Source organism: Rana temporaria, chromosome 3 (genome assembly GCF_905171775.1).
Source record: "Rana temporaria chromosome 3, aRanTem1.1, whole genome shotgun sequence".
Lineage (NCBI taxonomy): Eukaryota > Metazoa > Chordata > Amphibia > Anura > Ranidae > Rana > Rana temporaria.
Window position 1 is genome coordinate 456726061 of NC_053491.1, and position 144179 is coordinate 456870239.

At 42.6% G+C, this 144179-nt stretch overlaps 1 protein-coding gene and 1 long non-coding RNA gene across 2 annotated transcripts; both read left to right on the plus strand.

Annotated features, from left to right (window-relative positions):
- The first annotated feature begins 2022 nt into the window (after positions 1 to 2022).
- On the plus strand, positions 2023 to 17801 carry LOC120930942. The gene is made up of 4 exons (XR_005747791.1): positions 2023 to 2174; positions 9528 to 9628; positions 14690 to 14745; positions 17702 to 17801. It is a non-coding gene; the product is annotated as an uncharacterized LOC120930942 (long non-coding RNA).
- A 23317-nt stretch (positions 17802 to 41118) lies between these two features.
- LOC120933473 (mucin-17-like) lies at positions 41119 to 106270 on the plus strand. The gene is made up of 12 exons (XM_040346701.1): positions 41119 to 41313; positions 63427 to 63963; positions 69348 to 69446; positions 70969 to 71090; positions 75955 to 76013; positions 78834 to 79039; positions 86140 to 86202; positions 88268 to 88436; positions 95420 to 95584; positions 101891 to 102003; positions 103366 to 103436; positions 105133 to 106270. Exons 1-12 carry the CDS (start codon positions 41256 to 41258, stop codon positions 105166 to 105168), a joined length of 1698 nt encoding a protein of 565 aa, XP_040202635.1. The 5' UTR covers positions 41119 to 41255; the 3' UTR covers positions 105169 to 106270.
- Positions 106271 to 144179: the final 37909 nt, after the last annotated feature.

Genomic DNA, 144179 nt, shown 5'->3' on the forward strand with positions numbered 1-144179 from the left:
CGGGTTTGGAATCGTGTGTCCAGGTTTCAGACTGTCTGAGACCCAGACACATTATTTAGACCGGACTAAGTCTCGCACCTTCTCTCTCCCACCTCTAAGCACGATAAGGTAAATCAGGGTTCTCAGAGCCCTCATTACATCAGAGCTCCCCTTTACACCAGAGGCCACAGTACTTCCCCTTACATAAGAGTCCTCGCCCTACACCAGAGCATCCCTTATGTTAGAGTCCCCAGAGTTCTCTCTTACATCAGAGTCTGCAAAGTCCCCCCTTACAGTAAAAGGGAACTCTGTGGATTCTGAAGTAAAATGGGAACTCCGTGGACTCTGATCTAAAGGGGGACTCTTGTGATTAACTTCATATGATTAGAAATTTTATTTAATAGCAACATCTATGCTTAGTTTATGCATACTATGAAAAAAAAAAGGCTGTGTGACGCTGAAGTGTTCGGGTTTGACTTGAAGAAAAGGTGGCAACCCTACCTGTATGGCTGCCTTTGCAGCCTGGGTGAGCGTAGTAATAACAGCCTGAGCTCTAGTAACCCTGACCCCCAGATTAAGACTCATGCCGCGTACACACGACCGTTTTTAATGACGAAAAATAGTTTTTAAATTAGTAATTAAAAACGGTCGTGTGTGGGCTCCAGAGCATTTTTCTCGACGTGAAAAATGGCCATAAAAAATTTAGAACTTGCTCTATTTTTTCTCGTCGTTTTTTTCACGTCGTGAAAAACTGTCGTGTGTACGCTTTAATGATGGGGAAAAAAACTTGCATGCTCAGAAGCAGGTTATAAGAAGGTAAATTTGCATAATCAGCTCAAAGGGTGTCGCCAATCAAATGGAACTTCCCCTTTATAGTGATGTCGTACGTGTTGTACGTCACCGCGCTTTGCTCGAGCATTTTTTTTTTCACGATCGTGTAAATGCAAGGCAGGCTTGACAAGAATCACGTCGAGAAAAACATAGGGCTAGATTCAGGTAGGGGGTCGTAAGTTTGTGCGGGCGTAACGTATGTTATTTACGCTACGCCGCCACAATTTAGAGAGGCAAGTGCAGTATTCACAAAGCACCGTAAGTTGCTCCGTAAGTTGCGGGGGGCGTAGCGTAAATCTGCCGGCGTAAGCGTGCCTAATTCAAATTGTCAAGAGGTGGGTGTGTTTTATGCAAATAAAACATGACCCCACGTAAATGACGTTTCTCACGACCGGGGCATGCGCCGGCCGTGAACATATCCCAGTGCGCATGCTCCTAATCACATCGCAAATAGTCAATGCTTTCGACGTTAATGTAATTTACGCAAAGCCCTATTCGCGAACGACTTACGCAAACGATGTAAAATTTTCAAAATTCGACGCGGGAACGACGTCCATACTTAACATTGGCTATGCCTCATATAGCAGGAGTAACGTAATGCCGGAAAAAGCCTTACGCAAACGACGTAAAAAATCCGCCGGGCGCACGTACGTTTCTGAATCGGCGTATCCAGCTCATTTGCATATTCTACGCTGAAATAGACGGCAGCGCCACCTAGCGGCCAGCGTAAATATGCATCCTAAGATACAATGGCATAGGACACTTACGCCGGTCGTATCTTAGCAACATTTAAGCGTATCTCATTTTGAGCAGGATTCAGCGCGGATTCAGACTTACGACGGCGTATCTACTGATACGCCCGTCGTAAGTATTACTGAATCTAGCCCATAGTTTTTTTCCATGACATTAAAAACGGTTGTGTACGCGGCATCACAGGTTTTAAACATGAGTCAGAATGTAAATGTTCCTGCACTGACACTAGTAGCACGCTAAAGGGTTGCTGCATCATCTTTTTGAGAGTGTCATTTTTGCTTTTTTCAATTAATAAATGGTATATGAAGGTCAGGCCATAGGCTGGTGCTCCCTCTTTTTGTTGCTTTTTGGAAATTTGAAGTTATCTGGAACTTGTCTGTAAGGTATTAATAAAGGAGATATGTCCACCAATGAGGTTAACAGTCTTGTTACATTATTTTTTACAGGTGCCCGGCACCGGACAAGTATATATACACAAATTCAGACTGTACGGGTCAAATTCTTAAGGATGCTTTATATGGCGGCGTGGGAGCAGCCATTGGTGTCTTGGTCGTCATCATTTGCACCGTACTATTCCTCCTGTACAGAGCGAAAAAATCACAGAAGGACAGGTGAGACCATAAGCAAGATACAGTACATCTACTCTGTGGTTCTTCCTGCAAACAATATCTGTATAAACAGCAAGTGTCCCCATATAACATAAAAGTCTGTTTTCATAAAAAAATATGTAATTTGGATAGAGTGGAGTGAAATTCAAATCTCTGTAGAGTACCCACTTCTCCTAGTCCTTGTGATTTAAAGCCCTTTCACACTGGGGCGGTGGGGGTGCCGCTATTCGAGTGGGAGCCTAGAAGGGGTTAAAAGCGCCCGTGTTGCGCCGCTGCTGAAAGCACTTTGCAGGTGCTTCGTAGCGCTGCCCATGCGTTTCAATGGGCAGCGGTGGTGGAGGAATGGTGTATACACTGCTCACAAACCACCCTAAAGATGCTGCTTGCAGGACTTTTTCTAACATCCTGCAAGTGCACCGCCCCAGTGTGAAAGCTTTTGGGCTTTCACATTGGGACTGCAGATGAGGCCTCTTTCAGGTGCTTTACAGGCACTATTTTTAGCGCTAAATCGACTGAAAAAAACCCCAGTGTGAAAGCGATCTTAAAAAAAGAAATATCCCCTGCAAGGCATTGGCATAATGTGCTAGTAGTAGGCATCGCACACTATCACATTATTTACTTGGCGACGATCACCCACAGTACATTTACATAGCTCCCAACTGTCCCTGATTTCGAGGGACTGTCCCTGATTTGGAGCAATGTCCCTCTGTCCTCCTCATTTGTCCCTCATTTTGGTCTGATCTATATAAATGTATAAAAAATGCACTTTTTATCTATCAAAAAGTGTTTCCCAGTGCTAAACCTTCCATCTGATTTGAAAATTAGTTCATTCAACTAAGCTGGGTCCAGTTAGATGTTAGTCGGGTATGGGCATGTTTGCCCACGACCAAGATGGCGTCTGCTGTGTATCTGCTCACACCTCATGGTGGGGTCTGAGCCTATTAATAGGATGACGCACCGCAACGCCCTATCCCATTGATAACGTCGAATGACGAAACGCGTCTGGGAGGACGTGCGGTGACGTCATTACGTTTGGAGTAAGGGCTTCGCTCTGTTACATGCCGGCCGGCAATTTCAAATGCTCCTTGTGAATACTACACTATGTGAGTAACCCTTTTATCGTTTTATTGTTTTAATAAATAATCTGTCCCACGGAGTTACGCTATGTTTGCCGTTTTCTTTTTTGTGCGGTGACACTATTGCTAATTATCGAGGGTGCAAGTGGTGATTTCATCCAGGGAGTGGAATCTCCCCAAAAGCCGCGGCTGGGTCATAGCCGACTGTTGTTTATGATTGGAGTTCCGGTAAGCTGCTTCTAATATCGGTGGTGGGATTTCACACTTAGTGTGCTGTGAATCACGGTGGACCCTCTCTCATAGACTCTGCGCCTCTGTCAATTTCTGGGGAGTGAGTGATACTTCTAGGAAGTGGGTCTCCCCCCCCCTCCTCTCCTTAAAGGCCGCGGCTGGGTCACAGTCGACTGCTGTTTAAGTCAATGATCTGGTAAGCTGCTCATGACACTGGTAGTCGAGTTACATATGGAATAAGTGTGGACCATCTGGGTAGGATTCATCATTCCGTACATTAGGATCGTGGAAATCCTGGAGAATTTTATTGACTTTCTTCTTTTTAAACCCTGAAGTCTACTTTATCCAATTGACTTTATAACACACGAAGTCTGGGTGCCATGGCGCAGTTCTAACCCCCTTTTTTCCTTGATTTGAAAATCGCTGCATTTGTAAATTCTAAAAGCCAATATAAAGGAATAGTAGTGGTAAAAAAAGCAAGTTTTTTTGTACAATTCTCCTTTAAGGGGGCGTGGAAAGGGGTGTGTCCTATGCCTGCATACTTTTGCTGATAGGTGTCCCTCATTCCCATCTCAAAAAGTTGGGAGGTATGCATTTACTGCAGGCGGGCAGCATGTACAGGCAAAGCAACGTACTCTCCTGTCTTTTGGCCTGTACAGGCACAGGGGGGTGCTGCGTGCTGGACACAGAGGAATGCAGATCCTGGTGCTCCTGTGGACCGGTGATCATGTGACCACTATGATTCATAACAGCTTTGCTTCCTTTAACCTCTTGACAACTGGGCACTTAAACCCCCTTAATAACCAGACCGATTTTCAGCTTTCGGTGCTCTCACATTTTGAATGACAATTACTCAGTCATACAACATTGTACCCAAATGAAATTTGTGTCCCTTTTTTCCCACAAATGGAGCTTTCTTTTGGTGGTATTTAACCACTTGACCACCAGGCACGTAAACCCACTTAATAACCAGACCAATTTTCAGCTTTCGGTGCTCTCACAGTTTGAATGACAATTACGTAGTCATACAACATTGTACCCAAATGAAATTTTTGTCCTTTTTTTCACACAGATAGAGCTTTCTTTTGGTGGTATTTAATCACCGTTGGGTTTTTTATTTTTTGCGCTATAAGAGAAAAAAGACTGAAAATTTTGTAAAAAAAAATGAATTTTTCTTTGTTTCTGTTATAAAATTTTGCAAATTTTGTATTTTTTCTTCATTCTTTTGCATTAAGTGAAAGATGAAGTTACGCCGAGTAAATAGATACCCAACATGTCACCCTTCAAAATTGCACACGCTTGTGGAATGGCGCCAAACTTCGCTACTTAAAAATCCCCATAGGCGATGTTGCAGGGTATTGTGGGGTATTGCAGAGTATTGTGGGGTATTGCAGAGTATTGTGGGGTATTGCAGAGTATTGCACAGGATATTGTGGGGTATTGCAGAGTATTGTGGGGTATTGCAGAGTATTGTGGGGTATTGCAGAGTATTGTGGGGTATTGCAGAGTAGGGATAGCTGACATTTAGGGATGGATGGATGGCTGGATCTGTGACTACATTTGTCACAGATCCAGCCCACAGCACTCGTGCTGCATCCGCTCTCTCCCCTCTCCTCTCACACTGTACCGTTCGGTACAGAGAGGGGAGGGAGGAACCGGCGTCATTGGACGGAGCGATCACGTGGTAAACCGCCGCTAACAGCGGCGATTTACCGTGATCCGTGATGCGCCGGGCCGGAGGACCCGGCGGTCACAGACATTCCCGTGTGCGCGACCCGTGTGAGCGATTCTTGGAGGACGTTCATGGACGTCCTCCCAGAGTTAAGCAACCGCCTTGTAGACGTATATCGTATATAGGGCGGTGATCCAGTGGTTAATTACTGTTGAGAATTTTTTTTTTTTGCGCTATTAAAGAAAAAAGACAGAAAATTCTGTAAACAAATGTTTTTTTCTTTGTTTCTGTTATAAAATTTTGCAAATTTGTAATTTTTCTTCAAAAATGTTGGCCAAAATGTATACTGCTACATAACTTTGGTAAAAATAAGTACAAATTGGTGAATATTATTTGGTCTTTGTGAAAGTTATAGGCCTGGATTCACAAAGCATTTACGTTGGCGTATCTCCAGATACGCCGCCGTAATTTCAAATGTGCGCCGATTCACAAAGCGAGATACGTCCAAAAACATGGCTTCAGCCATCCAACGTAACTTGCCTACGCCGGCGTATCGTGGGCGCATAGTTACACTGGACGAATTTGGCGTTCCCATTATAAATATGCAAATGACCTAGATACGCAGATTAACGAACGTACTTGCGCCCGGCGTATTAATATACGCTGTTTACGTAAGGCGTACGACCGGCGTAACTTTACCCCTCATAAAGCAGGGGTAAGTCATGTTAAGGTATGGACGTAGGAACGACCGTCAAAATTTACGTCGTTTACGTAAGTCGTACCTGAATAGGGCTGTGCGTAAGTTACGTTTACGTCATAGGCAGTGTTCGACGTATCTTAGGCATTCTAGCCGACGTGATTTTGAGCATGCGCACTGGGATACGTCCACGGACGGCACATGCGCCGTTCGTTCGGCCCCTCATTTACATGGGGTCACGGCTCATTGTAATACAACATGCCCACTGCCTTGATAATTTGAATTAGGCGGGCTTACGCCGGCCCATTTACGCAAGTTATTTCTGAATACGGTACTCGCCTCTCTAAGTTACGGTAGCGTATATGAGATGCGCTACGCCCGCCGAAAGTTACGCCATTCTTTCTGAATCTGGCCCTTAGCGTCCACAAGCTATGGTGCCAATATCTGAAAATTGATCACACCTGAAGTACTGACGGCCTATCTCATTTCTTGAGCCCCTAACATGCCAGAAAAGTACAAATACCCCCCAAAGACCCCTTTTTGGAAAGAAGACATTCCAAGGTATTTAGAAAGAGGCATTGTGAGTTTTTTGAAGTTGTCATTTTTTCCCACAATTCTTTGCAAAATCAAGATTGTTTTTATTTTTATTTATTTTTTCGCCAAATTTTCATATTAGCAGGTTATTTCTCACACACAGCATATGCATACCACAAATTACACCGCAAAACACATTCTGCTATTCCTCCCGAGTATGGCGATACCACATGTGTGAGACTTCTACACAGCGTGGCCACATACAGAGGCCCAACATGCAGGGAGCACCATCAGGCGTTCTGGAGCACCCAAGCCAATTCTGACATTCCTCTCCTACATAAAAATCATCATTTATTTGCTAGAAAATTACATAGAACCCCAAAACATTATATATGTTTTTTTGCAAAGACCCTAGAGAATACAATGGTGGTCGTTGTATCGTGCACGGTATTTGCACAGCAAATTTTCGAATGTTTTTTTTGGAAATAAAACTGTTTTGGTCTTAAAAAAAAAAAAAAAACATTAAAGTTAGCTCAATGTTTTTGCATAATATGAAAGATTACGCCGAGTAAATAGATACCCAACATGTCACCCTTCAAAATTGCACACGCTTGTGGAATGGCGCCAAACTTCGGTACTTAAAAATCCCTATAGGTGACGCTTTAAATATTTTTACTGGTTACATTTTTTTAGTTGGAGAAAAGGTCTATGGCCAAAATTATTGCTCTCGCTTTAACGTTCACAGCGATACCTCACATGTGTGGTTTGAACACCGTTTTCATATGTGGGCGGGACTTACGTGTGCGTTCGCTTCTGTATACGAGCACACGGGAACAGGGGCGCTTTAAACTATTTTATTTTTTTTATTGTTCATTTTACTTTATTTATTTTAGTTTGACATGTTTTTCCCCCAAAATAAATGTTTTGATCACTTTTATTTATATTACAAGGGTTGTAAACCCTTCCTATGTAATAGGAATCTAGCATGACAGGTTCTCTTTACAGTGAGATATGGGGTCAATAAGACCCCACATCTCACCTCTAGGCTGGGAAGCCTGAAATAATAATAAAAAAACTATCCTGGCTTCGATCGTAGCGGTGAGTCGAAAGAAGCACCGGAGGGCGACGGGAGGGGGGGACGTCCCCTTTCGCCTCCCGTAAGAACAATCAAGAGGTGGAACAGCCGCCATGATCATTTTTATGGTGTAGAGAATCACCGGCTGAAAAAGATGATATCTGAATGATGCCTGTAGCTGCAGGCATCATTCAGATATCCCTGCACAAAATCAAGGGTGTCATATGACGTCAAAGTCAAGGACGTCATATGACGTCAAAGTCAAGGACATAATTTTCCGGGTATTGCAGAGTATTGCGCAGGGGTATTGCAGAGTATTGCAGGGATGGCTGGATTTGTGACTGCAATAGTAACAGATCCAGCCCACAGCACTGCTGACACCCGCTCTCTCCTCTCACACTGTACCGATCAGTACAGAGAGAGGAGGGAGGAACCGGTGTCCTCAAATGACGCTGGTTTGTTTACATGTGAACGCTCCGTCATTGGACGGAGCGATCACGTGGTAAACGGCCGCTATCAGCGGCAATTTACCACGATCCGGCACATTCCCGCGTGCGCACCCCAGGGGGCGCATGGGAGTGCGATTCTAGGAGGACGTCAATGTACTCCCTCCCAGAGTTAACGAACCGTCCTGTAGACGTATTTTGTCTATGGGCGGGTCGTTAAGTGATTAATAGTGAGCTCTGATTGGCCCACAGCTAAACACATATTACCTAGGCCAAACACAGCTGTTTGTACCATGTTATTAGCTGTAGCCAATCACAAATCACTAGTATGCACAGCTGTCATGAACTTAACCCATTCATCACAGTTTAAAGCAGTGCTGGTAAAATAATTTTTAAAGTGTAAAAAAACAAATCCCTGATCACCCCCCCAGAGTAGTACAGTGTTACTGTGGCAACATTGGACTATTCAGGAGTCCTGAAAAAAAACGACCGTTTTTAAAACTTTTTTTCCATTGATACATGTTCCCTGGGGCAAGACCCGGGTTCTCAAAGACGTTTTCATAGGCATACTATAGACACCCAGCAGGTACAATATTTAAAGGAATTTTTCATTTTTTTTTTTTTTTATTTAAGCATCATTAAAATCACTGCTCCTGAAAAAACAACCGATTTTAAAACTTTTTTTTTTCCATTGATACATGTTCCCTGGGGCAAGATCAGGGTTCTCAAAGACGTTTTATGACAATAACTTGCATATTAGGCTTTAAAATTAGCACTTTTGAATTCGAACGTTCAAGTCCCATAGACGTCAATGGGGTTCTAAATGTTCGCGCGAACGTTCGGTCCGTTCTGGTGCAAACCGAACCGGGGGGGGGGGGGGGTGCTCGGCTCATCCCTACCGCTGACAGGACTTCCATCTTCACCCAGATCTTCCTTCCAGGCTTCGGCTCCAACAGCTTGAGTGGCTGAGTCGCAATGATGTCACTTCCGCAGATGGGTGCGGGAGTCATGGTCACTGCACATCGCTCTGAAGGAATGGCGTGGGTATGCCACTCCTTCAGAGTGCATGTGCCTGGCAGTGACGCCACCAGCTGCCAAAAGAACAAATACCTCCTAAACGGTGCACGTTTGGGAGATATTAATATTACCTACAGGTAAGCTTCATTATAAGAAGACTTTACTACCGCTTTAAGTAAAGGTTTGTCTGAGCCCTGGTTCACACTGGGTACGATTTGGAACGTTTTGAGATGCGATTTGACATGTCCAATCGCATCTCAAATCGGCGGCAATTGTCGGCATTGGCACTGTCCTAATCAGTGCGACGCCGCATCTGCGATTTCAAAAACATTAAATTGCGCCCGAAATCGCGGCAAAATCGCGGCAAAATCGCAGCCGCGAAATCGCGGTAAAATCGCACATTTTACCGCGATTTTAAATTCGCAGCAGTGTGAACCTAGGCTAAAAGTTGGATTGTTTGAATGTTAGGTCCTATTATTTATAGCTAAATTTACTATTGGTTATACAGATTATAAAGGATTCCTATTATTCATTAAGATTAAAAATAGTATATTACAAAATTTGTTCTATCAATGTAATTCCTTTTGTAATAATCTTTTTGTTATTAGAGAGGCAATCCTGAATGACACTGACCAGTGGTTTGAAGAAGACAAAGATGATGAATGGCGTAACATCATTACCATAAATGATTCAAATCAAAGCGAGCAAGGTATGTGGAATAGCCTCAACTTAGGAACGGGAGAGACATTGGTCACAATGTGATCTTTTTAAAATTAGAGACATTTGAGACCCGGAATTGTAGTTAAATAGTTTGGCTGCACACAGTCAAGGACCATATATTCTCTCCATAAATGTCTTTGATTTCTCTATAAATTCTTGATTCACAGGACACTTGTGATTGAGTTTTATTTATATTAAAAGGAAAAGTGGAAGGGGAAGATGGGAATTTAAAGTGGAGGTCCGGCTTAAAAAATAAAAAGAAAACACTGTAGCTGCTGACTTTTAACCTCCTGGGCGGTGTTCCCGAGTCTGACTCGGGGTGAGATTTTTGGGCTAGGATCGGTAACCCCGAGTCAGACTCGGGCTCGCCTCGCTGGATGTACAGGGAGTTTTACTTACCTTGTCCCTGGATCCAGCGATGCCACCGCGCTGTGTGAGCGAGCGGGACCTCGCTCGATTCACACAGTGCCTCCGTGTGACGCCGATCTCCGTTCCCTGCGACGTTACCACGCACGGGAACGGAGAACGGCGCCAAATTCAAAAAAGTAAACAAACACTATACATACAGTATACAGTAATCTTATAGATTACAGTACTGTATGTAAAAAAAAACACACCCCCCTTGTCCCTAGTGGTCTGTCCTGTGTCATGCATGTCATTTTATATAATAAAAACGTTTCTTTCTCCCTGCAAACTGTAGATTGTCCATAGCAACCAAAAGTGTCCCTTTATGTCAAAAATAGTTTTAGATCAGCTAAAAAACAGCGATAATAAATTATAATCACTTGCAGAATTGTGCGATAGCGATTTGTGGGGAAATTCGTCATAAAAAAAAAAAAATAATGACAGCAACAATTCTGCAACTGAGCAAATTTCAGTGATTTTGATTTGATTACATTATTGAATAATTTTTATTATAAATATATTATTATTTGTTATAATTATTCATAATTATTTATTATATTATAATTTATAATTTTGTTTTTAAAAAAATGTCATACCCGGGATGCCTATTAGAAGCTTGTTTGGTCAGATTTAAGTGAGTTATTTCTAAAAATGACAGACCTACAATATAAAACGCCAAATTTCCTTGCAAATAATGGTACCGCTTTCAGCATGTTTTTTCTGAAAGAATCATACCGCCAGGGAGGTTAATAAGGACACTTACCTGTCCAGGGTGCCCCCGCGATGTCGGCACCCGAAGCCGAGCAATCGCTCGGGTCTCGGCTGCCCCGCCGCAATCCTCGGTGAGGGAATCAGGAAGTGAAGCGTTGCGGCTTCACTGCCCAATTCCCTACTGCGCGAGCTGCGCTATGTGAATGGGCGGATGTCTCCTGGGACACACACAAGGTCCCAGAAGACACTGCTCCCCATTTCCCAGGAGGCAGCGCGACGAGGAGAAGAAAGAAGACCACTGCGGACAAGGAAGTGGCAAATAAGGAGATCTGCCTAGTAACAGCCACTTTTAAGTATAAAAAAAGTTTTGTTTTTTTTTTATTTTTTTTAGATCCTTTTTGGCTATTTTTTTTTAAGAGTGGACCTCCGCTTTAAATGGTAAGGCCACGGGTTTCCATCCCAATCAATATGGTACAAAAAAGGAGGGTAAACGGGTGGGACTTTGAATGAAACATGTAGCAGCAATTGAGTATTGGGTGGACATGTAAAAACGTATTTGTACAAAACACTGATATACACTGATATACACACATAATACATATAGAGAAAAGTAGGGAAATTAATACCACACAGTAACCATGATAATAATATGGATATCAATTGTATGACATAATAAATCACTAGAATCCACCAAATTAACATAATTTCAGGATAATGCTTGCATGGCCCATGGCCTTACTATTCCCAGTAAAGTTATAAAGTGATAAACATGATTGTAAAAAATTCAATTGACCACATGATTGGCATATATTGGCTCTACGCTAGTGGTTCTCAACCTGGGGGTCGGGACCCCCTCAGGGGTCAAATGACAATTTGCCAGGGGTCACCGAATCCTGGGCTGTTCCTGAAGCCCGCAGCACTCTCAGCCTTTTCACATCCATCCAGCTGGGCTGCTCTGGAGCCCTTTCCCGCCCATTCAGTTCACGGCTTGGCTGACTAGAGGTCAGCTGACTGATGAGAAATGTGAAGTGGGAGGGGCTGGAGGAGACCCTATCTCCTGATTTCCGCATAGGTGTCACTGCTGCGAGACACCACAGAGCTGGAGACACAGTGAGTAACACTACCTGTGATTATAGTTGCCATTTAAAGTCCCCACTACAGTTCTCAGATCAGCAGATGATCACATAAGTTGGCTGATCAGAACTCCCCACCAGCACTGCCAGCACCCCCCCCCCCCCCCCAAGGAGTAAGAGAAGGAATACAAATAGAGAATACATGGAAGGGAGAGGAAAAGAGGGGGAGGAACAAAGAATAAATGGAGAGAAAGAACAAGAGAAAGAACAGGAAAGATGACTAGAGAAAGGGATTGGGGGGGGGAGAAGAAATTAAGATAGATGAGATAAGAGTGAAAGAAGGGAGAACATAGAGAGAGTGGAACATCCTAAAATGTACCAGAAGGGGTGTAAGGGACTTAGGGAGCCCTAAATGTCTGTGGGCTAGGGGCGCAAATTATTTGTCTTGCCTTGGGTGCTGACAACCCACGCTACAAAAGTTTTATCAAGGGGTCACGGCACTAGAGCGGTTGAGAACCACTGCTCTACGCGTTTCATGGTGTATAACCACTCGTCAGGAGCAGGCACGTGGTAGATCCACAATAAAAAATAGAATAAATGGGTCTAAATTTTCTGTCATATACCATTATTGGAGAGGGGGAACCCCCATACCACATGTTACTTACAGAAAAACCTTGTACTGATGGTATAATGCTAGGAATCACTAGTCAACCCGAGGCATCATGGTCGGAAGTTGTGGTGGGGACAGCGAGGACACCCAACAATGCCAAGCATCCCAGGTAACTGTGGGTCTAGGCATGTCCATGGTTTTATGTATAAATTTGTTGGGGTATCATAGGTGTGCACAGCCTATTGCATTAGGGTGTGCACCCTAAATCTCAAACACACGCCTACACACAGTATATATGACCCCCCGACACATTGATCTCCCTGCCAGCACAGTGAAAGAGAAGAGCATAAACACTTTACTTATGGCAGAACCGATAAGAGGGAGATCTTTCCAATCTTCCTGCCCTCACACAGAGCGATAATACTAATGCACATGGGGTGATTAGGGTGTGCCAAGGCACATCCAGCACACCTTGTACACATGCCTACGTGGAGTATGCAGGTTGTGCTGCCCTTACTTAAAAATGCAAAGGAGGGGGTTCATGTTTCATGTTCATGTTTTGTAAAGCCAAATGTTTCTCTTGCTTTGGGTAGAGTATTCTTGTCAGGTTTTTGTTTTCCTTTCTGTGCCTTGCCAGGGAGATTTCCATTTAATTCCTGCCCCAGAAGACACAGCAGGAAGTAAGAGAAGCCCTCTCCAAAACAAAGAGTAGTTCTCTCTTAAAACAGTTGCCACCAAAACAACTCATTTTCTCATTTGGAAAATTTAGTTCACCTCCCCTTGATGTGAAAAGTCTAAAATGTTGGATTTCCCATCATTTTCTATGCTAGAGACAAATGGTCACTGTGAAAATATATAGGGCTAGATTCAGCGAGAGTTACGCAGGCGTATCAGTAGATACGCCGTCGTAACTCTGAATCTACGCCGTCGTAAATTTAAGCGTATTCTGGAAACCAGATACGCTTAAATTAGGCTAAGATACGAGCGGCGTAAGTCTCCTACGCCGTTGTATCTTAGGGTGCATATTTACGTTGGCCGCTAGGTGGCGCTACCGTTGATTTCGGCGTAGAATATGCAAATGAGCTAGATACGCCGATTCAGAAACGTACGTGCGCCCGGCGCATTTTTTTGCGTCGTTTACGTAAGGCTTTTTCTGGCGTAAGGTTACTCCTGCTATATGAGGCGTATCCAATGTTAAGTATGGACGTCGGGACAGCGTCGAATTTTGCGTAGTTTCCGTCGTTTGCGTAAGTCGTTCGCGAATAGGGCTTTGCGTAAATTACGTTCACGTCGAAAGCATTGACTATTTGCGACGTGATTAGGAGCATGCGCACTGGGATACGTTCACGGACGGCGCATGTGCCGTTCGTTAGTGACGTCATTTACGTGGAGTCATGTTTTATTTACATAAAACACGCCCACCTCTTCAAAATTTGAATTTGGCGCGCTTACGCCGGCAGATTTACGCTACACCGCCGTAACTTAGGGCACAGATTCTTTGTGAATCCAGCCCCTGCCTCAATAAGTTACAGCGGCGTAGCGTATCTGAGATACGTTACGCCCGCACAAAGTTACGGCGGGCTATCTGAATCTAGCCCATAGTGTGAATCTCGACAGCAATCAAAAACAGGCAGAAGCTCTAATTTCCACATTATATCCAAAACAAAATAAAAAAGTTTTGGCATTACATATACTCAACTGTAATCTTTGAATAAGAAAAGACAACCATGGGTTTCGAAAACTTTTAAAGAATTAGAGTGATAAAAAACCTGTGTGCAGCAGCCCCCCTCAGCCTCTCTAATACTTACCTGGGCCCCATCTCGATCCAGCGATGTTGCAGGAGAGTCTCCCTCTCCCTCCTCATTGGCTGAGACAGTAGCGCGGCCCCAGTGGAGAGAGAGCCACGGCTCAGTGTCTGCATGAACACACAGAGAGGTGGCTCAGCTCCTGTGCCCCCATAGTAAGCTGCTTCCTGTGGGGGCACTGGGCAGGAAAGAGGGGCAAGGGTCCCCGAGAAGAGGAGGATTCAGGCCGCTCTGTGCAAAACCAACTGCACAGTAACTATAACATGTTTGTTATTTTTAAATGAAAAAAAAATCATGAGATTTTAGTATCACTTTAATATTTCTTTAAACAAATGTGAATTTTGACTTTGAATCCCGAGTGACAGCACAATTAGATTATAACACATTTTAAGGCAACTGGCAAATATAGATTTACTCATTTCTTGTTGTACCTTATTATTAAACAGGCTCTTCCAAAGAGAACTTTAGACCAGCCTTGGAAAAAGTCAACACACAGATTGAGGTATGAAGGCAACTCTTATCTCTTTTTTTCTTTTGTTGTTTTACCCAAAAAATGTTCATAGATGTCGTACTATAGCTTCTATGAATGAAACAGTTAGCTGGATTCAGGTAGGGCGGCGTATTTTTGAGGCGGCGCAGCGTATCGTATTTACGATACACCACCGTAAGTCAGAGAGGCAAGTGCTGTATTCACAAAGCACTTGCCTCCTAAGTTACGGCGGCGTAGCGTAAATGGGCCGGCGTAAGCGCGCCTAATTCAAATTGTGAAGAGGTGGGCCTGTTTTATGTAAATAAACCATGACCCGACGTGATTGACGTTTTTAACGAACGGCGCATGCGGCGTCCGTGGACATATCCCAGTGTGCATTGCTCCAAAGTACGCCGCAAGGACTTATTGGTTTCGACGTGAGCGTAAATTAAGTCCAGACCCATTCACGGACGACTTAGGCAAACAATGTAAAATTTTCAAAATTTGACGCGGGAACGACGTCCATACTTAACATTGGCTAGGCCAGCTTTTTGGTGGAATAACTTTACGCCTGAAAACGCCTTACGTAAACGGCGTATCTTTACTGCGACGGGCAAGCGTACGTTCGTGAATCGGTGTATCTCGCTGATTTACGCATTCTAGGCGTAAATCTGCGTTCACGCCCCTAGCGGCCAGCCTAAGTAGAAAGCTAGAAAGCTTGCGCCGTCGTATCTTAGCTACATTTAAGTGTATCTCATTTTGAGAATACACTTAAAGATATGACGGCTTAGATTCAGAGTTACAATGGCGTATCTACTGATACGCCGGCTTAACTCTTTCTGAATCTAGCTAAGTATCTCTGAATGGAGGGGGCAGAGATATAAATCATCCACCTGTCCTCCATTCATAGATTGTGTTTCATTCATAGAAGCTGTAATACTTGCTTACTCTTTGCTTCTAAAGCCTTGTACACACAATCAGATTTCAATCGGACAAATCCGTGGAATTTTATCCGAAGGTCTTTGGCCGTGAACTTGTTCTGTATTCAGACGGCAGAACTTTTTCAGCCAACATACACAAAACTACGTGTTTTTTTTCTGCTCTTTAGTGCCACCCTTTGGGCAACTTCTGCTAATGTTGTCTTATGGTTAGCATTGGCTCGGAGCATGCGTGTTTGTACTTTGGATTTTAATCCGACGGATAATCCGTCAAGACACATTTGTTGTCGGAAAGTTTAAGAGCATGGCTATCCCACATTTGTTGTTGGAAATTCCGACAAGAATTGTCCGATGGAGCGTACAAACTGTCAAAAACCCTGCCATCACAAAATGTGAGGCCTCGTACACACGACAGAGTTTCTCGGCAGAATTCACCGAGAAACTCGGTCAAACCCGGATTCTGCCGAGAAACTCTGTCGTCTGTACACTTTTGGCCCGATGGAGCCGCCGAGGAACTCGTCGAGAAAATAGAGAACATGTTCTCTATTTTCTCGTTGTTCTATGGGAGAAGGCGGCCCGACGAGCTCCTCGGCGGCTTCATCCCTGAACTCGACGAGGAACTTGACGTGTTTGGCACGTCGAGTTCCTCGGCCGTGTGTACGGGGCCTGATTGTGTGTCCGGGCCTTTAGAAATGTAGCTACTTCTTGCCAATCATCGCATTAGCAGAAGGTAGATTTCAGTGTGCTGCAAATGAACTTAAAGTGGAGGTTCCACCTGAAAAAAAATATTCCACCAAAAATCTAAAGAGAAATAAAAAATAAAAAATGAAAAAAAAAATATTTTTTACTCACCCTAAATAGCTGTTGCTATGCGGAAGTGCCGAATCTGCCTCTTCATCCTCCGCGGTGGATTCTCTTCCTCCTCCTACACTGGGGCCCAGATTCTCATAGGACTTACGACGGCGCAGCGCCATGTACGCCGTCGTAAGTCCTACTCTGAGCCGTCGTATCTATGCGACTGATTCTTAGAATCAGTTACGCATAGATATCCATTAGATCTGACAGGCGTAAGTCTCTTACGCCGTCGGTCCTAAACTGCATTTTTTTTTTAAAGCCAGGTGGCGCTTCCGTCGGATTCCCCGTCAAGTATGCAAATTATCTAGATACGCGAATTCCCGAACGTACGCGCGGCCGACGCAGTAAAGTTACAACGTTTACGTTAGGCTTTTCCCGGCGTAAAGTTGCCCCTGCTATATGAGATGCAGCCAATGTTAAGTATGGCCGTCGTTTGCGTAAGTCGTTCGTGAATTGGGCTGGACGTCATTTACGTTCACGTCTAAACCAATGACGTCCTTGCGACGTCATTTGGAGCAATGCACACTGGGATATTTTACGGACGGCACATGCGCAGTTCGTTCGGCGCGGGGACGTGCTTCATTTAAATAATACACGCCCCCTACCCGCCAAATTTGAATTCCGCCAGGTGATTTACGCTACGCCACCACAACTTTACAGGCAAGTGCTTTGTGAATAAAGCACTTGCCTGAAAAACTTGCGGCGGCGTAACGTAAATCGGATACGTTACGCCGCCGCGTACGCCCAATGTACCTAAATCTTGCCCTGGGTGTCTTCTTGTGAATGGGGCGCGCTGCATTCTGGGAACTGTGTGTGTCCCAGAAAGCAGCCGGCCCATTCACAAAGCGGCGCGCTGCTCGCACATGCGCAGTAGGAAACGGGCAGTGAAGTCGTACCACTTCACTGCCTGTTTCCCTTACTGTGGATGGCGGCGCTTTGAGCTGCCAGGATCGAGGATCAGCCTCGGCAGGGGCAGACATCGCTGGCGGCTAGGACAGGTAAGTGTCCTTATTAAAAGTCAGCAGCTACAGTGTTAGTAGCTGCTGACTTTTATTTATTTTTTTTGTAATGGAACATCCGCTTTAATGCCAACAAGCAGCTTGAATAGTAGCAAAGAGAATAAATCATCCGCGTGGTGTTTTATGGAAAATATTGTCCTATGAAATTCCAAATTGTATTTAATCTTTCTTATCCAGGTGAAGATACAAAGACCTACCTTGATCCATTCCTGGGACAATCAGTCTTCTGGATCAACAAATGAAGAGGAGAACTTCTGAAGATCTTCACACCTTTGCGAACTTTGCGCCAGATTCACGTAGAGCGGGCGCAATTTTACGTAACCGGTTTACGTTACACCGCCGCAATTTTTCCGATTTAGTGCCCGATCCACAAAGCACTTACCTGGAAATTTGCGGCGGTGTATCGTAAACAGGTCCGGCGCAAGGCGGCCCAATTCAAATGGGGCGGGTACCATTTAAATTAGACGCGCTCCCACGCCGGACGTACTGCGCATGCTCCAGTCGCAAATTCCCCGACGTGCTTTGCGCGAAATTACGACGTGCCGACGTTTTGTGAATCGCGACGTGAAAAAAGAGTTACGCCGGGAATTTTTTTTTTTTTTTAAATAATTCAAAAGCGACGCGATAAAGACAGGCATACTTTAACATGGTGGAGTACTTTTACACCATGTTAAAGGTGCACTATCTTTGCGACGGAAATCTAACACTCGCGACGACGTAACGACGGGAAAAAGCTTTGTGGATCGCCATAACTCCTTATTTGCATACCCGACGCTGGTTTACGACGCAAACTCCCCCCAGCGGCGGCCGCGGTACTGCATCCTAAGATCCGACAGTGTAAGTCCATTACACCTGTCGGATCTTCTGCCTATCTATGAGAAACTGATTCTATGAATCAGTCGCATAGTTAGAAACGGAGATACGACGGAGTATCAGGAGATACGCCGTCGTATCTCTTTTGTGAATCTGGCCCTTTAAGTCCAATTTGAGGACATCTCCAGTGAAAGTGCCAAGATTTTGGCCAGGAATATACTTTTGGGAGACAAAGACAACATTTTTTTTTTCAGCGGGAAAGTGGGGGAATACAGTTCCGACACACTGCATATATGTAACGGCAAAGGGTGTTGGGGTGTGCTGGAGGGTTCATTGATGCTGGCTCCTGAGGGATCTATTGTTGAGGGAGGGGGTCTTTGGTTGCTGGGGGGGGGATCAATTGTTGCTGGGAGTGATCTACTGTTAAGGCAAGGGTGTATTGTTGTTGGTTTCTACAGGCAGGGCTGTCCTAATGAGAGGGCACTCCTGGGCACTGCCCAGGGGCCCCAGCTGCATGGTGGGCCCCTGCACTTTCCCCAAAGCAGCTGGTTCTTGAGCCCATGCTGCCCTGAAAATGGGGGCCCCATGATGGCACTGAGAGTGATAGATACACAGGGGAGGCAGTCTGCCTCCTACTTACTTGATGTCTGTTTACCTGCACTGTCATCATTGTAGGGGCCCCAGAGCATTACTTTGCCCAGGGGCCCATGATGCTATTAAGACAGCCCTGTCTACAGGATCTATTAATGCTGGGGAATCTATTTAGAGAGATGTATATTGTTGCTATTGCTAGGAGGTCAATTGTTGCTGGGAGGGATCTATTGTTGCTAGTTGCTTGAGGATCTCCCAGCAGCCAGCAGTAATAGATCCTCCAGCAGCCAGCAATTATAGATCTACTGTTGCTGGTAGAGGCCTATTATTCCTGGGGTAGATCTGTCTTTGCTCGTGGGGGGGGGGAGGGTTGCAGGGGGTATTTTGTTGCTGGGGGTATTTGTTGTTGCTGGGAGGTCTATTATTGCTGGCTGCTGGGAGATCCATTGTTGCTGGTAGAGGTCTATTATTCCTGGGGCATATCTGTTTTTGCTTGGGGGGGGGGGGGGGTTGCAGGGTGTATTTTTTCACTGGGGGTATTTGTTGTTGCTGGGAGGTCTATAAAAAATTCCACACAAATAAGGGGTGCTCAGAGGCAAGGAGTGACTTGGAAGAGGTGAGTACCTGCACCTCTTCTCTGAGAAGAAAAAGCCCAGACAAACCCCTACAGCGCCCACTCCTGGTTAACCCCTTTACTGCCAGTGTCATTTTTACAGTAACCAGTGCATTTTTATAGCACTGTTCGCTGTAAAAATTACAATGGTCCCAAAATAGTGTCAAAAGTGTCCGAAGTGTCCGCCATAATGTCGCAGTCACGATAAAAATCGCTGATCGCCGCCATACTAGAAAAATAAATATTAATAAAAATAAAACTATCCCCTATTTGGTAGACGCTATAAATTTTGCACAAACCAATCAATAAAGGCTTATTGCGATTTTTTCTTTTTTTTACCAAAAATATGTAGAAGAATACGTATCGACCTAAACTGAGGGGAATTTTTTTTTTTATATCTTTTTGGGGGATATTTATTATAGCAAAAAGCTCTATTTTTGTTTATAGCGCAAAAAAAAAAAAAACGCAGAGGTGATCAAATGCCACCAAAAGAAAGCTCTATTTGTGGGAAAAAAAGGACGCCAATTTTGTTTGGGAGCCACGTCGCACGACCGCGCAATTGTTAGTTAGAGTGACTGAGGGGAAAATTTATAGCGTTTACAAAATAGGGGATAGTTTTATTGCATTTTTATTTTTATTTTATTTTTTACTACTAATGGCGGCGATAAGCGATTTTTTTCGTGACTGCGACATTATGGCGGACACTTCGGACAATTTTGACACATTTTTGGGACCATTGTCATTTTCACAGCAAAAAATGCATTTAAATTGCATTCTTTATTGTGAAAATGACAGTTGCAGTTTGGGAGTTAACCACAGGGGGCGCTGTAGGAGTTAGGGTGCACCTAGTGTGTGTTTACAACTGTAGGGGGGTGTGGCTGTAGGACTGATGTTATCGATCGAGTCTCCTTTATAAAAAGGATCACTCGATCGATACGCCGCCACAGTGAAGCACGGGGAAGCCGTGTTTACATACGGCTCTCCCCGTGCTTCAGTCTCGGGGAGCGATCGCGACGGAGCGGCTATAAACGAATAGCCGCGCCGTCGTCCCGGATCGCTCCCCGAGGGAACCCGACCGCCGCATGTCGCGGGGGGGGTCCCGATCGGACCCCCCACCCGCGGAAAGGCAAGGACGTATATGAACGCCAATGTGCCTGTACGTGCCATACTGTGGACGTACATTTACATGCGGCGGTCGGGAAGTGGTTAAGACCGTTCCCACATTTCTTGTGCTGGTTACTTAAAAGGGGTTGTAAAGGTAAACGTTTTTTCACCTTGATGCATCCTATGCATTAAGGTGAAAAAACATCCGACAATACCGGCCCCCGACCTGACCCCTCGAAAGTTCCATGATCGCCCCCGACTTCCTCTTTGCCGTTGAGCCTGGCCGTTGATTGGCTACAGTGGATGGATTGAAAGCAGTGCAGCCATTGACTGGCGCTGCTGTCAATCACATCCAATGACGCGGCGCGCCAGGGGGCGGGACCGAGCGATGCAGTCGGCGGCTATGGCCGCCGCTGTATAACGGGAGCACACCCGCAATAACTCAACACCATGCTTGCTCGCTCGCATGAAGGTGTTGAGTCCTTTGCGGGGGGAAGCCGCCGAGGGACCCCAGAAGACCAGGTTCGGGGACACTCTGTGCAAAACGAGCTGCACAGTGGAGGTAAGTATAACATGTTTGTTATTTTAAAAAAAATATATATCTTCATTGATCCTTTAAGGAGAGGAAGTAAGGGAACATTTAGCCAATCTGAGTCATGAACAGAAATAAAAACCTAGAAAGAGTTATAACTCTTACCTACTAAAACTAATATTTTATAAAATTTATTGTACAGGTTTTTTAAGGTACATTTTTCAAATGTAAATTCCTTTCTTAGTTTGACAAATGCATTTTCTGGTGAGGAAAAAATTATATTATATATTTTTTATACCAGTAGTATTCATAAATATGTTTAATAATTGTTAATATTGAAAACAAAACTTTATTAAATTCCAAACCTCTACATTCCTTGGAACTTTCAGAATTAAGATATTTTGCTAATTAATAAACAACATTTCAGAAACATTATCCTTATATTATATACAGGGAAATTTATTGAAAGTGCTGTATGATGTTTTTGTATCTGTGTATCCATGTATTATATATAAACTATTTTATATTTGTATATAAAATGCAACAGCTTTTAAAAATGTTATTTATAAAAGTAAAAATATTTTTGTTACAAATTCTAATTGTAATATTATCACACAATTCTATTTTAATACTAATATATATATATATACTGCTAAACATTCCAATTTTGGGGTATCCTGAGTTTCCTTACAATAAATTTTAACTATTTTAAAGGATATACATACAGTATGACTTCTTCTTTAATTATTATGGTCAGAACTAGAATATACAGTATATACTGTATATATATACACATACTCAGTATCTCACAAAAGTGAGTACACCCCTCTAATTTTTGTAACTATTTTATTATATCTTTTCATGTGACAACACTGAAGAAATGACACTTTGCTACAATGTAAAGTAGTGAGTGTACTGCTTGTATAACAGTGTAAATCTTATGTCCCCTCGAAATAACTCAGCACACAGCCATTAATCTCTAAACCTCTGGCAACAAAAGTGAGTACAACCCTAAGTGAAAATGTCCAAATTGGGCCCAATTAGTCATTTTCCCTCCCCGGTGTAATGTGACTCGTTAGTGTTACAAGGTCTCAGGTGTGAATGGGGAGCAGGTGTGTTAAATTTGGTGTTATCGCTCTCACTAACTCATACTGGTCACTGGAAGTTCAACATGGCACCTCATGACAAAAAACCTAAGATCTAAAAAAAAGAATTGTTGCTCTACATAAAGATGGCCAAGGCTGAAACTGAGCTGCAGCACAGTGGCCAAGACCATACAGAGGTTTTATAGCACAGGTTCCACTCAGAATAGACCTTGCCATGGTTGAACAAAGAAGTTGAGCGCACGTGGTCAGCGTCATATCCAGAAGTTGTCTTTGGGAAATAGACGTATGAGTGCTGCCAGCATTGCTGCAGAGGTTAAAGGGGTGAGGGGTCAGCTTGTCAGTGCTCAGACCATACACCACACACTGCATCAAATTGGTCAGCATGGCTGTCATCCCAGAAGGAAGCCTCTTCTAAAGATGATGCACAAGAAAGCCTGCAAACAGTTTGCTGAAGACAAGCAGACAAAAGACATGGATTACTGCAACCATGTCCTGTGGTCTGATGAGACCAAGATAAATGTATTCGGTTCAGATGGTGACAAGCGTGTGCGGCGACAACCAGGTGAGGGGTACAAAGACAAGTGTGTCTTGCCTACAGTCAGTCATGGTGGTGGGAGTGTCATGGTCTGGGGCTGCATGAGTGCTGCCGGCACTGGAGAGCTACAGATCATTGAGGGAACCATGACTGCCAACATGTACTGTGACATACTGAGGAGAGCATGATCCCCTCCCTTCGGAGACTGGGCAGCAGGGCAGTATTCCAATATGATAACAACCCCAAACACACCTCCAAGACGACCACTGCCTTGCTAAAGAAGCTGAGGGTAAAGGTGATGGACTGGCCAAGCATGTCCCCAGACCTAAACCCTATTGAGCATCTGTGGGACATCCTCAAATAGAAGGTGGAGGAGCGCAAGGTCTCTAACATCCACCAGCTCCGTGATGTCATCATGGAGGAGGGGAAGAGGACTCCAGTGGCAACCTGTGAAGCTCTGGTGAACTCCATGCCCAAGAGGGTTAAGGCAGTGCTGGAAAATAATGGTGGCCACACAAAATATTGACACTTTGGGCCCAATTTGGACATTTTCCCTTAGGGGTGTACTCACTTTTGTTGTCAGCGGTTTAGACATTAATGGCTGTGTGTGGAGTTATTTTGAGGGGACAGCAAATGTACACTGTTATACAAGCTGTACACTCACTACTTTACATTGTAGCAAAGTGTAATTTCTTCAGTGTTGTCACATGAAAAGATAGAATAAAATATTTACAAAAATGTGAGGGGTGTACTCACTTTTGTGAGATACGGTATATATATATATATATATATATATATATATATATATATATATATATTCTCTCTATCTCTCTCTCTCTATATAATATATATATCAGTGTGAGAAGGGTTAAGCGGCACACAGGGTTCCAACCCATACAGGCTGAGGGGTTTCCAGGATGTGTGTTTGGTACAGAAGAAACTGTTTATTTCAGTGACCTCTGCAATTAGAAAAGCCAGTGATGAAGATGAAGCCCCTGACACAATTTCTCAGGGTGAAACCCATTTCTGCCATTTGACTCAAATCGTGAAAGTATGCAGAGAACTGAGAGAAAGCTCTGTTCCTTTCGGTGTCCAGCCAGAGAGAGAGAGACCAAACCCACTCTATTGGTCCTTTTAAAAACAACATGACATAACACACACAAGCACATTTGATTGGTTCAGTCTATACATTTCAGTCCCTTATTACACGCCCCCTGTGACGTCTGATCTTGGAATGGAGCCCTCATAGGTCAGTTAATGTAAGGATGGTTTCTTCTTGGAAGTGCATTTTTGGGCATGCTGCACACATCCTTCTTCTTGCCATGTGGCATAAGAGTCCCCTTGTGTCAAACAGGGATTCCCATTGAAGCCCACAGGGGCAACATTATCTTCAAACCCATATAAGTTCATACGGAGAGAGAAAAGGAGGGGGGGTTTGGAGTGAGGGGATGACATCTGCTTTTGATTTCAACAGTCCTTTGTCTTCACTCCAATGCTGAGTTGTAACTTTTAAAACATCTTATCTGATATAACTTCTTTAAGGAAAATAAACACTAGTGTGATATATATTTTTCACACATGCCTATATGAAAACAATATAAGAATATTAAAGAAATTAAAAGAATATAAGAAGAGAAAACATTTCAGTGGTTCAAATAAAATAATTAGCTTAACACAAAATAGCATAGAATAAAATATTCATTTTATTTCACTTCCATCACACCTGGTATGGGTGAGACTTCGTAGGAATTTGGGAGGGATGGAGTCTCCATTCTTGGGTCTAAAGTTTGCCAGTAGCCAGCTCCCATTGACTGGGCAGCTGTGTACAAATATGTGTAGTTGTATGGATGGCTGCTACTTTAAAGGTCTGTGTGGTTGCAAGGGAGCAGCTAGAGATGGTTAACTGGTGCACAAGAGTTTAAATTATTTCTGAAGGATAGAGACAAGGGCCTAGGCCTGAGGGCCAGATTAGCACTAATGCAAAGTGAAAGCCAGGAGGTATGTGTTTATGACAGAGAGATGTCGAACAACAAGAGTAAGGGTCTGTTGGCAGCAGTGACCTCAGCTACTGCAACTGGGAAGCCCAGTGCCAGGAGACAGCGAGGGGCAGCCCAACAGTGAAAAAGGAGTGAGCCATGGATGTTGTCTACAGTGATTGGTAGCAAGTTTAAAATTAAAATGCTTGGCTACCATGCAGAGCTGCACCAGATATTGAACTCTCCAGATTTAGTAAATCAGCACTGTTTGCTGTAAAGTGGGAGTGACCCCATTTTGGAGACTCACTATCTATGTGAATTTTGAGGGAAACTTGTCTCCATGCATTCCCCACTATACTGGGGGGGGGGGGGTGAAAGCTAAAATGAAGTGAATGTGGTAACATGCTGATTACCATAGGTGTGCGTAGCCTATTACATTAGGGTGTGCACCCCAAAGCTAAAACACAGAGCAACAGTGGCAAGGCATATACACGTCACGGCCACGATGCTATGCTTCACAGCCAGAGTGCACAGTGCATGATTTTTGTTTTACATTTTTTACTACCCTTTTGGGGGGCTTTGGTGAAATATCAGGGTTCTTCACAGACCCCTGATGATCAACATTTAAGTCTGAGAAAAAGACTGAGGACAGAATGGAGGAGCAGATACTAGAACTGATCCGCGCTGCAGGGGGAGGAACAAGAGGATCAGTATCTGCAATAAGGCAATACAGCCGGTCCCCCTGCTTGCCAGTTGCCTGGGCCCCCCTTTTGAATTACTAGGGCATGGGCCTGGTACAGGAGGGCAGACTATACTTGCTTATCATTGTCTCTGAAGCACAGGGTGATTAGGGTGTGCCCAGGCACACCCGGCACACCCCTTGCACACGCCTATGGTGATTACTGCTTTCGATGTGAGTCCACTTTTGTCATTTAAACTTAACTCCAGGATTACTAAACATTATCTCTTGCAGTCAGATCACACCAGAACTACAAAAAATTGGAATTGGTAAAGCACTTTTAAAGCACTCTTTTTGTCTGTTCCGCACTGCTGGACCAGTCCTTGCAGTCTATTCTCCCCCATGTTCCAGCAGTCTAAGCAGGGCCGATCCTAGGGTCACAAGAGCCTGGGTGCAGAAATATTTCTGGCGCCCCACATGGGCGTTGTCATTTTACTAACTCCTCCCCTTTACAAATGTTTCTATGGCAATGACTCAACCACAGAGATGCTCCCCCACAAAGTCTTCATTAACCTGGGATCCTTACATGATCTCTTAACAATAAACAAAATACAGGAAGAGAAGCAAAGTACTTTATTGGGACCTGGAGGGGGGCCTCTGTGATGGACACAGAGAGGACTTCTGTTAGAGAGTCTGTTAGATGTTCGGCGCCCCCACCTCTGCAGGCGCCTGGGTGCAATGCACCCTGTGCACCCTGCCTAGGTTCGGCCCTGAGTCTAAGGTCCTTTGACATCATTAAGACCAATACAGGGAACATAAGTCTGCACTGGATGTGAGGACATTGAGAAACATTCCAGAGCATGGGAGAAGTGTCATCTGCCTGAAAAGCAGAGAACCAGGAAAGTAAAACTGCTTTTGAGTCCCCTAGACAGAAACTAGCAGGGGTCTACTGCAAGAGAGAGTTTTTAGGTCTCCTGTGGATGGGCTTTAAATGTGTTAGGGGTGGAGCTGCGGTGGCTCAACGCGATTGGCACTGCGCTGACAAGCCATTCACCTCTGCAGCTAAGGGTCCCGGTTGCATGGGAATTGAGTTTGGTGGTCTCAGCCCGGCTCCCGGTGGGTGTGCTATGCGAGGTAAGCCTGCGCTTAGTACGCCCACCCCCCTCCCGCAAAAACCACCACACTTACACGCACTCGAAATTGGGTTAACATGCACGCACTTTAACCACACGGTCTCTAAAAAGAGAGGCGAAGGACTAACGGGGATGGTTGAGCGGGCTAGATCCTCTCACTCCCTTATAGGGAGTCCCTCTGACCCGTTGGGCTTCAAAGCGGAGCAGGTAGGGCGGGCTGTGTGGGAGGACCCCCTCACACACCCACCATTGCCTACTCCCAAATCCTGCAGTCCGGCTCCTCTCTCGAGTACACGCACAAAATACACTTAAAAAAAAAAAAAAAAATGTGGTAGGGGTGACAAAATGTGTTGCATCGACTAGCAATGTTGTCTAATGCCTCGTACACATGATCGGAATTTTCGATGGAAAAAGTCCATCTGACTTTTTCACTCGGAAATTCCGACCGTGTGTATGCCCATCTGAGTTTTTCCATCGGAAATTCTGAGGAATTCCATCTGAGTTTACATAGAGAACACGTTCTCTTTTCCTCCGATGGAATTCCGTCTAAATTCCAATGTGAGTTTGGTCGGGCAAAAGCCTGATCGTGTCACTGGAAATCTCCAAGGGGCTTGGTGTGCCAGAGACAGTTGTTTCCCAGGACAACTATGCCCCCCAATGCGCAAATACATATTTGCAAGGTGTAAAACAAATCTATCAAAGCAGTAAGCCAAAATTGAGAGTTAAAGCGGATGTGCCACTAAAAAACTATATTAAAAGCAAGCAGCTACAAATACTGCAGCTGCTGACTTTTAATATAAGGACACTTACCTGTCCTGGAGTCCAGCGGTGATCGCAGCAGATGACGAGCCGATCGCTCGTCACCCTGCTGCTCCCCCCTCCATCCACGGTGAGGGAACCAGGAAGTGAAGCGCTCCGGCTTCACTGCCCGGTTCCCTACGGCGCATGCGCGAGTCGCGCTGCGCCCGCCGATTGGCTCCCGCTGTGTGCTGGGAGCCGAGTGTTCCCAGCATACAACGGGGGGGGCGACGGGAAGCGGAGGAAAAACCCGTCCTTTGCCCGTATCGTAGGGCCGGAAGTGGGTGCAGATACCTGTCTGTAGACAGGTATCTGCACCCCCCTCCCCCCTGAAAGGTGTCAAATGTGACACCGGAGGGGGGGAGGGTTCCGATCAGCGGGACTCCACTTTAGAGTGGAGATCCGCTTTAAGGTGGAGGTTCGCCCTAAAAAACAACTATGTACCATCCAAACCAGCATACTAGCGTCAGCAACAGTATGCCTTTTTTTTTTTCGCTGTACTTACTGTTTAATCCGTCACTTTCGTTTCAGACTCCCGCGGGGAGTAGGCGTTCCTATGAAGAGGGGAACATGATTGACGTCCGGCTATGGCGCGTCACACATTCCGAAAATAGCCAGAGTAGGACTCGGCTCTTCACGGCGCTATACGGCGCCTGCGCACAGACTAGGAGCTGACTGCGCAGGCGCCGTATATATCCGAGTCCTATTTCGGCTATTTTCGGAACGCGTGACGCGTCAAAGCCGGACGTCAATCATGTTCCCCTCTTCATAGGAACGCCTATTTCCCCGCTGGAGTCTGAAACGAAAGTGACGGATTAAACAGTAAGTACAGTGCAAAAAAAAAAAAAAAAAGGCATACTGTAGCTGACGCTAGTATGCTGGTTTGGATGGTAGATAAAGAATTTTTTTTTTTTAGGGTGAACCCCCGCTTTAAGGCAGAGAATTAAGAATGTGTTAAGGCAGGCTGACATATTTGAAAGCGTTCCTCTGCTTACTGAAGAATGATTGGGTCACAGCGATTACATTTTGATAATGACAAACCACCCACACCCCCATGTTGAGGACATGTTGCCTGGTATGGTTCAGGAGGGGGGAGCTCTCGCCCCCCCCTTCTTTCCTGACCTGCCAGGCTGCATGCTCAGATAAGGGTCTGGTATGGATTTTGGGGGGGCCCACACCAATTTTTTTTTTTTTTTTTACTTTGGCGTGGGGTTGCCCTCCAAATCCATACTAGACCCGAAGGGCCCCCATGCCATTTTTGTTTTATTTTTTTCAATAGCCTGGTAACGGAAATTGTAACTGCTAGTCATTTTAAATGTGATTTTTTTATTTAGAAATATAATTTTTTCTGCATGTTTCATACATGCTACAGATGCATCACTTTACAGGCACGTTAAAGGGACCCCCCTGGCACTATAGTTAAAGGAATTTTTTGTTGTTATTGTTGCACTTTAAGCATAATTAAAATCAGTGCTCTTGAAAAAAAGATTGTTTTAAAAAAAAAATATATATATATATATATATATTGATACAGGTCCCCCAGGGCAGTATCTGAACCCCCATATTTATTTATTTTGCCAATTACTTGGGAAAATTTAAACTTTTAATTTTCCTGTTTGGCTCTCATAGACTTCAATGGGGTTCGCTGTTCCGCAGGGGCGGACTGACAACTTATGGGGCCCCCGGGCAATAAAAGACTATGGGGCCCCTGGGCTTACAGATGGGCACCACGCCAGGAGGCAGTGCAGAGGCGGGGCAGCTAAAATCTCGGGATTTTCACATCAAAAGCATATCAGTTTCGGACATATCAGGGACAAATTTTTACATACTGTCCCTGGTTTTACTGAGCCTGGCAACTCTGATGGGGCCCCCTAGTGGCATGGGGCCCTCAGGCAGTGCCCGAGTGACTCAATGGTCAGTCCGCCGCAGGCTGTTCGGGTTAGAAAATTGCCCCTGTTCGGGAGTTCTGCAGCAAACTGAACAGGTGGGTGTTTGGCCCATCCCTATTCTAAACTATAGTGTCAAAAAAGTTCAATGCACATATCATGAATCATAAACCCTTTATACAGGGAAGTGATGCTCAAAATTCATATGTATTATCTACAAAGCCTCATAAATAAGGTTATTTATGGCTATGCACGTTGCTCTATTATTTGCATTCGTTGTAGTTTAGAATCCTATTTAACCACTTAAGCCCCGGACCAATATGCTGCCTAAAGACCCAAGGGGTTTTTACAGTTCGGGATTGCGTCGCTTTAACAGACAATTGCGCGGCTTTAACAGACAATTGCGCGGTCGTGCGACGTGGCTCCCAAACACAATTGGCGTCCTTTTTTCCCCACAAATAGAGCTTTCTTTTGGTGGTATTTGATCACCTCTGCGGTTTTTATTTTTTGCGCTATAAACAAAAATAGAGCGACAATTTTGAAAAAAATGCAATATTTTTTACTTTTTGCTATAATAAATATCCCCCAAAAACATATATATAAAAAAAATGTTTCCCTCAGTTTAGACCGATACGTATTCTTCTACCTATTTTTGGTAAAAAAAATCGCAATAATCGTTTATCGGTTGGTTTGCGCAAAATTTATAGCGTTTACAAAATAGGGGATAGTTTTATTGCATTTTTTTTTTTTTTTACTACTAATGGCGGCGATCAGCGATTTTTTTCGTGACTGCGACATTATGGCGGACACTTCGGACAATTTTGACACATTTTTGGGACCATTGTCATTTTCACAGCAAAAAATGCATTTAAATTGCATTCTTTATTGTGAAAATGACAGTTGCAGTTTGGGAGTTAAACACAGGGGGCGCTGTAGGATTTAGTGTTCACCTAGTGTGTGTTTACAACTGTAGGGGGGTGTGGCTGTAGGACTGACATCATCGATCGAGTCTCCCCTATAAAAGGGATCACTCGATCGATGCGCCGCCATAGTGAAGCATGGGGAAGCCGTGTTTACATACGGCTCTCCCCGTTCTTCAGCTCCGGGGAGCGATCGCGGCTATAAACGAATAGCCGCGCCGTCGTCCCGGATCGCTCCCCGAGGCTTACCGACCGCCGCATGTAGCGGGGGGGGTCCCGATCGGCCCCCCCCACCCACGTCAAGCAGCGCACGTACAGGTACGTTGATGTGCCTGTCCGTGCCATTCTGCTGACGTATATGTACATGCGGCGGTCGGCAAGTGGTTAGGTAAACACTGTTTCCTCCATGCACAAAAACACAAACATTTCTGGCTCTGTAATACACAAGTCTATATACATTTATTTATCTGTAATAACAATTTGGGACCCATACAGTACATCAATTAAAATTCTGATATTTCTATTATGCATGTTATCTCCACCACCATCAGAACTTCCAGAATCTCTGCCAGCACTTCCAATGTTTCTTTCAGAATCCCTGCCAGCACTTCCAGTGGTGCTTTCAGAATCTCTGCCAGCACTTCCAATGGTGCTTTCAGAATCTCTGCCAGCACTTCCAGTGGTGCTTTCAGAATCTCTGCCAGCACTTCCAATGGTGCTTTCAGAATCTCTGCCAGCACTTCCAATGGTGCTTTCAGAATCTCTGCCAGCACTTCCAATGGTGCTTTCAGAATCTCTGCCAGCACTTCCAATGGTGCTTTCAGAATCTCTGCCAGCACTTCCAATGGTGCTTTCAAAATCCCTGGCAGAACTTTGCTACACTGTACACAAGTGAGACAAATATAGCTTTCTTAACCACCTAAATACCAAGCCAATTCTGATATATTATGTGTAGTGCTTATACAATATAGGAAATAAAACACAATTGGTATATGATGGTGAGTGGATATACCACTAAAAGTGATGTGCTCACTGTGACAAAAACAATAATAATGACGTTAGATTAAATATGAAAAACGTAGTCCATGTATAAATTAATATAAAGTCCATCAAGTGCCCATAAGATGACTAAGGCCCCGTACACGCGGTCGGTTTGGTCCGATGAGAATGAACCGAAGTTCAGTTTCATCGGACCAAACCGACCGTGTGTATAGGCCATCGGTCTGGTTTCCTTCGGTCCAAAATTTCTAAACATGCTTCAAAACCGAACCGATGGACCGTTGCCCCATCGGACCAAACCGATGGTTAGTACAGAAAAGCATCGGTTCAAAACCCGCGCATGCTCAGAATCAAGTCGACGCATGCTTGGAAGCATTGAACTTCGTTTTATTCAGCACGTTGTGTGTTTGACGTCACCGCGTTCTGACCGGATCGGATTTTGGACTGACGGTGTGTACACATATCAGGCCGTACGGCCACTTCAGAGGTGAACCGATGAAAACGGTCCGACGGGCCAGTCTCATCGGTTTGGTCCGACCGTGTGTACGGGGCCTAAGAAGAAGGAACAATAATAACTTCCAAGTGACTCTTTTAGGCAAAAAATCGTGACTCGTTGTATAAGGTGTGCAGACCCACAGATTCACAAACGTAGTTGCGCCCGGCGCATCATATACGCGGTTTGCGCAAGTCGTATGTCCGGCGTAAAGTTATTCCCCATATATGAGGCGCAACTCATGCAAAGGTATGGACCAGGGAACACAGCCGTCGTATTTTACGTTGTTTACGTAGTATGTGAATAGGGCTGGGCGTAGGTTACGTTCACGTCATAGGCAGTGATCCGTCGTATCTTAGGGAGTAGTTCCGACGTGATTCTAAGCATGCGCACTGGGATGCGTCCACGGGACGGCGCATGCGCTGTTCATTTTAAGTACTTCTATGACGCTTGGCCCATCATTTGCATGGGGTCACGCCTCATTAGCATTGCTCATGCCCACTTCCACCTACACTGGCTTACGCCGAGGAAACCCAGCGTATCTTTAACAGCGAGTGGGAGCAAGTGCTTTGGGAATCCAGTGCTTGCCTCTGTGCACTGCGCCGGCGTAGCGTAAAAGAGATACGCTACGGCGGCATAAATATGCGCCGATGTCTGTGAATCCGGGCCAATATATACACTTCATACATTTAGGCCAAAGTTTATACTTTTTACTATTTAATTTTGATACTACAATAAATCCTTTTTGTATCAGATTATTATCTAGATCATTATTTGCTGCTATATAGTAACCCCTTTCAGGCCTTCTCTTAGGCCACTTCCCTTCCCTCCAATATCCCTTTTTTTTTTAGCTATTACCATGCGGTTACAGCAACAAACCCCAACTGGGTATATGATCAACTGGTTCTTACATTAATTACCTATATATTAGTGGTTACCTTGCGCCTTTCCCTTTTCCACCCAATTCCCTGTGTATTTACAGAATTTATACTGCTGCATATATTTGGTAAAAATAACCCAAATGTGTATGTTATGTAGGCTGTGTAAAAGTTATATGTTACGTATCATTAAAAATTGATTAGCCCTGATGTCAGGATCGTCTTTAATTTTGATTGGGCCCTGGGAAAACATTTTCTTGCCCTCGCCCGCTCCATCTGAGACATACAAAAAGAATAGCAGATAGACTCAAAATCTGTTTACTGCAGCAGATCACGCAGCGATTGCAATTGTTAGCCAGAGGTTACAGCCTATCCTTGCCACTCACTGGCTGGTTGCTAGAGGTTACAACACATAATTTCTGCTTGCCAATTGGTTGCTAGAGGTTACTGCACATTATTAGCGCTCACTGTTTGGTTGCTAGAGGTTAATGCATATCATAAACACTCACTGAGCAGTGGAGCAATCCCAAAAAATTCAGCAAGTAAATCAGTACATTGATACACATACTACAGGAGAGGGTCAGAGAGTGCAGACATACTCCAGAAGATTACCAGAGACTGCGGACATACTGCACGAGATTACCAGAGACTGGGGACTTACTGCATGAGATTACCAGACTGCGGACATACTCCATGGGATTACCAGAGATTGCGGACATACTGCATGAGATTACCAGAGACTGCGGACATACTGCACAAGATTACCAGACTGCGGACATACTGCACAAGATTACCAGACTGCGGACATACTGCAAGAGATTACCAGACTGCGATTTACTGCATGAGATTGCCAGAGGTTGTGACTTACTGCATGAGATTACCAGAGACTGTGACTTACTGCATGATATTACCCGTGATTCCGTGAACTAGGGCCCCCGATGACAGACTTTGCAGAGTGCACAGAGGACACAGGAGGCTGTATTCGTGCGCTAGCCAGCAGAGAGGGGGCGGGGCAGGGGGCTCCACTTGGAACAGAGCGGCTGTAGTTAGAGCCAGTGATCAGAGTGGGCGTGTCAGTGGAGCTCCCGGCCCAGCCCCCGGACCTCTGTATTCCCCAGCCAGTATAGAGGGGGCGGGGCTGGGAGCTTTACTGACATGCCCACTCTGATCACTGCTCTAACTACAGCTGCTCTGTTCTGAGCATACAGTCTACATAGGTCTGGGTCAGCGTTTCAGTGGAGCTCCTGGCCCCAGGGGTATTTTTACTGTCCTGGCATATTAGTGACCATCAGCTGTAACACGTAAAAACATTGGATACATTGGTGGCCGTTAGTGGTAGGATACTATAAGATAAGTATCCAGTATTGCTTCACCAACACCTGGCACTGTGTTGTTTATCCAGCCCACTTAGGACATTATGAATGCCACAAAACAGGAAAACACTTTCCCATATTTCATCGCTTAATCATGAGTGGCGCTCCTGGCCACTAGAGGTGATCCAAACTGGAAGCCAAGTAGTTGATTTACTAAAGACAAATAGGCTGTTTTGTAAGGAGGTTTTCCCAAGAGCTTGGTGACTGGTGTGAAATTCTGTTGACTTTCATCATTCAATCATGTGCAAGCAGAAATGTGTTTTGTTATTTTCCTTGCACACGATTGGGTATTGTTTGCAAATTGAAAAAGAAAAGAGGTGTCTCTCACGCTACTTATGAGTAGATATGAATGTACAGAGGTTAAAGCAAAAAAGCTGCTAGATCTATTAGTGTTCACTGTACACGTAACTGAATAAATAACTCTTAAAATTATCTTGCGCTAAAAATAACTAAACAAATATGTGCAAACTAAAAAAAAAAAAAGTGCTATATGATGTAAACCAGGACAGCTAATATATATAGCTGGATTCAGGTAGGGTTACGCCGGCGTATCAGTAGATACGCCGTCGTAACTCTGAATCTACGCCGGCGTAAATTTAAGTGTATTCTGGAAACCAGATACGCTTAAATTAGGCTAAGATACAAGCGGCGTAAGTCTCCTACACCGTCGTATCTTAGGGTGCAATTTTTCCGCTGGCTGATAGGTGGCGCTTCTGTTGAGTTCGGCGTAGATTATGTAAATGACTAGATACGCCGATTCATGAACGTACAAGCGCCCGTCGCAGTAAAGATACGCCGTTTCCATAAGAGGTACGCCGGCGTAAAGATAAAGCTGCCCCCTAGTTGGCCTAGTCAATGTTAAGTATGGCCGTCGTTCCCGCGTCAAAATTTGAAATTTTTACGTCATTTGCGCAAGTCGTCCGTGAATGGGGCTGGACGTAATTTACGTTCACGTCAAAACCAATACGTCTCTGTGGCGTACTTTGGAGCAATGCACACTGGGATATGTACACGGACGGCGCATGCGCCGTTCGTAAAAAATGTCAATCACGTCGGGTCACCACCCATTTACATAAAACACGCCCCCCTCATACTCATTTGAATTAGGCACGCTTACGCCGGCCCCATTTACGCTACGCTGCCGTAACTTAGGAGGCAAGTGCTTTGTGAATACATCACTTGCCTCTCTGATTTACGGCGGAGTAGCGTAAATACGATACGCTATGCCGCTGTACAAATGCACCGCCCTACCTGAATCTAGCTAATAGTGTATAGTATAATACACTTGCTAGTCCACCACAATAATAATATTAATATCATACAACATCAAAGGGTGATCAATATATAAAGTGACACTGTGCAAATAAGCAAAACAGTGCAAAGAATGGAAAAAAATGACAACAGTGCAAAAAATGCAAAAAGTGCAAAAGTGCACACAATGTGAAAAATGGTTCAATATTGCAATATGGATGAAATAGATGAAAATAAAGTTCTAGAGCGTCCCATGTATTTGTCAGGGGGACAAATCCTACAATATCTCCAAAATCTTGATGTGAGTATTTCCTTAATTGGAGTATTGAACCATGATGACTATCCTTTACCAGTCTCCCAGAACTCTCACCTTACAGATATATTATAACAGGCACATCAACTTTTTTCAATCTTCTTTGTTATTAGATAATGGGGTTGTTCGCTACTTCTCTCCTTTCTCCCCTTCAATCTCACTATCCTGGAGGAAATAACAGGAGGAGGTGGGGGGGGGGACTCCAGCCCGTGCCCAGGAATAAGCAAGGAGGAGAGGAAACTCCAATAGTGTAGTAATTTAGATAAAACTTTAATAAGCACACACGTATAAATGGACTCTTACAATAAATAAAATGGTAGCAAGCTTGTTAGGGTAAATCTGCAGTGTGTATACTGCACCTTGTCCGGGCAGTTTGATAGACAGATCACCCATCCCAGGATTGGATGGGTGATCTGTCTATCAAAGTGCCCGGACAAGGGGGAGGGGCTAAATATGACGTGGCGAGGGGGGGAACACACAGCTATTCAAATGAAAGCTGTAATGTTCCCCTGTGGGGACATGGCTGCATTTCTGGGGGGACATGGCTGCATTTCTGGGGGCACATGGCTGCATCTCTGGGGGGACATGGCTGCATCTCTGGGGGGACATGGCTGCATCTCTGGGGGGACATGGCTGCATTTCTGGGGGGACATGGCTGCATTTCTGGCGACATGGCTGCATTTCTGGGGGGACATGGCTGCATTTCTATGGACACATGGCTGCATTTCTGGGGACATGGCTGCATTTCTGGGGACACATGGCTGCATTTCTTGGGGACACATGGCTGCATTTTTGGGGACACATGGCTGCATTTGTGGGGACACATTTAAAAAAAAGTATCGGTAATCGGTATCGGCGAGTACATGAAAAAAAGTATCGGTACTTGTACTCGGTCCTAAAAAAGTGGTATCGGGACAACCCTAGTTTACATCATATAGCACTTTGTAGTTTGCACATATTTGTTTGTTTAGTTATTTTTAGCGCAAGCTCATTTTAAGAGTTATTTATTCAGTTACGTGTACAGTGAACACTAATAGATCTAGCAGCTTTTTTGCTTTAACCTCTGCACATTCATATCTACTCATAAGTAGCGCGAGAGACACCTCTTTTCTTTTTAGATCATTTTAAGAGTTAAGAATTCATTCACTAAGGAGCAAATCCCCTTGCAAAGTATAACTTCTCTTGCAAAGTGAACTGCATGTTTGTCTTTAGTAAATAAACCCCCAAGTGTTCCTAGTAATGGTTTTCACACATTGTATGTCTTTCTCTGGACTTGATGAATGATACGCAAAGGAACTTCTATATAGGGGGGTGACTGAAGGAGTGTGAGCTCTCTACATGTAAAAGGATCCGGCTAAAATAGCTGTGTGGAGCAGAAAAGTGACGAAGGTCTAATATAATTGTAATTTACTTAAAAGTAGTCTGTGGATCTCAGAGCTTTGGGAAGCACTGCTGATTTCTGTCATGGTAGAGATATTTGCTGGTTCTGACATACATTATATTCCTGCTGTAAATCAGGACCACGTCATGTTTTTAATAATAGTTAGTATGTTTCCAGTATAAAGATTTCCAAAGGTCTAAAGTCTGTGCAGTAACTGTGATAAAACTGTAAAGAACAGAAAACAAACTCATGTTTTTTCTATTTCCTGACGTGAAAACAATAATAAAAGGTACTTTAAGGAAATGTACAACAAGATGTGAATACCGCGCTATGTGTGAGCATGAAACAGCCGCTAGCACAACCTATGACAAACAGCCTAGACATAATAGTAATACAAAAAGTGCAGCGCTAAAAATTAACAGGTCCTAAATGAGGACAATGAAAGAAAAAGTACTTGTTTAGAGACTTAAAACACATGTAGCACTACCCCCGAAGGAGCTGCTGGTTTGTTTTGGGTGGCATGTTACCTCTATATCTCCGCCGTCTAGGGCAGTGTTCCCCAACCCCCGGTCCGCGGCCCACTACCAGGCCGCGGCACTCTGCCATTCGGACCGCAAGGAGACTTTTCTTCCTCCTGCGTTGCTCATAGAGCCGACAGCGGGAGGCGGAACAATTCTGGGTGGAGGGAAAGCTGCCCAAGGTTATCAAACAGGCGATTAGCTGCTAGGACTGTCCTTCATCCTAGCAGCCAATCACCTGTTTTTTACCTCGGCCCTCCATCCAGAACTGTCCCGCCTCCCTCCCTGCAACTTTTCTCCTCATGCTGTGCCTCCCTCCGATCTGTCCCTAAGTGTGGGGGACGGAACCGAGGACTGTAATGTGTGGGGGACGGAACCGAGGACTGTAATGTGTGGGGGACGGAACCGAGGACTGTAATGTGTGGGGGACAGAACCGAGGACTGTAATGTGTGGGGGACGGAACCAAGGACTGTAATGTGTGGGGGACGGAACCGAGGACTGTAATGTATGTGTGTGTGGGGGGGGGGAAGGCTGAGGACTGTCATGTGTGGGGGACGGAACCAAAGACTGTAATGTGTGTGTGTGTGTGTGGGGGGGAAGGCTGAGGACTGTAATGTGTGGGGGACGGAACCGAGGACTGTAATGTGTGTGTGGGGGGGGGGAGGCTGAGGACTGTAATGTGTGTGTGTGGGGGGGGAAGGCTGAGGACTGAGGGTGAGTGTGAGCAGGGCCTAGTGGGGGCACTAGCTTCATCTGTTGGGGCCTTACCACATCTGATGGCAGGCAGCATGGCAAGTGACAATCCGCATCTGGTGGCAGGCAGCGTGGCAAGTGACAATCCGCATCTGGTGGCAGGCAGCATGGCAAGTGACACACTCAAAGCTCCCACTGATTCTGCATTATGGTGGGTTTAACTTCATTTTTTACTACAATGTAATAAATAGAAATAATGCGCTGACAAATTGCCCGCGAAAAATCGCTTACCCCCCGCATGCCATCCCCATCTTCCCCCCAACCGGGCCTTGGAAAATTTTCTTCCATGCAGCCGGTCCCCGGTGCCAAAAAGGTTGGGGACCACTGGTCTAGGGTACTTGATGAGAGTTGTAGTAAATGGAATGTCCACTCAAAACAGGTGTCTTTTCTTTGCTTTTATTACCCAATCTCCCCCTGCCTCCAGTCTCCCTCTGCCTCCAATCTCCCCCAGGCCCCCTGCCTCCATCGTCCCCTGCCTCCATCCCCCTCTGCGGTGCCACCAACAACACCTGTCTCCATCCCCCACCCTCTGCGGGGCCACCATCCCCCTCTGCGGTGTCACCAACACCCCCTGACTCTAATCACCCCCTGCCACTAACACCCCCTGCCTCCAATCTCCCCCTGCCTCCATTGCCCCCTGCCTCCATCCCTCTCTGCGGTGCCACCGCAGCCACCATCACCTCCTGCCTCCAATCTACATGTGCAGTTTCAAGCCGAACCAATCTCAGCTATTTTTACTGGCACATTCCCGCAACCACGGACATTTACGAACGGGGGAAGAAAATGCCAGTTTTTACAAACTGTCCGTAAAAATACGGATGCTTGGCAACACTGTTCAACACCCAGATCTCCTTCAGGTAGTTTTGGTTAGGTTACCGACTGATAGGCGACCAAAATCCAGCCTCTCAGTACCCGGTTTTCCTGGTCCCCTTGGATGGTCAGGCCCTTATTGGAACACCAGCCTCTCTTGGCAGACTCTCCACCGGACAGCTTCCTCCAACAGGTTGGACATCTCAGGACCTCAACAGATTGGGGACCCAGTCGTTCAAGTCGTTCACTGGGCCCCAGCGGCAGATCAGATGCTCCGGGCCAACGTGGTCCCGGAACCAGGATCGCTGCGTAGCACTCACTCCCCGGCCAGGAAGGCCATTTGCCGGGGTACTGTGGAATGGATACCCTGAAGGTGGGCGCCACATGGGAAGAAGACCCAATAAATACCCCTCTCCAGCATGCACAGAGAGGAAGCCTCCTCCTAAAAGGCTGCCGGGAAGAAGCATCCAAACACTTGACTCAGCTGCTGCCACCTGTTGGCCTGGGGTGTGACCAGCATGAACCCACAGCACTTTATACTAGCACCGGTTCTGAAAAGTAACCAGGCGCTACACACATAAAAAATTATATAGGTGACTAATGATATTCACTCTATAAGTAAATATACATATGAATGAATGCAAAAAATTTATGAAAATGATGATGTTTAAACTTTGCTCAAGTCCATTTGTGATGACTGTAATAGCATGAGTGAAGTGATAATCCAAACAAGTGAAAATTGATCTTCAGTTAACACAAATGTGATGATAGAAGAAAAGCCGCCACCACTGATAGGAATGAGGCTTTAAGGAAATGGAATAGATTAACTTATCTTTACTTGGTTTAATATGGTGCTAATATTATGGTGCTAATATCTAAAAATATTATTATCCAGTTTGTACTTTGCCTGAAGATGGCAGGGGAGATCAGCAGCACTTACATACAAAAATGAATGTAGCACCCTGCTCCTGGTGACCAGGCGCTATGTTTAAATTTAGTGGGTGTCTGAGCTGGTAGTTAGCTCAGACTTTGATGATTGGGGGTAAATCAGCCTCTGTTCCCCGCTGGGCATGCTGAGGAAGGATACTTAAGGAGCAGACGCCATGTTTCGGGGTCCTTGCCTCGTGGCCCTGCTGGCTCGAGGTATGTGTTGGTCAATTTTCAGCTGCGAGACCACATTGGCCCGAGGCTGCACTCATGCCATGTAGGCCCAATTGCCCAGACTTGGACCTGCACTTTAAAGGTGATCCTATGCTGCTTGTCCTGCGGGAAGAAGCCACTCAATGGAGGAAACCAGGGAAGGACCTGTCCAGGGGAGGACCAAGCGGAAGGCTGGTGTCTCGGGAGAGGCCTAGTAACTCTATTGGAGGATGCATCGTATTCTACGATGCCTTACAGTGTGCCGGGTCGGCTTAAAGGCTCTAAACTGTACGGCTGGAAATCCGGATACTAAATCCTGAGGCTGAGGATTCTTGAGCAGCTTATTTCTACTTCCGAAGAAAGGTCTGTGGCAGAGACTAATATTCTTTGTGAGAGGGGTCTATCCGAGTGAGCAATACCCACTCAAAGGAAAGTGGTGAGTTTGACTTTGAAATCTAAAAGCTCCCCAGAGATCTGCATCGAGTGCCTGAACCTTCCCCTAATCCTCTTTCCCTTTACCTTTACAAGTCATTGTGAAATAAAACTTGACAGAAAAGGATTTATAACTTGTGTGGACATTGAAGTTTCTACAGACTCTCATCTCATCCCCAAGAGCGAGGTAACATGCAAGACCCAAAACTAAACCAGCAGCTCCTACGGAGGTAGTGCTACATGAAAAAAAAAACTAAAATTATTATTTTATGAAGCCAAACAAAAATGTAATAAGTTAAAAAAAATCCAGAGAACAGCTGACATGCTGAGAATTTTCTTTCATGAGTGGATGAGGAGAGGCAAAGTGACTACTTCTTCCTGGTAATAATTTGCGCTATGATATCTTATATCAGCTTGTTAAGCTGTCTAATGAACATTTCTAACTTCTACTCACCAGGCCCATAGCCATAATACTTTTTATTGTGATAAATAGATGTAAGCATTGACACACCAGCTTTGTTTATAGCTCTAAACATACGCGTTATACTACGCAATGTCACAAGCTTAAGACAAAGATCACTTGGATATAGATCTGCATTACAATCATAATTCTCTCATTTTGGGCTTGGACGTTGCTGATGTTAGATGGGATCTGAAAGAATCAACTGATTGACATGCAGCAAGCTATAAACAAGCATTGACCATGAAAGCCAAAACAATCATATCGATAATCCTTGGGGTAACGCTACTGGTAGCCGCCGGTACGTAAGTCTCTACAATTATGTTCCTGTGTCAATTAGATATACTTTTACTCATTGACATTTTGGCTTTTTTTTTTTTTTTATTATATTTATCTTGCATTTTTTTTCTACCCTGTATAGTCCTTTTTTAATCTAAAATGTAAATTTAGTGTATCAGTAAGGGAACATTCACTATTTATTTATTTTTTATCAGTTTCATTTTTAGCATTAAGTTCATGTAAACCCCAACTGAATGACATTTAGACTGGTCATATACTCGTAGAACTGTATTAAAAAGTTTTCCCTTTAGAAAATTTCCCTTTGGACAATTGTTGTATTCCAAAGAGGAAGAGTGGGGACACCCCAATGCAGCCAGGAACAGCCAAAAACCCAAGATGGACAGATAAAGAGACAGGAATCATAGCAGAGAGATTGTCCTATCGAAATGCCCATTTGACTCAGTACATCAGATTCCACCTTTAACTGAAAAGTCTCTTTTTGGTGAATTCACCCTAAATATACTGCACATATTTATTTTCCATATAGATCTAGTATCAATATGATAAGCAGTTTACAGATACATAGGAACATTGGCCCGGATTCACAAAGCACTTACGCCGGCGTATCTCGAGATACGCCGCGTAAGTGTAAATATGCACCGTCGTATTTGTGCGCCGTGCCCACAAAACTAGATACGCCTGAAAATTGGCTTCCTACGACCGACGTAACTTGCCTACGCCATCATATCTTGGGCGCATATTTACACCGGGCGCATTTGCCGCTCCCATAGATTTTCTATGCACATATGCAAATGAAGGAGATACGCAGATTCACAAACGTAGTTGCGCCCGGCGCATTTTATACGCGGTTTGCGTAAGTCGTACGTCCGGCGTAAAGTTATTCCCCATATAGGAGGCACAACTCATGCAAAGGTATGGACCAGGGAACACAAACCGTTGTATCTTTTGTCGTTTACGTAGTACGTGAATATAAAAAAATGAATCCATAAACTAAAAAGTGGTATCAAATATTATGGTGAAAGCACTATAGACCTTATTGAAAAGGCAATGACTATATATGCATGAGTCCACAAAATTATACGTGAAAATGAAAGTCCATATACATAAACGTGGAAAAAATTTGAAATCATCAATGAGAGATCATAGTGACAAGACACCCACGGTGATTCTATTGGAATGTGATGATAGTGATAACACCCGCCACCAACAGGAGGCTTACCGGATGCGGTGGACCCAAGTGAGCTTATACCCAAAGGGTCAAATAGGCTTGTAAGCAGTGCAGATGAGATGGTACAGGAACACACCAATGCAAACGGACAACATACAGCGATAGGATCTTCGCTTGGTATCAGGTGAAGAGGATACCACAGCTAGGAGATGGCTCATACAGTGGGAAGAGCTTGCCCAAATTATGTGGAGGAAAACGAAAGGCACATAGCGTGATACCGTAAAAACAGAAACGTTTATTTATCGGTTAAAAACACTTACAATTTAGTGGATAAAAAAGGACATCAATGTTTGTAAAGTGCATGGCAGCAGTAGAGTCCCGACATGTTTCGCTACAACTAGCATCGTCTGGGGTGAAACCCTACTGATGCCGCCATGCTTAAATTTGAAATCTGACCTCCTTGGAAACACACCCCTAGGGGATCATCCAATGGGAATGCACTTCCGGGTCGCCTCAGTAATCGTATATTGTTTGAGTGTGTAATAAACAAAACATATAGATTCTGTATTGCAATGAATATTAATGTTATTTGAGACCAATTTGTTAATTAAAATGCACTAACCTGGTCTGTTTGAAAATTAAGACAAACAGTCCATATTAATCCGGTGTAGTGGAATCACATAATATGATCGCATGTGAATCCAGGCTGGAGATCGGGGCCAATGGGATCAGTCAAGGTCACTATGTGAGGGACGTGGATCAATAGTTGATTCGATCGCTGTTACACATCCAGCCGGCATTTGGGTCACGTGACCACGCTGAACGAAGGCGCATAAACAAACCGTCATACGACGCGCCGTTCTGCTCATTCGCTCAGCGTTACACAACCCGATAGAGTGACGTATGTGATGGGCGTGTTCTCACTGGTTCATAATGCGTGCATGCGTGTGCGCGTATACGTGCGTTGCGCTCCACGTTAGACTGGATACAGTGCGCTGCGCTCCACTGTGCGTTCCGGGATACGGAAACAAACAAACAGCCCGGGCAGCCACAGATAATGTATATACGATAAAACAGGGAATAAACGCAGAAGTGACATGAAATTAAACCATCACTAAGGCAGTAAAGTGTATTGGAATAAAAATGTGTATATTTATTTACATACATAAAAATTGTAGAAGTGACTCATTTATTCCATAATAGGAGTCACATCGAGAGGCCAGAATACCAATGGGAAATTGTATATTGGCTATGAATGTCAATAAGCATCCACATTTGTAAAGGCATGACTAATGACCCCTAGAAAAAATAGTGTAAAACATATAGGGGATATGTTATAAAAAGGGGAGAAAATGAACATTGAATTTCCCCAATCCATTGGGTCTATGTCCAATTGGAAATTTCATGTCTGAGCGTGTAAAACTACAAGGCCCAGAAAATGACACTCCCCTGAACAATCCCCTAGGCAGAACTATAAAATTGAACGATAATATCTATGAACATATTGAGATTAATACAATACATACTGTTAAAAGTATACATAAAAATCTAAAACACTGATAAAACAAGTGTGAATGAAAGAAAAGAAATAAATATTGTCTCATGGGAACATACTATATGGGCATAATAATATGTCTCAAATGGAACTGATATATTAAAAAATTATAAAGCAGTAAATGAATAGTAGATAGGGACATCTGTGTATTTCCTAGGATTTGTTAATGAAAGAGTTGATGTCCCACTCTACATTAAGGCCCAATGGTGTGTGTGTGCCCAATTCGTATATCCAGAAAGTTTCGAGTTGAGACACCCCACGGGTTTTTGGACTACCTCTCCATGGCGCCACAAATTGATCTATAATGAGAAATTGTGTGCCAGTGGGGTTCTGGGCATGATGTTTTTTGTAATGCCTGGGTACAGTATGGTAAATGTCACCGGCTAAAATAAGGGCTATATGCTCAGCAACTCTTACAGAGAATTTCCGGATAGTGCGGCCAACATATTGCTGGCCACACGGACAAGTGATAAGGTACACAACGTACTTAGTTGAACAGGTACAAAAATGTTTAATAGGGTAAACTTTCCCGGTTGTTGTGGACCGGAACTCAAGGTTCTTAGTCCTGCCTGAGATGTTATACCTACATACCGTGCACCTCTTACAAGGATGGTAACCAACTAACTGGAAAAAGAAAGAAGGACGTATAGGGGGGTTGATAATATTCGGGGCTATTTTACTTTGGAGTGACGGTGCACCCCTGAATATAACTTTGGCTCGTTCGGGTAGAACGGACCCCAAAACTCGGTCATTTCTCAATATGTTCCAATGTTTGGAAACAATGGATTTGACCAGTTTATGTTGTATGGAGAAAGACGTGAGCAATGCCCATTTGAAACTCTCATCTTGTTCTCTTTTTGGTTTGACCTCCAGTAGGGAACTTCTATCTACTTCAAGCGAAGATTTAAGAGCCAGTTCTATGTTGGCAGGATCATATCCTTTGTCAATGAACCTGTGTTTGAGGATGTTAGCCTGTGTAGAAAAAGTGTCTAAATCTGTACAGTTCCTTCTCAACCTGAGGAACTGACTTCGGGGTATGGAGTTCAGCCATGACGGATGATGGCAGCTATCAATTGAAATGAAGCTGTTACGGTCAGTTTTTTTGAAAAATGTTTTAAACTGAAACCGGTTGTTTACAATGTTGATCTCCAGATCTAGAAATTGAATAGTATTTGAGCTGGCAGTATGGGTAAGAGAAATCCCCCTGTCATTGTTGTTCAAATGACTCATAAAAATCTCTAGTGTTTCCAAGCTGCCATCCCATAGGAGGAGGATGTCGTCAATATACCTCGCCCAGAACACCAGTGAAGTGGTATTATAGGCATAGACGACATCCTCCTCCCATTTGGCCATGAACAAATTAGCGAGGCTTGGGGCGTATTTAGCCCCCATGGCCACGCCTCTTTGTTGTAAATAAAATTGTTCATTAAACCAAAAATAACTATGTTTGGTGGCAAATTTTAACAATTCCATGATATAGTCTGTCTGGAATGTGGCTAATGTCTGATCTTTCTTTAAAAAATAATGTACGGCTTCAAAACCTGTATCATGAGGGATGCACGTATAAAGTGACGCTACATCAGCTGTCACCATAATATAATTACCCTTTATTTCAACACTGTCCAATTTGTTTATGGTTGCCCTTGTATCTCGAAGATAGGAGGGAGTGCGTTGTACCAAGGGTTGTAAATAATTGTCAATGTAACGACCCACCCTGGAAGTAACAGAGTCGATCCCACTTAAAATGGGTCGACCAGGTGGGTGTACAGGGTCTTTATGGACCTTAGGAAGATAATATATGGTCGGTATCCTAGGGACCGTGGGAACTAAATATTTCTTTTCTTTTAAATTTAAAATCTTTCTTTCAAAACCACTATCTACTAGTGTTTGTAGCTCTGCTTTAAACCGGGATGTAGGATTGGCGGCCAATTTGGAATAAGTATTAGGCTCATCCAATAATCGGAACATCTCGGTTTCATAGTCGGATTTATCGAGGATGACTATGCCACCCCCTTTGTCCGCGGGACGGATAATAATGTCCTTGTTTTGACATAGGGATTTAAAACCGACACTAGACATCGGATGATTAGAATTACGTCTATCTGGTATCTCTGCTAGATCTTTCAAAACAAGATCTTTGAAAATATTAACTGCGGCTGCGGCTGGAACAGATGGATTAAACAATGAAGGGTTCCTCAACCCTGAATGTACTGTGCCAGAGGTAGCCGCTCTAGGTTCATTTATGATGGGGTTAGTAATTAGGTATCTTTGTATGTTAATTTTACGGATGTATTTTTGGATGTCAATGAAAGTCCCAAATTTGTCTAAACGTTTCGGAGGGGCAAATTTGAGGCCCTTATCCAAGACAGATAATTCATCCTGTGTGAAAACTTTAGTACTCAGATTAAAAACCCCTTGTCCTTTTATGTTCGTCTTCGTTTTCCGCTTCTGAACTCTCTTGCCCCCTCGGGTACCTCTCTTAGATCGGAACCCCTTACATTTGTAACTTGGTCCTCGTGAAAATCCCGTTCAACATAGGTGTCACGATGGGTAGGGGTGAAACTGCGATTAGATGGTTCGTGATGATCCCAGCTACGATTATAGTAGCTGTCATTACGCACCTCACCCAAAGGAGAAAACCTATTGTGAACAGGGATATGTTGGAACCCATAGTAGGGGGAGGGGTCTCTATAGGGACCTTGTCTCTCCCTATGTCTTGCGGGGGAAGGTCCATACAGTCTATCGTCATAGTTATAATGAGGATAAGATTGATGGGAATTGCCTCTGGATTGTCCTCTATTTCCTCTATTGCCTCTGGATCTACCCCTACCTCGATGGGGCTGACCAGAGACGCGAGGGGAAGAGTATTGAACCCTGGGTTGAGAAGAATGTGATTCAACCGCCCGGGACACCTGCATAGATGGTGCCCTTAGAGTACTTGTTGTGTTCTGACCAGTAGAAGGGCCTACATTCGAATTGGGAGCAATACTAGAGGAAGATGCTGAGACTGGAGTTGAGTCCATATCTGTACTAAATGATGTTGAAAAAAGTTTTTGCCAGTTGAAAACAGTATGATTTCTATAATCACCAGCATCCCTGGCATACTTTTTGTGTTTTTTTAACTTTTGGTCTCTATCTTCTTTTTCCAAAAAAGACTGAAGGCTGGTTGAGAGGGAGATGTACTCTAGGGATTTCTTGTGTGAAACCAATTTCTCTTTAAGTTCTTTTATCTCTTTATCAAGAGCAACCAATCTAGTCTTCTTTTTAGAGAGTAAAACCCAGGGTGGGTCGTTACATTGACAATTATTTACAACCCTTGGTACAACGCACTCCCTCCTATCTTCGAGATACAAGGGCAACCATAAACAAATTGGACAGTGTTGAAATAAAGGGTAATTATATTATGGTGACAGCTGATGTAGCGTCACTTTATACGTGCATCCCTCATGATACAGGTTTTGAAGCCGTACATTATTTTTTAAAGAAAGATCAGACATTAGCCACATTCCAGACAGACTATATCATGGAATTGTTAAAATTTGCCACCAAACATAGTTATTTTTGGTTTAATGAACAATTTTATTTACAACAAAGAGGCGTGGCCATGGGGGCTAAATACGCCCCAAGCCTCGCTAATTTGTTCATGGCCAAATGGGAGGAGGATGTCGTCTATGCCTATAATACCACTTCACTGGTGTTCTGGGCGAGGTATATTGACGACATCCTCCTCCTATGGGATGGCAGCTTGGAAACACTAGAGATTTTTATGAGTCATTTGAACAACAATGACAGGGGGATTTCTCTTACCCATACTGCCAGCTCAAATACTATTCAATTTCTAGATCTGGAGATCAACATTGTAAACAACCGGTTTCAGTTTAAAACATTTTTCAAAAAAACTGACCGTAACAGCTTCATTTCAATTGATAGCTGCCATCATCCGTCATGGCTGAACTCCATACCCCGAAGTCAGTTCCTCAGGTTGAGAAGGAACTGTACAGATTTAGACACTTTTTCTACACAGGCTAACATCCTCAAACACAGGTTCATTGACAAAGGATATGATCCTGCCAACATAGAACTGGCTCTTAAATCTTCGCTTGAAGTAGATAGAAGTTCCCTACTGGAGGTCAAACCAAAAAGAGAACAAGATGAGAGTTTCAAATGGGCATTGCTCACGTCTTTCTCCATACAACATAAACTGGTCAAATCCATTGTTTCCAAACATTGGAACATATTGAGAAATGACCGAGTTTTGGGGTCCGTTCTACCCGAACGAGCCAAAGTTATATTCAGGGGTGCACCGTCACTCCAAAGTAAAATAGCCCCGAATATTATCAACCCCCCTATACGTCCTTCTTTCTTTTTCCAGTTAGTTGGTTACCATCCTTGTAAGAGGTGCACGGTATGTAGGTATAACATCTCAGGCAGGACTAAGAACCTTGAGTTCCGGTCCACAACAACCGGGAAAGTTTACCCTATTAAACATTTTTGTACCTGTTCAACTAAGTACGTTGTGTACCTTATCACTTGTCCGTGTGGCCAGCAATATGTTGGCCGCACTATCCGGAAATTCTCTGTAAGAGTTGCTGAGCATATAGCCCTTATTTTAGCCGGTGACATTTACCATACTGTACCCAGGCATTACAAAAAACATCATGCCCAGAACCCCACTGGCACACAATTTCTCATTATAGATCAATTTGTGGCGCCATGGAGAGGTAGTCCAAAAACCCGTGGGGTGTCTCAACTCGAAACTTTCTGGATATACGAATTGGGCACACACACACCATTGGGCCTTAATGTAGAGTGGGACATCAACTCTTTCATTAACAAATCCTAGGAAATACACAGATGTCCCTATCTACTATTCATTTACTGCTTTATAATTTTTTAATATATCAGTTCCATTTGAGACATATTATTATGCCCATATAGTATGTTCCCATGAGACAATATTTATTTCTTTTCTTTCATTCACACTTGTTTTATCAGTGTTTTAGATTTTTATGTATACTTTTAACAGTATGTATTGTATTAATCTCAATATGTTCATAGATATTATCGTTCAATTTTATAGTTCTGCCTAGGGGATTGTTCAGGGGAGTGTCATTTTCTGGGCCTTGTAGTTTTACACGCTCAGACATGAAATTTCCAATTGGACATAGACCCAATGGATTGGGGAAATTCAATGTTCATTTTCTCCCCTTTTTATAACATATCCCCTATATGTTTTACACAATTTTTCTAGGGGTCATTAGTCATGCCTTTACAAATGTGGATGCTTATTGACATTCATAGCCAATATACAATTTCCCATTGGTATTCTGGCCTCTCGATGTGACTCCTATTATGGAATAAATGAGTCACTTCTACAATTTTTATGTATGTAAATAAATATACACATTTTTATTCCAATACACTTTACTGCCTTAGTGATGGTTTAATTTCATGTCACTTCTGCGTTTATTCCCTGTTTTATCGTATATACATTATCTGTGGCTGCCCGGGCTGTTTGTTTGTTTCCGTATCCCGGAACGCACAGTGGAGCGCAGCGCACTGTATCCAGTCTAACGTGGAGCGCAACGCACGTATACGCGCACACGCATGCACGCATTATGAACCAGTGAGAACACGCCCATCACATACGTCACTCTATCGGGTTGTGTAACGCTGAGCGAATGAGCAGAACGGCGCGTCGTATGACGGTTTGTTTATGCGCCTTCGTTCAGCGTGGTCACGTGACCCAAATGCCGGCTGGATGTGTAACAGCGATCGAATCAACTATTGATCCACGTCCCTCACATAGTGACCTTGACTGATCCCATTGGCCCCGATCTCCAGCCTGGATTCACATGCGATCATATTATGTGATTCCACTACACCGGATTAATATGGACTGTTTGTCTTAATTTTCAAACAGACCAGGTTAGTGCATTTTAATTAACAAATTGGTCTCAAATAACATTAATATTCATTGCAATACAGAATCTATATGTTTTGTTTATTACACACTCAAACAATATACGATTACTGAGGCGACCCGGAAGTGCATTCCCATTGGATGATCCCCTAGGGGTGTGTTTCCAAGGAGGTCAGATTTCAAATTTAAGCATGGCGGCATCAGTAGGGTTTCACCCCAGACGATGCTAGTTGTAGCGAAACATGTCGGGACTCTACTGCTGCCATGCACTTTACAAACATTGATGTCCTTTTTTATCCACTAAATTGTAAGTGTTTTTAACCGATAAATAAACGTTTCTGTTTTTACGGTATCACGCTATGTGCCTTTCGTTTTCCTCCACATAATTTGGGCAAGCTCTTCCCACTGTATGAGCCATCTCCTAGCTGTGGTATCCTCTTCACCTGATACCAAGCGAAGATCCTATCGCTGTTTGTTGTCCGTTTGCATTGGTGTGTTCCTGTACCATCTCATCTGCACTGCTTACAAGCCTATTTGACCCTTTGGGTATAAGCTCACTTGGGTCCACCGCATCCGGTAAGCCTCCTGTTGGTGGCGGGTGTTATCACTATCATCACATTCCAATAGAATCACCGTGGGTGTCTTGTCACTATGATCTCTCATTGATGATTTCAAATTTTTTCCACGTTTATGTATATGGACTTTCATTTTCACGTATAATTTTGTGGACTCATGCATATATAGTCATTGCCTTTTCAATAAGGTCTATAGTGCTTTCACCATAATATTTGATACCACTTTTTAGTTTATGGATTCATTTTTTTACATTCATACTAGTGAATGTTGAATATAGACATCACGGTCTTTTTACTATTTATTTCCAGCGCTGCATTTTTTTGTATTTTGTCTGTATTTCTTTCCTTGGTTTCACTGGATTGTATGTAGCTGCTTGTTACCCTGATAGCGCAGATTTATTTTTTATTTTTTTCTTGCTTGTTTTGTGATTTCATTTTTGCTGCTATCTATTTCTCTGAGCACACATCTTCATATGGATATATTTGAATATAGAGCTTCCCGTACCGTGGACACTGATGGGGTGTTCACTATTACAGGAAATGACTCAGAGATAGGAGGTTTGTTCACCAGACTTAAAAACGTTATGTCATCTGAGTTGCACCTCCAATGGGACCTTGTATTCTTGGACCAGTATATTACTGACCGAATGGTACCAAGGAGTCTCAGGTGGGAGGTCCAACCGCAACAGGGAGATCTAGAAATAGACTCCTGGTTTAAGTATTTTAATGATGCTGGTATAGCATTTTTAGGGGTTTTACTCTCTAAAAAGAAGACTAGATTGGTTGCTCTTGATAAAGAGATAAAAGAACTTAAAGAGAAATTGGTTTCACACAAGAAATCCCTAGAGTACATCTCCCTCTCAACCAGCCTTCAGTCTTTTTTGGAAAAAGAAGATAGAGACCAAAAGTTAAAAAAACACAAAAAGTATGCCAGGGATGCTGGTGATTATAGAAATCATACTGTTTTCAACTGGCAAAAACTTTTTTCAACATCATTTAGTACAGATATGGACTCAACTCCAGTCTCAGCATCTTCCTCTAGTATTGCTCCCAATTCGAATGTAGGCCCTTCTACTGGTCAGAACACAACAAGTACTCTAAGGGCACCATCTATGCAGGTGTCCCGGGCGGTTGAATCACATTCTTCTCAACCCAGGGTTCAATACTCTTCCCCTCGCGTCTCTGGTCAGCCCCATCGAGGTAGGGGTAGATCCAGAGGCAATAGAGGAAATAGAGGACAATCCAGAGGCAATTCCCATCAATCTTATCCTCATTATAACTATGACGATAGACTGTATGGACCTTCCCCCGCAAGACATAGGGAGAGACAAGGTCCCTATAGAGACCCCTCCCCCTACTATGGGTTCCAACATATCCCTGTTCACAATAGGTTTTCTCCTTTGGGTGAGGTGCGTAATGACAGCTACTATAATCGTAGCTGGGATCATCACGAACCATCTAATCGCAGTTTCACCCCTACCCATCGTGACACCTATGTTGAACGGGATTTTCACGAGGACCAAGTTACAAATGTAAGGGGTTCCGATCTAAGAGAGGTACCCGAGGGGGCAAGAGAGTTCAGAAGCGGAAAACGAAGACGAACATAAAAGGACAAGGGGTTTTTAATCTGAGTACTAAAGTTTTCACACAGGATGAATTATCTGTCTTGGATAAGGGCCTCAAATTTGCCCCTCCGAAACGTTTAGACAAATTTGGGACTTTCATTGACATCCAAAAATACATCCGTAAAATTAACATACAAAGATACCTAATTACTAACCCCATCATAAATGAACCTAGAGCGGCTACCTCTGGCACAGTACATTCAGGGTTGAGGAACCCTTCATTGTTTAATCCATCTGTTCCAGCCGCAGCCGCAGTTAATATTTTCAAAGATCTTGTTTTGAAAGATCTAGCAGAGATACCAGATAGACGTAATTCTAATCATCCGATGTCTAGTGTCGGTTTTAAATCCCTATGTCAAAACAAGGACATTATTATCCGTCCCGCGGACAAAGGGGGTGGCATAGTCATCCTCGATAAATCCGACTATGAAACCGAGATGTTCCGATTATTGGATGAGCCTAATACTTATTCCAAATTGGCCGCCAATCCTACATCCCGGTTTAAAGCAGAGCTACAAACACTAGTAGATAGTGGTTTTGAAAGAAAGATTTTAAATTTAAAAGAAAAGAAATATTTAGTTCCCACGGTCCCTAGGATACCGACCATATATTATCTTCCTAAGGTCCATAAAGACCCTGTACACCCACCTGGTCGACCCATTTTAAGTGGGATCGACTCTGTTACTTCCAGGGTGGGTCGTTACATTGACAATTATTTACAACCCTTGGTACAACGCACTCCCTCCTATCTTCGAGATACAAGGGCAACCATAAACAAATTGGACAGTGTTGAAATAAAGGGTAATTATATTATGGTGACAGCTGATGTAGCGTCACTTTATACGTGCATCCCTCATGATACAGGTTTTGAAGCCGTACATTATTTTTTAAAGAAAGATCAGACATTAGCCACATTCCAGACAGACTATATCATGGAATTGTTAAAATTTGCCACCAAACATAGTTATTTTTGGTTTAATGAACAATTTTATTTACAACAAAGAGGCGTGGCCATGGGGGCTAAATACGCCCCAAGCCTCGCTAATTTGTTCATGGCCAAATGGGAGGAGGATGTCGTCTATGCCTATAATACCACTTCACTGGTGTTCTGGGCGAGGTATATTGACGACATCCTCCTCCTATGGGATGGCAGCTTGGAAACACTAGAGATTTTTATGAGTCATTTGAACAACAATGACAGGGGGATTTCTCTTACCCATACTGCCAGCTCAAATACTATTCAATTTCTAGATCTGGAGATCAACATTGTAAACAACCGGTTTCAGTTTAAAACATTTTTCAAAAAAACTGACCGTAACAGCTTCATTTCAATTGATAGCTGCCATCATCCGTCATGGCTGAACTCCATACCCCGAAGTCAGTTCCTCAGGTTGAGAAGGAACTGTACAGATTTAGACACTTTTTCTACACAGGCTAACATCCTCAAACACAGGTTCATTGACAAAGGATATGATCCTGCCAACATAGAACTGGCTCTTAAATCTTCGCTTGAAGTAGATAGAAGTTCCCTACTGGAGGTCAAACCAAAAAGAGAACAAGATGAGAGTTTCAAATGGGCATTGCTCACGTCTTTCTCCATACAACATAAACTGGTCAAATCCATTGTTTCCAAACATTGGAACATATTGAGAAATGACCGAGTTTTGGGGTCCGTTCTACCCGAACGAGCCAAAGTTATATTCAGGGGTGCACCGTCACTCCAAAGTAAAATAGCCCCGAATATTATCAACCCCCCTATACGTCCTTCTTTCTTTTTCCAGTTAGTTGGTTACCATCCTTGTAAGAGGTGCACGGTATGTAGGTATAACATCTCAGGCAGGACTAAGAACCTTGAGTTCCGGTCCACAACAACCGGGAAAGTTTACCCTATTAAACATTTTTGTACCTGTTCAACTAAGTACGTTGTGTACCTTATCACTTGTCCGTGTGGCCAGCAATATGTTGGCCGCACTATCCGGAAATTCTCTGTAAGAGTTGCTGAGCATATAGCCCTTATTTTAGCCGGTGACATTTACCATACTGTACCCAGGCATTACAAAAAACATCATGCCCAGAACCCCACTGGCACACAATTTCTCATTATAGATCAATTTGTGGCGCCATGGAGAGGTAGTCCAAAAACCCGTGGGGTGTCTCAACTCGAAACTTTCTGGATATACGAATTGGGCACACACACACCATTGGGCCTTAATGTAGAGTGGGACATCAACTCTTTAATTAACAAATCCTAGGAAATACACAGATGTCCCTATCTACTATTCATTTACTGCTTTATAATTTTTTAATATATCAGTTCCATTTGAGACATATTATTATGCCCATATAGTATGTTCCCATGAGACAATATTTATTTCTTTTCTTTCATTCACACTTGTTTTATCAGTGTTTTAGATTTTTATGTATACTTTTAACAGTATGTATTGTATTAATCTCAATATGTTCATAGATATTATCGTTCAATTTTATAGTTCTGCCTAGGGGATTGTTCAGGGGAGTGTCATTTTCTGGGCCTTGTAGTTTTACACGCTCAGACATGAAATTTCCAATTGGACATAGACCCAATGGATTGGGGAAATTCAATGTTCATTTTCTCCCCTTTTTATAACATATCCCCTATATGTTTTACACTATTTTTTCTAGGGGTCATTAGTCATGCCTTTACAAATGTGGATGCTTATTGACATTCATAGCCAATATACAATTTCCCATTGGTATTCTGGCCTCTCGATGTGACTCCTATTATGGAATAAATGAGTCACTTCTACAATTTTTATGTATGTAAATAAATATACACATTTTTATTCCAATACACTTTACTGCCTTAGTGATGGTTTAATTTCATGTCACTTCTGCGTTTATTCCCTGTTTTATCGTATATACATTATCTGTGGCTGCCCGGGCTGTTTGTTTGTTTCCGTATCCCGGAACGCACAGTGGAGCGCAGCGCACTGTATCCAGTCTAACGTGGAGCGCAACGCACGTATACGCGCACACGCATGCACGCATTATGAACCAGTGAGAACACGCCCATCACATACGTCACTCTATCGGGTTGTGTAACGCTGAGCGAATGAGCAGAACGGCGCGTCGTATGACGGTTTGTTTATGCGCCTTCGTTCAGCGTGGTCACGTGACCCAAATGCCGGCTGGATGTGTAACAGCGATCGAATCAACTATTGATCCACGTCCCTCACATAGTGACCTTGACTGATCCCATTGGCCCCGATCTCCAGCCTGGATTCACATGCGATCATATTATGTGATTCCACTACACCGGATTAATATGGACTGTTTGTCTTAATTTTCAAACAGACCAGGTTAGTGCATTTTAATTAACAAATTGGTCTCAAATAACATTAATATTCATTGCAATACAGAATCTATATGTTTTGTTTATTACACACTCAAACAATATACGATTACTGAGGCGACCCGGAAGTGCATTCCCATTGGATGATCCCCTAGGGGTGTGTTTCCAAGGAGGTCAGATTTCAAATTTAAGCATGGCGGCATCAGTAGGGTTTCACCCCAGACGATGCTAGTTGTAGCGAAACATGTCGGGACTCTACTGCTGCCATGCACTTTACAAACATTGATGTCCTTTTTTATCCACTAAATTGTAAGTGTTTTTAACCGATAAATAAACGTTTCTGTTTTTACGGTATCACGCTATGTGCCTTTCGTTTTCCTCCACATAATTTGGGCAAGCTCTTCCCACTGTATGAGCCATCTCCTAGCTGTGGTATCCTCTTCACCTGATACCAAGCGAAGATCCTATCGCTGTTTGTTGTCCGTTTGCATTGGTGTGTTCCTGTACCATCTCATCTGCACTGCTTACAAGCCTATTTGACCCTTTGGGTATAAGCTCACTTGGGTCCACCGCATCCGGTAAGCCTCCTGTTGGTGGCGGGTGTTATCACTATCATCACATTCCAATAGAATCACCGTGGGTGTCTTGTCACTATGATCTCTCATTGATGATTTCAAATTTTTTCCACGTTTATGTATATGGACTTTCATTTTCACGTATAATTTTGTGGACTCATGCATATATAGTCATTGCCTTTTCAATAAGGTCTATAGTGCTTTCACCATAATATTTGATACCACTTTTTAGTTTATGGATTCATTTTTTTACATTCATACTAGTGAATGTTGAATATAGACATCACGGTCTTTTTACTATTTATTTCCAGCGCTGCATTTTTTTGTATTTTGTCTGTATTTCTTTCCTTGGTTTCACTGGATTGTATGTAGCTGCTTGTTACCCTGATAGCGCAGATTTATTTTTTATTTTTTTCGTAGTACGTGAATATGACTAGGCGTAGGTTACGTTCACGTCGTAGGCAGTAATTCGACGTATCTTAGGCAGTTGTCTCGACGTGATTCTGAGCATGCGCACTGGGATGCGGCCACGGGACGGCGCATGCGCCGTTCATTTTAAGTACTTCTATGGCGCTTGGCCCATCATTCGCATGGGGTCACGCCTCATTAGCATGGCTCACGCCCACTTCCACCTACACTGGCTTACGCCGAGGAAACCCAGCGTATCTTTAACAGCGAGTGGGAGCAAGTGCTTTGTGAATCCAGGGCCAAATTCTCAAAAATCGTGCGTAACTTAACTTTAGGGAGTTAAGTTACACTGCCGCAATTTTCCGAAATTAAGTACCGATTCTCAAAGCACTTACCCGGAAAATTGCGGCAGCGCAACTTAACTCCATCCGTCGCAAGGCGTTCTTAGTTTAAATGGGCGATTCCCATTTAAATTAGGCGCGCTCCCGCGCCGGACGTACTGCGCATGCGTGTGACTTCATTTTTCCCGACGGGCAGCGCGTGAACGTAATTTACGCCGGGCTTTGTGGATCGCGACGGGACAATAAATTTGCGTCGGGAAAAAAAAAATACGCGCCGGGAAAAAAAATTCAAATTTAAAAAAAAATCGCGGCGATCGAAAAAAAGGTCTGATTTTACATGGTGTACTAAATTTACACATTGTAAAACCAGACCTAGTTTTGCGCAAGCAAATCGTAACTTATACAGAAACCACAATGCTTAAAAGCTTTGTGGATCTGCTTAAGTCCTCATTTGCATACGCAAAGCGGCATTTCAATGAGAAATGCCCCCAGCGGCGGATGCGGTACTGCATCCTAAGATCTGACAGTGTAAGTGTCTTACACATGTCAGATCTTCTGCCTAACTTTGGAAAAATCCTTTTGATTATTGTTTCCAAAGTTAGGCACAGGGATACGCAGGCTGAACAGCAGTTCCGCCTGCGTATCTCCTTTGAAGATTTGGCCCCCAGTGCTTGCCTCTGTGCGCTGCGCCGGCGTAGCGTAAAAGAGATACGCTTACGGCGGCATAAATATGTGCTGATGTATGTGAATCCGGGCCATTCAGTAAGGTAAGGTAATCTACTGGTATGTTTTGGGAAGAAGCCCACACAAATATGGGAAAGGCATTCAAACATCATGTGGAGAGCAAAAGTTTAGAAAATACGAAACAGACTATATATATTTATGGTCGTTACCCTCTGACCGAGAGAGATGTGGATCACATAAACACGCGACAAGACTTACAACATAAATAGACCTGAAGTGTGCCTTGGTGGTCTGGTCAGTATGCCAAGAAAAGGGGGCATACCCAAGGTAAGTAATGGGTAGTTAATTGTAGAAGGATATGCTGAGAAGTGCCCTGAAAAAGGGAAGGGCGGGAGGGTGTTGAATGCGATTGAATGCGCAGACTCACGGACATGAGGTGAGCTGGAAAGAGTCGGCCCAGTGACGTGTAGTACCGCACACTGAACCGACAAAGAGCATGTGTGAGTGGGCTGCTTAAATACCCTCCGGGCTCCTCCCATAAACTCAGGCCACCATACTGGCCTTCTTATATATCTATATATATCTATATAGATATATATATATATTACACAGCGAGTAAAATAAGTATTGAACGTGTCTCCACTTTTCTAGGTAAATCTATTTTTAAAGGTGCTGTTGACATGAAATTTCAACCACATGTTGGTAACAACCCATGCATTCCATACATACAAAGAAACCAAAACAAATAAGTTCAGAAATTAAGTTATGTGTAATAAATTGGAATGACACATTGAAAAAGTATTGAACACATGAAGAAAGCGAAGTGCAAAAAGGCATGGAAAGCCAAGACACAAGCTGAAATCTATTGGACATACAGAACTAAGACTGAGAATTTTTGGGGATTTTGTGGGAGGCGTAAGGTATGTAGAGCCAGACACCTACTATCCCCGATACTTTGAAAAAAGAGAGAGGCATGGGTGGGACTTTAAACAAAGCATGCATCCCAGGAAATACATAACAAGAAATAATGTGGCAATATCCTGCTGCATTGGAACTTAAAGTGGGGGTTCACCCAAAAAAAAATGTTTAACATTACATTCAGCCGAGTTGTTAGAATGACATTAGGCTGTTTTTTTTTAATCTCCTTGCCGTACATACCGTTTTATATATATATGTTCACCGCGGCTTCCGGGTATAATCTGCGGGACTGGGTGTTCCTATTTGATTGACATGCTTCCGACCGGCGCATACAGCGCGTCACGAGTTGCCGAAAGTAGCCGAACATCGGTGCGCAGGCGCCGTATAGAGCCGACTCGCAGTCCGGCTTCTTTCGGCAACTCGTGACGCGCTGTATGCGCTGGTCGGAAGCATGTCAATCAATTAGGAACGCCCAGTCCCGCAGATTATACCCAGAAGCCGCGGTGAACATATATATATAAAACGGTATGTACGGAAAGGAAATAAAAAAAAAACAGCCTAATGTCATTCTAACAACTCGCCTGAATGTAATGTTACAATTTTTTTTTGGGTGAACCCCCACTTTAAAACATTAAATAGAGGCATTGCAAATCAACAATTAGCAGTCATTACTTTAATTTGTATAAAATATGGTGACAACAATGATAACACAGCATACCTAGTATATTGGTTAAAATTACAATGATATACAAAATGTAACCATATTAGTAACAAGGTATAATAACATTATAAGTTCATAATTAATGCAACAGGGCCAATTCATACTGTAAGTGTATTTTCATAATGGATAGGTACAGCCTAAATAGCTAAAAGCTGAAATCTGTCAGTAATTAGAAAGCAACCCTGCTCCTTGTCAGTGCAAATTAATATCACCTGGTTCAGTCTCAATTGATTGCCTATAAAAAGGTGTCTCATTACCAAGGTGTCACACAAGAAACCATCTCATGATGGTTAAAAGCAAAGCGTTCTCTCAAGAACTTCACAACCTTATTGATGCAAAACATACTAGTGGCACTTGTTACAGAAGGATTTCTAAACTTCCAGTGTTCCAGTGAGCACTGTTGGGGCCCTAATCCGAAAAGTGGAAAGAACATCATTTCATCATAAACTGGCCACAACCAGGTGCTACTCACAAGATTTCTGGCAGAGGAGTAAAAATAAATCTCAGAAGTGTTGTCCAAGAGCCAAGGACCACTAGTTGAGAGCTTCAGCAAGACCTGGAATTAGCAGGTACAATTATTTCAAAGAAAACAATAAGTAATGCACTCACCTGCCATAGCCTGTATGCACGCTCACCATGCAAGACTCCATTGCTTAAGAAAAAGCATGTTGAAGCTCATTTAAAGTTTGATGCACAACATTTAGACAAGCCTGTGAAATCCTGGGAGGATATAGTCTGGTCAGATGAGACCAAAATTGAACTATTTGGATGCCACAATACACACCATGGGCCAAATCTTCAAAGGAGATACGCAGGCGGAACTGCTGTTCAGCCTGCGTATCCCTGTGGCTATCTTTGGAAACGATCCTCAGAAGGATTTTTCCAAAGATAGTCAGAAGATCCGACATCTGTAATAGACTTACACTGTCGGATCTTAGGATGCAGTACCGCATCCGCCGCTGGGGGCATTTCGAGTCGAAATGCCGCTTTGCGTATGCAAATGAGTACTTTTTAGCTTTGTGTTTTCTGCGTAAGTTACGTTTTGCATACGTAAAATTAGGGATGCTTTTACAAGGCCTAAACTGTTTAGACCTTGTAAAAACAAACCTTTTTTTCGATCGCCGCGTTTTTTTTTAAATTTTGAATTTTTTTTCCCGGCGCGTATTTTTTTTTTTTTCGACGCAACTTTATTGTCCCGTCGCGATCCACAAAGCCCGGCGTAAAGTACGTTCGCGCAATGCACGTCGGGAAAAATGACGTCACACGCATGCGCCGAACGTCCGGCGCGGGAGCGCGCCTCATTTGAATAGGAATCGCCCCCTCGAGCAGACGACCGCCTTGCGACGGAGGCACTTAGGTTACACGGCGTGTAATTTCTAGGTAAGTGCTTTGTGGATCGGGCACTTAGGTAGAAATGTAACGCCTGTGTAACTTAACTGCTGAAAGTTAAGTTAGGCAGTTTTTTTGAGAATTTGGCCCCATGTTTGGAGGTCAAATGGCACATCACCCCAAAAACATCCCCCAAAGCAACAGTGAAGTTTGGAGGTGGGAACATCATGGTGTGGGGCTGTTTTTCAGTATACGGTACTGGAAAACTTCATATCATTGAAGGATGGATGGAAAAATGGACCAAGACATTCTTGAAATCTGCTGCCATCTACCAGGATGATGAAGATGAAACGAGGGAGGGCATTTCAGCCAGACAATGATCCCAAACACAAAGCCAAGGAAGTTCTCAATTGGTTTCAAAGAAAGAAAATAAAGCTGCTAGAATGGCCCAGCCAATCACCTGACTTGAATCAAAAAGAAAATCTATGGAAAGAACTAAAGATCAGAGTTGATAGAAGAGAACCACGGAACCTTGTGTGTGGCAGAATAGGCCAAAATCACACCCGAGCAACACATGCGACTCGTTTCTCCATTCAGGAGGCGTCTTCAAGCTGTCATTACCAACAAAGGATTTTGTACAAAGTATTAAATTAATTTCAGTTAGCGTGTTCAATACTTTTTCTCTGTGTCATTCCATTTTATTACACATAACCTAATTTATGAACTTATTTGTTTTGGTTTCTTTGTATGTATGGATTGTATGGGTTGTTACCGACATGTGCGGAACATTTCATGTCAATAGAACCTTCAGAAATATATTTACCTAGAAAAATAGTGACGTGATCAGTACTTATTTATATATATATATATATATATATATATATATATATATATATATATATATATATATATATATATATATATATATATATATATATATATATATATATATATATCACAGAGAAATAAAACAAATGGGGCAGACCATTTTGGACCACTTGGTCTTTTTTCTGCCATTACTGCCAAGAACAACAATGCTAACCACTTGCTATAGTTTAATTTTGTATCTATATATTTAAATGTGTTTTAATATCTATAATTTATATTATTATTATTATTATTATTATTATTATTATTATTATTGTAAATAGAGAATTGAGTGTAGCATGCAAAGAAGGCCATACACCAGTAGAATTGTGTTTTGAAAATTTCAACTTTCTGGACATTTTGGACAATTTTAGTGGTTAATGGGGACAGATCAACAATCGTTTTCAACCATAGTGAAAAGAACATTTTAAAAAACAGGATGGGAATTTTTTTCCCTGAATGAATGAAACTCTAGCTGTGAATGTGGTTTTTGTTCAGGAAAAATATAAAGCCCTGTACACACGACCGGGAATCCCGGCGGTATAAAGTCCGCCGAGAATCCCGACGGGAAAACCGAGAACCTGCTTGGTAACTTTCCCCGTGTACACACAAGAGGTTTTCCCGTCGGGAAGACTGCGGGGAGAGCTTTGGCCAGGAATCTCGGCTGTGTGTACGCTCCCTCGCAGTGTTTCCTCATAGGAAAACTGCCGGGTTTAAAACTGCCAGGAATCCCAGCAGGAAAATAGAGAGCAGGTTCTCTAATTTTCCTCCGGGATTCTCTGCAGTTTTCCTGTCGGGAAAACTGAGAGGAAGCATACACACGTCCGGTTTTCCCGGCCAAAAGCTCTCTTGGCAGTTTTCCTGGCAGGAAAACTGGTCGTGTGTACAGGGTTTTACATGTAATAAGACCTATTTAATACGTCTGGAGCCTCGTACACACGACCGGGAAACTCGACAGAATCCAACAAGAAACTTGGTGGGAGAGCTTTTTTGCCGAGGAAACCGGTCGTGTGTACGTTTTTCATTGAAGAAACCGTTGAGGAACTCGACGAGAAAAAAAGAGAACAAGTTCTCTTTTTCCTCTACGGGAGTCTCAATTTCCTCGTCGTGTTCCTCATTGGGCTGGTTTTCGACGGGAAACACGATGGTGTGTATGCTAAGAAACCCTTGCATGCTCAGAATAAAGTATGAGACGGGAGTAAAAGTAGCATTTGTAATGGAGATAATACATTTTTACAGTCTTACATGCTGTAACAGACTGAAAAGTGCAAATCGTCTCTTACCAAACTTTTACTTAACACGCAGTAACATGAGATTAGCAAAAGCAGCCCCAAGGGTTGTGCCAGTGGAATCTAACTTCTCCTGCCATTGTATGTGTTGTACGTCACCGCGTTTGAGAACAAGGAGATTTTGTCTTGACTGTGTGTATGCAAAGCAAGCTTGTTGAGTTCCTCGACAAGCCTAACAAGGAACTCGACGAGGAAAACGATGTGTCTCGCCCGACGCCTCGGATGTCATTCACAGCAAGTGCAAATCAAATTTAAAGGGCCTTTTGACTGGAATTAGTTGACTCAGTGATGGTAAGAAAGAATGGTCAGATTAACAATATGTCCCCCTGTTGAGCCAAAATAAGTCCAACTCCAACCAAAAAAATAAAAATTCAACAGCTTTTAATAGAGCCTGGAAGACCTACAATTTCTTTTTTTTTTTTTTTTCTGTCTATGGCCCCTTTGGGGAGAGAGATATTTTCTCATTTCTGTTCCTTGTGAGACTCGTGCCAGAAATTGCCGTTGTCAGCGGCGACAGTATTCTAGTATGTGATGAATACTAGTACATTATGACATTGCCTTTTTTTTGCCAGCCACAGTTTACTACTGCTTTAAGGTCTATACTTTTTGTATTTGGGTGTCATTATTGCATTTGGTGAGGATTTATTTTTTCTCCCTGTGTTGGAAAACTGGACTTGGTCACTTCACAGCCTGATTTTGTCTACATTTTGACATCATGACTGGAGTTTATGCAAAACTGACTTATTTGTAGTTTTTTCATCCTAAAAGTTTCTAAATGGTAATATGTCTCTATTGCTTTCTTTAGTGGCAAAGTGTAATGTTCCGCCAGAGCAAGCTTTAGAGCCCCGAGATCTTACTAAAGTTATAGAAAATGAGCAAAAAACAAAATATGTATGGAACCAAGAAGAACAGGAAAAAATAAAACAACAGGAATTTTTTCCTTTACCAAACAAACAGAAGCTACCAAGAAATACAGAAAATATTTACGAAAGAAGAAAAAAGTATTCTGTCATACATCCTCAATTAATTCATGCCAAGCAAGAGTCAAAACTTTTACAGGAAAACGTTGCCCACGGGTATTCACATAATGTTGAAATCATAGCAGAATCAGAATCAGAATCTGGTTCAAGATTTGAAGGCTCTGGAGTCATAGAATCAACAACGCAGAGGGTTACGCAAACATACACAACACCAGAAGGCTCTGGAGACATTGACACAACCCAGGAAACAGTGACGATAATATTCACGACTCCAGAAGGCTCTGGGGAAGGCGCTGGAGACCTTAAGACACCATCAACTGCTACAGATATATTCACAACAAGACCTGTTGGCCTAACAACACGTAAGCAATATGTATTTATGTTTTTATGTTTATATTACCAAATTGCTAGACATCAGAAAAATAGTAAAGTAGATGCTCCCCTAGTCTTGTAGTCAGAGTAATAGATGTGTATATATATATATATATATATATATATATATATATATATATATATATACCGTATTTTCCGGCGTATAAGACGACCTTTTGTATGTAAAAATGCCTCAAAACTCGGGGGTCATTTTATACGCCGGTATCTGTCTGTCAGACTGCGGGCGTCCATTATTCAGAAGCCGCGCCTCCTCCTCATGCTGTTCCGTGATAGGCGGAACACTCATTTTCCCAGCAGAGCCTCTGTTCAGTGTTCCGCCTATTACCGATGCCTTATCATCCACGGCCTCGGACGAGAGGACATCCGTGATAGGCGGAACAATGAACAGAGGCTCTGCTAGGAAAATTAGTGTTCGGCCTATCACGGGAACAGCATGAGGAGGAGGCGCGGCTTCTGAATAATGGACGCCCGCAGTCTGACAAACTCTGCATACAGGATAAGTTAGGGAGATCGTCGAGGTATGCAATGGCACAGTGAGGCAGGCAATGGCACAGTGAGGTAGGCAATGGCACAGTGAGGCATGTAATCATAGGTGTGCGCAGCCTATTGCATTAGGGTGTGCACCCCAAAGCTCAAACACGTACTACCGATCACTCACGATGAAAGGGAAGGGGCCGGTAAGTTACATATTTATTGGCCCCTTCCCCACACATCCTAAAACATTCCTGCAGCAACAGCCAGAGGGAGAGGAGAGTAGGGAAGCCGGAAGTGCTGCAAGGGGAAGGAGGGGGGTCCTAGGCAGTAGGGGGAATCTGTGCTGCACAGAGTGATTAGGGTGTGCCTGGGCACACCTGGCACACCCTGTGCGCACGCCTATGCATGTAATGTAATGGCACAATGAGGTGGGCAATGGCACAGTGAGGTATGTAATGTAATGGCACAGTGAGGCATGTAATGTAATGGCACAGTGAGGCATATAATGTAATGTAATGGCACAGTGAGGCATGTAATGTAATGGCACAGTGAGGCATGTAATGTAATGTAATGGCACAGTGAGGCATGTAATGTAATGTAATGGTACAGTGAGGCATGTAATGTAATGGCACAGTGAGGCATGTAATGTAATGGCACAGTGAGGCATGTAATGTAATGTAATGGCACAGTGAGATTTGAAAAAAAGCTTAAAAACGCCAGTTTCTGTCAGCGGTTGTTCCTGTCAGTGGTTCTTCTGATTATCCCTCAGCTTCCAGACAGACTAGTAGGAAGGGGGTCGTCTCATATGGCGAGTATATGCCAAAACCAACACTTTTGCTGTAAAAATAGGGGGGCATCTTATACACCCAGTCATCTTATACGTCGGCAAATACGGTATAATATATATATATATATATATATATATATATATATATATATATATATATATATATTACAGATGACCGGTACAATGTACAGGATGCAATGAAATGAAACACTAATGAAGGCTTCCAGCTATATTTTCATGCTATCTCTGTGACAGTTAAGGATATGCCAAACTCCTTATAGCAGGCCTGCGTGGTCCAATTTATCATATTGCAAATGGTGTGTCCTTTAAAAGTACTAAAAGAAAATATGTCTGGATGGAAGAAGGGTTACCTTAATTTTCTGTTTAACTACTACTACATAAATTTACACAATTTGTTTTTTTTCCCCTTACTACTGGCCTCCACCCAGGGCACAGCTTCTGTGAATAGAAGAATAATTCATTGGTTCCACCATCCTTGGGGAACCCCCAATTGATTATAACCTTGGAAACCCATTACATGGACTGATCCTGCATCATATGGAGGGGGAGTTCTTTCTTCCATAATTATGTGAAGCCATATTCTTGCCTATTGCTATTTTGAGTGGTTTTATCAGTAGTAATTAATAAAAGTTTTGTATGTTATACTTATTTTGTGACCCTTGGGGTGCCTATAAAGTCCATAGTTCCTTTCCTAATCAATTGTCAGATTAGTTACATTGCCGAGGGCACGCAGTGAGGTTGCTGCTCTCAGCACAGAAAAGCCATTCCCCATGGATGCATAAAGTGGCACCTCTGTGTTAAAGCCCAGCCACTGCATTAATCCGTACAGTTAGCATAAACAGGTTAAATATCCTCAAAATCGCAACAAAGGTTATAAAGTTGGGTTTAATTTGTTTTTCAAGTGTTTGTTCACACATGTGGATAGGGGGACAGTTGAGCTGTGGTATTACCAACTTCCAACTGCCTGCCTGAACAAAGCCTTACAGCCACACAGGGCTCTATATGTGCCATGGTGGCTAAGATGCTGTGCTTTAAGGCTGCATTAAACATTAAACAGCATGTGGGCGGGTGCAATCTAGTTTCTCCACTGAAGGTGGCACTCGGCCGCAGCAGCATTGCAGAGGGAGAGTGGGTTGAGTGGAGCATGGTCCCGCTATGGTTTCCTGGGTTACTGGGGGAGCTGTCCAATTGAATGCTGGCACCACATCTGACTCTGGCAGCCATCTTGGGTCACGCAGAGTCTATTTCAGACCCCAGCTTTCAGGCTTGGAATGCATTTCATGTGTGGGTAGTGTAGGGACAGGTCACCCATTTATCGGGGGCGATGATTAGCAGCAGGGGGAACTTCCAGATTAGTAGGGAAAGTGCAAGGACACACTACCATTCCTGGAAGCCTCCTCATTTGGGTACAGACTGGCCAGGCCAGTCCTCGAAACAAACACTGTTGGTGTACCCGAAAACCTGCTTTTATACTCTGTGTCGCAACATTCTGTGAGTGTCTCTGGTCAGGATGTCTTCCTTCAGGGTGGTCGTGCTTTATTGAACTTTAATTACAACACAGTTCTGTTACTGCAACTGGACTCTGAGCATGCGCCGTTCATTAAAAACGTCAATCACGTCGGGTCATGGTTAATTTACATAACACACGCCCACCTCTTCACAATTTGAATTAGGCGGGCTTACGCCGGCCTATTTACGCTACGCCGCCGCAACTTTCTTTTGAGAATACGGCACTTGCCAGTAAAAGTTGTGGAGGCATAACGTAAATAGGATGCGTTACGCCCGCACAAAGTTACGCGCATCTATGTGAATCCGGACCTGAGTGTTCACTGCCACTGCACCATGCTGTACCTCCCCACAAGCATGTCACATTGCATGGGCATTACCGCCACTGATATGCAAGTTTACTGGGTCATGGCACAACAGTCCTGCAATCCCCCTGCAACAGCCCTGCAATGCATGGGACGAAGGAATGGTGAAGCTGTGTTTACAGGGTTGCCTTCTGAAAAGCAATCTATTGCAATAGAAGTGTTTTTTTTTCGTACATTTGAAGATTGTCAGCCTACCAGGATTTTCTAAAAAACAAAGACTTCACTGCCTGTGTTGTGGACTTTTAAAATTATTTTCTAACCACTTCCTGCCCGGTTAATAGGAGATTGACGTCCGGGAAGTGTCAGTCTGACACCCTGCATCTCCGATTTCGGTAAAGAGCCTCCGGCGGAGGCTCTTTACCACGTGATCAGCCGTGTCCAATCACGGCTGATCACGATGTAAACAAGAAAAGCCGTTGATGGCTCTTCCTCACTCGCGTCTGACAGACGCGAGTAGAGGAGAGCCAATCGGCGGCTCTCCTGACAGGGGGGGTTCGCGCTGATTGTTTATCAGCACAGCCCCCCCTCGGGTCGCCACACTGGACTACCAGGAAAGCCCACACTGGACCACCAGGGAAGGGCAAAAAAAAAGGGGCAATAAAAAAAAAAAGTCAGTAAAAAAAAAAAGGGCAGTAAAAAAAAAAAAAGATGCCAATCAGTGCCCACAAATTGGCACTGACTGGCAACATGGATACATCAGTGCCACCCCACAGTGTCCATCAGTGCCACCTCACAGTGTCCATCAGTGCCACCTCACAGTGCCCATCCATGCCCAGTGCCCATCTGTGCCACCCATAAGTACCCATCAGTGCCACCCATAAGTGCCACCCATGAGTGCCCATCTGTGCCGCCTATGAGTGCCCAGTGCCACCTATGAGTGCCCATCAGTGCCGCCCATGGGTGCCCATCAGTGCCGCATACCAGCGCCGCCAATCAGTGCCACCTCATCGGTGCCCATCAGTACTACCTCATCGATGTCCATCAGTGCCATCTCATCGGTGCCCATCAGTGCCGCCATATAAGTGCCCGTAATTGAAAGAGAAAACGTACTTATTTTTTTTCAAAATGTTCAGTCTTTTTTAGTTGTTGCGCAAAAAAAAAAAACGCAGAGGTGATCAAATACCACCAAAAGAAAGCTCTATTTGTGGGGAAAAAAGGACGCCAATTTTGCCATTCAAAGTGCGACAGCGCATTGTGTACACTTTTGGCCGAGGAAACCGACGAGGAACTCGTCGAGCCAAATAGAGAACATGTTCTCTATTTCCTTGTTAGTCAATGGGGAAACTTGGCTTGGCGAGATCCTCGGCGGCTTTACAAGGAAAAACACATTGTTTTGCTCGTCGAGTTTCTCGGACGTGTGTACGGGGCCTGAGTGTATTTTTATTGCCCCCTGGGGCTTCTGTCTCATTACACATATCAGTCCTCCTATTCAAGCTATCGGACCAATCCCTGCTGACCCTGTTTCAAGTCCTCATTTGCATGGCCAAGAGGACCTAATTGAGAACTACGTAAACGACGTAAAAATATGCGCCGGGCGGACGTATGTTTCTGAATCGGCGTATCTACCTAATTTGCATATTCAACGCGTAAATATACGGAAGCGCCACCTAGCGTCCAGCGTAAATATGCAACTAAGATACGACAGCGTAAGAGACTTACGGCGGTCGGGTCTTAGGGAAATCTATGCGTAACTGATTCTAAGAATCAGGCGCATAGATACGACCCTGCACGGACATGTCCGACCGTGTGTAGGGCCTAGCGGACCGGATTCCTGGCCGAGCATGCTAAGAAACATGTCCGCTGGAAAGCTGTCTTGTCGGACATGTCCGATGGTCACTACGACTCATCGGACAGGTCCGCTGGCCCGAGAACCCGCGCATGGCGTCGAAAAGTGATTCGACGCATGCGTGGAAGCATTGAACTTCCGGGTTATCGTCACCGCTACGTCGTCGCCACGTCACCGCGTTTTCTGTCCGCGGGGAATTTGGTCTGATGGTGTGTAGACACATCAGACCAAATTCTGCCATCGGACATGTCTGCTCGTCTGTACAAGGCCTCAGAGTTACGACGGCGTATCTGGAGATACGCCGTCGTAACTCGTATCTGAATCCGGGCCTATAAGTTTATTCATACATTCCACATCTGGATTATACTTTACTGAATCATGTCCATTTAACGTTTTTTTATTTGTTTCCCCCAGCCTATTGTCAAAATGGAGGTTCTTATAGTGAAGGTAAATGTATTTGTCCAAACTTCATTGGAGAATTTTGTGAGACTCCAAGTGACAGAGTTGTTATTGGTAAGTCATTCCTGAATGGATAATCCATTGGTGTGTAAACTAGATGTGTGCAATTCGCTTCAGCCAAATCAAATGAATGTTTGGTTATTCGGAAATTCAAATGTATCCGAATCTCCGAATGACAATAGTAACGAATTCCTTTGACAATGGTTTAGTTTTGTTTATTAGTTTTCTAATTAATGCCACATGTTCAATCCAAAACATTTCAAATTCGGATCGATTGAAAAATCCAAATGCAAATTATGTGTGAAGAATAAGAATGAGCTTCGAGTTCAAGTCGAACTCATGTTCGACTCGAACATTGCCTGTTCGCCTGTTCGGCGAACAACGAAAAATTAGGGGTGTTCGCGGCAAATTCGAAAAGCCACGGAACACCCTGTAAAAGTCTATGGGAGAAATCTAAAGTGTTAATTTTAAAGGCTACTATGCAAGTTATTGTCCTAAAAAGTGGTTGGGGACCTGGGTCCTGACCCAGGAAACATGTATCAATGCAATTTCTTTTTTTAAAACGGACGTTTTTTCAGGAGCAGTGAATTTAATAATGCTTAAAGTGTAATATTACTTTAAATTTCGTACCTGGGGGGGGTGTAAAGTCAGCATGTGAAAAACTGTCCCTGCACAAAGTGTAATTTCTGCGGTTCTAATGAATTGTCGGCTCTGGCAATTCAGAGATGATTCATTCATAAAAAAAAAAAAAAAAGTGTGGGGGTCCCCCCAAATTCCATTAACAGGCCCTTCAGGTCTGATATGGATATTAAGGGGAACCCCGCCGTCAATTTAAAAAAAAATTACGTGGGGTTCCCCCCAAATATCCATACCAGACCCTTCAGGTCTGGTGTGGATTTTAAGGGGAACTCCACCCCAAATTTTTTTAAAAAATGGTGTGGAGTTCCCCCAAAAATCCACACCAGACCCTTATCCAAGCACGTTAACCTGGCCGGCCGCAGAAAAGAGGGGGGGACAGAGTGCGCCCCCCCCCCTCTCCTGAACCGCACCAAAGAGGGGGGGACAGAGTGCGGCCCCCCTCTCCTAAACGCTATAACTTTTGCGCAAACCAATCAATAAACACTTATTGCGATTTTTTTTTATGAAAAATATGTAGAAGAATACGTATCGGCCTAAACTGAGGGAAATTTTTTTTTTTATATATATTTTTGGGGGATATTTATTATAGGAAAAAGTGAAAAATATTTATTTTTTTCAAAATTGTCGCTCTATTTTTGTTTATAGCGCAAAAAATTAAAAACGCAGAGGTGATCAAATACCACCAAAAGAAAGCTCTATTTGTGGGAAAAAAGGACGCCAATTTTGTTTGGGAGCCACGTCGCACGACCGCGCAATTGTCAGTTAAAGCGACGCAGTGCCGAATCGCAAAAAGTGCTCTGGTCTTTGACCAGCAATATGGTCCGGGGGTTAAGTGGTTAAGAAAAGGAAGGAAATGATTTAGTTATACAGTTAAATATGTATAGGTATATTTGGACATTTATATACATTGTTAACCCAATGTTTATCCTTCCTATAGGCAAAACTGTGCTAGCAACAGTAACGGTGGAAATGAAAATCACTAACAGAGCATATCAGGATGAGTTCCAGAATTCCTCATCTACTGAATATAAAGAGTTTGAGGATGAATTTATAAAAGAGGTGGCATTTATTTTATATTTAATACCTTGTTAGATTTATTTGTAAAGGACAACTCAAAGAGCAATTACATATGTAGCACCCTGGAGTTTAGGCAGGGTTGCTCCTCACAAATTTTCTTGCCAGTTATCCCGGTTGATTGTTAGAGACCCATTGATTTCTCCATAAGTTTGGCCTTGTTGCACTTTTCTCTTCTACCACTAGGTGGCCGGGTACTTGGTGGTACTAGATACGAGAAGGGCAACGCAAGGTCAGGTTATGGGTATGTGGATTGTCTCAGCCAATGGACAGGGGTTTTCTTGAATCTCTTGGCCTGCTTGGAGAGCCTATATATTCGTGTGGAGTCAGGTGATCTATGTTCTGTGCCACCTGGACGGCTGTGTGGATGAACATGTGTTGTACTGCCCGGCCTGCTAGGCCGGAGATGGGGCCTATTCCGGGCACAATATATAAAAAAATAGATGCAGCGCTAATACCATAACAACATTACAAAATGTTCACATTTTCAAGTGAAAATAAATATAAAACAAGGAAAACTAAAGCAAAGCCCCAATAGAATTGCAGTCCATAAATGGAGGGTTAAACAACACCCATCCGTGCAAGGTGCAGGTAACAAACTGCAGAGGAGAAAGCCATGAAAAGATCCTTCATACACGCCAGTTACACTAAGAAAATAGAAGAAAAAATTGAAGAAAAGCTCCCATAGAGCAGAACTTTATATAGATAAATTTAAAAAAATAAGTGGGTTGCACTTACAAGAAGTAAAATGTTTATTAGCGATAAGCAATGTGTCTCATAGTGGAGATTGCGTCTTCTCCACAGGCTTCTCTCCGCTTTCTTTTGGTTTGCCCATCAACTTCCTGAAAGGAAAAACTTGATGACGTTACTGTCACAGGCTCCGCCCTATGCGTTTCGTCACTACCGGACGTCAAACCTGACCTTGGGTTGCCCTTCTCATATCTAGTATCAGCAAGTACCCGGCCACCTAGTGGTAGAAGAGAAAAGTGCAACCGTGCCAAACTTAGGGAGAAATCAATAGATTCTCTATCAATCAACCAGGATAACTCTTCCTGGCAAGTAAATTTGTGAGGAGCTCCCTGTCTAAGCTACATCAGGAGACGGCATCCCTACACAGATGTGGCAGCTTGCTGGATGCCTTTCCCTGCATGGCTGTTCTGTTGAAGTCTCGGAGTCTGCCAATTAAGCTTGCAATTACCTAAGGGTGTCCTGACCCTAACCCTCTCTCCCCAAAAAAAGTTTGTTAAGAGAAATAAACGTTATTTTGCATTCAAGAAGTGTCTGGCGCCCAATAGCTTTAACTACACTGCACCTACCACGCCTCACAACCCACTACATACAAAAGGATGTCAGCTGTCCCTGGCCCTGGAGGTTCTCATCAGATCAAATGAGGCCTGAGACCTTGCTACACATAAATTATGGTATATATGCCTCTTTGGCTGTTTAGGACAGTCAGAGCAATAAAATGAGTTGGTCCTTGAATGTTTCCATTGTTCACTGAATGGTATTAGTGAACATTCCCCATTGGTTTTAAATATTACTGTTGGTTGCAGGGTGTCTCTTATTTGTTAATGAGTGTTTATTTTTGGTCAAGGATCATTGATCGCTAAATGTCTGTTACTAGGTATGAATTTTATTTTATTAGTCATTGACTGTTGCTATTGCTAACTAAAGGTTTGCCATTGGTAATGAAATGTTGTTATTTGGTTGCTGATAAGAATGACTGATTCTGCAGGGTTTGAAAGGCAAATCGTTGCAGTAAATTCTTACCATCTGTAGGGCTAATAGGGTTAACAAATAGACTATGTTTAAGGCTGAGTTCACACTATTGCGAATTGGATGTGGGATCCCCGCATCCAATTCGCAATAGCAGGAGATTGTGACCGGCTCTCTATGGAGCCGGTTCACATATCTCCGATGCGGCTCCAGTGCGTCTTTTTGGTCCGTTTCAGGTCTGAATTCAACCCAAAATTTTCCTGGTGTTGACCAATTTCTATCCATCTCTCAGGCCTTGTACACACGACCGAACATGTCCGCTGAAACTGGTCCATCGGACCAGTTTCCGCGGACATGTCCGACCGTGTGTAGGGCCTACCGGACAGTTTCCCGGCCTAGCGGACAGGTTTCCAGCAGACAAAAGTTTCTTAGCATGCTAAGAAACTTGTCCGCTGGAAGCCTGTCCGCCGGACATGTCCGATGGTTAGTACGAATCATCGGACATGTCCGCTGGCCTGAAATCCCGCGCATGCGTCGAATTGATTCGACGCATGCGTGGAAGCATTGACCTTCCGTGTCAGAGAACGTCGGTGTCGTCTACGTCACCGCGTTCTCTGTCCGCGGGGATTTTGGTCTGATGGTGTGTACACACATCAGACCAAAACCTCCCAGCAGACATGTCTGATGAAAACGGTCCGCGGACCTTTTTTTATCGGACATGTCTACTCGTCTGTACAAGGCCTCAGTGAGACTTAAAAGACTGCAGATGACACAGAAGTGCACAATTGGCTCGCTAATTTTTAACCACTTACGGACCACCCCCCATTGTTATACGTCGGCTGTTTGAAGAGGGATAACGTTGTTATGGCAGCAGCTAGCTACCATAACCCCAGTATCCTTTTCTTCAGCAGACGGTCCACTTTCAGATAAAAGTGGTCTCTGTGGTGGTTTTGCCGCAAGATCACTTTTATCTGCAGCAGCAGCGAAGGCGATCACATCATCTACCTGGCTTGGTATGGAGCTGAGTAAGGGGAAGATGGCCCCCACCCAGATCCATACCACTGCAGGGCGGAAGCGACGTCAAACCGTCAATTCCGCCCATGGCTCGTAAAGGGACTTTTTTTTTTTTTCAAATGACATTTAATTTTTTACAGTGTAAAAATTTAAAATAAAAGTTAAAATAAATAAGAAAAAATAAATATACATTTTAAAACGTGTCCCGTCCCACGAGCTCGCGCGCAGAAACAAAAGCATACGCAAGTAACGCCCGCATATGAAAACGGTGTTCAAACCACACATGTGAGGTATCACCGCGATCGTTAGAGCGAGAGCAATAATTCTAGCCCTAGACCTCCTCTGTAACTCAAAACATGCAACCTGCTGAATTTTTTTAATGTTGCCTATGGAGATTAAGGGTAAAAATTTGTCGCCATTCCACGAGCGGGCGCAACTTTGTAGCATGACATGTTGGGTAACATTATCTTTCACGGTCAACACTGAGGACAAGGGGGCACTCTTTACATCTAGAGGAAAAGAGATTTCATCTCCAAATACAGAAAGGTTTCTTCACAGTAAGAGCTGTGAAAATGTGGAACAGACTCCCTCCAGAGGTGGTTCTGGCCAGCTCAGTAGATTGCTTTAAGAAAGGTCTGGATATTTTCCTAAATGTACAGAATATAACTGAGTACTAAGTACTATGATTTGTAGGTAAAGTTGATCCAGGGTAAATCCGATTGCCTCTCGGGGGATCAGGAAGGATTTTTTTCCCCTGCTGTAGCAAATTGGATCATGCTCTGCTGTTTTTTTTGCCTTCCTCTGGATCAACTCTGGGTATGGAGTTGGGTGTATGGGATTGTACTGTGTTTTTTATTTTTTATTTTTATTTGTTTTTGTGGTTGGACTGGATGGACTTGTGTCTTTTTTCAACCTGACTAACTATGTAACTATGTAACAATATAAAAAAAATTGGGCTGACTTTACTGTTGTTTTTTTTTCCCCAAAAAAGTGCGCTTGTAAGACCACTGCGCAAATACGGTGTGACAAAGTATTGCATCGACCGCCATTTTATTCTCTAGGTATTAAGTCGTACGTGAATGGGGCTTGGCGTAGGTTATGTTCACGTCGAAAGCATTGAGCCAACGTATCTTAGGGAGTATTTGCGACGTGATTCTGAGAATGCGCGCACATGCGCCGTTCGTTCGGCCCTTCATTTACATGGGGTCACGCTTCATTATAATACTACACACCCACTGCCTTGCTACTTCGAATTAGGCGGGCTTACGTGCTTTGTGCAAGTGCTTTGTGAATACAGTACGGGCCTCTCTATGTTACGTCGGCGTAGCACATATCAGATGCGCTACGCCGCTCTAAAGATATGCCGATCTCTCTGAATCTGGCCCATAGAGTCTACAAAATAGGGGATAATTTTATGGCATTTTTATAAAAAAAAATGTTTTACTAGTAATGGCGGCGATCAGCGATTTTTATTGTGAATGCGACATTATGGAAGACACATCGGACACTTTTGACAAATTTTTGGGACCATTGTCATTTTTACAGCGATCAGTGCTATAAAAATGCACTGTTTACTGTAAAAATGACACTGGCAGTGAAGGGGTTAACCTGTAGGGGGGCCCTGAAGGGGTTAAGTGTGACCTAGGGAGTGCTTCTAACTGTTAGGGGGCGTGGCTTGCCGTGACACGTCACTGATCGCTGTTCCCGATGACAGGGAACATGATCAGTGACATGTCACTAGGAAGAACGGGGAGATGTTGTGTTTACACTGGCATCTCCCCGTTCTTCAGCTCTGTGACCTGATCATGGGACACTGGCAGACATCGAATCTGCGAATCCCACGGGCACGGTCACGAAGCTCACGACAGGGCGCAGCCGCGACCACGCGGTGGTAAATTAGGCGGGACAAATATATATATATATATATATATATATATATATACGCCCATTTTTATTTTTTAATTTTTTTATGTTCACTTAAAAGCATAGTGCACCATTTTAATTTTAACAACGTTTTCCTTTGCAGTGCCACCAATAGCTGAATTTTAATTGGTTACTGCTCAGAATCATATGCGATAAATGTTTTATTCTTTCTTCCCTTTTCTTCTTTTCTTTGTAGATGTACAACTATTATAAAATTCTTGATGGCTATGTCGGAGTGGAGATTAAAGAGATAAGGTGAGAATAACCCCAACTTAGCTTTTGAGGGTCATAGAATGTGACATCAATTTTTTCTCCTTAGAAAAAAGGTACAAGGGTGATTTGGAGCACAAATAAATTGCTGCTTCTATCCTGAGCCATTCCTCCCCTTTTTCCATCTGCTATCACTACTCCCACATAATTTCTTTGCTCTTCGGCCCTCCACTTTCACTTTATCTTCTATCTTTTTTCAATTTTTTTCCTGTTCTGTTGTTATGATAGGATCGGAAATGATAACCTCTTCATTTATCACAGATTTCCTTTCAAGGGCATGCATAAGCCTTTGAAAAGTCAAAAGCCATTTTATGTGTATTTGCCATTCCAACTGGGAATATGTAATCATGTGACATCATCATATATTCCTAGAGTTTGACAGCATTGGTAATTGTGATTGGACATTCAGGTGCTTTGTGGCATGGGGTTGGACTGTAAAAGTTTTCTTTTACATACATATTACCCCTGTAGGCTCAGTGTTGGAATGGCAATGTGGCCACGTGGCAACTGTCAAGCGATTGCCTGGAGCTACAAGGAAGTATTAAAGGATTACAAAAACAGCACCAGTTACCAAGGATAATATGCAAGCAGGCTACTCACTATCTCTAGGTGAAAACATATACAGTATCCTTTGTTGGCAGTCCATAGCTTTTAAAATATTTCAAGCTGGTAAAGTACATATAAGTATATGGTATAAGTAAAATACCCAATCAGTTTATTGTCTGAGCAAATCATGAAACATTAAAAGCCAACACTGGGCTCCCACGACCCAGCAATTATGCCCACCGACCATTTATAGGGTTGAGCGAACCCGAACTGTAAAGTTCGGGTTCGTACTGGACTTTTGGATTTTTGGTACCCGGACCCAAACAATTTACTGTAAGTTCGGGTTCGAGTTCGGTGTTCAGCAATGTAATGGCGCGCTGCAGGGCAGCCAATCAACATTTGTTTAACTCGTGCGTCCATCACAGGGATTGGCCAGTGCAGCATGTGACTCAGCATCTATTTAAGCTAGAGGCACACAGCACAGCACGTCACTCTGCTTTAGATAGGGTAGGGAAAGGCTGGCACTGCTGCTGCTCTGAGGGAGAGAATTAGATAGGAGTCAGGCCTCGTACACACGACCGAGTTTCTCAGAAAAAAACAGCAAGAAACTTGCTGGGAGATATTTTTTTGCCGAGGAAACCGGTCGTGTGTACATTGTCGTCGAGGAAACTGTCGAGAAACTTGATGAGCCAAAAAGAGAGCATGTTCTCTATTTCCTTGACGGGAATGGAGAAAATTGGCTCGTCGAGTTCCTCGACAGTCTAACAAGGAACTCGAAGAGGAAAACTATGTGTTTCGCCCGTCGAGTTTCTCGGTCGTGTGTATGAGGCTTCAGACTCAGTCCTGCTTCAGAAATCAAATTACTCAGCGATCTACATAGCACAGCAAGTCACTCTGCTTTAGATACTTTAGGGAAAGGTTGCTGCTGTTGTTTTTAGGGAGAGAATTAGATAGGAGTCAGTCAGTCGTGCTTCAGAAATCAAATTACTCAGCGATCTACATAGCACAGCAAGTCACTCTGCTTTAGATACTTTAGGGAAAGGTTCCTGGTGTTGGTTTTAGGGAGAGAATTAGATAGGAGTCAGTCCTGCTTCAGAAATCAAATTACACCAGCACTGCATATGTTCCTGTGAGATACACCCTTTAGATACTTTGGGCCAGAATCAGGTAGAAGTGCGGCAGCGTAACGTATCGTAGATACGTTACACCGCCGCAAGTTTTCATCGCAAGTGCCTGATTCACAAAGCACTTGCGATGAAAACTACGCCGGCGGCCTCTGGCGTAAGCCCGCGTAATTTAAATGGGCGTGTGCCATTTAAATTAGGCGCGCTCCCGCGCCGGACCTACTGCGCATGCTCCGTTCCGTCGTGCTTTGCGCGAAGTGACGTCATTTTTTCGAACGGCGACACGCGTAACGTAATTCCGTATTCCCGGACGGCTTACGCAAACGACGTTAATTTTCAAATTTCGACGCGGGAACGACGGCCATACTTTATACAGCAATACGATTGCTGTGTAAAGTTAAGGCACCAAAAACGACGACTAACTTTGCGACGGGAAACTAGACTAGCGGCGACGTAGCGAACGCGAAAATCCGTCGTGGATCGCCATAACTCCTAATTTGCATACCCAACGCTGGTTTACGACGCGAACTCCCCCCAGCGGCGGCCACGGTACTGCATCCTGAGATCCGACAGTGTAAAACAATTACACCTGTCGGATCTTAGGGATATCTATGTGTAACCTGATTCTATGAATCAGTCGCATAGATACTCTGAGAGATGTGAATCTGGCCCTTTGCTTCTACTGTGCTATTCAAAAAACATCCATTTAGGGCAAAAAAATTAAATTTGCAGTGTTTCCACCATATCTGTACGTGTGAGATACACCATTTAGATACTGTTCTTCTATTTATTTTTATGTATTTTATGCTATTTTAAGTTATTTCCCTATCCACATTTGTTTTCAGAGTACTTGCCATGCTCTTACCAACATTTTGCTGCCATTTGCAGCCCTCTAGCCCTTTCCATAACTTTTTAAGAGACATTTTAGTACTCAAAAGTTCTGGTCCCCATTGACTTCAATGGGGTTCGGGTTCGGTGTCAAGTTCGGGTCCCGAACCCAGACTTTTTTTCGAAGTTCGGCCGAACCCGTCGAACCCGAACATCCAGGTGTCCGCTCAACTCTAACCATTTCATATTGTGTCCAGTATAATGTTTATATGGATTCTCTCAATTGATCTGTGTGTTTCTATGGTAGGCCTGGAAGTGGCTCAGCTAGGAAAGGAAGGGTCTTTGCAAGAAGCGACGATGCATCTGCTACGAGTGGCGATATGGATGTGAATCATGACGTCAACTTCAGATTATCATTAAAGAAAGACTTGAATATGACTACCGAATACAATAAACAATTGGAAAAACTAACAAAACAATTAGAAGAACTCAGACCATGCACCGGTGACAACTGTAAGTATTTCTATCTGTAAGTGAAATAGGTCCATCCTTATCAGTAGTGACTCCTGTACTGGTGAGCGCGATTGATCTTCCTGCTCTATAGTAAATGTCTGCCCATATCGGAGGTATAGGCAGACAGCCATACTGAGAGGCTCCAGGAGCTGGACATCACACCCGCGAGCTGATGATCGTGAGTGCAATGCTTTGCAGGCTCCTTAGAACTCCTTGTAACCACTTGCCGACCGCTTCACGTACTTATACGTCGGCAGAATGGCTCCTGTGGGCAAAGCAACGTACCTGTACGTTGCATTGAAAAGCCTGCCGTGCGCGTCTGCCATGACCAGGGGACCCGCGTACTCGATGTTCTCCTAGTGACAGGACAGTGATCTACTGCTCCCTCATCGAGAGCAGTGATCACTGTCGTGTCACTGGTAGCCCATCCCCCACACAGTTAGAATCACTCCCTAGCAGGGCCGATCCTCCCTATAGGCTCACTATGCAAGCCGCTTAGGGCCCTGCAGAGCTGCAAAGGGCCCCCCAATTTACTAGAGGCCCCGCCTGGTGAGAAGTCATTTTCGCCCCCTCAGCCCACTTCTAAACTCGCTGGCTGAGTCATTTCCGACAGCAGAACACCCCCTCCCCCCGCTTCTCAACTTTCTTTAATGTGACATGTCACTGTCGTCAGCGCCCTCCGCTTCTCATTTTTAATGTGCCAGGTCATTTTGCTTAGGGCCCCAGGGAGGTCAGGATCGGCACTGCTCCCTAGGACACACTCATCCCCTTTCTCGCCCCCTAGTGGATAACACCTTCACTGCCAGTGTCATTTACACAGTAATCAGGGCATTTTTATAGCATTGATCGCTGTATAAATGACAATGGTCCCAAAATAGCGTCAAAAGTGTCCGATGTGTCCACCATAATATCACAGTCAGGATAAAAATCGCAGATCGTCGCCATTACTAGTAAAAAAACTTTTGCGCAAACCAATCGATATACGCTTATTGCGTTTTTTTTTTTACCAAAAAAATTTAGAAGAATACATATCGGCCTAAACTGAGAAAGAAATTAGTTTTTTATATATTTATGGGGGATATTTATTATAGCAAAAAGTTAAAAATATTGCTTTTTTTTTTCAAAATTGTCGCTCTTTTTTTGTTTATAGCGCAAAAAAAAAAAAAAACGCAGAGGTGATCAAATACCATAAAAAGAAAGCTCTATTTGTGGAAAAAAAAGGATGTCAATTTCGTTTGGGTACAGTGTCGCATGACCACGCAATTGTTAGTTAAAGTGATGCAGAGCAGAATCGCAAAAAGTGCTATGGTCAGGAAGGGGGTAAATTTAGCCTTAGGGTTGCACCGATACTGTTTTCTTTATCAGCGAGTTAAGTATTTACCACTACCAAATACTGATATCTTTGCGTGCAAAAAAAAATTGCATGCCATTTGAACAGGAATGCGGTGCGATTCCTGGCCAAATCGCATGCGGTTCCCCCCACTGCTCCTGTGTGATCCCAGTATGGAAAGACAGGGAAGCGCCATCTAAGGAGTGCAGCAATGGGCAAACAAACAGTTTATTAACCACTTAAGCCCCGGACCATTATGCAGGTTAAGGACCTTGCCCCTTTTTGCGATTTGGCACTGCGTCGCTTTAACTGACTATTGTGCGGTCATGCGACGTGGCTCCCAAACAAAATTGGCGTCCTTTTTTTCCCATAAATAGAGCTTTCTTTTGGTGGTATTTGATCACCTCTGCAGTTTTTATTTTTTGCGCTATAAACAAAAATAGAGCGACAATTTTGAGCTATAATAAATATCCCCGAAAAATATATAAAAATATTATTTTTTTCCTCAGTTTAGGACGATACGTATTCTTCTACATATTTTTGGTAAAAAAAAATCGCAATAAGCGTTTATCGATTGGTTTGCGCAAAATTTATAGCCTTTACAAAATAGGGGATAGTTTTATGGCATTTTTATTAATAATTTTTTTTACTACTAATGGCGGCGATCAGCGATTGTTTTTCGTTACTGCGAAATTATGGCGGACACATCGGGAAATTTTTACACATTTTTGGGATTATTGTCATTTTCACGGCGAAAAAAGTGCTATAAAAATGCACTGATTACTGTGAAAATGACAATGCAGTGAAGGAGTTAACCACTAGGGGGCGCTGTAGGGGTTAAGTGTGACCTTATGTGTGTTTCTAACTGTAGGGGCGCGGGGCTGGACGTGTGACGTCAGTGATCGTTGTTCCCTATATCAGGGAACAGACAATCACTGACATTGCCACAGTGAACAACGGGGAAAGTGTGTTTACACACACCTCTCCACGTTCTTCAGCTCCCGTGACCGATCGCGGGACACTGGCAGGGATGGGGTCCGTGGGTCCCGTGGGCGCGGTCACAGAGCTTCGGACCGGGTCCGAAGATTCCGCGCGACCCACGGCTGGGCTTTTAAAGGGGACGTATATATACGTCCCTGTGCCCAGCCATGCCATTCTGCCGACGTATATCGTCGTGCGGCGGTCCTTAAAGCGGAGCTCCACCCTATTTAAAGACATTGGCTTAATCAAAAAACAGACAAGAATGCAGAACGGAACGGAACTTTTTTTTTTTTTTTTCTGTGACAGTACCCTTGTTAGCAGCAGTTGTCACTCAGCTTCCTGTTTCTCCTTTGCGGGTTTTCTCCGGGCAGAGCGTCATATCCTACAGAGGTTTCCTCTGAACTATCGTGGGATTTCCATAAAGCGCGACGCTGGCTAGTCACATCAGGCTCCCCGTCACAGACTGATCCGGAAGTGACGTTCCGTCGCCACCATCTTGCTACTCCCCACACTCATGCACAGTAATGATAGAGTGAGAAGGGTCAAGCGGTGTAGCAAGATGGCGACGACGGGACGTCACTTCCAGAGCAATCTGTGATAGGAGAGCCGAATGTGACGCCCGTTTAAATGGAAACCTGGAAGTCGACGTGCTTGTGGGCTTCACATTGCCCACAAGCAAAATGGAAACGGCGCTGCAATAATAATATAACTTATCATTTCAAACTAAATCGGATAGAGGACGACTTTGAACAACAGAAGCGTCCTCTGTTTATACGCAATAAATAATTTAATGCCCCCCCAAAAAAAAAACGAATGGCCGCGGGAGATCCGCTTTAAGTGGTTAAAAATTGTTATATTATCACAACTCAAAAAGTACTTAAAAGTACATAATATACCTTGCACGTCAAATCCAAAACCGCTTGCGGTGCTCACAGGGTTGGAGGAGATGCATAGGCGGTCCACCCCCAAGCTGACATCACTTCTGCCCTATACCCACAGGGGTCCCGGAACTTCCTACATCTCCTCCAGCACTGTGAGTAACACAACTGGCCGTATTATTGGATTTGACATGCAACAATCATTTTGTATGGGCTCAAATCGCACTGCAAAGAGGTATTGGTTTTGGGTATCAGGAGCATTTTCACGAGTACACGTGCAAGTTCTTGTTATCAGTGCATCCCTACGTAGCCTCTAAGCTGGCCATACAATAGTACACCCTATCTTAACCTTTTTGACATTAAAGAACTGTTTGGCTCTGATGAAGAAGGACATACCTCGAAATGCGCCAGCCTTAAGGGACCCTGGTGAGGCCCCCCCCCCCCCATGTTGGAGTCGTGGGAGTGTTTAGCCACAGAGGGTGGCCTGATATGCGCTAATACTATCTATGCTTGTGAGTAGATTTTATTACACACGTGCAGTACGAAAAAGTTTGTTTTGTTTTGTTTAGTTTTGTTTTGATGTGATTTGTTATTTACATAAATTTGTTTAGGTAAATTTATTTAATCCATTTGATTTTCTTTCAGAATTTGTTTTGTTTATTCGTATTCGAATCTATTCGAATTCAAATCGATTTGAATAATTTAAAATCAATTTTGAATAGTTTTAATTTGATTTATTTTACTTTATTTATTTGTTTTCGATTTATTTTACCATTTCCAAAGAGAATAGAATAGAAAATAAAGGAATTAAATAGAAAAGTGTAAAACAGAACAAAATAGAATTAGAAAATAAAAGAACAGAATACTGTTTTCGATTTATTTTCCAATTTCCAAAGAGAATAGAAAATAAAGGAATCGAATAAAAAAGAGTAAAACAGAAGAAAATAGAATTAGAAAATAAAAGAACAGAATACAATACAATAAAAAAAGAATATAATAGAATACAAATAATAAAACTAGCTTCTGAAATTTGAATAGGAAATAATAGAATTGAAAAACAATAGAATAGAAAGTATACAACCATTTCCCAAAATTCAGATAGAATCAATTTGAATTTGAATAGAGTAGATTACAATAGAGTAAAACAGAACAAAATAAAATAGAAAATACAAGAACACAAAAGAATAGAAAGGAATAGATTACAATAAAAAAAGAATAGAATAAAATAGTCTATAACAGAATATAAGAAGAAAACAACAGAATTGAAAAGAATAGGATAGAAAGAATATAACCATTTTCCTATTCTATTTTTTTTTTCTATTTTATTCAAATTAGAATTAATTCTATTTGAATTCTGGGAAATGGTTATATTGTTTCCATTCTATTGTTTTTTTTATTCTATTTCTATTTGTTTAGTCTATTATATTATTTTCTGTTCTATTATTTTATTTTCTATTCCATTCTAGTCTGTTCTATTCAAATTCAAATGTATTCTAGTCAAAAATCGGAAGATGGTTATATTATTTCTATTCATTTCAATTAGATTCTGTTGTTTTTCTATACTATAATAATAGTGATTCAGCGCTGGAAATATATAAAAATTAAAACTAAATTGCAAGCCAGCACTGCAGATATAATCCAAAAATATCTCAATGTGAATAAATAAATAAATAGTGCAGCGCAAATAAATCTAAAATATATAAATAATCAAAAAAACATAATCAAAGTCCATAAAGTGCAAAGTGATAAAGGTGCTCCAAAAATACAATAGTGATAAAAAAGTGCAGAAATCTTCATCAGATCTGTGACCCATAGGACAGGATAATCCTCCACCAAGGCTAATGGATGGCCTCTCACCTCAGCAATTCGACCTGTGGCTAGGTCAAAAAGCAATAATCATATCCTCCAAAATGGCAAGCAGCTTTCAGGGCTCAACTCCAAAAACGTCCACCAGATGGAACCAGCAAGCAATGTACAAATACTCCCATAGATCAATCAAAGGACCGAGAAAGTAAAAGGACACACTCTAAGTGTTCACTGCTTAAAAAGGTTTAATAATCAAAAAACATTGATTATTAAACCTTTTTAAGCAGTGAACACTTAGAGTGTGTCCTTTTACTTTCTCGGTCCTTTGATTGATCTATGGGAGTATTTGTACATTGCTTGCTGGTTCCATCTGGTGGACGTTTTTGGAGTTGAGCCCTGAAAGCTGCTTGCCATTTTGGAGGATATGATTATTGCTTTTTGACCTAGCCACAGGTCGAATTGCTGAGGTGAGAGGCCATCCATTAGCCTTGGTGGAGGATTATCCTGTCCTATGGGTCACAGATCTGATGAAGATTTCTGCACTTTTTTATCACTATTGTATTTTTGGAGCACCTTTATCACTTTGCACTTTATGGACTTTGATTATGTTTTTTTGATTATTTATATATTTTAGATTTATTTGCGCTGCACTATTTATTTAGTTTTTCTATACTATTCTGTTATTTTCTATTCTATTCAAATTGATTATATGTGAATTTTGGGAAATGGTTATATTCTTTCCATTCTATTTTATTGTAGTCTGTTCTATTCTTGTTTTCAATGTTATTCTTTTCTTTACTATTCTTTCCAATTTGAAAACTTTTAGAATTTTTTTAACAGAACTTTGTCCGCTGTAAATGCTTCCTTTGTCCAGAACCAGCACTATCTAAGACTCTTTAACCCACCAAGTCACCAGACAACACCAGTCTTGGAGTACATCAGGAATAGCCGCTTTTATTTGAGATCTCACACAAATATATACACAAGGATGACAATAGAAACTGTAACCAGAAACCTAATTAACATGAGCTAATTAACTAATCATTTAGACAGCCTAGGTGACTGTATGAGGCATGACCTTTAGGACAGACTTGCCGTCTTTTAGCTCAGAAGACACAATCAACATTATCATAAATAGAAACACAGAAAACCTTCTCACAATAACAGAGTTAATTAACACAAACAACAAAGGGTGAAAGACTTAGAGCCCACACTAGCCTTATTTACAATAAACACATTATAGCAGACAACAGACAGACAGGTAGCTGGAGTTGATGACATCAGCGTCTTCTATGAGCCCCAACATTATGAAGCAGTCACTATTTATAATATGGCATATACAGGGTTCCCAGAGTTTTGTGTTTTGGGGGGACATGGACTTGAATCCAAAGTAACATTAATTCAAGGTCCCCAGGCATACCCCTCACAAAGAGTATTGTTCCCTTAAAATCCATGGCCCATAATCAGAAGGCAAGAGGCATGCATTCAGTCCTCTCCAAAAGCCTCTGTCCCGGCTAGGTTTGTCACAGTCTGGGATTACATGAAGAGACAGAAGGATCTGAGGCAGCCGACGTCCACAGAAGATCTGTGATTAGTTCTCCAAGATGTTTGAAACAACCTACCTGCCGAGTTCCTTCAAAACTGTGTGCAAGTGTACCTAGAAGAATTGATGCTGTTTTGAAAGCAAAGGGTGGTCACACCAAGTATTGATTTGATTTGGATTTCTCGTCTGCTCATTTACTTTGCATTTTGTTAATTGATAAAAATAAACCATTACTACTATTTCTGAAAGCATTGTTCATTTACAGCATTTTTCATACCTGCCTAAATATTTTGCACAGAATGGTAAATAGGCTATTCACTTTGCGAGGGAAATTGCACTGGGGGAAATTTCCTTCCAAAGTGAGCAGTCTATATGCATTTAGGAAATCAACCCTAGTACCCACAGTTTTCTCATAGATAGACTGATCTGGTGATGTGTCGAGGGGAAACCACACTTGGCAATAATAAGCAATATGCTGCATTTCATTATGTTAAATAACCATAAGACGATTGTTGTAGTTGTAAAGGCTTATTTACCAACTTTCCTTATTTTAACTTTGCAGCTGGATTCTGTATTGATGGTGACAGTTTGAATATCATACCAGTGGAACTAAAAACTGTAGAGGGTAAGTAATTCCTTCATGCTAACTCAAGTTTGCTTCTGCACTGTTTTCCATATGCGCAGTAGCCTGAAAGACATGCCTGGAGCTGAGAAGGAATCCAGTCAGCATAGGGCATACATGACAGGGTGGAAGGGGAACCAGGAATAAGGGGTTAAATAATTCAGGGTGGTATGGCTAGTACGGAAACATTTAACTGATTGACCCGTGAAACGGGGTGATGGGGAGGAGCTGTAAGATATAGTTGCTGGGTAGGAGGGGTCAGGGCAGTTGCAGAGCAGAAATCGGTGGATGAACATCCCTCTCTCCCGCCCTTATTGTTTTTCTATTAGTCTTGTTGGTGTTAATTGCCATTTGGTGGTTTGAGGTCCTTGACGGCGGTCTAAAATCTGGTCATTGGGTAAATGGTGGGGAACCATCTAAGATATGATATCCTCAAGTTGGTACGGTTCACTGCATAGTGACTGGGTAGTGGTAAGGACCCTGGGTGGCTGAGGTCAGCTGGGTTGGGCCCCGAGCCCGTGTTTTGTGGTTGGGCTTGCAACTCAGCTATCTGGTGCCTCAGGCACAAAAAAATGTATGGTTATGTGGTACCCTCAAGGATCTCAAAGCGTTGTTTCATGATTAGACATGTGCATTAGTTTTCGTCCGAATACATTTTCGTCCAAATTTCAGCCATTTTCGTTATTGTTTTAACAAACGAAAACGAATGTGCAGAATACGTAAACCGAAAGATCCGACATAAACAAATGCTTTATTTTCATTTTCGTCGGTCGAATGTGCCTAACCTTAACTCTATTAATCCAAGATTATTATACATAGAGAGAAAAGATTCGACATAGAGAGAAAAGATTCGACTTTATAGAGAGAAAAGATTTGACATAGAGAGAAAAGATTCGACATTATAGAGAGAAAAGATTAGACATTCTAGAGAGGAAAGATTCGACATTATAGAGAGGAAAGATTCGACATTATAGAGAGAAAAGATTCAACATTATAGAGAGAAAAGATTCGACATTATAGAGAGAAAAGATTTGACATAGAGAGAAAAGATTCGACATTATAGAGAGGAAAGATTCGACATTATAGAGAGAAAAGATTCGACATTATAGAGAGAAAAGATTCGACATTATAGAGAGGAAAGATTCGACATTATAGAGAGGAAAGATTCGACATTATAGAGAGGAAAGATTCGACATTATAGAGAGAAAAGATTCGACATAGAGAGAAAAGATGACTGCTGGAATTGGGTGGGGGAAGTAAAATAAAAATAATGATAATGATGAATGTTATTGGCTGATTGTAACCAAAGAGGAGGAGCAGTAAAATAGCTAGAACTAACTTGACAATTCAACGAAGATTCGACAAAGCATCGAAAAACATACAGACGTCTAATCTGTCATTAAATGCTTAAGGTGTCTGTCGAATGTTCAAAGAAGTTTCGACGGAGCAGCTAAACTGTACAGCGCAGCAATCATACATTTCCGGTCAAATGCTTGGCCCATAGGCTATAGTAAAAATTCTAATGTTGGTTGACTAGTAATAATAATTAATAAACATAATTATTACTAGTCATACAACATTAGCATTCTACTATAGCTTGTAGGCGGAACATACGACTGGAAATGTACGATTCCACGTACAGTTTCGCTGCCCCGTCAAATCTTCTTTGAACATTCGACAGACACCATAAGTATTCAATGGCAGATTCAACCTTAATTCATTCTGATTTTTGGACGAATACAATTTCTAACGAAAAACGAAATAACAAAAAACTAATTTCGGGAGTAACGAAATAAATTTATTTTTCAGACGAAAACAAAATTCCGAAACGAAATATTTCAGTATGCACATGTCTATTCATGATTAAGGCATTTATTATGTTCTGTTATTTAAATAAAGTTTATGTGAATAAAAGGCCGTCTTCGGCCATTTTACCCCACTTAAGTATTGTGTGTTTTTTTCTATGAAGTGGGGGAAGGTGGAATTTGGGGAATACTGGGGGAAGGTGCATGGTTAGTTCGGGGTGGTGAGCTCTGATCTACCCTAGTCATGTGCCTTGTCTTCACAGAGCTCTGTATGGAAACAATTCCCGAGGGTTTCAAAGAATTTTATAGCCCGTACTTCTCCACCGATGAAGCACTGACTTGCATATCTGACTGTGAGGATTCCTCTGAGAAGTACAAAAGCTGTAACAAAGGCACTTGTCAAATCCGGAAACAAACTGGCCGTTCATGCCTGTAAGTATTTACTTTAAAGCAATTAAAGGTAGTGCTTGTTTGCATGCTTCCCAACATTTTGCGATGAGAATGGGGGTGATATAAAATACCAAAAGAAGAAGCACTGGCACAGCCATGGTCATAATGCCACGTGAAGAATATAAATTATGGAGCTTTGAATTCCCTACTATGATTTTACTTACCCTTGGAGGGTGTATTGTGGTGCTGGAAGTTTCATGAAGCAGCTTTCGGTGTTCAAGCACCACTATAAAATAGTATAAGGGGGCTTTTTGATTTTAATACAGTTGCAAGAAGAACTAGAACTAAGGGGGGGGGCAGGAGGGTCAACTGCCTGGGGTGTAGTGAAAATGGAGACTAATCTAGACTAGAAAAAATTGACTTTTGGTGGCACACGGGTAACGAATATAAAAATCCTATAGATATTTATTATAAAGATCTGTATATAAAAAAGTGTCCAGACTTATAATACAGTATTACATCAGCATAGGAACCCAACATGTATTCCAGTAACACTTCGAAAACCTTATACTAATGCAAGTACGCTCACACCATGAGAAACATAAACGCCACCTGTCGGACGCCTTCTCCATAACTAATGGAACCCGTCAGGGTTGTCCCCTATCCCCCCTTATTTTCATTCTCACGATGGAACCCTTTCTCAGAAAGCTCCGGGCGAATGACGCTATCAAGGGTATCGAGATCCGGGGAAGGCATTACAAGACAGCAGCTTACGCAGATGATGTCCTGCTGTTCCTTTCGGATCCGATAACCACAATCCCCAATCTTTTGAAAGACTTTAAACTTTTCAACACTTTATCTAATCTGCAAATTAATTTTGACAAATCGCTAGCTCTGAATATCTCTCTACCAACCCCAGTAGTTGATTTATGTAAACAAAATGTCCCCTTTAAATGGGAATCTGACTACATCACGTACTTGGGCATTAAGATCCCTAAAGATCTAAGTAAGTTATTCGCACTAAATTTCCTACCAAGTCTTTCAACTATCAAATCAGACCTATCGGAATGGAACAACGGCAGATTTTCTTGGTTTGGTAGAACAGCAATCCTCAAGATGAATATCCTTCCGAGGGTCTTATACCTTCTTCAGGCAGTCCCGATCATGATCCCACAGACCTTTTTTGCGACATTTAAAAAACATTGTAGAACATTCCTATGGGCAGGCCAAACACCTAGACTGAGCTGGTCTAAACTGATTCAACCAAAACACAGGGGGGGCCTGGGTATACCTGACCTAGCCTTATATCACAAAGCCTGTCTACTCACTAGGCTCGTAGATTGGCATCTCCACAGTTGCAACAAGGACTGGATTGCTTTGGAAAACGCATTCCTTTCCTTCCCGATTACCCATTTGCCATGGATAGAATATCGCTCGGTACCTACAGATTGTCTGAACCACCCTTTAATATGCCCTACGCTCCAAAATTTTAGGGTGATATGTCGATCCCTTAAAATAACCCCCTCCCCGGGCCCGTTGACACCTTTATCTCATAATCCAGATTTTATACCAAATATAACCTATAAATATCCAGTGATGGATCCCAACTCTCAGGCCATTCGAGCTCATCAATTTTTCCACAACGGTGACTTACTAACCTACCCAGAGCTAACTAAATCGCTCCCTCATGTGACCATGTCCGTATTCAAATTTCTTCAAATCAAACATTTTTTAGGTCCCACCCAGAGACACCGGAAATGGTGCAGAAATCTCTCACCCTTAGAGCAAATATGTACAGCGGGAGAACCAAAGCGCCATCTGATTTCCACTTTACACTCACTACTGATGCCGGAGTTAGCTCCTTCCTCAAATACTCGCTCAGCCTGGGACAAGGACCTTTCCATGTCCTTGTCTGACGAAGATTGGGACCTCATTTGGGATCACACACATAAAGGTTCTATTAATGTCTCAGCACAAGAAAATCGATACAAGCTTTGTACTAGGTGGTACCGAACACCAGAAAAACTTCATAAAATCTTTCCGGCGGTTTCCCCATCTTGTTGGAGATGTGATGGAGCGGAAGGCTCGCTTTTACATATCTGGTGGGATTGCCCTCTATTAGTCCGGTTTTGGAAAGAGGTGCATGAACGTATTGTACAAATAACAACAATACCAATAAGCCTTGCCCCAGCGCAATTCCTGCTACATTACACTCCCATTCCAAGATTGCAATACCGGAGATCACTAACACTCCACCTTATAAATGCAGCCACCCAATGCATCCCTATATACTGGAAGTCTAAAACTATTCCAACAATTGAAGATTGGCATGCACGTGTTGACAAAGTAGAGGAAATGGAGCGCCTTATTCACCAAGCTAAGGACACGCACGAGAAATACAGACAAACATGGTCATGCTGGTCACTGTATAGAAACCCCCCTACACAAGTACCATCCGGAACCCAGAGAAATTCTAACATAACATCAGGGGTTGTACTCACCCAAAGATCTAATAGTTAGGTACTTCTTCACCCTTTTTTCCCTCCCATCTGGTTTCAACACCCCTCTCCCCCACACAGGGTCATACACTCCCTTTGGACACAGAGTCCGACTTGACTCTTCTCAAAGGGTAAAAAGAAAAAGATAGAGACATCTCTGGTATGCCAAATATCTGCTGTTGCCTTTCCTACCCTTTTTGAACACTGGAAGTTAAGCCTATTTTGCTCCGACTTCCACCCTTCACCTCTCTGCGCTGCCCACAGAATGTCCCCGTTAAGGGGTGGGTAGGGCAGAGGGGGGCCTCTGTCACAAATGTTCAGTGGGGAGCTACGATGTTTCTCACTCTCCTGTCAACGTGGGTTTTAATGTTTGCATTTTGACACTTGTTCTCGGGATTTGATCCATTTATAGACAACAATGTCGTTGACTTGTCTCATATGACATATCTTTTATGATCACTTGTTACCATAAGATCCTGTTAAGACTTATTTGAAATATGACTGACGTATCTATGTTGTGTTTTGGATTACGCTGTATTGTTGAAAACCTTCAATAAAATGTTTATTCAAAAAAAAAAAAAAAAAAAAGAGAAACATAAACATCAAATAGTAAAAATAAATATTTTCTTGTGAAAAAAAAAAATATAAGGTTTGTGTCCTTGAACATGGGTAAGTGCAGGATATTAATTCTTGCTTTGCTCAATATGTTTCGCGTGAGAACGCTTCATCAGGAGCATGGAAATATAATAAAAGACATACATAAACATCGACAGAAACATCAACAGTGATGTCAATTAATCACACAAATTTATACATAAAACAGTTGCATAAAACATAAAAATTACAATAAAACCGTCAATGTTGCTGTCCGTGTATGTAATCTCTGCCATTCCCATCTGGCAACATCAATCCCAAGTGAACTGGGGTGTAGTGTCTAAATAGGTTAGGGGGCACAGATAAACAGCAGCCTGTAGAGTACATTCAACCGAGTTGAGGGCCTGCCCTCACCAATTTGTCCTTTACTGACTGTCCATCTTTTACTTACTGACCTGCCCTGTTGCCTGGAAAGGGGGCCCTACTTGACAGGAGGAGCCTGACAGGAGGTCCATTGTCTGCACCAATGGAATACTTAGAGAGGCACCAATAAATCAATGTGCATAATCCCACGCTCCACCCTTCTGTATTCCTAATATGTATTAATAAGATATCAGCAATCAAAATGATTGTGTTCCCACAACTTCCACGTTGCAAATCCACTTTGCACTACAAGTGCACTTTCAAGTGCAGTCGCTGTAGATCTGAGAGGGACATGCAAGGAAAATAAAAAATAGCATTTATGCTTGTACATGATTGGATGATAAAATCAGCAGAGCTTCCCCTCATTTCAGAGCTTCCCCTCAGATCTACAGCGATCTACTGTGACTGCACTTACAAGTGCACTTTCAAGTGCACTTGCAGTGCACTTGTAGTGCAGAGTGGATTTCCATTTAGTAAATCAACTGCAATGTGTATATACAGTGCATCTGTAAAGTATTCACAGTGCTTCACTGTTTCCACATTTTGTTATGTTACAACAATTATATTCCAAAATGGATTAAATTCATTCTTTTCCTCAAAATTTTACAAACAATACCCCATAATGACAACGTGAAAGATGTTTGTTTGAAATCTTTGCAAATGTATTAAAAATAAAAAGGGGAAGAGTACAGAAAAATATCTGCAGCATTGAAGGTCTCAATGAGCACAGTGGCCTTCATCATTCATAAATAGAAGAAGTTTGGAACCACCAGGACTCTTCCTAGAGTGGGCTGCCTGGCCAAACTGAGTGATCAGGAGAGAAGGGCCTTAGTCAAGAACCCGATGGTCACTCAGACAGAGCTCCAGCGTTTCTCTGTGGAGAGAGGAGAACCTTCCAGAAGAACAACTACCGTATTTATCGGCGTATACCGCGCACTTTTTTGCCCTGAAAATCAGGGCAAAATCGTGGGTGCGCGGTATACGCCGATACCCGCTTTCCCGCGCCGAGTTTTGAATACTGCGCCGACATATACCGAGCGCAGTACACTCGGGTATAGTCGGGCAGTCTCGGCTCCTTCCACGCTCACGTCCTGGACGTACAGGACGTCAGCGTGGGTAGCCGAGCATTGCCGACAATACACGAGTGTACTGCGCTCTGTATATGTCGGCGCAGTATTCAAACTCGGCGCGGGAAACGAGCGGGGAGGACGCCGCAGAAGGACGCCGGACCCGCCGAAGAGGACACCGGCCCTGCCGAAGAGGACACCGGACCCGCTGCAGAAGGACACCCGAAGCCGCAGAAGGACACCCAAAGCCGCAGAAGGACGCCGGACCCGCCGAAGAGGACACCCGAAGCCGCAGAGATTGCAAAGATTTCAAACAAACTTCTTTCACGTTGTCATTATGGGGACTTTTGAGGAAAGTAACAAATTTAATCCATTTTGGAATAAGGCTGTAACATAACAAAATGTGGAAAAAGTGAAGCGCTTTCCAGATGCACTGTATATATTGGCTGCGCCTCTCAAAACTAATTCCTACAATATATACGTGTATATACAATAAACATCAATCAAAGTAAATTTTCAGTGACAAAATCCATTTTTTTCTGTGTTTAAAATCCAAATATAAAGTTCATCTGTGAAAATACAGTTCTTCCATTCAAATAAATAGCCTTTCTTTAAGGTATACACCTTGTGCCAATCTACTTATATCCTTACACCCCTGTGAATCTTCTATACCAAAAATGTGCTGTGGATCCCACCAGTTTTCCCCACTGTGCTCACCTGCAATATAGAACTGTTCCCTGATCCAAAACCACCTTACCCTGCTGGGGTATATACAACCAGGCTCCTCCTTCTTTCCCTTGCTTTCCTTAATGGGTGTGATGGGCTCACCCAAGACAGAGGCTTTTGGAGAGGACTGAATGCTGGCCTCTTGTCTACTAGACATGTGCATTCGTTTTCATCCAAATGCATTTTCGTCCGAATTTCAGGTATTTTCGTTATCGTTTTAACAAACGAAAACGAACGTGCAGAATCCCAAATTCGAAAAAGATCCGACATAAAAAAATGCTTTATTTTCATTTTCGTTGCTACAACAGTTCGATATAGATAGGAGATTCGACATGACGCTGACAATAGCAATCTGTGTCTATCGAACCTGTGGTCGAATGTGCCTAACCTTAACTCTATTAGTCCAAGATAATTGTACATAGAGAGAAAAGATTCGACACTATAGAGACAGTGTTGGGGTAGACCATTCAACATAAATGACGAAGATTCGACGAAGCAGCAAAAAACATACAAACGTTGAATCTGTCATTGAAGGCTTTTGGTGTCTGTCGAAAGTTCTAAGAAGATTCGACAAGCAGCTAAACTGTACGACGCCGCAATCATACATTTCAGGTCAAATGCTCTGCCCATAGGCTATAGAAGAATTTGAATGTTTGTTGACTAGTAATAATAATTTATAAATATATCTATTACTAGTGTCATACAACATTAGAATTCTTCTATAGTACGATTGTGGCGTCGAATATTTTAGCTGCTCCGTTGAATCCTCTTAGAACATTCGACAGACACAATAAGCCTTCAATGACAGATTTGACCTTAATTAATTCTGATTTTCGGATGAATGCATTTTTTAACTAAACTAAATACATAAAAACTAATTTAGGGAGTAACTAAATAAATGTATTTTTCGGACGAAAACGAAATTCCGAAACAAAATATTTCAGTGTGCACGTGTCTATTGCCAACTGATTATGGGCCCTGGATTTTGGGTGAATGGTGCTCTTTGTGAGGTGTATGTCTGGGGACCCTTGAGGTGGTGTTACTTTGGATTCAGGTCCATGTCCCCCCAAGACTGATCCATTGGTCTCGTGTACCAGGACTTAGGAAGCAATATACTGACGGAAGCACTCAAGCGGAGTGTGGGACATTCCGTCACAATGGGTATGCTCTTTATCTGAATAAATCTCATATGGCCCTTTAAAACTGCAATCCTCCTTCACCTAACAGTGACCTCATTTAAAACACAAACATACTCCCATGGTGTAATATATCAAATGTCCACATTCACGGGTCCCTGAGGAAGTCACGTGACCGTGACGATACATATTGGGCGGAGTCAGGTGACACAGTGCTGAGGACTAAGAGTAACATGGGAGCTGCGGCCCCATTGTATAGTTTACTATCTTCTAAATGTAAATGCAGATTATGTCATTAAATGTGGAAGTTTGAAATAATACACCTCACTGGGTACCGGCACTCTGAGGCTGCCCAACGTTATTTTAATGCGCCTTACAACTTTTAGACAGGCAGAAATGACACTGTAGTGCTGGTATCATAGCTCCCAGCTGCACAAGATGATCAGGGGCGCCCACATCAGGGGTAGGTAATGCACAGTTTGGCATCTTTGCTCAGGGTACCACATGACCTTGTCTCAGCACTGGTTGCAAGTATTCCTGTTCCTATTGCAATGACAGGGGTCTATTTTGTCTTCGCACAGCTGTCCTGATACAGAGATCTACCTCTATATGTACTCCGACTGTAAAGGGCCCATACTGAAGTCTGGTGTGTACGGAGGAGTCGGAGCTGCCATCGCTGTCTTGTCCCTTGCCTTAATCACTGTGACTTACTTATTGTTCAGACGTGGTAAAGACAAAAAACTACTGTGAGTACTGTGTTTTTTTTCTACTGTATCTCAATAGGCATCTCAACTTTAAAGCTTGCTGTATAATCTAACATCATTCATGGTAATTAGTGTATGTAAAGACGTTTTTGTTTGTTTTAGATATAGTAGATAAGGATTAAAAAACAACAGGAAATGGGATGAAATCTCTATAAAGTGATAGTAATTCCCTTCTTAGAGACTTGTCATAGGAACAGCTGCCCCAAAAGATTTTTCCCTCACCTCTTGCTCTGATGACAACTCTAACATATTGGATTTCCCAACCACTTTCTTATTTTTCTCTCTTTTACATGGGGGCAGTTCTTACTCTTAAAAGTGACCTGCAGTGGCAGTAATCCAAAGGTGGACTTTGTATTCAACAACCACAACTCTGAACCAAGTATTTGGCTGGGGGTTGTGGCAGTCTCCCATTGACCTCAGTGGAGGACTGACAGGTGGCGCCACCTATCAAGCTCACTAGTCCAAGTTAAAATTTCTAGGGCCGCAGCATGTGTATAGACCTGTCTAGCTGTAATGTTAGAATTTAGAAGGGTCGTCAGCAGTGGCGGACACCCTATTAGGGGCGCAGGGGCACCGACCCCCTAATCCATGCGCCCGGCCCCTAATCTACATGCAGGGTGCTAGACGCATTGATTTCAATGTTTTTTTTTTATTTATTTTTTTGAAGCACATAATTAGAGCCTAATGTGATGAAAAAAAACGACGTTTAAAATCATGAAATAAAACGACGTTTTTGAAACTTCATTTTCAAAAACGACGTTGCCTACACACCATCGTTTTTTCAAAATGCTCTAGCAAAGCGCGGTTACGTTCAGCACTCTTTTCCATTGAAGCTAGCCTCATAACTTGCTTCTGAGCATGCGCGGGTTTAAAAACGTTGTTTTAAACAACGTTTTGCCCACACACTATCATTTTAATTGACACAAAAAACTACGTTTTGAAAAACGACACAAAAAATTGAAGCATGCTTCAATTTTTTTTGTTGTTTTTCACAAGACATAAAACAACGTTTCCCCCCACACACGGTTATTTTAATTGACGTTTTTCAAAACGTCGTCTTTTTTCATCACATAAAGTGATTGTGTGTACGCGGCATGAGACTCTAAATGGCTTAAAAAAAGGTAGGCTTGGGGCGCAGAGCACTGCACCATGAGCCCACCCAGTTGTGTGATGATAGCAAATTAATACTCACTATTGTCTTCCTGATTCTCCTCCCGGCCAATCAGGAAGCGGGTCCTCAACCCAATTGGCCGAGAGGAGAAGCGACCATATTGGCCTCTGAGGAGGAGATGCAGTGGGGAGCCGCCAAGGAGAAGACACAGAGGGAAGGTGCCGAAGCTGCCTGCAACATAGAGGGAGTATGTGCGGGGCTGGTGGGTGGACAAAAATTTTGGAAACAACTGCGCTAAGATGATAGGTTGAGATTGATAAGCGGCAATTAAATTGTGTATAAACAAATTATGAACAAGTGAAAAAAAGGGGGGATAATTGCGCTAAACTCAATTGTGCACTTGTGTCAAATATGTGACCAAATATGTGCGTTAACAAGTGAATCTACACTGGAAGTATAGATTCGTCCGTGGAATCAGGGGGGCGTAGCCACCTATTCCCACTGATGTGTATAAACCCAGTAGTCAAATGACACTGGGATGTGTCAATCGTGACTGCAATATTTGCAAATAGCAGAGTCAGGAAGCCGTGGCTGCCAGTCCCTCCTAAGCAGTGGTTGGTGTGAGCCCAAAAGCTGCAGTGATTTAAACAATATAACACAGATAATAACACAAATAATAAAAACCGTGATAGCAGTGTTTGCTGAAATTAATAATCACAGAATTGATATTTTATAAAAAAGTCCATAGAGTCCAAAATTGGAAAATTAGATAGATGATGAGTCCATATGGCTATGAAGACACCCGTGAAATTCCAGAAATGCTGTAACTGAACACCAGATGTGAATCCACCACCAATTATGCAGCTGCTTACCAGAAATTCAGGTCCTGCCGGACCACTATCAACATATCTCTTAACCAAAGATTTTAAGGCAGTAGTAGATCTTCCACTTGCACTAGAACCCAGCCGTATCCAGCGATGGATATAGAAAACAACAAGACAGAGCTCCACATGGCATAAAATCCGGGTGATTTATTTAAAATAACATTAAACGAATATACAACTCACATTTGTAGAAAAAAAAACAGCAATTGGCCTGTAACGCCGGCCGGACGTATCCAGGAACAACAGCCACTCGTTTGGAGAAATGAAGGGGATGGCGTCCACACGTCACTCACTCCACCCGACGCGTTTCGTGACAAGATCACTTCTTCTCGGGGTACGAGTGGCGTGGGACGCCACCCCTTTTTATAGACAAGACAATAATGATCAAACAATTACACTAACCAGGCCTCGCTCCGGGACCCACACGCGCACCGGAAGTGCATCGATCTACATCCGGATCACTAGGTTCACCGGAAATCGATGTCCATAGGTTGTCCAAATGACTTTACCCAAAGGGGCGGACACCTGGTGGGTGGACAGGCGAGATGGTAGTGTGTTGTATTGCTGATCGACCAAGTGACAGGGGGATTTTGAATGATGGACCGCCTGAACGGGGGGAATAACTCACGGATTGACAGAATGCGGCGAAGTGGGTGGCGGGTGGTTTGTTTTCCACCCCCCAAAAAAATTTAGCACCAGCTACCACTGGTGGCCAGATTGGTAAATCTGATGCTTAGCCACCCACGTGTATGTCACTTCCCACTCTGTAAAAGAGCCCTTAGTGACAATGGTGACCAGGACAAGAAAAAGGAAAGAATATCCCGAGCAAAACGATAAAAAAACGATGCCTTTACATGTAACATTTGTGCATTGTTACATTAGTCCAGCTTTGGCCAATGTAACTACAGTAAATATATACCCATGGGCATCCGCAGAACTTTTTTCAGGGGGGGGGGGCATCGTTTTAAGGTCACCTTTGCAATATAAAAAGATGGACATTCTCTAGTCTATATTTATATGGGCATGGTACGCCTCGCCTGACACTGAATTATCTCTTAGGCCTAGTACACACGTCCGAGAATCTCGTCGTTTTCCCTGACGAGATTCTTGGCAAGAATCTCTTGCCGCCGGAGTGTACTGACTGTCATTTCAAAAGAACCGCGGTTCTCTTGAATGGAAAGAACGCAGTGACGTCATTGCGTATGACGAGCATGGGTTCGTCACATCCGATGCCGTCGCCACCATCTTGCTTCACCCCACCTATGCCGTGGAAGCTTCCGCGCATGCATCAAAGTAATTTCGAGCATGCGTGGGTTTCCACAGCGACAGGTAAGTATACATACGCTCGGGTTTCTCCTCAGGAAACAGGTCGACAAGAATCTCAACGAGAAATAAGAGAGCAGGTTCTCTTTTTTTTCTCGTCGAGATTCTGGCCAGATTACCTGATGAGAAACCTGAATGCCTCGTACACACGAACGGGAATCACGGCAAGAAGCCGTTTTCTTGCTGGGTTTTGCCGAGAAACCCGGTCGTGTGTACGAGGCCTTATATAACACAAAACTTTCCAGTTGAAAGATATATGTGTTATATAAGAGATAATTCAGCTTCACTTTGTATCGGAAGTTACTCAGGCCAGGCGTACCATGCCCATATAAACATAGCCTAGAGAATGTACATCTTTTTATATTGCAATGTATTACAATACATCTGTTGTGCCCATATTTTGATCTTGATGAAAACAGCCTATACAAAGTGAAGAAGATGAATTATCTCTTAACATTCACAGACATATCTTTCCAGTAATAGCTGTCCAACTTTCCAGCAATATATAAATCAAAATGCTCCTCCTAACTGCTGTTACCTGTGGTTCTTCTTCTGTTGCTTGCAACTGTATATGCCACTCACTTTAGGTCAGGATTTCCTGGGATGTGATGATGAGTAGGCACTGGCAGCCTATCACTTGGCGGCTCGGCCACTGGCTGCACTGAGTGGGCAGCGCTGGTGTCGGCCGGATCTACACAACACCTACACAGGCAGCCAATCACTGAAGAGGAGTGGCTGAATGGTCCAGCTGCTGAGCCATCTCATCCGATGATCGGGCCGGGGGTGAGGGAGGAACATCAGATAGGTCAGGACAGAGATCAGCCGGCTGACAGAAAAAATCACTGGTGGCCACGGCGGACACTGCAGCTGGCAACTGCAACACCTTCTTGATGGTTCTGGGGGGGCACTTGCCCCCCCCCCTCCCCTACCTACGGATGCCCATGTATATACCATACCTTTCCAATTCCTGGTGGAAGCTGAAAATCACTGCTACTCCAGTGATCTCTGTTGGCTTCAAGGTAGCATCCCAGACAGCTGCCCTTGTGTAAGGTCGTTTGCTTGGCATGGACACCATTCAGAGAACACTTTGCATTTTTCCAATGAATGTAAAGCATATTCTGATCAGATGACATGGAGATTGTGGCATCACGACCTCACCTCTACACCTCATCTGATCAAAAATGCTACCACTCGGCACAGGACCCCAAAGCCAGTCATAACACTGTGGTGAAAGTTCCAACTCCAGGCATTTCCATCTTCCAGGGGCATCGGCCAGGTATGGAATATACATACTCACATTAGTTCCAGGGTAACTATGCAAAAATAGCCATACCTGGAATTCAGCTTTTAAGCAAAACTTTTGTTGAGGAAAAACAGTCAATGGCTCAGTAGCCCCTTATTAATTAATTATAACTGCCATTAAAAATGTAGCTACACAAACTAACTAAAGGAAGGTGTTTATGTAATACACAGGTGTCAAACACAAGACCCGCAGGCCAAATCTGGCCCTCCATTTCATGTGGCCCTTGCACCTCTCCTGCAGCTCCTTCAGACCCTTAGGCATCGTACACACGACCGAGTTTCTCGGCAAAAACCAGCAAGAAACTTGCTGGGAGATATTTTTTTGCCGAGGAAGCCGGTCGTATGTACATTTTCGTCTAGGAAACTGTCGAGAAACTCGACGAGCCAAAAAGAGAGCATGTTCTCTATTTCCTTGATGGGAAGGGAGAAAATTGGCTTGTCGAGTTCCTCGACAGCCTGACAAGGAACTCGACGAGGAAAACGATGTGTTTCGCCCGTCGAGTTTCTCGGTCGTATGTACGAGGCTTCACTTTCTGCTTCCAAGCAATGCATCTAGCTTCTTCCCAGCAGCATCATAAGGAAAGGGGGTACACTGTAAGGGAGAGTGGGGGACTCAACTTCTGATGGTGAAGTGGCTCTTGACATCTAATGTAAGGGGAGGGAATGCGCTGGACATCTAATCTTACAGATACAACCGGCCCTTTTGAGGGCAATCATAATGCTGATGTGGGCCACAATGAAATTGATTGAGTTTGACACCCCTGATGTAATAAAAGACAATAAATGTTTATCTTTGTAAGATATGGGGGAGACATGTTATTTCTATTAGTGTCTTCTTTCTAGGTGTTTCATTCCAAAATTCAATATAGTCAGGCTGTTTCCAACAAAGTGTAAGTTTATTCTTCAGAATGAAAAGCAAATGTCAAAGCTTACATGATGACAGCTGGTATGGTTATAGCTTCAGAAGGAGGGAGGGTATCTGATGGTACATACTCATGATGGGTGGGCCGCCTACCCCCATCTTCCTCTTTCTAACTCACTAGTCAAACCACATGTTTTCTTATACTGTTTTTAAAGCTAAGCTAAGCTAAGCATTATTTACATTTAGCATCGCTTCAAGGAAGGTGATGCTTCTGTTTTACAAAAGTAACACCCACTTGTGTATTTTAAGTAAAATAACTCCACACATTGTCCTGACATAGTACTTCAGAAATAGATGTTTTATACACAGAAAATGACCTTTCTCTTGTCCTCAGCAACCTTCAAAATTAACATGTTTCAATAAAAACTTTTATCACTTAAAATAGTAATAAATTCAAAATCTAACAATCTTCCCCTCGTCATTACCACTAAATGCTGATCCCACCCTGAGAAATGCAGAAATCTGCAGGGAAATTACATTTTAGTGTCAATCTCCTGGTCCCCGGAGCTTTCAAGTGGTATTGTGGAGGTCAGCAGGAGGAACTAGTGAGAGCTTCAGGGGACCGTAGAATTACAGGGTTATTTTAGTTTAAAAAGAAACATTTAAAAAAAAGTTTTTTACACCTCCAAAAAAAAGTTGTTTATTTTGGTTTGTTTTTTAATATCACTATGATACTTGGACAGAGTTGTATGCGGTTTTCTGTTAAACAGAGTCTCCTCAACTTTTCAAATATTTTGTGTTACCAGAGAACCGTTTGCTATCGATCAAGAAGATAACTGGTCTGAAGAAAATGACAGCGAGTGGCATGTAGATCGTGGGATCACCAACTTGCCTGTAAATGTGCATGAAACAAATGGAGGTAGGTAGTTACAATCTGATTACCTTCTTTATGTGTTATTCTGCAGTAGGACAGACTCATAGCCCCCTTCTGTCTGTATCACCCTGCAGGAGGAGGACAGACCCATAGCTCCCCTCTGTCTGTATCACCCTGCAGGAGGAGGACAGACTCATAGCTCCCTTCTGTCTGTATCACCTTGCAGGAGGACAGACTCATAGCCCCCTTCTGTCTGTATCACCCTGCACGAGGAGGACAGACTCATAGCTCCTTCAGTCTGTATCACCCTGCAGGAGTACAGGCTCATACCCCCTTCTGTCTGTATCACCCTGCATGAGGAGGACAGACTCATAGCTCCTTCAGTCTGTATCACCCTGCAGGAGTACAGGCTCATACCCCCTTCTGTCTGAATCACCCTGCAGGAGGAGGACAGACTCATAGCTCCCTTCGGTCTGTATCACCCTGCAGGAGGAGGACAGACTCATAGCCCCCTCTGTCTGTATCTCCCTGCAGGAGGAGGACAGACTCATAGCCCCTCCTGTCTCTATCACCCTGCAGGAGGAGGACAGACTCATAGCTCTCTTCTGTCTCTATCACCCTGCAGGAGGAGGACAGACTCATAGCTCTTTTTTTTTACATCATTTCCCAGTTCTTGGTGCCATCTTAGACAGAGTGTGAGCTAAATTCTTCCCTATGGATACAAAGACAGCAATAAATATGATATTGTCCCTACTAGGGATCGACCAATATTGTTCGGTGCCAATACGATACCGATATTTCGGCCACCTCTCCTGCCGATAGCCGATATATTTTGTACATTTTAAAAAAATGTTTTTACACTGTCATTTTTATCACTGCTATTGCTGTCACAAGGAATGTAAACATCCCTTTTGACAATAATAGGCATGTGAGAGGTTCTCCCTTATGGAGAGATCAGGGATCTTTAAGACCCCTCCACTGCACTTCAAAGTATCTAAAATGTCAAGAAGGAATCCAGGAAGTGATGTCCTGACCACTTGCGAATTACTAGACCCGAATGAAGCATTGGCTTTGTTCGAGTCTCCGGCCAACTGGCGGATGTGCTAGCTGGTTGCTCAGGCCTCCCGGTGGGACGGGAGAGCCCAGGCGAAAGGCTTTTAATAACAGCCGAGTTATTATTACAATAATGTCGACCGTCCGCTCTAAACAACGGTACCGGAGTGATGCCTACAGCTTCACGCATCACATCGGTAAAACCCCTTGAAACAATATCAGTAATATCAGTCAGTTTTTTTATCGATACCAATACTTCTAAAAAAGTGAATTTCGTGCTCTTTGATAATCGGTCAATCCCTATTCCCTACAATTTTTTTAATCAATTCTGCATCACTTTTTTTTTACTTCCAGATTCATCCAACAACATCTCTTCAAGGGAGAAGTTTAAACCAACCCTGGATAAAATAGACACAACAATTGAGGTAATTTCCGGTTTCATAGCTGACCATTGACATTACAAATTTGTTCTTTCCAAATTGACAGACATCAGCTGGTGATGTGCTGGTGACGCTGTTGCTCATGGCGTGTAGACATGAATTCTTTAATGTTCGTGGGAAGTGGTGTTTTTACTAGGAAGCAACAGATTCTCAGATAGAAAGGATAACTTGCCAAAAAATGTTGTCAGTGTTGAATTGTGATGCCTTGTACACATGACCAGTTTTCAAGACGAGAAAACTACAATTTTTATATTGGTCGTGAAAACCGATCGTGTGTATGCTCCCTAGCAGTTTTCTCAACAAAAAAACTGCCCGCAAAAAAAATTTAAACCAGCTCTTTTTTCTCGTCGTGTTTCCCATCAGTCTAAGTGCGTATGCTTTTTCGAGGGGGGGGGAAACGCACATGCTCAGAATCAAGTATGAGACAGCAGAGGACTTTGGACCACTGAGCAACAGACCAGGTCTGTTTTTCTTTAGCCCAGGTAAGACGCTTCTGACGTTTGTTGTTCAGGAGGCTTGACAAGAGGAATACGACATTTGAAGACCATGTCCAGGATCCGTCTGTGAGTGGTGACTCTTGATGCACTGACTTCAGCCTCAGTCCACTCCTTGTGAAAGTCCCCAACACTTTTGAATGGCCTTTTACTGACAATCCTCTCCAGGCTGCGGTCATCCCTGCTGCTTGTGCACTCTTTTCTTCCACACTTTTCCCTTCCACATAACTTTCTATTAATGTGCTTTGATACAGCACTTTGGGAACATTCAACTTCTTTTGCAATTACCTTTTGAGGCTTTCCCTCTTTATGGAGGGTGTCAATGATGGTTTTCTGCACAACTGTCCGGTCAGCAGTCTTTCCCATGATTGTGATTCCTACTGAACCAGACAGAGAGACCATTTAAAGTCTCAGGAACCTTTTGCAGGTGTTATGGCTTAATTAGCTGATTAGAGTGGGACACTTTGAGCCTAGAATATTGCACCTTTTCACAATATTCTAATTTTTTGAGATTGTGGATTTGGGGTTTTCATGAGCTGTAAGCCATAATCAGCACAATTATGACAAATCACGGCTTGAACTATCTTGCTTTGCATGTAATGAGTCTATCTCATATATTAGTTTCACCTTTTAAGTTGCATTAATGAAATAAATGAACTTTTGCACGATATTCAAATTGTTCAAGTTTCATCTTTGTGTACAGTAGGTGCCTCCAATTTTGTATATCCAGCGCGATGGGATCGCGCTGAATATCGCCGCTGGAGGCTGTGGTTCTCACGCTCGTTGCCCCCACGAGATGCCGCGCATCCATAGGAGTCCATTGGGGGCGGCAAGCGGGAGGAGCGACATAGCTCGGCGCTGGCTCCCGCGACGGGGATCGCGGGTGGTCAATCTCGCCACTAGCAGAGGCGAGATTGACACAAAATCGGCGGCACCTACTGTATGTGTGTGTGTTTCAAAAAGGCTAAAGTTCCCCACCTCCATACCTCCTCGTAGCCCATACCGAAGTTCAGGCCTAAACTCTTCATGGAATTCACCAGTAGCCAATCATTAACCTTATCTGTGTCAATGTTAAAACCCCCAGTTACTGCGCATTGCTTCCTCTAGTCTAGGCTTCCTTTCACTAGAGGTTCAAAGGTCTTTTATTGCTACTACCCACAATTAAGTCATTCTTGTCTCCTCTTTAGATCAAGATACAGAGACCAGAGGTTGCCAGGTTGTGATCTGACCTCTTGGACAGTGCACAATTGGGGGTCACCATCACAGAAACATCATCAAAAAAGTGTGATTGACCAGTTGCGATATGCCTTCAACAGTGTCCTTTAGGAAGAATGTCTTCTAATGTACATTCACCATAATTAGATTGAGTCTTTAACTTCACTGGGTTCATGTAAAGATAATGATGATGATGAAGAAGCCAACAGGAACTCAAGTTTCTATCCAAAGCTCCATTCACAACTTATGAAATATGTCTATATGTTCTCCTCAGTTCTGCACCATTGTCCATATCTGGCATCATCCTATTCTTCAGTCACTTTAATACATCAAATTATGCTGCTTCTCAGCATTATAATTTTCAATTTTATTTTTTTATGTTAAAGACAAGTACATGTGGTGTTTGTTGTGAGAGACTGTGAACTGGACGGTTATTCTGTGAACATTTTTTAATGTACATTTTACACATGGAGAAAAATGTATGTGTACAAAAAAAGGAAGTTAAGTTTTATTATATATATTTTTTACTGTATCATTGAAATGTAACACCCATATCCTTTCTCCTTCATTGGCAATGACTTAAATAATTAAATAAGCAGAACAATACTCTTCAAGATTTATAAATACTAGAAAGGCAATTTTCCAATCAGAGTAACGTTTATATTTGCAAAAGCCGAACCATATACATAGCAGATGATTTTGACATACGATTGTTTTTTACAGAATGTTTTATAAAGATTTTATAGATTCATTAACAGTTTGGGGCATGGCATCCACTATTATTAATGTTTTATTACTTGTCAAACATGATTTATCAACACTCTTCCTGTTTGAATAGAAACTCTTACAATTATCAAAAATAACACTATAATGGAGATGTCGCTGAACATGAAAAAAAAATCACAATATACAAAAAAAACATAGTAACCAATCATCCATAAATAATAAAAGTATCTACATACTGTATATCTCTAATTACTTTTTTACTGTATCGAAAACAATTTTTGATGTATTAAGATGACTTCCACACAAAACAGATAAAAACAAGTAAAATGTTCATTGCCAAGCCCGTACTTAATTAACTTGCACATCTCAAATTAACTCATTGGAGTTGATTTACTAAAACGGAAGAGTGACAAATCTGGTGTAGCTGTACATGCTAGCCAACCAGCTTCTAAATTCAGCTTGTTCAATTAAGCTGGTTGACTACTATGCAGAGCTGCACCAGATTTTGCACTCTCCAGTTTTAGTAAATCAACCCCATTATGTCTTGTCTGTGCAGACTCTCGGTTCTCTGTAGACTAGACATGTGCACTGCCGAAAGATATGTTTGTTTTTGTTTCATTCATTAATTTATTTATTTTATTTTTTCCGGGTCATTCGAATTTTGAAAATTCGTAAATTCGAAAAAAATTGTAAATTACAAAAAAAACGTAAATTAACCACCTAAGGACCCACACAAATATAGGAAAATATGGGCAAATTGGATAGAGAATGTGACAATGGCTTCAGGGTAGGGGGGTATGGAAGTGGGATGAACTACACCAATGGAAGAAATGGGATAAAAAGGAGGTAAATGAAAGAAGACATAAATGTGAAGCATGTAATGGAAAGTTTGTATTGATGTGATTTTAATGAAAATGTGAAATGTGAAATGTATAGTTGTATATTTGTATATAAGAAAGAAAAAAAAAACAATAAAGAGATAACAAAAAAGGACCCACGCACGACGATATACGTCGACAGAATGGCACGGCTGGGCACAAGGGCGTACAGGTACGTCCCCTTTAAGAAGCCCAGCCGTGGGTCACGAGCGCGTCACTGACGGAACGCTCGCGACCCGGTTCGAAGCTCTGTGACCGCGTCCCCGCATGACCCGAGGACCCGATCACCGCCGGTGTCCCGAGATCGGGTCACAGTAGCTGAAGAATGGGGAGAGGTGAGGGTAAACACTCCTTCCCCATTCTTCTCTGTGGCAGTGTCACTGATCGTCTGTTCCCTGTTCTGTTCACACCTACAGCCACACCCTCCTACAGTAAGAAACACACATGAGGTCACACTTAACCCCTACAGCGCCCCCTAGTGGTTAACCCCATCACTGCCATTGTCATTTTTACAGTAATCAGTTTTTTATAGCACTTTTTGCTGTGAAAATGACAATGGTCCCAAAAATTTGTCAAAAGTGTCCGATATGTCTGCCATAATGTCGCAGTCATGAAAAAAAACGCTAATCGCCGCCAATACTAGTAAAAAAAATATTAATAAAAATGCCATAAAACTATTCCCTATTTTGTAAACGCTATAACTTTTGCCCAAACCAATCAATAAACGCTTATTGCGATTTTTATAATAAAAAACGCAGAGGTGATTAAATACCACCAAAAGAAAGTTCTATTTGTGGGAAAAAAAGGACGCCAATTTTATTTGGGAGCCACGTTGCACGACCGCGCAATTGTCAGTTAAAGTGACGCAGTGCTGAATCGCAAAAAGGGGCCAGGTCCTTAACTTGCATAGTGGTCCGGGTCTTAACCGGTTAAAAAAAATTGTAAATTCCCAAAAACTTGTTTATTCCTAAATTTGAAATTTGAAAATCTGAAAACCTGAAAATTCGAAATGCTGAAAAAATAGCTAACTAATGTTAACTTAACTATTACTAACTATTAAATTCTATGTATTGGAATTTCCTTTCAAATTTGGTGAAAGTAACGAATAAGAATTCATCCAAAGTTACAAATTATCCGAAATAACGAATGTTGCACCTAAACAAATTGAATGGAATAAATTATTAATAATAAATAAGAATAATAAAAACGTTTCATTATTATTATTATGATTTTTATTATTATATATTATTAATTTGTTCCGTTCCATTTGTTTAGATGCGGCATTCGTTATTTTGGATAATTTGTAACTTTGGATAAATTAGTATTCGTTACGTTCACTGACAGCCAAATTTGAAAGGAAATACTTATAATTTAACAGTTAGTAATAGTTAAGTTATTATTAGTTAGTTATTATTTCAGATTTTCCAATTTTTATGGTTTTCGAATTTCAAATTTTTGAATTGACAAATGTTTTTTAGAATTTACGAATAGCTCTCTCCTTAACTGTTCCTCTGTTATCAGTCTGATAACTCCTGACATATTCTCAGGCCTCGTACACACGACAGAGTTTCTCGGCAGAATTTGTCGAGAATCTCGGTGAAGAGCCGGATTCTGTCGAGAAACTCTGTCGTGTGTACATTTTCGGCCCGATGGAGCCGCCGAGGAACTCGTCGAGCAAATAGAGAGCAGGTTCTCTATTTTCTCGATGGCAGTGGATTTTGGCTCGACGAGTTCTTCATCGGGCTGTTTTTTAAACGAGAAACTCGGTCGTGTGTATGCTAAGAAACCTGTCAAAAACTTAGACACTGGAGAACAACATAGGTAAAACTAGCGTTTGGAATGGAGATAGCACATTCGTGTCGCTTCCAACATTATTTCATCGTTTATTTGCAGCGCTTTACACAATTTTTTGTAAGGGCACAAAACAGCAATATTATTTTTTTCTTTTTTTAGGATATTCACACAGAGTTCCTTAAAATTTGGTGGAACCTTTTTCTTACTGATCTCAATATTTTTTTTTTTTAATATTCTCACCTTATTTTGGTCCTGTGTTTTAAATCCTGCTCTTAATATTCACCATAATTTTAAAGTTCACAAAAATGCAAATCCTTTTATTTTTTGTAATGTCAAGTTCCCCCCATAGAAACCTTATTGCTTTGTCTTATCTCATCTGTCCCTTTCAAATTACACCTTATATCCAATTTTTAAAAAAAAATAACCTGCCTTCTCACTTGCAAAATTGTAATTCAAAAAAATACAAGGACAAGTATGAACTGTAAAATAAAAATTTACCATTTATTTTGGTTATAAAAAAAAATTAAGTACAGGCATACCTCACTTTAAGTACACTCACTTTACATACACTCGCGAGTAAGGACATACCCGCAAGTGTATGTAAAGTGCCTTACAAGTACTGTACAGACATTTTGCAGCCGTAGCAGAAGGAGCTGAAGCTCTGAGAGCATAGCCCATCCTCTTCCAGTGTGCACCTAACACCTCCACTACAGCCCCTGAGACCCCCACTACAGTCCCTGACCCCCCACTACACCCTAGAAGTGAAAAAAGGTATTGTTTCACTTTAAGTACATTTTCGTTTTACATACATGCTTTGGTCCCATTGTGTACTTAAAAGTGGGGTATGCCTGTATGCAAAAGTCAGCACTGGAGAGCTTGCTGCCATTTGTGCACAGCCAGGTGTGGCCTGATGTGACTGGTGAGCAGTTGGAGGCCAAAATGGGGACTTGAGAGGTTCATTCAGGAAGGAACGCATCAAGGTCTTGGACTCCCCGAGGTCACAAACTGGAGCAGGGCAGGCAGATGTCACCAGGTTGTGGTACTATAGCAGCCTGAACTCTGGTACACCACATGGAAGTAAGGGAGTCACTTTCTTGATTTCTTCAAGGCCTTCCTTGGTGGCTTCCCTGCAGCCTGCTCTTTCACCTTCTCTGCAGCCTTCTCAGCAGCCTTCCTCTTCTGCCTGGCTGGAGGTGGTGCCACAGGGGTAGTACTCATGCCAGGAGGAGGAGTAGACGAAGGTGGTGGAGGATGAGTAGACGACGGTGGTGGAGGAGGAGGTGGAGGAGGAGGAGCAGTAGAAGGAGGAGGAGTAGTAGAAGGAGGTGGAGCATTAGAAGGAGGAGGAGTAGTAGAAGGAGGAGGAGTAGTAGAAGGAGCAGTAGAAGGAGGAGGAGCAGTAGAAGGAGGAGGAGTAGAAGGAGGAGGAGTAGTAGAAGGAGGAGGAGTAGTAGAAGGAGCAGTAGAAGGAGGAGGAGCAGTAGAAGGAGGAGGAGTAGAAGGAGGAGGAGCAGTAGAAGGAGGAGGAGCAGTAGAAGGAGGAGGAGTAGAAGGAGGAGGAGCAGTAGAAGAAGAAGAGGAAGAAGAATGTTGAGAAGGAGCAGGAGAAGAAGAGGAAGAAGAATGTTGAGAAGGAGCAGGAGAAGAAGAGGAAGAAGAATGTTCAGAAGGAGCAGGAGAAGAAGAGGAAGAAGAATGTTCAGAAGGAGCAGGAGAAGAAGAGGAAGAAGAATTTTCAGATGGAGCATGAGAAGAAGAAGGTGGGGGAGGTTGAGAAGGAGCATGAGAAGAAGAAGAAGGTGGGGGAGGTTGAGAAGGAGCATGAGAAGAAGAAGAAGGTGGGGGAGGTTGAGAAGGAGCATGAGAAGAAGAAGAAGGTGGGGGAGGTTGAGAAGGAGCATGAGAAGAAGAAGAAGGTGGGGGAGGTTGAGAAGGAGCATGAGAAGAAGAAGAAGGTGGGGGAGCTTGGGAGTTATGTGGTGTGTGAGGATGGGGATGGCGGCAAATGACAGTGTCCTCCGTGAGAAGACCCCTCACCCCCTGATTTGCGAGGGTGATGAGGAGTCCCTCAAAGAGGAGGCGCTGGTCTACTGTCATTTCGGACATTTTGGCCAAAACCACCGTTACAAATCCCTCCTGAGCAGTGGGAGGCTGTTGAAGGGTTGCATGGGCGTCCCGAATGAGGGCTAGTGAGGCGTCACGCACCCTTCTATCCCTCACCTGCCTTCTCAGACGCAGGCGAAGAGGAGACACCTGACATCTTGTACTTCGCCCAGCCACCTCGTCCAACCCACTTGGGCCTGCCACCTCATCCGCTCCACTTGGGCCTGCCACCACGTTCAAGCCACTTGGGCCTGCCAACACGTCCAAGATACTTGGGCCTGCAGCCTCCTCCAAGCCACTCACCCTGTCCTCCTCCTGCCTGGCATTTTCCTGATCCTCCTGCTGCCTGGTCTCGTCCTGTGTATGGAAAAAAAGTACAGTTTTACTTTTTTTTTTTTTTTAATAACATTTTTTTAAGCTCCTGACTGTTGCATATTTTTTAGTCACGACTTAGCTAAGCCAATCATTGTGACCCATGTTTTATGGTGAATCACACAAAAATAATTCCTGGCCAATACTGACAAATGTTCTGTATAACACTTTTAGCTCTAACTTTTTTTACCTTTAACATCTTAATTTACATCTCTTTAACAACATTTAAACACCACACATTTGCACATTGAAAGTACTATATACCTGGCTCCAGCTGGGCAAATCCGGATCTTCATCCAGGATGGAAGGCTGCTGAGAGGGTTCATCTGCAGAGGCAGCAGCAGGTTGGCTGGAGGGAAGGCTGGAGGGAAGGCTGGACCTTCTGTTCCTTCTGGGGGCAAGGCTCGAAAGTGACTCCCTTACCTCCAGGTGTTCATCCAGGAAGCTCAGTTTGCTATAGTACCACAACTTGGGTTTAAATACCCGCCCTGCTCCAGCTCCAGACCTCATGAAAGCCAAGACCTTGTTGCGTGCCTTCCTGTAGGTGCCTCTCAAGGTCCCAATTTTGACCTCCAACTGGTCAGTTGTCACATCAAACCCCACCTGTCTCCGCACAAGTGGGAGCAGGCTCTCCAGTGCGGTTTTGCGCAACTCTCTGTTTCGTGATATGGGGTCTTTGGTGGCCCACAGAACAGGAAGTTCTTGCCACCGATCGATAAATATCTCCAAAAAATCAGGTCTGTTAAACAGGTTCATCTTTTCCTGTCCAAAACCAAGGAGAAAAAAATAATGTCAATACACAGTCTATAAAGTTAATTACTCTTTCTCACCAGCTAGCCCTTAAAGGGTCACTAATGGATAACTCTTTTTTTGGAGGAAATGACTGTTTACAGTGTCTAGAGACATACAAGTGCATACATATAATGTGCCTCTAGTTTCACTTTTGCTTTTAAAATGATTTCATGTTTCTGTGAAGTAAAGAGACACACAGAACAAAAAAAATAAAATCCAGGGCATATTTTCAGTTCAAAAATTATTAGCATTGTTTTGGTGGATTTTTAGACACACAGCTTAGACCACAGTGACAAGCTCCCCTGATAAATTTTAGAGGGAGCCAGAGAACCAGGAAGTTAGGATTTATGCAAAGGATTACAGCTGCTTAAAAGCAAAAAGGGACAATGAGGACATGAAATCAAGACTGATATAATGTAAAGTTAGTTATTTCTGCCCCAAACAATTTGGGCTTATTGCTCCTTTAAATGTCTGTCTTTCCTGAATATGCCACTGCTGTCCCAAGTTCGAAGCATACCTACACGCTTGTCGTTCAAACGTCTTTCTTACGCAACCCGGTCGTATGGACGCTACGTGTGTTCGAGCCTTACATACACTCCGCACACGACATCCGCCCATGCTTAAAAAAAATTGATGTTTCCCCCCGCCCCTTATCTTCCGTCGCGAAAACGACAAGGAGGAATTGGCAGCAGATCATGTTGGGTCAGTTCCTAGGAAACAGATGACCAGTTGTGTAGAACTAATAAGCCAGATCTCATCCTCATTTGTGTATAAAACGTTAGAGAAAAGCACTCCGATCTAGTTTGGTCAAGACATAAAAGCGACCATTTGCATCATGTTTAAACCGACTTTTTTTTAGAAGACATCCTGATGAGAACCGAGATTGCCCACACAACAGTAGTTGGATCAAAATGCATAAGCAAAGCGTTGGTTACGTACGACGGCACTATAGCGGACCATTACCTTCAAATTTCGAACTAGCTATGTTTTAGTTTATGAACATAAGATGTAGCCCACAAAATCATTCAATCAAGAATAACATGTAAAATGTAGTTACATACCGGTCTTTGACCCGATCGTTATCTCCGCCGTCTTCCACAAACTGTGAACGCCCCTTTTACTCACGTGGTAGCCCTTTATACACGCGCATGTGGGACTTTACGCACGTCTCCCCGCCCCTGACGTTCATGGTGTCGTATTTTCCCCGCCCCTTTTCAATCTTTTTTTTGTTGGGAGCACATGTTGGATAATATGGCAGCAAGACAGGAGCCAGGCCAGGCGGGACGAGGAATCACACGGAGAATCCGTTTTAAGGCCACCAACATGACCTTTGAGGAAATGGTGGAGATGGTCCTCATCCTCAAAGCAGAGGACTATGATGGGAGGCATGGGCCATACAAGTACCCTAATAAGGTCAAGGCCCAAATAATGGAGAAGGTGAGGAGGAGTCTCCATCAGAAATTTGGGGTGAAAAGATCCAAGGAGCAGATCCGGAAAAGGTGGTGTGACCTCAAAAAACGGGAGCCGTAACAAATGAAGAGGATCAGGAGAGTGATTAGAAGAAGTAAGTTTGTTATATATTTTGTAAGATTTGTTCCGCGCCATGTGTTTTTTATTTCAGGTTGTACTGTATTATGTTTTTCTGCACAAGAATTTGTCGTCAAACTGGACGTACATTCGGAACGACAAAATATTGTGTTTAAAATCATCAAAATTATGACATTTCACAAAAATTGGGGTGAGATCAATATTTAAAATTATGTAGATGTGCTATTAAAACAACAAAACTTTTTGGTAAATTAAAATATATACAGTAAAAGGAGAGTCTGCTCAGCAGTCGGTGACACATGTGGACTCATTTGCATAATTGTTGTCCCCTTTAATAACCCATTTTGGGGTTCACACAGAGGTGAGGTGATCCAGTGTATACTTGGTTGGCTTACATGTTTAAAAGTAGACCAAAGCTACAAGAATTGTCATGATCTTTGTGAATGCCTTCAATCCTGTGTTTTGCCCTGAGGGGTTTTTCAAAACATCAATAGTCCCAGAAATTGTATAAAGTGAATCATATTCCTCTTTCAGGCCTATAAGCTATAAAAATCATGTTTCCATTTTCTTCATTCTCGTAGGGCGTCATGAAGCTTCGACACGGGAGCAAGAAGTCCAGCAAGCCACACCCCCGAGGGATGGTGATGATGCGCAGCCTGCCACCACATCAGGTAAAGTAACATATAACTAACCCAGCTTCAGGTAATGTAGATGTAGGCCTGCCTAATTTTCAAAAATGGTTTTGTCCCACATTTCAGGATCAGGTGGTGGCTTGGACTTGGACAGGCATACTGTCCAGATGGTTATCTCGGAAATATGGGCCTGCAGAGAAGAGGTGGAGGAGATTCATCTGGCCAACAGAAAAATTAAAGAAAGAACAAGGAGGGTGGAAAATAAATTAAAAAATTTACTTGATGTTTTGGGGAGAGTCTGAATCAGAAAAAAAAAATAATATTCTAAAAAACCTGATTTTACAGTTTCTTTAATTAAAAAAACAACAAAAAAATAAAAAAAACAGATTTTACAGTTTCTTTAATTAAAAAAAAATTAAAAATAAAATAAAATACCAGATTTTACAGTTTCTTTAATTAAAAAAACAACAAAAAAATAAAAAAAACAGATTTTACAGTTTATTTAATTAAAAAAACAACAAAAAAATAAAAAAAACAGATTTTACAGTTTATTTAATTAAAAAAACAACAAAAAAATAAAAAAAACAGATTTTACTGTTTCTTTAATTAAAAAAACAACAAAAAAATAAAAAAAACTGATTTTACAGTTTATTTAATTAAAAAAACAACAAAAAAATAAAAAAAACAGATTTTAATGTTTATTAAGATAAAAAAGACCAAAAAAATTACAAAAATGATTGTATATTGTATGAGAAAAAAAGACCAAAAAAATTACAAAAATGATTGTATATTGTATGAGAAAAAAGACCAAAAAAATTACAAAAATGATTGTATATTGTATGAGAAAAAAAGACCAAAAAAATTACAAAAATGATTGTATATTGTATGAGAAAAAAAGACCAAAAAAATTACAAAAATGATTGTATATTGTATGAGAAAAAAGACCAAAAAAATTACAAAAATGATTGTATATTGTATGAGAAAAAAGACCAAAAAAATTACAAAAATGATTGTATATTGTATGAGAAAAAATAACCTAATATTTTTGTAGGGTATTTTGGAAAACAAACCAAATTATTATTCCGATTATTATGATTATTTTCCTGAAGCTCCCGCAGCAAAGGCATGTGAGAGAATTGGTTCCTACGGAGCAACCAATTCTTGGTCCATGAACGCGTCCTCCTCCTGTTCATGAACTCCTCATCGTCTAGGTCATAAACAAACAGAACTACACACAGAAGATGCTTAGCACGAAGTCGGCGACGACTAGGTGCCTGCAACATGGCTACAAGGCTAGTTACGAACGACAAATCAGAATTGCACTAAACAGACCGCAGTGAAGAACAGCAAGACCTATGAAGAACGACCCTGACAATGAAAAACGCGGGGACAGGACCGCAATGTAAAACAATACGACCTGACCGCACGTCCCGATTGCCTAGATACGACCCCCACAAGTACAAACTGAACGGCAGAGATCAATCTGAAAGCACAAAGACTGAAAAGCACGAATCGTCACTCACCAAACTTTTACTAACACGCGTAAACACGGAATCAGCAAAAGGAGCCCCAAGGGTGGCGCCAACAAAATCAAACCTCCCCTTTATAGTTGCGTCATACGTCGTGAGCGTCACCGCGCCGGAGAACGACCAGATTTTGGTCTGTTACGTGTGTACGCAAATCAAGCCTGTCGAGCTTCTCGACAAGTTCAACAAGGAACTCGACGAGGAACTCGACGGGCTTGGCACGTCGAGTTCCTCGGCCGTGTGTACGGGGCCTCAGACTTTTAGATAAAAGCAGCCTGAATCTTTTGTCCTGAGACATTGCTAAAATAGATTAGCAGAGAGCTGGCCCTGTTACAAAACACCTCTGAGAGTCTCTGCCTATGATGAGAGGGGGTGTGTGCCTCTCCTCCAATCAGCAATGTTAGCTATCTTGGCTATATGCCCAAACATTACACCCTGTGTTAACCAGGAAGAGAAAATCTCTTAACATGATCTCAACTTTCTAAACAGTATATAAATGTAAAGACAGCAGATCTACATGTAAAACCTATGTAGGGAGATTTGGTTAATCTCTGTGTATCATCTGAGGCTGTTCACTTCACTGGGTGTATGGAGGGCTTACATCCACTTTAACCTGTAGTGTATTTTGTATTAACCACTTGCCGACCGCCGCATGTATATGTACCTCCACAGAATGTTACGTACAGGCAAATGGGCGTACAGGTACGTCCTTGCCTTTCCGCGGGTCGGGGGTCAGATCGGGACCCCCCGCTACATGCGGCGGTCGGATTCCCGTGGGGAGCGATCCGGGACGACAGCGCGGCTATTCGTTTATAGCCGCTCCGTCGCGATCGCCCCACGGAGCTGAAGAACGGTGAGAGCCATGTGTAAACACGGCTTCCCCGTTCTTCACTGTGGCGGCTGCATCGATCGAGTGATCCCTTTTATAAGGGAGACTCGATCGATGACGTCAGTCCTACAGCCACACCCCCCTACAGTTGTAAACACACACTAGGTGAACACTAACTCCTACAGCGCCCCCTGTGGTTAACTCCCAAACTGCAACTGTCATTTTCACAATAAGCAATGCAATTTAAATGCATTTTTTGCTGTGAAAATGACAATGGTCCCAAAAATGTGTCAAAATTGTCCGAAGTGTCCGCCATAATGCCGCAGTCACGCAAAAAAATCGCTGATCGCCGCCATTAGTAGTAAAAAAAAAAAAAAACTATCCCCTATTTTGTAAACGCTATAAATTTTGCGCAAACCAATCGATAAACGCTTATTGCGATTTTTTTTACCAAAAATAGGTAGAAGAATACGTATTGGCCTAAACTGAGGAAAAAAAATGTTTTATATATGTTTTTGGGGGATATTTATTACAGCAAAAAGTAAAAAATATTGCATTTTTTTCAAAATTGTCGCTCTATTTTCGTTTTTAGCGCAAAAAATAAAAACCGCAGAGGTGATCAAATACCACCAAAAGAAAGCTCTATTTGTGGGGGAAAAAGGACGTCAATTTTGTTTGGGAGCCATGTCGCACGACCGCGCAATTGTCTGTTAAAGCGACGCAGTGCCGAATTGTAAAAACGCCTTTGGGCATTTAGCAGCATATTGGTCCGGGGCTTAAGTGGTTAAAGGCTCAGTGTCAATGACGCAATTATTTTAAATAAAAATTCAGTGATTCATTAATATGTGAATGTGGGCAATGTTCATAGACAAAAACAAGTCAAGGGCAACCTTGAGGGGAATAAAGATGTTATAATGCTTGCAACAATTCAAGTTTGTGTTGGGCATTAAAGAGCACTGTGCATTATTTAACCACTTAAGGCCCCCTTCACGATGATATACGTCAGCAGAATGGCACGGCTGGGCACATCAACGTTGTCCTTTAAGCCCAGCCGCGAGTCCCGCAGTCCGAAGCTCCGTGACCGCGGGACTCGCAGACCCGATCGCCGCTGGAGTCCCGAGATCGGTCCCCGGAGCTGAAGAACGGGGAGAGACGTGTGTCTGGTAGTGATACTGTATATCACTACTGTGACATACAATCAATAATTAACCCATTGAATGCCCCACTGCTTAAATACTATAGTACACAGTCAGGCCAGTAATAAGCAGCACAGTCCAATGGGGACTCATAGTTATGTGTAAGCTATAGATATGACGACTCAAAGTTTGGATTATCATTTTATTTCCCAGAAGACAAATTGAAAGGTGGGGGAGCAAAAAGGAAGATATGTGGTGCTGTGGACATCTGCATTTACGTGAACCTGTTGTTCAGATTCACCGTAAGGGCCAATACCACCCAAACCTGATCTTTATATTTGGTAGGTACTGTTGGTTTGAACGATTTATTGGCTTCTTATATTTTTCTTGGACGGAGGAGGGAAATCTGGTAGTGGTCACTACTGTGATATACAATCACTAAGTAGGTCATTGAACACCCCACTGTACATTCTGGCAAGTTCAACATCAACATCAAATGACAACCATTTGCTTAAAGCGGTGGTTCACCCTCAGTAACAACATTATAGCATTCAATTCAGCATAGTAGCGCGAGCTACAGTATGCCTTTATTTATTTATTTTGCCCCGTACTCACTGTGTAATCCTATAGTGAAGATTCCCACTCCCCGCGGGGAATGGGCGTTCCTATCCAGAGGGAAGATGATTGACGGCCGGCTATGGCACGTCACGCTCCCCGAAGATAGCCGGAGTAGGTCTCGGCTCTTCCCCGTGCTATACGGCACCTGCGCACAGACATCGGAGCTGACTGCACAGGCGCCCTGAAGAGCAAACACCTATTTTGGCTATTTCCGTGAAGCGTGACGCGCCATAGCCGGCCGTCAATCACGAGCCCTCTGAATAGGAACGCCTATTCCCCCGGAAACTTTAGTACGCGATTACACAGTGAGTACGGCGCCAAAAAAATATATAAAGGCATACTGTAGCTCACGCTACTATGCTGAATGAGATGCTAGAAAAAATTTTTTTTTTAGGGGGAACCCCCCGCTTTAAAGATCTGCTAGTTGCTTATTTAGCTTCATGCATCACTACATGTTGAGGCAACCATTTGGAAATTAAATGCATGAACAAGCACAACATTCAAAATAAGGAGACACTTGATGGTCATTCTGGTTTGGATGATTGTTTTTTTTTCAAACAGGATACATACAACAAGTTAATGGTTACTGGCCAGACTGTAGAGCATTTAAGCAGTGGGACATTCAATGAGCTACTTATTGATTGTATGTCACAGTAGGGATACATAAGATTTTGCTTCATAAAGATTTTAGTAAGTTTCAATGTAGTACAGAGCAGTAGTGCATTTAGATTTTGTGTTGCCCTAGGCCTGACTAAGCTTGTGCACCCCTCAATTTAAATATGACCCACCCCTTCCTCTCAAGGCCACACCCATTTCTGTTCAAGACCTGCCTTAACATTGGGGGCACTAGTTCTTAGGGCCTGGAGGGGGCATTGGATTCCCTTAATTTGCAGAGATTTCCTCTCACTTCCTGTTTGGCTATGGGGCAGGAAGTGAAGGGAAATCTCTGCAATGGGACAGGGATGGTAAAAAATAAACTGACAGGGGCTATAACCCTCCCTTACTCTATCCAAAATGAAAAAAAAAAGTGTTGCCTATACTTATAATTTAAGCACAAATTTCAGACAATTTTATGGAGAGGACTAAGAAGATATAACCATGCCAATGGTGCAGCAGAAAACATATAGTACAGTGAGGAAGATTTGTGATCCAGGATGATAGGACAGTCAAAATTAGAAGCAGCTTGCCTTACACTAACAGTGTAGCACAAGCCGGCGGGGACTCTTTCTGTGCTGCCCCCCTGCAAAGTGCTGCCCTAGGCCTGGGCCTTGTTGGCCTATGCCAGGATACAGCTTTGGTACAGAGAGGCCTAAAAGGCCAAACAACATAGTACAGTGGAGTACAATAAACCTAGACAATACATCAAGGGGTATCAGTCCATTCAGGGTAGGGGTCAAAAACTTTGAAAATGAGTAGTGAACCGAGTCTCTGGTGCATTTATGGTATCACCAATAGAGCAAGTCTCCAGAATTTGGGAGGGTAAGTACTGAACTGAAATGTGAGTTAGGGAAACAAAGTTAGGGGAAGAAGAAGGAGACAAAGAATAGTAAGAAACACAGAGAGAGTCAGGTGATACTTAAAGGGGTTGTAATGGTACAATTTTTTTTCCCTAAATAGCTTCCTTTACCTTAGTTCAGTCCTCCTTCACTTACCTCATCCTTCCATTTTGCTTTTAAATGTCCTTATTTCTTCTGAGAAATCCTCACTTCCTGTTCTTCTGTCTGTAACTCCACACAGTAATGTGAGGCTTTCTCCCTGGTATGGAGTGTCGTGCTCGCCCCCTCCCTTGGACTACAGGAAAGTCAGGACCCTCTCTATGTTGCAGATAGAGAAAGGAGCTGTGTGTTAGTGGGCATCCTGACTCTCCAGTAGTCCAAGGGAGGGGGCGAGCATGACACTCCAAACCAGGGAAAAAGCCTTGCATTACTGTGTGGAGTTACAGACAGAAGAACAGGAAGTGAGGATTTCTCAGAAGAAATAAGGACATTTGAATGCAAAATGGAAGGATGAGGTAAGTGAAGGAGGACTGCACTAAGGTAAAGGAAGCTATTTAGGAAAAAAATTGTACCTTTACAACCCCTTTAAGATTTAACTGTGTTCATACGTGGGTTAATATATCTGGTGGGGACTGAAGTAAGCCAGGCACTTGATGAGGATTACTAAAAAGTTATCAAATAAAAGTGAACTGTTGTTCAAAGTGATAAAACAGCGCTATAAACAGATATACTCTGTTCAGATGGATATCCTGAATAAGTGATGGTGAGAGAGGTGATCGATCAATGGTATATAAGCACCTAATACCAAACAAAAATTAATTTGTGAATGCACCAAAATGTGGATAAGTCGCCCAAAAAGGAGGAAATAGGCTTACCACAGCAAATCTAAGTGTGATTTGCTTACAAACCATCTGTGTATCCAGGTACTGTACGGGTTAAACCAACTCAGGCGGGGGTACATAGGAGGCAAAGAAACACAGAGATCATAGTGTAATGTGACTAAACATTGACCCCTGCTAAGAATGGAAAAAACCCTTTGGTTAATGCCCGTACAATGTTGTGAAAAAAGGTATGCATATAATGAAATGGTTTCACCAATCAGCTTCTGTCCCCAGGAGCCGCGCGAGTACTGCAGATCAGCTGGTCTCGTTCTCCTGCTGTGGTGGACAAAAGATGGAGCGTGGTGGAACGCACTTTCGACTTCCATGTAGCGTCTAACTGTAGCCACGCCCTGACGCGTTTCGTCACTTCCGACTTCAACTGAGGGCGTGGCTACGTGACGCCTTCACTATCTCTTTATACCACAGCATCCAGCAGCTATTGGTTATGTCCTTACCGCCCACCGGATCTGATTGGTGCTAACAGATCCGGACATAGAGATGGACATCAGCCGGGATGTTTAATGGGTTTACAAGAGGAATAATGTAGGAAATCTAAACTGCATTTTAATATGGCCAAATAAGCCTAAAAAGGGGTGAAATCACGTCTTCCTCGTTTTATATTGGGATATGTGCCATTGGTAAATGGCACATACGGGGAGACGTGTATTCTCACGAGTGATTACTGTCATTAAAAGATCATTTGTTTAAATGAGCGTTATGGGCATTAATGAAAGATAATATAATGAGTTAATACATATATCAAAGAGGAAAAGAGAGGTTATTCTTCGTTTTACTTTTTGGTGACAAACTTCTAAAGCTACAATGGGTCATAGCCAATCGCATTTGAGGTGGGAGTGTCTAGTTCGTTCATCACTGCTCCGTGTATGGGTGGACAGGCAAACAGTGATGTGGATCCAAGAATCCCCATAGATTGCGGAGTAGCAATTTAAATGTAGTAACTTGTTACAGTAGCATGCTAGCATTCGATATAGTTACTGATAGAAAGATTATTGGTATATTTGTTTAATATACACAGTGACTACAATACAGTGGTCACTTATAAGGTGCATTGTTCCGCCTCACAAATGCACACTTGATGTGCATTCTATATTGTAACTACGGCGCCATTTGTTTAAGGCAAGTTATATATTTTGCGAGCTGCGTATAAATTGTAGATGATTAGTGTATTCAACACGGTTGTTGGTCCATCCGATACTGTGAGGAGTGATATCTCCACAGTCGAATAGGGTGTTACTGTGTATAATGACACATAAGGACATAGAGTGTATATCTACATGTAAAAAACGCATATGGTAAAAATGTTTAAAAATATCTTAAAAGGTGTAATATACCCAAGACATTAAAAACAAACGCAGTATATAATGTACAGTGTGGTACACCCGAAAACCACTGTTAATGACATTATTGAAGGATAATTAAAGGATAATTAAAAGGAGATCTATATATAGTGTATAGGAGTATATATATAAAAAATAATGATCCATATAAAAATATAAAAAATTATATAAAAAAATATGAAAATATAAAAATATATATATAAAAAAATATAAATATAAATATAAATATAAATATAAATATAAATATATAGAGAGAGAGATATTCAGTAAAAGAGGATGATCTAAAAAAGAAAACCAGTAATATGGAGCAGATGTACAATGTTGCGAATGTGCAAATAGACTGATCTGCCGAGATCATAGAGCTGAGGTAAAGGGATAGGGCCCGTATGTGTGTCTATTCATGGTTCACAGGCATACACTGCAGGGCATGGATTTGTTAACTGGTAATATATATGATCTTTATGTGGTCATTTATATACGGGGACAGGTACTATTTGGGCTTGTTAGTTAGTGATCGCTATAGCTTAGAACACAACTGGGGTCTGTGTTCACGTGGTACGTAAATTCGTACATCAAAGGTCACTAATGAAACAATTTATGTCCAAGTCAATGTTCAGTCCCTTCGGTGCCAGCGTACCTGCCAAATAGATCCATTCCGTTTCACGCTGTGAAAGTACCCTCACATGGTTGCACCCTCTCCAGGCAGGTTCAACATGGTCTATGGCCCAGAATTTTAGACCAGCAGGATTGCGGTTATGGTGTAACAGAAAGTGGAGGGACACATTATGGTCCTTATATCCCGATTTAATGTTTGCAACATGTTCCGCTATCCTAATTCTGAGTTTTCTCTTGGTTCTGCCTATGTACATTAAATGGCAAGGGCACTCAAGCATGTAGACGACATGAGTAGTGTTGCATGTTATAAATGATTTTACTTGGAACTGAGTATTGTTAGAGGTGGAAGTAAAGGTGTCGATACATTTTTTTGGTCTATTAGCTTCCTTACATGGTAAACATTCTGAAAACTCAGAATTAGGATAGCGGAACATGTTGCAAACATTAAATCGGGATATAAGGACCATAATGTGTCCCTCCACTTTCTGTTACACCATAACCGCAATCCTGCTGGTCTAAAATTCTGGGCCATAGACCATGTTGAACCTGCCTGGAGAGGGTGCAACCATGTGAGGGTACTTTCACAGCGTGAAACGGAATGGATCTATTTGGCAGGTACGCTGGCACCGAAGGGACTGAACATTGACTTGGACATAAATTGTTTCATTAGTGACCTTTGATGTACGAATTTACGTACCACGTGAACACAGACCCCAGTTGTGTTCTAAGCTATAGCGATCACTAACTAACAAGCCCAAATAGTACCTGTCCCCGTATATAAATGACCACATAAAGATCATATATATTACCAGTTAACAAATCCATGCCCTGCAGTGTATGCCTGTGAACCATGAATAGACACACATACGGGCCCTATCCCTTTACCTCAGCTCTATGATCTCGGCAGATCAGTCTATTTGCACATTCGCAACATTGTACATCTGCTCCATATTACTGGTTTTCTTTTTTAGATCATCCTCTTTTACTGAATATCTCTCTCTCTATATATTTATATTTATATTTATATTTTTTTATATATATATTTTTATATTTTCATATTTTTTTATATAATTTTTTATATTTTTATATGGATCATTATTTTTTATATATATACTCCTATACACTATATATAGATCTCCTTTTAATTATCCTTTAATTATCCTTCAATAATGTCATTAACAGTGGTTTTCGGGTGTACCACACTGTACATTATATACTGCGTTTGTTTTTAATGTCTTGGGTATATTACACCTTTTAAGATATTTTTAAACATTTTTACCATATGCGTTTTTTACATGTAGATATACACTCTATGTCCTTATGTGTCATTATACACAGTAACACCCTATTCGACTGTGGAGATATCACTCCTCACAGTATCGGATGGACCAACAACCGTGTTGAATACACTAATCATCTACAATTTATACGCAGCTCGCAAAATATATAACTTGCCTTAAACAAATGGCGCCGTAGTTACAATATAGAATGCACATCAAGTGTGCATTTGTGAGGCGGAACAATGCACCTTATAAGTGACCACTGTATTGTAGTCACTGTGTATATTAAACAAATATACCAATAATCTTTCTATCAGTAACTATATCGAATGCTAGCATGCTACTGTAACAAGTTACTACATTTAAATTGCTACTCCGCAATCTATGGGGATTCTTGGATCCACATCACTGTTTGCCTGTCCACCCATACACGGAGCAGTGATGAACGAACTAGACACTCCCACCTCAAATGCGATTGGCTATGACCCATTGTAGCTTTAGAAGTTTGTCACCAAAAAGTAAAACGAAGAATAACCTCTCTTTTCCTCTTTGATATATGTATTAACTCATTATATTATCTTTCATTAATGCCCATAACGCTCATTTAAACAAATGATCTTTTAATGACAGTAATCACTCGTGAGAATACACGTCTCCCCGTATGTGCCATTTACCAATGGCACATATCCCAATATAAAACGAGGAAGACGTGATTTCACCCCTTTTTAGGCTTATTTGGCCATATTAAAATGCAGTTTAGATTTCCTACATTATTCCTCTTGTAAACCCATTAAACATCCCGGCTGATGTCCATCTCTATGTCCGGATCTGTTAGCACCAATCAGATCCGGTGGGCGGTAAGGACATAACCAATAGCCGCTGGATGCTGTGGTATAAAGAGATAGTGAAGGCGTCACGTAGCCACGCCCTCAGTTGAAGTCGGAAGTGACGAAACGCGTCAGGGCGTGGCTACAGTTAGACGCTACACGGAAGTCGAAAGTGCGTTCCACTGCGCTCCATCTTTTGTCCACCACAGCAGGAGAACGAGACCAGCTGATCTGCAGTACTCGCGCGGCTCCTGGGGACAGAAGCTGATTGGTGAAACCATTTCATTATATGCATACCTTTTTTCACAACATTGTACGGGCATTAACCAAAGGGTTTTTTCCATTCTTAGCAGGGGTCAATGTTTAGTCACATTACACTATGATCTCTGTGTTTCTTTGCCTCCTATGTACCCCCGCCTGAGTTGGTTTAACCCGTACAGTACCTGGATACACAGATGGTTTGTAAGCAAATCACACTTAGATTTGCTGTGGTAAGCCTATTTCCTCCTTTTTGGGCGACTTATCCACATTTTGGTGCATTCACAAATTAATTTTTGTTTGGTATTAGGTGCTTATATACCATTGATCGATCACCTCTCTCACCATCACTTATTCAGGATATCCATCTGAACAGAGTATATCTGTTTATAGCGCTGTTTTATCACTTTGAACAACAGTTCACTTTTATTTGATAACTTTTTAGTATTCACTTTATAGATGGGTCACCATTTATTTTAAATAGCTGCTTTTAGAACAACACCATACACTATTGGTATTGTGTCTACACCTATAGATAGTGTGTCACCACCTCACTATCACTTTGGTTGAAGGATCAATTCGCTTCCTGGCGCCGGAAGTGCAGCAGTAGGCCTTGTTGTACTGCACCTTCTTTTATACATTTCTTATAAATATTTATATTTATATTTATATTTATATCTTTTTTTCCGTGGCTGCCATGGATGTACTGAGCTTCCTCAGTGATAGAAACTTGGACATCAACACTATTTTTACTATGGATGCACAAACAACTGCACAGACAAACTATAACACTACATTAACCACCTTGGGAAACACACTGGAGAAACAGGTGAGAACATGGTGGGACATATGTACACTGGAACAATATCTGAAAGAAAAGATAATCATAAGGAGCCTCAGATGGGAAGTGACTCCACAAGATGGACTTGATGATAGGGACTCCATGCAGGAATGGCTTGATTTTTTCAATGGAGTTGGTCACAAATTACAAGAACTTATCTTAAAAAGAAAAAAGAGGAAAATGATTAAATTAGAGGCAAAAATAAATGAATTAAATTTGCTACTAGATCCTATTAAGGACTCCCAACAAATTATAGATTTTAATAACAGAATAAAGAAACGACTGGAAAAAATCGATAAAGACACCCAGAAGACAAAAATAAAGAAGTTCCACCGTGACCTTGGTGACTTCAGAACCAAAAATATATATCTATGGCAGCAAAATAATACTGCAGATATAGCAGAAAATGACATTATGGAAACACAACAACAAAGTACCGAAGGACCCCAACCGTCCACCAGCACAGTACTACAACCTACCAACAACAGGGCCCAAAGTCTGACCCAGGAACCGTACATCCGCTCAACCCCTACAAGGGGCAACCCTAACCAGTCAAGGGGTAGGGGTCGGAACACCGCTCCCGGCAACCACAATCAGAGACCACCACTTACGGACACATATCACCAGGTACCTGTATACAATAGATATGAACCCTTACGTGAAGAACATTATCAATCACCCCGTCCTTTTTTAGGGAGAGGCCGGGGATGGCAGAAAAGGGGCAGGGGAGCATCAACCCACAGGGGGAGACCTACGACGCTACCTCAATATTATACACAACACAGGGAGAGCAATCAAACATCATCCTATGTGGACCCGCAGTGGAGAGATCAACCTTACTTAGATCGAGAGAGAGGACCTCACCCAGACCCATGGAGAAGAGATCCAGAGGATGCAGGTCAGGAAGACGCACAAAGGAACAACAAAAAAAGAAGAGTAAGAGACTACGATTAGGAGGTATTTTTAATTTAACAGATACAATTTTAACAAATAAGGAAACCAATATTTTAAACTTGGGATTAAAATGTGGCCTCAATCGCCCAATTAATAAATTCAATGTGTTTATCGATATACATAAATACACCAGGAGACTAAGCATGAAAAAATATTTTTTAAACAAGTACCCAAACAGTGTAAACAGAGTTCCTATTCCAGCCACTGATAGTGGACTGAGGAACAAATCACTCTTTAACCCCCTTGTGGCTGCAAACCAGCCCTTGGATGTCTTTAAAGGCCTTCTTCTACGGGATTTAGAATTAATAAACCCAAAAAAAGACGTAAATCCAAGACACATAAGGGATGGTATTGAGCTATTGGAAAAGAGAAAAGAGATAGTAATCAGACCGGCAGACAAAGGTGGAGGAATAGTAATTCTGAGTAAGGAATTTTACCACACACAATTGTCGGATATGCTTTCAGATGCTAACACCTACGCAAAATTGAAGAGGGACCCAACACCCCAATATGAGATTAATTTGCAGAAACTGGTACAAATGGGGTATCGTTCAAATGCTATATCCAATAAGGAGAGAAAATACCTGGTCTCAAGCAGTTGTCGCATCCCAACGATCTACACATTACCGAAGATCCATAAGGACTTACTTCGTCCACCAGCAAGACCTATCGTCAATGGAATTGGATCCGTGACAGCTAGACTTGGCCAGTTCCTGGACCATTATCTGCAGAAGAGTGTTACGGCCACTAAAGCATACTTAAAGGATACAAAAGAGTTACTCATCCTACTACAAGAGATAGATTTTACTGGCCTTAATAATGTGTTTTTAGTGACGGCCGACGTCTCATCTTTATACACTATCATTCAGCATGATGATGCACTTTTATCACTGAATTGGGCCCTATCTAGGAGGGAAGATCTCTCACATAACCTTAAAATATTTCTCCGCAACTGTCTAGATTTCTGTTTGGGACATAACTACTTCTGGTATAACAATTGTTTTTACACACAAAATAATGGAGTTGCTATGGGGGCTAAATTTGCTCCGAGCATTGCCAACCTCTTCATGGCCGAATGGGAGGACAAAACGATTTTTAAAACACAACAGAAGGAGTTATTATTTTATAAACGCTACATTGATGATTTATTTTTTATTTGGGCTGGTTCACTTTTAACATTGGAGTCATTTTTAAAGGATCTTAATTCAAACAGACACAACATTCACTTGACTAGTGAATATAATCAGGACAGTATCCATTTTTTGGACCTAAACATTTTTAGAGATAACAACAAATTGGGGACCAAGGTTTACTTCAAGCCTACTGACGCAAATAGTTTTCTGCCTACCCAAAGTGGACACCACCCGATGTGGCTAAAAAACATTCCAAAAGGTCAGCTGATGCGTGTTAAACGTAATTGCAGCAATGACAAGGACTTCAAATCACAGTCCCTCCTTCTTAAGGAGAAATTTTTGGAAAAAGGATATAAAAACAATCACTTGGATAGGATCATAGAAGACCTTGGACAACTTCCCCGCTCCAGTTGCCTGATTGCTTCACAACCCCAGATAGGAAGAAAAAACATTCATGAATGGAGTTTTATCTCTGGGTTCCATAGCCAATATAAAGAAGTTGAACTAATTTTTAAAAATCACTGGCACATTTTATTCCTTGACAAGATTTTAAATACAGTCCTCCCGATCAAACCCAGTTTCATATACAGGAAGGCAGTAAGTTTTGGGGATAAAGTGGTGAAAAAGATCCTAGACCCTCCTAAGAAACCCCCAACAATATGGGATAAAAACGGTTTCTTTGCCTGCAAAAAATGTTTACCATGTAAGGAAGCTAATAGACCAAAAAAATGTATCGACACCTTTACTTCCACCTCTAACAATACTCAGTTCCAAGTAAAATCATTTATAACATGCAACACTACTCATGTCGTCTACATGCTTGAGTGCCCTTGCCATTTAATGTACATAGGCAGAACCAAGAGAAAACTCAGAATTAGGATAGCGGAACATGTTGCAAACATTAAATCGGGATATAAGGACCATAATGTGTCCCTCCACTTTCTGTTACACCATAACCGCAATCCTGCTGGTCTAAAATTCTGGGCCATAGACCATGTTGAACCTGCCTGGAGAGGGTGCAACCATGTGAGGGTACTTTCACAGCGTGAAACGGAATGGATCTATTTGGCAGGTACGCTGGCACCGAAGGGACTGAACATTGACTTGGACATAAATTGTTTCATTAGTGACCTTTGATGTACGAATTTACGTACCACGTGAACACAGACCCCAGTTGTGTTCTAAGCTATAGCGATCACTAACTAACAAGCCCAAATAGTACCTGTCCCCGTATATAAATGACCACATAAAGATCATATATATTACCAGTTAACAAATCCATGCCCTGCAGTGTATGCCTGTGAACCATGAATAGACACACATACGGGCCCTATCCCTTTACCTCAGCTCTATGATCTCGGCAGATCAGTCTATTTGCACATTCGCAACATTGTACATCTGCTCCATATTACTGGTTTTCTTTTTTAGATCATCCTCTTTTACTGAATATCTCTCTCTCTATATATTTATATTTATATTTATATTTATATTTATATTTTTTTATATATATATTTTTATATTTTCATATTTTTTTATATAATTTTTTATATTTTTATATGGATCATTATTTTTTATATATATACTCCTATACACTATATATAGATCTCCTTTTAATTATCCTTTAATTATCCTTCAATAATGTCATTAACAGTGGTTTTCGGGTGTACCACACTGTACATTATATACTGCGTTTGTTTTTAATGTCTTGGGTATATTACACCTTTTAAGATATTTTTAAACATTTTTACCATATGCGTTTTTTACATGTAGATATACACTCTATGTCCTTATGTGTCATTATACACAGTAACACCCTATTCGACTGTGGAGATATCACTCCTCACAGTATCGGATGGACCAACAACCGTGTTGAATACACTAATCATCTACAATTTATACGCAGCTCGCAAAATATATAACTTGCCTTAAACAAATGGCGCCGTAGTTACAATATAGAATGCACATCAAGTGTGCATTTGTGAGGCGGAACAATGCACCTTATAAGTGACCACTGTATTGTAGTCACTGTGTATATTAAACAAATATACCAATAATCTTTCTATCAGTAACTATATCGAATGCTAGCATGCTACTGTAACAAGTTACTACATTTAAATTGCTACTCCGCAATCTATGGGGATTCTTGGATCCACATCACTGTTTGCCTGTCCACCCATACACGGAGCAGTGATGAACGAACTAGACACTCCCACCTCAAATGCGATTGGCTATGACCCATTGTAGCTTTAGAAGTTTGTCACCAAAAAGTAAAACGAAGAATAACCTCTCTTTTCCTCTTTGATATATGTATTAACTCATTATATTATCTTTCATTAATGCCCATAACGCTCATTTAAACAAATGATCTTTTAATGACAGTAATCACTCGTGAGAATACACGTCTCCCCGTATGTGCCATTTACCAATGGCACATATCCCAATATAAAACGAGGAAGACGTGATTTCACCCCTTTTTAGGCTTATTTGGCCATATTAAAATGCAGTTTAGATTTCCTACATTATTCCTCTTGTAAACCCATTAAACATCCCGGCTGATGTCCATCTCTATGTCCGGATCTGTTAGCACCAATCAGATCCGGTGGGCGGTAAGGACATAACCAATAGCCGCTGGATGCTGTGGTATAAAGAGATAGTGAAGGCGTCACGTAGCCACGCCCTCAGTTGAAGTCGGAAGTGACGAAACGCGTCAGGGCGTGGCTACAGTTAGACGCTACACGGAAGTCGAAAGTGCGTTCCACCGCGCTCCATCTTTTGTCCACCACAGCAGGAGAACGAGACCAGCTGATCTGCAGTACTCGCGTGGCTCCTGGGGACAGAAGCTGATTGGTGAAACCATTTCATTATATGCATACCTTTTTTCACAACATTGTACGGGCATTAACCAAAGGGTTTTTTCCATTCTTAGCAGGGGTCAATGTTTAGTCACATTACACTATGATCTCTGTGTTTCTTTGCCTCCTATGTACCCCCGCCTGAGTTGGTTTAACCCGTACAGTACCTGGATACACAGATGGTTTGTAAGCAAATCACACTTAGATTTGCTGTGGTAAGCCTATTTCCTCCTTTTTGGGCGACTTATCCACATTTTGGTGCATTCACAAATTAATTTTTGTTTGGTATTAGGTGCTTATATACCATTGATCGATCACCTCTCTCACCATCACTTATTCAGGATATCCATCTGAACAGAGTATATCTGTTTATAGCGCTGTTTTATCACTTTGAACAACAGTTCACTTTTATTTGATAACTTTTTAGTATTCACTTTATAGATGGGTCACCATTTATTTTAAATAGCTGCTTTTAGAACAACACCATACACTATTGGTATTGTGTCTACACCTATAGATAGTGTGTCACCACCTCACTATCACTTTGGTTGAAGGATCAATTCGCTTCCTGGCGCCGGAAGTGCAGCAGTAGGCCTTGTTGTACTGCACCTTCTTTTATACTTGATGAGGATTGCCTATGCGAGACTAACCATATTATCCATGGGCCTCAGCTTACTGCAGTAGTCACTGTGACAAATGGATGTCCATTAGGGATGAGCTTCGTATTCGAGTCGAACTCATGTTTGACTTGAACATCGTATGTTCGATTGTTCGTCGAAATACGAACAAAACGAGTCGTTCGCGCCAAATTCGAGTTACGTTTCACAGACCATAATTCACTGCGGCAACGCTGGCTGATGATTGGCCAAGCATGCACTATGACCCGCATGCTTGGCCAATCACAGCGCGCAAAAAACGGAGCCAGGGTGGCTTTGGCCAATTATGGCTCAGGGTGTTTAGTACACGCCCCACACTATAAAAGGCCGCCTGCAGGTCGGCCTTGTGTAGTGTGTTGCGGCAGTTAACAGAACAGAGAGTGTCATTTTTTGCAGGTAGATAGAGCAGGCAGGCAGGCTAGTCAGTTAATGTTACAGTGTGTAGAGGATATATATATATACATCCCAGGTGTTGTACATATATTTATACACTGTATAGTTTAGCTAGATCAGTTCTTCCTAATTTACTGGCAGGCAGGTGATTGTGCTATTTAAAGACGTTATCACAGGCATACTATAGACACCCAGCTATATATTTTTTTATTTAAGCATCATTAAAATCACTGCTCCTGATGCAGGAGCAGTAATTTTAATGATGCTTAAATAAAAAAATTAAAAATGAAAAATTCCTTTAAATATTGTACCTGCTGGGTGTCTATAGTATGCCTGTGAAAACGTCTTTGAGAACCCGGGTCTTGCCCCAGGGAACATGTATCAATGGAAAAAAGTTTTAAAAACGGTCGTTTTTTCAGGAGTCCTAAAAAAAACGACTGTTTTTAAAACTTTTTTTCCATTGATGCATGTTCCCTGGGGCAAGACCTGGTTTCTCAAAGATGTTTTCACAGGCATACTATAGACACCCAGCAGGTACAATTTTTTTTTTTTTTTTTAAGCATCATTAAAATCACTGCTCCTGAAAAAACGACAGTTTTTAAAACTTTTTTTCCATTTTTTCCCGGGCAAGACCCGGGTTCTCAAAGACGTTTTACGACAATAACTTGCATATTAGGCTTTAAAATGAGCACTTTTGAATTTGACCGTTCGAGTCCCATAGACGTCAATGGGGTTCTAAATGTTCGCGCGAACGTTCGGTCCGTTCGAAGGTTCTTGTGCGAACCGAATGGGGGGGGGGGGGGGGTTGTTCGGCTCATCCCTAATGTCCATCTGTATGAAATTAGACTACTTCGCCTTTTTAATGCAGGGTTTGGGGAAGGGTGTTGTTTTTTTATTTTTTTATTACTTTGTTTTGGAAATTTTAAGATCTTTCAGCAAAATACATCTTGCTACTTTTGATATAGATGCAAATTGAATCATTTTAGGCAACCTCTTATTGACTGAGGTGTCTATGCTCGTGTCTATCTTAAGCGTTTTTGAAGGTAAAGCTGTGAGTTGCCATATAATTTGTATCCTGCTCCTGTGGCGTCAGGGGGGGGGTGGGGTCGCCCGTATACGTCACCGGATGGCCCCGCAGCGTTTTCCTGTGGCGTCAGAGGGGGCGAGGTCACCCGTATACGTCACTGGGTGGCCCCGCCCTCAGCTATATAACAGCTGTCACGGTCGGAGAAGCGTCACTTTTTTTTGGTCGGGCGGTGCAAGGTGGAATTTATATCATTGGAAATTTGTATTTTTTATTTTTAATAAAGGACTTGTCCCAAGCTGTCTATTGTCTTTTTTGCCATTTTTAACACTTTTTTTGGTGAAATGGTAGAGGTAGAATGTAACCGTTACCAATTCACATGGGGGGCTGGGTAAGGGTTGTGGGGATGAGGCCCTTGTCCCCTTCAACATAGGGACAAGGTGCTTTGGAGTCAGACCCCAAAGCATCCTCCCTATGTTGAGGGCATGTGGCCTGGTACGGCTTTAGGAGGGGGGCGCTCTCGCGTCCCCCCCTCTTTCCCCGTGGACTGCCAGGTTAGGTGCTCAGATAAGGGTCTGGTATGGATTTTGAGGGGGACCCCTACGCGATATAAAAAATAATGTGTGCAGGGTTCCCCTTAATATCCATACCAGACCTTTAAGGGCCTGGTATGGAATTTGGGGGGACACCCAAGCAATTTTTTTTTATTTTGGTTCGGGGTTCCCCTAATATTTCTACCAGACCCAAAGGGCCTGGTAATGGACTGGAGGGGGGGGGGGGGGAACCCATGCCGTTTTTTTTCAATGAGTTTTATCTGTATTCCTGGGACCCAACAATGCATTACAGCCGCGAGTAGTTTTAAATGACTTTTTCCTTTAGAAATTTAATTTTGCTGCGGGACTGTTCTAAACGGGAAAAATGTGGCACTTTACAGGCATACAATAGACACCCACCAGGCACATCATCAAAAGGAATATTTCACTTTTATTGTTTCACTTTAAGCATTATTAAAAAAAAACTGTTCCCAAATACACAGCCATTTTAAAACCTTTTTTTGCATTGATACATGTCCCCTGGGGCAGGACCCGTGCCCCCAAACACCTTTTATGACAATACCTTGCATATAATCCTTTAAAATGAGCACTTTTGATTTTTCATGTTAATCTCCCATAGACTTTTAAACACTGCATAATGTTTGACTCGCCAGCCAACATATCCCTACAGCCAACATATCTCAGTACAAACAGTTTTCCATTTTGGAGATGACAGTACATATACCCTTGGATTTTGAGTCTGGAGAGGGCCATTGACAGGCAAATTGGTATCTTGTGTTAGTAAGTTTCACATTTTTTTCCTTCCTGAAAGTGGGTTTCCTGTAGGAACAGGGCTGGACTGGGACAAAAATTTGGCCCTGGACTTCATCCAGACTGGCCCACTTTGACAGGTCTCTCCCATGGCAGCCGGACAACGTCCGCACCCCCCTGCCACCCAAGCTCCCTCCACCCTTCACTAGACACTAGCCATTCTACTTTATTAGAGTAGAATGGCTGATACTGGTACTCTTATAGGCAGTACCAGTGGGGAAGCTAGACATTATTTCACCCAGGGCAGAGAATCAGTTCAGTGCCCCCCCTTATGGGACAAGATTAGGCAGAAGTTAGAAATGTCCAGGCCATAGCTGTTGAGTCAGCTGTCTGTCTCCTCCCCCATGCTCCTCTATTGTCCCCCCTGCTCCTCTGGTCCTCCCCTTGCTTCTCTGTTCCCCCCCAGGTGAGCGCTGTGGGAAGGGAGAGACAGAGAAGCGGAGGGGGGAGGCGGTCCGCTGTCACTGAAGCCGGCCCACTGAGCCATTGGCCCACCGGGAAACTCCCTGTAGTCCCAATGGCCAGTCCATCCCTGTGTAGGAATGCACCATCCTACCACAAATCACCCAATACTCTCAAGTGTTTTTTGGGGATGTTAAGCCTCTTAACATTCTAGAGGTTTAGACATTAATGGCTGTGTGTTGAGTTAATTTACACTGTTATACTCACTACTTTAGATTGTAGCAAAGTAATTTCTTCAGTGTTGTCACATGAAAAGATATAATAAAATATTTACAAAAATGAGGGGTGTACTCACTTTTGTGAGATACTGTATTCCTTTTTTTCTGGTGTATCTCCATGAGGGGAAGTGAAGGGAAATTACTTGTGTTTGTATACGTGGTATGTAAATACAGTGCTACTCCACAGGCCTTGTCCCTTACCATTTTCCTTTTTTCTGATATACTAGAAGTAGAAAGAGATAGCTTAGGTAGTAAGTAAGGAGAGAGGAAATCAGAGGTGGGGAGAGAAGGCACCATGGCTCAAGTCCTGCGGGAATGCGTGGGAACGGAGTCCCTGCACTTTTTTCACAGCAGGAACGCAGATCCCTTTGCAGGACTAGAGCAGCCGAGAGCAGCCGAGCCGCCCGAGCCAATCCTTCACTCGAGTTACTGTCAGGGGCAGGCGCACCTTAGTAATCCTTTATGTTACTGGCCGCTTCCTGTATATGGATTCATCGGGTAGTGTGCGGGTATTCCGTCATTTCCTCGATGCCGCAATATCTCCTGGGAGCTTTTGTCATTGTTCCCAGGAGACATTGCGGAGGTCTGCTGCGAGTTATCGCAGGATTTAGAAAGAACTTGCTTAAAAAAAAAACATTTTTTTTTTGGTGGGGGAGTGGATCTTGGGTGGGAGTTCCCACACTTTTTTCCCGAGGACTTGACCCCTGGAACGGAGGGAGGGGGCTCCATGAACATGGAACCACAGTATAGCCAGGTTAAAGCATGACTCGTGAGTTTGTCGCAGTGTTGAGATGTGGCTGGAGGTTTTGTATGATTTATGAGTTAGTATCGCTTCCCTGGAGGGCCTGGCCCTTTTCCGAGTACACAAATAGGTTCCATAGCATCCAAGTTTTGAAGTACTGGTCACGCCTATGACGGGCTTCGAGAATAAGGTCTTCCATTTTATTTATATCCTCAATCTTTCTAAGCCACAGGCAGAAGGTCAGTGGATGTGGGAATTTACAGTACAGGAGTATACATGCTTTAGCAGTGTCAAGGAGGTGAAGAATTACGGATCTCTTATAAATATTTTCCGGGGTCATGGAAGCATGGAGGAGAAAGTAGGCGGGGGTTGTCTGGGATAGTACGCTCCGTAAGTTTCTGTAGTATTTGGCGGACATTTTTAACAAAAGTCTATAATCTTAGGACATGACCAGAATATATGTAAGACGGTTACTCTGTCCCTCTGGCACCACCAACTTAGGTTAGGTGTTGTGGGGAAGAACTTATGCAGTAGCGATGGGCAGTCGCAGCTGGTGCTCCAAATTTTTTGGGGGGTCGCAAACAAACGAAAAAAAAAACATCAATTGCAGCCTCACTGTGCCCATCAATTGCCTCCACTGTGCCCATCAAATGCAGCAACTGTGGCCATCGATTGTCACCACTGTGCCATCAATTGTCACCACTGTGCCCATCAAACGCAGCCACTGTGCCCATCAATTGTCACCACTGTGCCATCAATTGATGCCACTGGGCCATCAATTGTTGCCAATATGCCACCAATTGTCGCCACTGTGCCATGCCATCAAACGCAGCCACTGTGCCATCACTTGTCGCCACTGTGCCATCAATTGTCACCACTGTGCCCATCAATTGTCGCCACGGTGTCATGCCATCAATTGTCGCCACTGTGCCCATCAATTTTCACCACTCTGCCATGCCATCAATTTTTTGCCACTGTGCCCATCAATTGTCGCCACTGTGCCCATCAATTGCTGCCAGTTTGCCCCCTCAAAAACTGCCGGTTTTCCCCGTTAAATGCCACCAGATTGCCCCCACAAATACCACCAGATTCCCCCCTCCCCCCATCCGCCACTTATCTTTCTTGGGTCAGCCATCCTCCCTCCACGCTCCCCCGATATCTTCTTCCGCCCTCGATGTCGCTTCAGCCAATCAGGTTACCGGTAACCAGACCCGGTGAACCTGATTGGCTGAGACGCGTGTCAGTGTTAACCAGGGAACGCACACCCTGTGCGTCCCCTGGTTAACTATTTGGAAGCCGATTAGAGCCCACAGGCCACTGGCTCTGATAGACACTTCCAAAACCAACCAACTGCTGTTATTCAGATATCCAGGGGGCCGGACATCTGAATAGTGGGCGGCAGTGGCGCCGGCGACAATACATAGATTCATGCAATGCATGAATCTATGTATTGTTGACTTGAGTGACGGGTGCAGGGGAGAGAGAGGGCAGCGCTCCTGTGCCCACCATGGACGCACCGCCACTGGCGATGGGGTTCTATATCATCTCGTCATAATTTTGAAGTTTGTTTCCTGAATTTTTGTACAGATGGAGGATTTGCGTGTGAATCTGAGAATACAGTGTCTTTGGCTGGGGTTGAACTGTCGAGGTTGGTAGTCTGTTGGGGGTGCGATCAATAGGTTTGAAGGTGAGAGAGAGTGTGTACTCTATCATTTGATCTTATCTTCCAGTTTAAAGTTTTCCAAAGGTCTGCTGTCTGAAGGAACTCAATTGATGTTTTTCTTATGTTAAAAACAATAAAAAAAGGTACATAAAGTTCAGGAATAGATTATCTTATCTTAATTCCAACTGAAATAATACAAATGTTGTTTCTTTGACGATAGTAGCAGAACAGCACTGCGTTGAACTTGTGTAAAGTTAAACGTACAGTTTTTTAAAGACTTTTTTTTAAAGTGGACCTTAACCCAATCACTAATTTGTTCAAGAAACTGTAAATATATGGATTAGGACAAAAATATATACTGTATATGAATCATCAAATATAAGCTGCATCTGTAGGTGAAATCCCAATATCCAAAATATTGTCTTTTCACCAACACTAATATTTTATGGGATAACTGTATTACTATTTAAGTTGCTCTAAACCTAATCATTGAAGTCCTCAATATTAACTTTAATATGCAACGGTCATTTCAGAAGTTGTTTCATCTTTTTAAATCCAAAAGTGTCCCTTCAATTGTGTTAAGAAAAAAATAACTATCCCTTGTGAGCATGGGGGACCAATGTACATTTCAAAGATTTTCAAACATTTTGTAGCAAATGTCCTTTCCAGGCTGATTCCTGGATGGGAAGGTTTGGTTCATTATAACCACCTAGTGCAATTTCTGATGAGTTGTCTGCATGCCTTTAGAAGCAATTAAACCTTAAAGCTGAGTTCCACCCAAAAATGTAACTTTTCGGAACCCTCCCCCCCTCCAGTGTCACAGTTGGCACCTTTGACAGGAGGGAGGTGCAGATACCTGTATTTGCACCCACTTCCGGGCATAGATAGCTGCATTATCTGCGGGTATCTACGCCACTTCCACGCGGGTCCCAGAAGACAGCAGGAACAATTCGGATTGCGCAGTAGGGAACCAGGAAGTGAAGCCGCAAGGCTTCACTTCCTGTTTCCCTTACTGAAGATGGCGGCGGCAGCATGCGAGGACCGAGGGATGGGTCAGCCTCGTGTGCCAACATCGCGGTCGCCCTGGACAGGTCAGTGTCCTTATTTTAAAAGTCAGCAGCTGCAGTATTTGTAGCTGCTGACTTTAAAAAAAAAAAAAAAATTAGCAGACTGTTTTATGACTAATGCATTTTTCATGGCACTGGGACTTGTTTGAAGTCGAGTATATATTTTTCCTCTTGGCTTATACTATAAAGGACTGAACCTTTGTGGCTGCATCTCGAATTGCACTGTACCCATTAAATGCAGGCACTGTACCCATCAAACGCAGCCACTGTACCCATAAATTTCCCCACTGTGCCATCAAACGCAGCCACTGTACCCATCAATTTCTGACACCAGATGATGCAAACTATTGCGAAACACATCGGGACTCTACTGCTGCCATGCGCATTTTTATATTGATGTCCTTTTTACTCATCTAAACTGTAAGACGACCGGATCTGTCCGATGAAAACGGTCCGGCGGACCGTTTTCATCGGACATGTACGCTGCCGGATTTTGGTCTGATGGTTGTACACACCATCAAACCAAAATCCCCGCGGACAGAGAACGCGGTGACGTATACGACACCGACGTTCTATGATGCGGAAGGTCAAAGCTTCCACGCATGCGTCGAATCAATTCGACGTCATTCGCGGGTTCTCGGGCCAGTGGACATGTCCGGTGAGTCATACTGACCATCGGACATGTCCGGCAGACATGGTTCCAGCAGACGTGTTTCTTAGCATGCTGAGAAACAGTTGTCCGCTGGAAACATGTCCAATCCGCCGGAAAATTGTCCGGTCGGCCGTACAGACGACCGAACATGTCCGCTGGAACTGGTCCGACGGACCAGTTTCAGCGGACATGTTCGGTCGTGTGTACGAGGCCTTAGTGTTTTTAACCGTTATTAAACCTTCTAAGTTGTTACGGTATCACACTATGTGCCTCTCATTTCCTTCATGCACTCTGGGTACGGTCTGATCCTCTGAGAGTTACCTCCAAGTTGCTGATACTTCCCCCTGTCCTGGTTCAAGTGATGTCTTCAGGGTATCCTGCCGATTGTATATCCAGTTCCTGTTGATGTGTCTTCCACCAATTCACATTCAGCTTTTATTGACCCTTTGAGCGTACGCTTATTTGGGTTCAATACATCTGGTAAGCCTCCCCTTTTGGTTGTGGTTGTTTTCACTCGATAAATTTACCGTGAATCACTGTGGTGTTTGGAATCATTTACTGCACATGGTTTATTCATCTATCAAGTTTACATAATCACATGGACTTGTATCTGATTACACTGTCACTCAGTGCTGATATAGATTTTCAGTGTCTTATTTTTCATTTATATTTTAGCGCTACAATTTTTTGTATATTGTTTATTGCTTTCTTGTTTCACTGGATTGTTTGTGGCTGCTTATTACCACGATAGCGCAGATTTAGTTTTGTTTTTGAATTGCTGACACTGTGCACATCAATTGTTGACACTGTGCCCATCACTCGCCATCACTGTGTCATCAAACGCAGCTACTCTAACCATCAATTGCTGACACTGTGCCCATCAATTGCTGACACTGTGCCCATCATTTGCTGACACTGTGCCCATCAATTTCCGCTACTGTGCCCACCAATTGCTGCCAGTGTGCTCAACAATTGTCGCTACTGTGCCCTATCGGCTCTAATCAGGCGCTTCCAAAAATACCCCTATATTTCAGGTGCCCGGCGCCCGACAAGGGGCCAGACACCTGAATGGGGGGTGGCAGAAGCAACCATAGATTTATTTATGGTGATAGAGGGTAAGCAGGAGAGAATGGGTGGTGCCCGTGCACCCTTTATCCACTGCCCACTACCACAGTGCTCCAAAAGAATCTCACCAGTTGCTGGTTGTGGACTGCTTGGGTGAGTCAGAGGACCCCAACCTGGATGCTGGTTGCAGTGCAACAACTCCACCTTCAGGAGCTCTGGTGAAGACCAGGAGGTGTTGTGGACCACCCAGCACCTCAGCCCTTCTAGGGCTTTCAGCCAAGTTCTCTCTGTGCCCAAGCTGTGGCTTCTGCTGCAAACCCTGGCCAGCCTAGGAGTAATTTTCTAATTTGTGACACTGACATCCTAAACATTTTTCTCATGAGTGGATGACAAGAGGCAAAGTGACCATATCTTCCAGTTAATAAACAAAAGCTGTGATGCCTTGTATCAGTTTCACTGGCTGTTTAATGGACATTTCTGAGTTTATGGCCCACAGCCATAACATTTCCTCATTACAATACACAGATATGAGTATCAACTCTCTCTTTTTATAGCTCTAAATATTTGCACTATCCTACAAAGAGTCCTGAGCTTGAGGCAAAGATCACTGTCATATAAATCAGGGTCACTATCTTAACTCTCTCACTTTAGGCTTGACAGTTGAGGTTAGACAGGACCTGAAAGGGACTACGGATTGCTGAGCAGCAAGCTATAAGCAAGTACTTACAATGGAAGTCGAAACATTCATACCAAAAATCTTTGGGGTAACGTTATTAGTATCCGGAACGTAAGTCTTTTAATTTTATTTTTTCCTGTTATCATTTAGATAAGTCCCTTGGGACTGGTGGTGTGATTCCCAGTTAAAACTCAGGAAGGAGGAACAGAATGGAATGTTTGTAGGAGTTACAACACATATGGCATCAGATACAACTCTACAATGAAATTTGCCTTTGTCTTTTTTCCCGTCGGAAATTTCGACCGTGTGTACGGAGCATTACACTTTAAAAGTTAGCAAATTCTATTGCATCAGTTGTCCTGGCTTACATAGATATGAACCAGGCACGTGTTAAAATTCTGGGCTTATTTACCCATACCTATGGGAAAAGCTGACAAATTGAATCATATGCAATTCTAGCCAAAACTTTGTCACAGACAGATAATCACCAGGGCAGGAACTGAAGCAGGAGCCCACAAAAAGGACACAAAATGATTCTAACCCTGAATTAGCGCTTTAACATTGTGTACCCTTCCTCAGAAAAAGTATAATGCCCTGTACACACGATCGGTCAATCCGATGAGAACGGTCTGATGGATTTTTTCATCAGTTAACCGATGAAGCTGACTGATGGTCAGTCGCGCCTACACACCATCAGTTAAAAAAACGATCGTGTCAGAACGCGGTGACGTAAAACACAACCATGTGCTGAAAAAAACGAAGTTCAATGCTTCCAAGCATGCGTCGACTTGATTCTGAGCATGCGTGGGTTTTTAACCGATGGACGTGCCTACAAACGATCCTTTTTTTCCTATCGGTTAGGTATCCATCGGTTAATTTTAAAATAAGTTTCAAATTTTTTAACCGATGGATAAATAACCGATGGGGCCTACACACGATCGGTTTGGTCTGATGAAAACGGTCTATCAGACCGTTCTTATCGGATAGACCGATCATGTGTACGCGGCATAAGACCATTCTTACGTTTCACATCTTAATTATACTTTACTGAGTCATGTCCATTTAACAATTTCTGATTTGTCCCCCCCCCCCCAGCCATTTGTCAAAATGGACGTTCTTACGATGGGATATAATGGATTTGTTTAGAAGATGTCATTGGAAAATTTTGTGAGACTTTTTTTGTTGACAGAGGGCCAGATTTAGGTACCTTGGGCGTATCTCTGCGGCGGCGTAACGTATCCGATTTACGTTACACCGCCGCAAGTTTTTCAGGCAAGTGCTTTATTCACAAAGCACTTGCCTGTAAAGTTGCAGCGGCGTAGCGCAAATCACCCGGCGGAATTCAAATTCGGCGGGTAGGGGGCATGTAACATTTAAATGAAGTGAGTCCCCGGGCCGAATGAACTGCGCATGCGCCGTCCGTAAAATATCCCAGTGTGCATTGCTCCAAATGACGTCGCAAGGACGTCATTCGTTTCGACGTGAACGTAAATGACGTCCAGCCCCATTCACGGACGACTTACGCAAACGACGTAACTTTTTAAAATTTTGACGCGGGAACGACGGCCATACTTAACATTGGCTGCGCCTCATATAGCAGGGGCAACTTTACGCCGGGAAAAGCCTAACGTAAACGTCGTAACTTTACTGCGTCGGCCGCGCGTACGTTTGGGAATTAGCATATCTAGCTAATTTGCATACTCGACGCGGAAATCGACGGAAGTGCCACCTAGCGGGCAAAAAAAAAATTGCAGTTTAGATCCGACGGCGTAAGAGACTTACGCCTGTCGGATCTAATGGATATCTATGCGTAACTGATTCTAAGAATCAGTCGCATAGATACGACGTCCCAGATTAGGACTTACGACAGCGTACATGGTGCTGCTCCATCGTAAGTCCTTTGAGAATCTGGGCCAGAGTTCCTAATGGTAAGTCCTTCCTGAATGGGTTAACTATTGGTGTATAACAACAACCACACAGTTATATTGTGTCCAAACGTTTTCAGAATGTTTTAATTACTAATTGTATATGTGACAATTACAAATACTGCTGTCCTCAATATTATGTAGTAATTTTAGATCCTTCATCTATATGATTGTGATACAGTAAATATGTATTTTGTATGGGCCTTAGCCATTTATTTTATTAATTGCACTATAATTAAGGATGTTTTTTTTTTATGACATAATCTTATCACAATAATTTATTTTATGTTGTTAGGGTCTTCATTTTAGGGTTAAACTGTCTGTTCAGCAGCAAGGCTTTCCTGTAAAAAAAAATATAGTGGGCTTTGTTTCAGTGGATATTATTTTAGGGGTTTTCAATACTGATTTTTTTTTTTTTGAGTTCAAGAATTTTTATTGGTTTCTTCACATAGTGTAAGAAATAAATTGTTACAGCAAACAAAAAATTATATACTTAAATACAATAGAAATATAAAGGTATCCCTAATAGAAAGGGATATATCAAATAAATAAGATACAAAATAATTAATTGAAACATATAGTTAATATTTAACAATTAACTACTTAAGGACCGCCTAATGCCGATATACGTCGGCAGAATGGCACGGCTGGGCACAAGCACGTACAGGTACGCTGCCCTTTAAGCGCCCAGCTGTGGGTCGTGTGCGGATCCGATCGCCACCGGGGTCCCGCGATCGGGTCACAGGAGCTGAAGAACGGGGAGAGGTGAATGTAAACAAACTTTCCCCGTTCTTCTCTGTGGCTTGTCACTGATCGTCTGTTCCCTGTCATAGGGAACAACGATCAGTGACATCACACGTCCAGCCATGCCCCCCTACAGTAAGAAACACACAATAGGACACACTTAACCCCTTTAGCACCCCCTACAGGTTAACCCCATTCACTGCCATTGTCATTTTCACAGTAATCAGTGCATTTTTATAGCATTTTTCGCTGTGAAAATGACAATGGTCCCAAAAATGTGTCTGATGTGTCCGCCATAATGTCGCAGTCACGAAAAAAACTCACAGAAAACTCACAGAAAACTCACAGATCGACGCCATTAATTGTAAAAAAAAATTATTAATAAAAATGCCATAAAACAGTCCCCTTTGTAAACGCTATAACTTTTGCGCAATACAATCAATATACGCTTATTGCGTTTTTTTTTTTACCAAAAATTTGTAGAAGAATACATAGCAGCCTAAACTGAGAAAGAAATTATTTTTTTTTTACATATTTTTGGAGGATATTTATGATAGCAAAAAGTAAAAAATATACCACCAAAAGAAAGCTCTATGTGATGGAAAAAAAGGATGTAAATTTTGTTTGAGTACAACATCGCACGACCGCGCAATTGTCAGTTAAAGCGACGCAGTGCTGAATCGCAAAAAGTGCTCTGGTCAGGAAGGGGGTAAATTCTTTCGGGGCCGAAGTGGTTAAACAAACAGATTATGAATTAAAAAAAAGTAAAGCACCTTGATCACATGCAGTGGCCAAAGCACACATCGGTCCTGCCTGCATTTGTATGCGAGGTATCACCACCAACGTTAGAGCAAGAGCAATAATTCAGACGTCCAGTTTAAATCTAAAATGGTAATCTGCAAAGGCTTTTAAAGAGTCA

What these genes read in the sequence shown, in the direction of transcription:
- LOC120933473 (XM_040346701.1), top strand. Translation starts at nt 41,256, where the DNA reads ATGAAAGCCAAAACAATCATATCGATAATCCTTGGGGTAACGCTACTG. An exon ending in ACCATGCACCGGTGACAACT is followed by an intron (nt 79,040 to 86,139) that starts GTAAGTATTTCT and finishes TTAACTTTGCAG; the next exon opens with CTGGATTCTGTATTGATGGT. An exon ending in GGAACTAAAAACTGTAGAGG is followed by an intron (nt 86,203 to 88,267) that starts GTAAGTAATTCC and finishes TTGTCTTCACAG; the next exon opens with AGCTCTGTATGGAAACAATT.